This window comes from Varanus komodoensis, unplaced genomic scaffold, assembly GCF_004798865.1.
Source record: "Varanus komodoensis strain SLA01 unplaced genomic scaffold, ASM479886v1 scaffold34_1, whole genome shotgun sequence".
In the NCBI taxonomy this organism is placed as follows: domain Eukaryota; kingdom Metazoa; phylum Chordata; class Lepidosauria; order Squamata; family Varanidae; genus Varanus; species Varanus komodoensis.
In genome coordinates this window covers 5,789,106-5,931,992 of record NW_025335854.1, presented here as the reverse complement: position 1 = coordinate 5,931,992, position 142,887 = coordinate 5,789,106, and the positions used below count along the sequence as shown (strand labels likewise).

The following is a 142,887-nucleotide window of genomic DNA, read 5'->3' as shown; positions in this document are numbered from 1 at the left end:
CCTCGTCCTGATGCTCCAAGATGACTCTTTCTAGGCCACTCCTTTTCTTCCTTTCTGCACGTCTTTCATGTCTAATTCTGTCTCTTGGTCTGGGGCACAGAGGGTCAGTTGCAATTCAACCAAACCCAGCAACACATTTTCCCATGCTCCACCACTCGGTCTGCAGGTGAGGGATGGGCTGTCTGGATGGTCCACGCCCACACGTGCCGATAGGCTGCTTCCTGGGCATGTCAGAAAGAAGGGCCAGCAAAGCTCCCATGTCCAGATTTATGCCATCGCAGGGAACCGCTCTTGGATTCTTGGCTTCTGCAGGCAACCAAATTCTTGGGCTCTCACGCACCTGCTTTAGTGCCTTGTCAAACAGAAAACTCGGGAAGATCCAAACTGGACTTGCCCTCTCCCTGCGCCAGAACAAGCAAAGCCCGTACAAGCAACCATTGGTGGGTGATTTGCTTTGTAACGGGAGCCGTTTGGCTTGTGATCTGGCGTTCTCATAGTCCTGTCCATGCTAATGTCCCTTTCATGCAGTGAATGCCTTCCAGAAGCACCAGCAAACGAGTCCATGTAGATACTGAGATGCCAGGAGATTTCTGGAAATCTTGACGATCGCTAGCTCTCCTAAAACCAGCATCTCAAGTCACAGCTGGTCGCCAACTATTTTCTGTACCTCAAATTTTTGTGAGGTTGCAGGGAGAATATAGCCTGCTCTGGTATTACTGATATGTGTACGTTTTTCCTACTTGATGCCTGTTTTCCTGTTTTAGACCCCTGTTTTCTTGCTCTCTCCTTACTGCATAAGAGTCCAGCTCACCCAAGTACAAAGTCCTGAAATGTTTGTTCTCAACAGAGCGTTATGACACAGCAGATGTCGATGTAAAGTCTATTTTAAGCTGCATTATCTTAGGTGATAAAATACAACAGATGCATATACATATATAATTAAGCAAGTATTTAGAGGAGACAGATGTGCACGGCATAATAGCTAATACAGGTTAAACATCCTGCTGCCAACCTGATGTTTTGGACTACACCTTCCATAATCCCTGACTACTGACCATGCATATTGGAGCTGATCAGAATCATAGTCCAAAACATCTGGAAGACACCTGGCTGCCAAGCCCTGGTCTAATATTTGCATCTATATCTCTATAGCTATGTATTCACACACTCAGACAGAACTTCAAGACTTGGATTTTCAGCAGGAAGACAAACATTTCTTTGTCTTCTAAGCAATTAATAACCCTTTGTGTCCTTGTATGTTTGCGGAGCACCAATGTCAGTTTGTAAATAATAAATAACAGTCAGTGATGATAAGAAATAACATAATGGTGGAATTCGATGCCACTTTTGACCACTGGTACGTGAAAGCGGGGGGACGGTCGTCAATGCAGGGTTGCCGCTTTTGTACCTAGGCAGGAGTCGCATCCCTTTAAGCACTTCAGCATGTGAACAAAGCACTGAAACTCCCGGCCTTCCTCCTTCCTCTCCTCATTTTGCACTTTGCCGGGCAGGAAGGACCTGGGCAGGTGGAACGCAATGCAGCTGACCCTGCCCGGCTTAGCCAGCTCGGCAAGATTTAGAGGGCATATTAAGAGGGCAAAGCAACGGGAGGAAGCGGCCACTGTTTCCTTCTCGGCCTTGTATGATCTTTGCCCAGTCTTTATGCAAACCAGAAATGGATATTGCTTCTGTGACAGCGGAAGCAACAGGGGAGGCGAACTGGAATGATAATCTGGTGACGAGAACGCCATGCAAAGAGCGCCATCGCCCTGACTCACCGAACCACGGCTGGGCTCTGCAGCCGCCGGCTGCGTGGTCCCTTTGCATCCGCAGGACAAGACTGCCGAGCCGACTGGCCTTTCGGGGGCCCTGCTGCGGCAAAAGAGGATGTGGCCTTGGTTTTGCTCCTCACTCTCTCCCCACCGCTTTGTCCACTCACATGGATGGGGAAAATAGGAATGTGCCAAGAGGCGGGGAGTGGGTGGGTGGAAGGCAGAGGGGACACCCGACGTGGGATCCTTCCGCTTTTTTGCTTCTGTGCTGCTCTTAAGAGAGGCTGGCATGAACTTTGGGTGGCTGCCCATCCCATCCCATCCCACCCCATCCCAGTGTATGCAACACAAGATAATCCGCAATTGAGTGATGGGCTCACCCCTAGCTACTTAGTAGAGAATCTCCAAGCCCATGTGGCTGGCAATTCCCGGAGCTTCCCTCAGTGAACAAAAGCGGTGTTCTCCTAGGCAAAACACATCACCGCCTCCAATCCCTGGATCCCCTTTCGGGAGTTCAGGGCCCCAGAGCACTGGTCCATTTCTTCAAAAGCAGAACTAGCTAGATCCATCGAGGAGCAGGAGTCCAACCTGACCTTGGAGGCGTTCCGACAGCTTTGACCTTTTACCCTGTACTATGAAACGTGCTTTCCGGGTTCCCGGCCATGGGCGGCCCTTCTGCAGAGCAACTCGAGGAAGTCCCTTCAGGCAGCAGGTCCATTTTCTCCAGTTACATCTGAACATCTCACATTTTAAAACATCATCACAAAATCTTTACAGTGAAGTGTAGGGGAAGGTAAAGAAACATTTACCTTGCTTGAAATGCGTGAATATCCAATAAATACACACTTTTTGCCATTTGTGCTTTATGTAGAGGGACAAGTGAGGAACTTTGAAGGGTGGGGGGCCATCTCCAGGTCACATGTGTACAAATTTGTGGAAAGGGGTGGTGGGCTGTGCCAGGCTGTTTTAACCTAGGGGCCAGTCCAAGTCCCGTAGGTTAAACCACGGCTGCGCTTTCTCATGGTCTCAGCCCCCAAAGCATTGTCTTGGTGACAGTGCAAAGGCAGAGGAAGGAAGATCACTGGCGCCTCCTGTCAGAAGGGCCCAGACTTGAACTCACAGCCTTCTTGTTTGCCAGTGGGGTGTCCTTTCGACTGCACTGCAGCATCCCAAGAAGGTGCTTCTGGTCTTCCCCTCTTGGCTCCGAATGCTTCCAGGCCAGACCGGGAGGGAGTTCTGGCCCTGCCTCTCTTCTGCAACAGCCACCTGCTTTCCAGCACCCAGAGTCTCATGTCCCTCCCCACCTTTGACTCTGGCCAATGAGGAACGGCACTAATTTGGGCTGTCCTTTCTACAAGGCAATTTGGACTTCTGGACAGTCGCTATGGAACCTTTGGGAAAAGCCAGCCCCTCTCTAACCTGGGAGGTATGTGGTCTGCTCTGGGCCTGCTTTGGTTGCCACTGTCAGCATCGGCAACGATTTACGGACTTGCCTGGGGTAGTTGAAGGTTGGGATCCCTGGCTTTGCATGGGGTGGATTCAGCATACGATGCAGGCCATGGGCTCTTTCCTTGAAAGGAGGATCAGCCACCAGGGAGGGGGGGTGGGGGTTGCTGCTGTGGGTGTTACAGCAAAAAAGGAAAAGACAGGCACACGCATGCGTGCCGAGACGTGTGCTGCGGAATGTCTCACACAGCATGCGTTCCACCCTCTCCATGCGTCTCCCATGCCCCCTCACACTCGACTGCCATCGCTACACCAATGAATTCAAGTTCACGTATGGAAATGGGTGTGACCTGGTGCAGGGAGCTCAGGGGGTCTAAGGTGGAGACCCTCCCGTCTCTAGCTGAGCCTCCTCTGGGTTTGAGACAGCAGGTCTGTGTAAATTTTGGACCTCAGGAACCTGGGGTAAGAGTCTTTTTCCATGAGGCTGTGAACCTTCCCCTGGGCCTGGTCAAAGCTCGATGGAGAAGGGTCCTGGATGTTCTTCCTCGTCATCTCCCGAGTCTGGAAGTCAATGTTCACCTGCAGGGGAGAAAACAGGAACAGATTTAAGGGGGGGGGATGCCGATCCCCACCCATGTACCTTTTCCCCTAAAGACAGCATTTTACAGAATCAGTGCTTTTGAGCTGGAAAATGCAGACCTCAGTACTTTTGACTCAGCGCCATGCTTGTGGCCATGCAGAATTTAAGCGATCACTGCCAATTTTTTGTTTTTTTATTTTTTTAAGAACATGTTGGCATCAGTGTAACCAAAGGATGAGAGATGGGATGAAGTGAGGTGGGTTTGGGGGCAGAACCAGGGTGGAACTCGGTGGGACCAGTTCAGAACCTGGCCCAACATGGAAGGGGAGAGCTGGGAGAGGGTCAGAGATTAGGTCGTATTGCTGAAGAATCTAGGTGGGGTGAGAAATATACTGACTTTCCAGGTTCTGGTACTGATCATCAGACACAATCATCAGATCAATAAAGAGGGAAGGCAACGTTCGCACCAACATCTTGGCCTAGAACCGCAAATTAAATTCTGAGTCATCTGGGACTGCCAACCTGTACTGCAGTACCCAGCCCTTCTGGACCCATGGGCAGAGTGGGGATTTGAGAAGCTCCACAAAATGGCTCCCACGATGGGTGTGGCTAGTCATACGATAGCTGTCTTGGGGGCAGGTTGGACAAAAGTGAGCCGGAGAAGAGGAGGCTCCGAGGGGATATGTTGGCAACATTTAGGAATGTGAGGGGGTCTCACACAGAGGTGGGTAGAGACCTGGTCTCTGCTGCGGAGGAGGGCAGGACATGCTCCAATGGAGCCAAGCTCAGGGAACCAAGGCTCCATTTGGATGCCAGGAAGCACTTCCTGACAGTCAGGACCCCGAGGGTGTGGAATGGGCTTCCACGGGAGGTGGTTGAGGCCCCATCGGTGCGGGTGTTCAAAGATAGGCTGGACATGCACATGGTGGGCATGTTGTGAGCGGAGCTGGCTGGAGCTGGGGGTCAGACTAGATGGCCCGGGAGACCCCTTCTGACTCGCTCTGTTCCTATGAGCTGAAGAAGAGTTGGCATAGGAAAAGAGATGGTGAGACTAGAAGCTGGGAGAGAGTGGGGGGAGGGGAGTCAAGAGTAGAGGCAAGAAAGGCAGAGGAGGAATGCCACTATAACATTTCCCAACATTTTTATTTTAAAAAATATTTGGGGACGGTGTCAGGTGATGGAAAACCTCAGGAGTGCTTCTGGAAGTCCCTGCAGACTTTGATAAGGCACGGAGGACCTGTTACCTGCTCTTAAGCATGTCTAGGTAGAAGAAAGAGCAGCTCCACTCAGTGGGGCTTCCTTGGAAATAATTCCCCCACAGCAAAGGACAGACCTCTGTTAACAAATCACCCTTCCCCAAACTTGGTGGCCTCCAGATCTGTTCAATGACACCTCCCATCATTCCCAGCCAGCCTAACCTCTCGGGGCGCTTGCACATCAATGTATTCTTCAAAAATCCGGTGGGCCTTGGAAGCCAGCTTGCCAGAGGATCGCGTCTTCTTGAACTCCTCACAGGCCAGCCAGAATTCCAGGTTCTCTTCGCTGAATTCTGTCTTCAGGAAAGCACGAAATGCAGCCACTCCGTCTGATTAAAGAAAGCAGTCATTTCAGGGCCGAGAGGAGGTGCCGTTTGCTATTTGTGCATTTTCCGCAGCCCCCCAGCTAAAAACTAGGGTGGGACGCAGCTGTCTTTGCAGCGCTATCCCAAAAGGCCGAATGTATTTTCTAAACGATTCATCATATGCGGCGTTAATTGTTAATTGTTAGTTGTATTTTTGTATTATGTTTATTTATTTATGTGAGCCGTCCCGAGGCTATAAGCGATGGGACGGCATACAAAACCTCTAAATAGATAGATAGATAAATAAATAAATAGATGAACAGTTTTAAAATAATAGCAAGGACAACCGTGCAAAGAACCATCTGTTCGGGCATTCTGGAGAGAAGGTTTTCAGGTTCGTAGGCTCGTGGTGAGAGAAATGAGCTGCACTGGCTTATTTGCCACTGCGTGAGTCAGTCATATGCCGGGGGAACTGCCCGATTCCTCTTGCAGGCCTGGCTTGCTGTACTGACTGGATCTGGACACCGAAGGAAGCCATTATGGCAGCTGCTTTGCAAGCTCAACGGCTTCCCGCAGGGCAACAAGCCCCTGTGACACCCCAGGCTTCCTTTCAAAAAGGGATCTTGACAGCCTAATCAAGTTTTAAACAGGGCAAAGGCAGGCATGCAATATGCATGAAACCCCTGACGAGTGCTGTCAAACCCCCCATGTTAAACAGAGCCTGAGTTTTGACAGCTGTCAAAACTCTGTGCTTCTGACTCACACGGTCCCCCTTTCCTGAGCATCCAAAGCAGGGTGGCCCAACTTTTCATACCTCAAGGGCACAAGAGAACTTGGACAGGAAAACCAGCAGCCACACAACGGATTGCATTTCCATATCATGAATTAAAGCATGTGCAATATATTTATCTAATTTAATATACACAATTAATATATTTAATTAACCATTGAGTAATTAATGGCACAATTATCGCTCCTCTTGCTGGCTTCTTCCCTGATTCTCCAGCCCAGGAATCCTCCCACATGACCCCCCCCACCCAGCCCCTCCTTCCTTCTAGGAATTGGCACACTGAGAGCCTCTTGTTCTTGAGCCAACAAAATCACCACAGAATTTTTTCAATTCTGACATAGAAAAGTATCTATACTTGGCATTATGGTAAGAGGAGAACTTGAGAAGTTTCCTTCAGCCTGATTCTCTATTCTTCTTCACAGTTTTTCCTCTCAACACTGCATATGTTGGATTTCTGATTTCTTTTGAGATTCTGTGAGTACTTTTAATATATGCATTAACAGAGTTTTAATATTCTGTGTATGTGAGTACTGCTGAAACTCAGTGGCGAGTGCTTTATTTTTTTCTGAGACATGATATGAGTTTTCTCTATGCTTTATGTTGACATTCAATCCATTGCAATCCAAAGTCTGCAGTTTGCATTTTCAGAGAGAAAGACAAAGCAGTTGTGCACATTTCTAAAATCTCAGACTTGGGCAATGTGGAAACCGGAACAGCATTGGTTAGCCTTCTCCAACCTTGCACTTCCCAAATGTATTGGACTACAGCTCCCATTATCCAAAGCCCACATGGCCACTGGGATTGGAAATGATGGGACCTGCAGTCCAACACACTTAGAGCACACCCAGCTAGGGAATTCTGGTGCAGAGGAGCAAGTCTCTGACTTCCCGAGGGGAACCAAGAACCGAGCGATGACACTGCCTTATCAGAAGTCCAGTCTTTGGTTTTTCCAGTCCCACAGCCTTTACTGGCCTCCCTCTGGGAACTTTCTGTTGAATTTCGCAATCACAGCATATACAGCATTTCGTCACAAGCGCGCCGGATTTCCCAGCCCTTCTTTCACACCCACTGCTTTTCAGCATCCTTCCAGCCATCCTCTGGTTTTCCTGACAGGGAGCGCTTGCCAGAGAACGTGAGCAGCTGAGCAAAGACCCTGATGAAAAAGAGCTTTCTCGTGATGGATCCACTGAGAAAGGCCCCTTTGACCCCTAGTAGAAGTCAAGGGGCAGGACCAGGCAGACCTGCTCAGACCTCTGACTGCCTTCCTGCTCTCGGTTCACTCAGAGTCGCATACGGAAAACACAGTGCACCCACGGACGAAAGCTTGGCAGCAGCTGCTGTTTACATGCCCCCTGCTCTTCTCTTTCTCTGTCCATGACCCTCTAATTCCATGTCTAGCTAATGGCCCTGTGTTGTATTTCCCGTCACACAAGCAGACACAAGAAAGCAGGAAACGACCGGCCTTGGCTGCAACCCTCCCTCCTCTCCAGTCACATCCATTAATCCCAAATGTTCTGCCATGTGGCCTTGCCCTGTGAAATGGCGGGGGGGGGGGGGGGGGCGGGGAGAGACTCACAGTGCAGAGTTGGATATTGCAACACCTGCTTTGTATTACAGACATTATGTATACAGATATTCCTATAGCACAGAGCCCAAATATCCAGACCAGCAATTTTGGGGAATTTACCCTGTGTGTCTGTATTTGCATGTGAAAAATGCGCATATACCCCTCAGGATCGGATTAATGTTGGGTTAGCAAGCAAATTGTGGAAATGCTTGACATAAAAACATACAAACAGAGTGAGTCAGAAGGGGTCTCCTGGGCCATCTAGTCTGACCCCTGGCTCCAGGCGGCTCCGCTCATGACATGCCCACCATGTGCATGTCCAGCCTTGACTACGGGGTGGGCAACCAAATCGGCATTGCTGTCACTTCAAGTGGCTTCTGGGCTGCCCTGGCTACATTGCCCGAACGGAACATGCCTGCGGAATGAGAGAATTGGCCACACTGTGGCGCAATTTCCAGGGGGATTTTGTCCCAGGAATGTGACTGGAGACGCCAAGCCTTCCATAGAAGGGCAGGAAGGCTTTTGCTATCAAAAAGGAAATGTGGCCACTTTGTTTTAAAGGTCTGATCAAAGCTGCTATACTTTGCCCACCTCTCTGAGCTATACCAGATATTGACCTTCTCCTCTCACAGGGGACAAACAGTCCCCCAAAGAATTAGAAACACAGAAACAGAGCAAGTCAGAAGGGACCTCCTGGGTCATCTAGTCTGACCTCCAGCTCCAGCCGGCTCTTGAACACCCTCACCGACGGGGCTCCAACCACCTCCTGTGGAAGCCCACTCCATACCCTCGGGGTCCTAACTGTCAGGAAGTGCTTGAACCTTGGTTCCTTGAGCTGGGCTCTGTTGGAGTACGTCCTGCCCTCCTCTGCAGGGGAGAACAGGTCTCCACCCACCTCCACGTGACACCCTCTCACATACCTGTGTGTCGCCAACAGATCCCCTCGGAGTCTCCTCCTCTCCAGGCTCCAGTTCCCTCAAATGAGCAGCTGCTCTGCTCAGCTGGAGTATTTTGCAACATCTGTATCGTCCTCTATCAATCTATCTGACTTTTCCCATGCTTATTCCTCCTTATTTATCTCCCCCCTCATAAACTCCATCCCTCTGCATACATTCCCATATTCTTTTCATGTGGCAAGAATCACATGACATGAACACTCACGAAATATGTGGGGCTGGGAGCTTTTCAATCATTAAACCACATATCTACTTTCAGTTTCATCACAAAATTGAGATTCAAGTGCTACTCAAAAGGTTTTTGCTTTCCCTGCTTTCCCATTGCATAACCTTTAGGGGGCACTGTGGTACAGCACAAATGCATAACTGAAAAAAGTAGTGCCTTTCACATTCAGAATTAAATACCACATTTAATACTCTGCTACCTTCCAGGGAAAATTTTGTCTCTTTAGATATAGAGAGTCAAGCATAAGTTACAGAACTGGTAAATTACGATGCGTCGGAAGTGACAAGTGCTTGATAAATACCTCGTGCAGAAGAGCCCAAGGTAGCCTTTATTCATTACACTGTTTAGACTACACAGTAAGTTTTCTGCGCAGTATAAAGTAAATTTATACTAAATAAATAACTATATAGAACTAATATAACTAATACTATATAACTAATATAACTAATATACTATAGTTATACTATAGTTATACTATACTACACTATACTATACTATAGTTATACTATAGTTATATTATACTATTATTTATTTATTTATTTATTTATTAAAACATTTCTATGCCGCCCCTTGCCGAAGCCTCGGGGCGGCTTACAACACAATAAAATACAATAAAATACAAAATTAACAATATGAAATTAAAATTAACAATATAAAATAAATAAACAATATACTAGCTATACTATATAACTATATAACTAATATAACTATACTAGTTATATTAAAAGCTAATATAAAATTACAATAAATAAGAAAACAACACAAAGCAAAATTAGCAGTGGGGGTCAAAAACAGTGCAGTGCATAAAATTCAAAAAGAGAACATCTGGACTGAATAAAATTGTGCAAAGATCTAGAAGTGCTTAAATAGTTCTTAAAATGCCTAGGAAAATAGAAAACAAAAATAGAAAGGTAGGATGCCAAGCAAGCCTCTCTGGGGCAGACTTTCCACAGTGGGTTTAGCTTCCCATGCTGCACCTCCCTTTTGGTTAGAAACCCTTTTCCTCCACCTCTGAATTATCTTATTTTGAAAACTCTATGATAAAACAGGGGCATACACCTGAATTCTAAACAAGACATGCCATAGATATGTTGGCACAATCCATTTTCAAGGGCTAAGTGCTTCTAGTTAGATTTGGCTTGTCAACCAGCCAGTACTTTAAAAAATGGAATAGCTTTTTGACTTTCCAATGACATTGGCAGTGCTTAGAGGATGTTTCTTGAATCTTGGCAGCAGCACAAAACCGACGCAGTTGGGACTTCAAAAAAATGATCGGCATAATGGGAATTTCCATCAGTTTTGGAGGGAAGATGGAATGAGTTTTCAGTAATGGATGAGTGATGTTGGGGAGAAAAAGCAGAATTGCCAAAAGGGTATAGAATTCACACACACACACACTGCCTGGAAAGCCAGAAAGATATGTGGCTGGAAGGGAAAATCTTCCCACCATGAACCTAAGCAATTGCAAGCATGTTTTTCCCCTGTCTGACAGTTGCAATCAAGCTGAGAATTTAAGGACAGCTGTCCCGCTGGATGCTGAAGAAGCGATAAGCTGCATGCCCAGCATTATGAGCGATGCAGAACGAGGTTTGTTTTGTTCTGTGTCTCTCGCAGCACCCTGTCAAAAGGAATCTTCATCTGTTCGGCCACATCGGCTCTCCTGGGCATGAAATAAGCAGGAGGACCAAGTCCTCCCTGTCATTTCATGGGCATGTCTCTCTCTCGCCCCTGGCTGCAGACTTCGTCCTCAAAGGGATGAACCGAGGAAGGAAGATAACACATTTTACAGGAAGGGAAAGTAAATTCTCCAGGACAGACTCATCTGCTGGTTGCAACATCAAGCACTGACTATTCACATGTTTGAACCGGTCCGACACCTTTGAGAGCACAGCATAGTGCAATCCATATGAATCATGCTTTTCAGCAGGCCAAATATAGGGAACTTTTTCTTGTTTTGGTCCACTCTAGTCACCTCTGGAATTTCTATCCGTTTAACTGTGCAGCCAGGTGCAGTTCATGTTAGCTCATTGCAGCCCACTGTTTTTGTTATAGTCCTCCCATGTGGGTATATTTGAGATTGAAAAGAATCTTATTTCAGCTCCAGGCTCTCTACCATAGGGAGGCTGAACCCCTGAGCTTTCCGGGGCTCCTTTGCCTTTAAACACGTCCCGTCTGGAAGTAAAACTGGGCACATGTGGGGCACAGAGGGGGAAGGAGGCAAGCTTTGATCACCCAAGAATAAAGAAGGGAAGGTGTCTCCCCTGTGCTGGTGAAACGACTCCATTTATTGCACACTGCAGCTCAACATATTTTGCAAAATTAATGCAAGCATTACCTGTTTGAGTCTTCCCTGTTGAATGTGAGCGGAGGATTGGTGTTGACCGGCATTTTCACTGATCCCAGTTCAATGGCAGCAAATCATGAGTTAATTAACCTATAATTTTCCAGGGCATGATGGGCGCCTTCCGCAGCCATTCTGAATATTCAGCCCTGATTGTGGATTCCTGCCTGACATCTGAATCCAGACATCATGTGCTAATCATGGGTTGAGCCACCCATAGTTAACTTATTGACCTATACAGTCAGGTTTGGATGCTGTACAGCAACTCCTACCAGGCCAATCAGGCGTTAAAGTCTCGACATGGCTGTGACATGCACCCAGAATGTGCTGTGACAATCAGCAAATCATGGGTTAATTAAGCCATGGCCTGCTGCTGTTACCTAGAAACAGCCCCATAGCCTCAAGGTCAGTGTCTTTTCCAAAGGTGGAAGAGTGCTTTCATCATCAGCTTCGTTTGTTTCTTTAAATTGTTGGTAGGAGAGCAGCATTATTTCAGTATGAGAGGGAGGGAGGAAAGAAAGAGAGAAGGTAGGTGGCAGGAACAGAAACTGGCATCAGACAATTACTAAAGACTCTAGTTAATAGGCAGTTTGTTACTATTCCCCTGCCTTGCATTCTTCAGGAAACAACGGAAGAGGCTGAACCTACCAGAGGGAATCGTTTAATTATCCTAGACGGGAACATTTGCTCAATAGTACTACCTTGTGAGTAAATATTACAAGCATGGCAAAGGCCCGCAGCTGCATTTTGCACTGGCACCAGCCCTCTGCCTTGTTCCCCTTCCAGCTCGTTCCACAAACGCCATGGCTCAGCAATGCTCCAAGGCAGGCGTGTGGGAGGAAGCCTTCCCCAACTCTCCCCGACACCCCGTCAAAACATCTAATGGGAAAGAAAAATTGACAAGGAGGCACAGTGGGTTGTTTTTGCCTAGGGCCAGACCAGCTTTGCCGTGTGTGTAGCATGTCTGCATCCTAGCGAGTCAAATATTAGCTCGATAGCCAGTCTTATCCGTCCTCTTGTGTTTTGGGAAGCTGTCTTGTCTTTGACATTTATGGATGTGTTCCTTGCCTCATCAAGGAAGCTAACTTTTAAAAAGCAGGTAGAACAGAGCAGAGTCCACCCAGTTCCATATTGTTTCAGGCAGGATTTTTTCCAGCCATACCTGGTCCTTCTGAGGACAGAACTCTGTATCTTCTGCAAATCCACCCCGTTCTTGAGAGGTTGCAAAGCATTCAAGAGACTGCAAGAGAGGGGTTTGTCACCACGGATTGCTGCTGGGCAGTCAGAGCTCTCGCACAGAACTACATCCCTATTTCTACATCCCTGGGAAATTTAAAGCAACAACAGAGCCCGCCTGATGTAGCAATTGAGATCGCCAGACTGTGGCTCTGGAGATCTGGGTTCTCGTTCCCACAGCACACCGGGTGACTCTGGGCCAGTCACTGCCTCTCAGCCTAACCGACCTCACAGGGCTGTTGTGATGAGGATAAAATGCAGAGGAGGAGAAACTTGGAAGCTGCCTTGGGTTCCGTGCACGAGGAGGAAAGGCAGGGTGCTAATGCAAGGTAATCGCAACACTGGGCAAATAAGTTGCACATGTTTTAAATCCAGTTGCTATGGAGATTTCAAACTGTGCTAATTTCACGGGTACCTGCCTCATCCTTTCTAGCTTGGACAAAAAGAGGTTTGGTTTAAAGGAAGTGGGCAAGTGTCGAATCCCGTTTTTACCAGTGGGTTCTGCACCTACCCCAGATCCAGTGCTGGACCACAATATTTTGCTGCCAGTGACAGCGCGGCAAAACCCAAGTGCATAATCCCCAGAGTCAGGCGAGCTGTTATGTCCATGAGGCAGGGAGTCCCACAGGCCTCAAGCCCTTGCGGTGAAAACACAATAACAGCAGATGCCTAATAATTGGATGCCTTTTCTTGACGCCCCAAAACTGTCGCCCAAAGCAGCTGCCGCGCTGTGCCTCACGGGAGGGCCAACTCTGCCCCTGCATCTCTCTCTTTGCAATGTGCTTCCCCCAGCTTTTCTTTACTCCTTGGAAAAAGGTTGCGTTTTAAAACACTGTTTGAGTCATATGACTCTCTCCAAAAATACTCCATTCCCTAGAGTGTCACACCAGCCTGGGAAATTCTGTTGCGAAAGAGGTTTTTCCCTTTCTGAGCTGTGTTACGCCCAGGTCACAGGCATCAGCTGCTCTGAGATCTCCAGCGATGCAGGCCAGCTTCCACCCTAGATTTTAATGAACCATTTAAAGGGATTATTTTAATTTGGGGGGAGGAATCTATAGAGACTGATTGCATCCCCCTGGACCCATCCAGTGGGAAGTGCTCAGTCATATAAAGGCAGAAATCATTCTTAAGAAGCTGCCACATACTGGTCAGACAACTGGCTGTCTAGACGAATATCGGCACTGATTCTCCAAAACTTCCGGCATGACCTTTCCTCCTCACCAGCAGTGGTATTTCCCTATTGTGCTTTTCAATAGTTCTGAATTGTGCCCTTCTCCACTCCCACCCTTGTCTGGAGCTACCAGAAATGGTGCTGATGTTCCAAATTGGCATTTGGTGGGCGTCATGGGCTGGATACAGGCTAAAGACCCAGACAGGATATGGATGTTTATAGACAAATGGCCTCTGGCATTGGAATTCAACCTGTTTTGGGTAGGTTAGGACACCCCTGAAGAATCAGTGTGTGGTTTGGTGGTGCTTCTACCAGGTGGCCATGGTAGCCAGGAGATGTGGCTACCATGTGCATTCCAGACAAGGTCACACTGCCCATGGGGACACTTTCCTTAGCTAAACCTAAGCGCGATGGTTGCGATACACTCTAGATGGGGCCACCTTTGCAGGGCCTTTGGGAACTGCAGTGGCTCCAGAATGCCACCACATGTTGGGCACTGGCTTAGGAAATGATAGTACATGTATCCTGTGCCAGCTGCCCTGCTTACCAGTTCCGAGCCCTAATTCAAAGTCTTGTGGACGAGCTTTAAAGCACCAGATCACTTGACTGCGGGATATTCACGTGTTTCAGGAACAGACTGCCTCCTCCAGTACCAGCCCTTCCGTGCCCTAAGACCCAACAGGAAGGCTATTTCGTGTGTCCCAACCAGGCTGCAAGCATCATTGGCTGCTGATACGGACAAGACAAAGAGTCTTCTGTAGACTCCATTTCTAAAATACGGAGCTGTTGGTTGGCTTGGTACCCTCTCATTTGGTACTCCACTGTATGGAGGTTTTTGCAGCAAGGGCTCATGCTAAGTGCGTGTGCGTATTTTGGTAAGAAGTGCCAATAAAAAGACCACTAGCTGAAACATACTGCAGGTTTTGAAAGAGCACAACTGTGGGTTACATATATCCAGGAACAGCAGAAATCTGGGCTTCTCTAGTGTGAAACATCCGTCGAATGGAACAATATTTTCATGACTAGTGCTGGGATAAATGACAGAGTGTTTCTTGATTATACCGTGTTGGAGATTTATAGAAAGTTTATATGGAAATTGCAGCTCATGGGTTTTTCTTTCCTAACATAAATTACATTGTGCAACCACAGAAATAAGTGGCTTTTCCTTACTTAATGGTGGTGTGGGTGGAGAACAGGCAGCATACCTTGGAGACACGAATGCCCAATTCGCATTTGTCTTAATTAACTTGTTAGGCAGCTTTGAAAAAAATCTCAAAGCTCATCATTAAGGTGGAATCTAAAGACAGTGGGGGAAATGCAGGGGAAGGGGGTAGTGGAACGCCGTTCGTTCGTACCAGATGGAACAGAAGATGCAGGAAGGCTGCTGGAAAACAGCATCGCTGTTTCAGTTCTGCCTTGCAAAGTCTTGCAAAAGCTGCCGCATGATTTATTATCATGTTGGGACTTTTCCCCATTTCATGGCCTGCAGGGCAGAAAAGCTCCTAAAAAGGTTATGACTGGAAGCTAAACTGAGGCTGCCGTACTTTTGGCACATGAGAAGGAAAAGCTCCCTGGAGAAGACAAACTTGCCAGAGAAAGTCCCAAGGAGGGGGGGGGGGAGCATACATCTTAAGAAAACAGAATCACACAACCCCCCACCCCGCCCTTTGGGGCCTCGACAAAGCAATGAATAAATAAACCTTATTGCTAAACCATTAGTGAATGTTTTTATCCTCAGTCGGTTATTATGATGTATTTATTAGGATGAATTTATTGGTGATTTATTGTAAGCTATTCAAAGACATACAGTAATGGACGGGTTAGAAATGCCCCTAATAAACAAACAAACAAACAAATAAATAAATTGCTGCAGAGGGGGAGCCACAGCGATACTGCAGGGAAATGCATGCCTACTCACATTTATGGGACAGGAGGACGTCAAAAGAGTCAGCCCATCTGGAAGCTTCTTCTGTCGATAATCTTCTGTGAGAAAGAAATGGACAAGGGATTTTAAAAAGCTGCTATATTTATATCCCACCGTTTTTCCTGTCTTGGAACTCAGGGAGGCTTACCTAATCATCTTATTCTTACAACAACAACCCTGTGAGGTAGGTCAGGCTAAGAGTGAGTGGCTGGCCCCAAAACACGGAGGGGCTTCATGGCTGAATGGGGACTCAGACCCAGATCTCCGGTCCCCAGTCTGGCACACATGCTGGTCCGGTTGACTCATTCCATTCCTTTTCTTTATTGCCCAGTAGGCAAAGCTCGGCTGGAAATTCACAACAATTAAAACCAGAAACTACAGCATAAGCTACATTATAAAAGGCAAAACTACAGTATAAAATAGAGGTAAAAACCCGAGCAAAACTTAGCAGCAAAGCTAAGATTAAGATAAGATTAAGATACAGTGGCACCTTGATTCACGAACTTAATCCGTTCCACGACTCTGGTTGTGACCCAAATTGGTTGTGACCCAAGTCAAATTTCCCCATAAGGTTCAGTGTAAATAAGGTTAATCCGTTCTGTGACTATTTTTTTTAATCAGAAAAAATGAAACAAAGTGAAAAAGAACAACAAAGTAACAAAGTTCTGTACAGTACAGTGGAGAGCACTAACCTAGGTGGGGGGGTTATTGTTTGGAGGGAGAGTCCCCCTCCATAAGGACACTGGGGAGATCTCTTTCAGGGGTTTCCTCTCTTCTTTGTCTCTTAGCTGCAGGGTCAATTTTGGTGAAAAATCTGTCTATAGCCACTTGTTTCTTCCTGCGCTGCATTACCCTCCGGAAATGAGAGACCACGTTATCTTTCATCAGATTCAACCCTCTGTGCGTTGCAGTTATGTTGGGGTGGTGCTTCTCAAAGAAACCCTGGCACGGGAGTGCTCCTGCAGGAAAGACGGGCGCGATCTCGGCCATCTCCCCCCACCCCAACCAGCACGATCGCAGCCATCTCTCCGTCGCCCGAGTGGGGCATGGCCGCGATCGCAGTTGCGTCTGTGCAGGGAAGACGTGCGTGATCACGGGCGCGCTCCTGCAGGAAAGACGGGCGCAATCTCGGCCATCTCCCCCCACCCCAACCAGCACGATCGCAGCCATCTCCCCGTCCCCCGAGTGGGGCATGGACGCGATCGCAGTTGCGTCCGTGCAGGGAAGACGTGCGTGATCACAGGCGCGCTCCTGCAGGAAAGACGGGCGCAGCACAGCCACGATCACACACGTCTTCCCTGCATGAACGCAACTGCGATCACGGCCATCTTCCCACTCGGGGGGCCGGGGGGAGACAGCTGCGATCTTGGTTGCCACCCAATGAGGAGTTTGCGACCCAAGGCAAAATTTTCATGAAATTTTTGTTCGCAACCTGATTTGTTCGTGAACCAAGGCATTCGTGAGCTGAGGTACCACTGTATTTAAAACAGGAGCTGAAGGACCAAAATGCCTGGAAAAATAAGCAGTTCTTTATTTCGTGCCAAAGAAGCCTGGTGCGGGTTCTAAGAGAGCTCTTCCACGATCAGGTGCCGCAGCAGAAAAGGCCCCGTTCTTAGTAGTTCCCCACTGACTTCCTTCTGTAGGGGCTTCCACAGAAGGATGGCTGAGGACAAATCTGGGGTCTGAGCAGGTGTACCTGGCTGGGTGGAGGGACTCAGCCCATGTTGTTTAGAGCTTTGGATGTCAACACTGACTCTCTGAGCTGGGCCCAGGCATGGACCGGCAGCCAGTGCAGAGGGTAAAGTGCTAGCTTGGTGTGGCCACATAGGACAGGCCCCGATAAGCATCTTGCTGCTCTCGTTTGCCTCACCTGAAGTTCCTGAGTCATTTTCGAAGACAGGCCAATCTAGGACACTGCAGCAATTCAGTCAAGACGTTGCCAGAGCAGGGACCGCTGTAGCCACATCATCTCCGCTGAGATAAGGATGCGGTCGGGAGAGCCAGCCTAAGCCGACGGCAGCTGCTCCGGGCCTTTAGTGGCGACACTGATCCAAAAGCACCTCCGACTCCGCACCTGCTCCTTGAGGTGGAGCACAACCCGCCCACAACAGCCTTCACCCAAGCACGTAAGCCACCTCCCGATGGTTCCCCCATGTTGTCTGGATGGCATTCCATTTACTACTTTTATTTATTTACTTTTTTACTCAAAACATCTGTATGCTGCCCAGTTGTGCCACAGCACCTCTGGGCAGCTCACAATTGCAAGACAAAAACACAATAACAACCAATAACAACCTATTAGAGACAGACTAGATGGCCCAGGAGGCCCCTTCTGACTGTTTCTATGTATTAAAAACAGAATAACAATAAAATGCAAGCATAAATGCAAAACAAAGGTCAAATGGCATTAATTATTATTATTTTTTTCTTTTTACAGGAAGGTGCAAGACCTTTGCTTTGGTCTAAAAGGAAGCAATTACTTGATCAAAGCATTTCTATTTTTGCAAGCTGCGTAGGCTACATTTTTTCTGGCTGAAGGAGGTGATCTATAAAGATCAGAACTTGTGTCGACCCAGAGTCATGAACCCTGTAAAAAAGAGTTTACTTATAGGGTTAGGGTCTTAGGGTGTGGGTGTGGGTTCGGGTTTGAGTTTGGGAAACCCGGTGGGAAAGATTTAGCAAAGATTTAGCCAAGGAAGGGGAGAGGCCTCCACTCTCTGCACTCACTTCAAAGCCCGGTTGGGCTTGTCCGGAAGGATGGCGGTGAAGTCGCTGCAGGAGTCCGACTTGTGAGACAAGCAGCCCAGGCGAGTCCTCATCCCTCTGGTTCTGCAGTCAGTCATACGAGGCAGGGGAGCAAGAGGGAGAGAAGGAAAGTGAGAGCCATTGACCTCCCGGACAAGCACAGGGAGCGCTGTGCTGCTGCATCGGGCCAGGGGCTCTCTGGCCCAGTGTCCTCAAAGCCGGGCCAGACCTGGCCAGCCAGGCGCCTCCAGGTAGCTGTCCTGCAGCAGCCGGGGACTCTGGGGTATCCCCATAAATGTGGCTCACCCCTCTTCCAGAGGCACTTCATCCAACTCCATGCATGACGCCAACCGTCCCCAACCTGGTTCCCTCCGGATCTTTGGGAGCACAACTCCCAGCATCCCTGGACAGCAGGGCACTGGCACCATAAAAGGCTCGTCAGGACGTACCCTCCATATTATCCTGTTTTTCACCAATGCACAGCCTTCCCAAGTAGGCATTAGCCTGCCTGAAAAGGTGGGCTCCAGTGTGGTTCCCATCCTTTCTGTGGCTGGAGCTGCTGGGAGATGTAGTCCAAAGCATCTGAAGGGCATCAGATTGGGAAAGGCTGTACGATACACACTTCCTTTGTCTGTCCCGAACATGCCACCAACAGATTTCTTTGAGGTGGCCCACATCTGGTCCCGAGGCACCTGTCCCCCCAGCCCAGAGCAGGCTGGGACTTCTGGCCCTGGCCGCTCATTCCCTTCATTTGGAGCACAATCTTCTCCATCTTTAGGCTGAAAAGCTGCTCCAACTCCCAACATCTCCCAGCCAGCACAAACTGGGGACTTTTTTCTGTCTCAACATGCATAGGGTTACCCACTACTATGAAAACATCACCAGGAGTACAAAATCTTACAGAATTTAGGAGGCAGAAAGAGCCTCACTGAGCATGAGGAGAACGCCTCTCCTCAACGGAGTCTCCCAGGGTCTTCTCGCCCTCAGAGACCAGAAGGACCAAGAGGCTTGCTCTCTGCTGCCCCGGGTACCAGGTCTCAGTGTACTGGGCTTCAGCAAGGATCGTCCGGCGACGGAAGCAACTATGCATTCTTGGGCCATTGCATTTCTGTCCCACCATTTTTCTTCTCGCAAGGAACCCAGGGTGGCTTAGCAGCTCTTCACAACAACAGCCCTTCAAGGTAGGCTGGGCTAGGAAGGAGCAAGTGGTGGTCATCCCAGGAGTTTCATTGCTGACTGGGGACTAGGACCCTCATCACCCCAGTCCAACACCCTCACCACCCCACACCTTAGCGGTTCCCCTAGGTCAGTTCTCCCTCGCTGGAGGCCTTCCAGAAGAGGCTGGGCTGCCAGTGGCTGGTGGGGGTGGTGAGCAGTCGATTTCCTGCAACACGAACTGGCAGCAACGGCTTGAGGGTTCCAAAATCACTGAGCCGGTCGAGGCTGCCGGGGTCCAATCCGCACTTTTGAGGCACTGTCCATGGTGCTGGCCCTACTTTACGGCTGGGCTGGGCACATGGAGAACTCCCTGGAGTGTCCTGCCTGGAGCACCTACACCGGCCCCTGCCATTGGCGCAGCCAGAGGACCCGCATGGCAGGGCTTCCCTCCCGCTCCGGGATCCCGAAAGCCCTTTCTCCTTGACAGCGGCTGATGGACAGCTCCTGCAGGCACTCCAGCCTATACAGAGCCCATAGCCTCTGCCATGGGAGGGAACGTCTCCAGGGTGTTGTGAGTCAAGGGGCACAGGCACAGGGAGCACCCATCCTTGCTCAGGGCCCCGAAGCTTTTGCAGGCAACCTGCTTGATGCGCAGGCCTGCTCCCGTGAACATGGGCTGCCCCCTACCAAGGTCAGCTCCTCAAGCGTGGTTCTTTACTCATGTCTGATGTGAACTGGAGCTTTCGATTCACATGAATGAAATCCCCCCCCCCCAATATGCAAGGGATCAATGCCTGCAAATGAGCACAGACTTTTCTTCCAAGATTTAGGAAGGAAAAACTGCTTTTCTACCCTAGGTAAAGGAAACTTTAATATATACACCTGTGTTTGTACACCCTCCCCCCTTCCCTCTACTGCTGGTACACAGGCAAAGGATAGGGCAGCAATACTGTTACTTCCTTAAGTATTTTAATTATAACTTTAATTATTATTAATTTCATTTCTATATCACCCCACAGCTCAAGCTCTCTGGGTGGTTTACAACGGTCTGTGAAAACAAGACAATAAAATATGAAATCTTATCAATGGAACATTTAAAAATGAATAAACAGTTTAAAAAGCTAATGGAAGCCCTGTCCCTCTTGTTTGTTCCATATACATGAATGAAGCAAAGAGAAGAGGTTGCAACTGGGGAAGCTGGAGGGGGAGCCCACTGCCTCCTTGGAACAGGGCTAAAGAGCAATAAGGAAAATTTGAGATGAGAAAGACTATAGTTACACATTTCCCTGGCCCTGACAAATGCCGTGCTCCCTGGAGATTATTATATTTGATTAGCCTAGTGCCACTGCAATTCTGCTGCCCCGGGCAGGCCTCACGAATACCACAAGGACTTGACACATCCTCTCATTTTTAAACGCAAAAGCTAATATTCCCACAGCCACATTTCATTCTGTGCCAGATGCTAAATTCCACCTTGAATCCTGTGAACACAGGACCAGGCGATGGGCAGTGAAGGTGTATAATGCAAGGCACCCAGCTGACGGAAAGCAAGACGTTTATGTAATCTTACATCACACTTCAAAAACAAGGTCATGATGAGAATTGCAGAGAGAACGCATGTCTCTCGCTTACGCTCATCACTGTACAGCAGCTTGGAAGAATCAGTTCAGGACCAACGCAAAGTGCTAGAAAACAAAGAGCTAGTTCATATCCATCTCCAGCAATTTGAACTTATTAAAATAGTGTCCATGTTTCTTAGCTGCCCAAGACCGTTCGCTTAGGGTCATCTTTTGGGCTGAAGGAGCTGGCTGGAAAAACCCTGTGGTCCAAGTCAGTTCTTCATTACTCCTGACCAATCTGCGAACAAAATCACTCTGTCTTCCTTTTAAAAAATCCCCACCCTTGTTTTCCAAGCCATCTGCACCAAACCACCCATTGAGATGCCAAGAGCACCAGTCCAATCGTATCACCATTATTTTAAACTAGCAACTCAATGCACCTCCTCAAAGGAAAGGCAAAAGAATGTTCAGAAAAGCATTTGGAAAGCTTTGATTACAAGACGCTTGCTCCTCGGGAGGAAAGCTATGGCAAATCTAGGCAGCATACTAAAAAGCAGAGACATCACCCTGCCAACAGAAGTGTGTATAGTCAAGGCTATGGTTTTCCCAGTTCAAGGTATGGCTGTGAAAGCTGGACCATAAGGAAGGCTGAGCACCGAAGAATTGAGGCCTTTGAATTGTGGTGCTGGAGGAGACTCCTGTGAGTCCCTTGGACTGCAAGGCGATCAAACCGGTCAGTCCTAGAGGAGATCAACCCTGACTGCTCTTCAGAAGGCCAGATCCTGAAGATGAAACTCAAATACTTTGGCCACCTAATGGGAAGGAAGGACACCCTGGAGAAGAGCCTAACGCTGGGAACAATAGATGGCAAAAGAAGAAGGGGGCGGCAGAGGATGAGGTGGCTGGATGGAGTCACTGAGGCAGTTGGTGGACTCTGCTTCAGTGGACTCCAGGGGATGGTGGAGGACAGGAAGGCCTGGAGGAGTGTTGTCCATGGGGTTGCGATGGGTCGGACACGACTTCGCGACTAACAACAACAGGATATTCTAGCCTTTGTCAGGAAGGAAACCCCAAATGTATTACACGTTCCTAGGCAAGTTTACTCAGAAGAAAGGGGGCTGTATATAGAGCAGCTGAAGTTTTGTTTTGTTTTAAGTTGGGGCTTATGGAAAATGTTATCCTGTATTATGGAGAACCGTTTCTTCCCTGCACCAGTCCTTTCAACCCTTAAACAACAATGCACTGGTCTTTTCGCAAGCCTCCTCATTTTGGCCCAGCCAAATTTGCCTCCAGCCTCGCCCCCCACTGAAGTGTTGCCCCCAGGAACGTCTTCCGATTTGAATTTAGCCCCTGTGCTGAAAGAGGACAAAACCTACCTCTACCGCGCGAGAGTCTGCCGGCCATTTTCCCTGTTAATAACTTAAGCAAAGGTAACTACTCTTCATGCCTGGAATAGAAGAGGTGGCCAGACCTTTCTGTTTCAGCTGCATCACCAAATCTTTCCAGCTACTCCTACCGCAACACCAAACCTGGTCAACTGCAGCCTTCCCTCGGGGCTTTCGCCACGGACCTGTGCAATGCAGAACATATTCCACAGCCTTCCTCACCTTGCAGGGCAGGGTTGTCTCCCTAGGAAGCTCATCTGCTTGCCAAGGAGCCCTCATATGCTTCGAAAGGTCACCCAAGAAACAGCTTGAAAACACCCTGTGATCTCATACTTGCTCACAAAGTCCAACCTCTCAATGATAGTTCAGCTCTTACCCTTCACAGGACTTTCCTTCTGTTAACTTTGCTGTAAAAGCCTGCAAGAGCTTTTCATCACCACACAGTTAAATATAAAATGACATTTCTCCATGCCATATGGGAAGACTTTGCCAAAAGTTTTGGCACCGTCTCCGAAATCATTTCCCCGCGCCCACTTCTCCCTTCTGTTAGAATCACTCTTGACTAGTTTCTATTTATTGAAGATTTTAAATGTAATTTTAGAGCAAGACTCAATGCTAGCTGAGTTGACAATCGCCTCCCTGTGTGTGCAGCCCTGACCCACTGAATTTGCTCCTGCGATAACAGTAATAACAACAAAATTCAACATGTTCCAAAGCATTTAATGAAAGAAAATAAATGCCTCTGTTTTAGGATATATGTACAGGGAGTTCCTTGTTAGCTGGTAAGTCCAGTAAGTATGCGGCACAGCTCAATCTCATTTCCCCTCCCAAGAATTTCAAAATGGTAACAAAAAGTTTCCCCCACCACAGGAAAACACCATAGGGCTGTTAACCAATTAAAAAGTGTTTAGTTTATGAATCATCTGCCTTTTCTGCAGTCGTATTTAAAAATATTGGCGTATTGCTAGTGTGTCAGTAGATCTAGTCTTTGGAAGAAAATGCAGATTTAAAAGATAATTTATAATGTAATAAGCAAAAAAACATGATTCCCTGATCAAGTGAACATTCAATTATTTTCCTTCCAATTCCTCAAACCTGTAACACACTAGAGGCAAAATACCTTCAAAATGCACAGGTACCCATTTAATGCAAACCAACTTCAATTAAAATTTGCCATCACCAATCGAGACTGGCTTCCCAGTCAAGCAAAACTGTAGTGGATTAGAGATAAATGGATTAAAGTGTGGAGTCCTTGGTCTGGATCCAGAGTTGTACTGGAACCCTGGGCTGGTGGAAATGGTCTCGCCTACCCGCTCTTTTCCATGGCAACCCCTCCAGCCTCCCGCAAATGCATCCAATAAGCCACAGCTGAAGGGGGTGAGCTGTGGGGTCCAGAGCGATCTGCATCCAAGCAGTCCTAATGCTAACCTTTTGGAGTCATTGTGCAGCTATTCCATCTCTTTTCCTCAGCCTATTTTCCCTGGAGAGAAAAAAGGGGATCACAGATGACATGAGACCATGTGATAGAGCCACGAAAGCTCAGGAGGCACCTCAGGCTGGTGCACCCAGCCTAGAAACCTGCCAGTCTTCTCGGGGGCTTGGTATGTCTGTGTGTGAAAGCAAGAGAGAGAAAGAGAGCATTTTGAGAGTGGTGGTATCTCCAAGCAGCTACTTCCCAAGTATTGTTTGCATGGAGGCAGCCCCCTTTGTGACTGCCTGCCCCTGACTGGCTTTCGAGAACAGCCCCCAGTGAGGTTTCAGGAGTCAAGGCTCCAGGGAAGAAAGATAATAATGCTGTGCTGTGTTCTCTAAAATCAATTGATCCTTTGCAAGAGAGAGAGAGAAAGAGAGAAGGAAAGGTAGGTAGGGAGGTTGTCCTCGACCCAGTGAAATCTTTCACCTCCTGCTCACAACAGTTGAATTTCCTTGTTGCCGATCAGAACACTGGACTGGAAATGCAGGTGCTGTTATCCCTTCCCACGGCACTGAGGTGAAGGACCAGCTTTCAGGTCACAACAGAAGAGCCATGGAGTGGTTGTCGCAGCACGAGTTGTTTTGCAAAAGAGAGAGGGCCCCCGGTCACCACGGAGGGCAAGCTCCCCTCATGCTGGGCATCCCTCCATGCCAAGGCTGAGGTGCCTAGACAGGCGCCAGGGAAAAGCTGGCAAGGGAGCTGCCCTAGACGTGGCAGAACTGGAGGGGGCTGTCCATGAGAAGAGCAGGCTGCCTGGACAAGACCATCACGAAGGGAGAGTCAAAGGCCAAAGACCGAAGGGAAGGTCAGCTGTGAGATGGATGGACCCCATCGGGGAAGCCATGGCCTTGAACTTGGAGGAGCTGAAGGCAAATGTTGGAAAGAAGATTTTGGGGTGGCAGAGGGGAGCCGGGGACAGCTTTGTGTTTTGCAGCGGAGTGGAAGAGGGGATTTAAACAGATCCAGCCGTTTGCATCCGCAGATGTCAAGAAGGAGCGCCTCCCCAAACTCCCTGCCTAGGCAAATTTTGGGAACTGCCACACGTCTCTTTTGGCACGTGGCCACTGCAGTGCTCCGAGAAAGAAAGGTGAGCACCTGCAGTTAAAATAACAGGGAGAATCGGGGCCATGATGCAGGCTGGAGAGAAAGGAGGGCCCCAAGGCTGCCAGAGTCTGAGACTTCTGCGTCAATCGTCTTAGGCAAGCCTTTGTGATCTCTTAGCCTCTCCGAGATCCAGGAACGATGATGGCCTGAGAGGACCGGAAGCATGAAAAGGGAAGTCATCAGCTCAGGTCTCCTTGTTGCCTCAAGCTCATTAAGTGGGTTTAAGCCCCTGTTCTGCTCCCAGTTTCCACAGATCCAGAATGGATGACATCATACCGACCTACCTGACAGGGTAGGTGTATTGGGGATTGTTGAAATAATGCCATGGAAGAGCTTTGGGGCCCAGGAGTGTGGTGTGTCATACACATGCATAAGCTAAGAGTGGTCAGAACAGGGAGTGAGACTGCAGGGAATGATTGCTAATGATTTATCTTGCATTTTCCATGCCACAAATATAGGATTATTGGCAAACAACCTGCCCCTGCTTTTCCTGTCTCGGTATGAAGACAAAAGCTAAAGGAGAGAAAAACAGAGCGGCAATGCCAGGAGATGCTTTCGAGGGCTTTCAAAACACGAGTGTGGATAACCCATGGCCAAATTCCAACATCCATTAAACATTTGATTTTTTTAAAGCACATACACCCAGACACTCCAAGCTTTGTCATTTGCAACTAATGGAGCAGGGATTGCTTTACATACCAGCTAGTGCATTTCTTTTAATCCCTACTCCAACCGTCTGCCTTCACTATACTTGCTGAAATGAATCCCTATAATTCCCTAAGCCCCTTTGAATGTCCCCGTTGCCACAGTCCTGCTCCCCGCCCGTCCCCATGTGAGGCTGAGGCATGTGAAGCTGCTTCCCTGGAATCCAGTGGCCAGAATTTTCAATAAAAGGGGGGAAAGGGTTCTGTACTCTGACCCCCCCCCCCGCCCCATGTACTACACAGAAGCCCCAGCTTCTCTGTGGTGGCCCCAGCTGTGGGGTCGGATGCTGGGATAGGGTGAAAAGAACAGCTCTGCAAACAGAAACTTGAAAGCCCTTCAGAGTTTTACCCAGAAGTCCCAGGGCCTCGTTGGCTTCTCTCAATAGCCCGTTTCCAGACCCCACTGCCCTGCCAAAGCACCTTCTGTCAGCTGGAGATAGGTGAACGCTTTCCAGTTCATCTACTCCCACTCCCAAGATTCACCTCCCCCGTAGATGAATTTTCTTCCTGCTCCAGCTGCTTCACCTCACTGCTTCCCAGTTCGAGCAGGATGTCCTTGCACGGCCACCCAGAACATCGGGAGACAATGCTGGAGGATAAAATGCTAGACAAGGGTTTCTAGCTCATTTCGAAGGGGAGGGACAAAGGCAGTAAGAAATCTCCATCAACTGCAGACACAGGGGAAGAGGGGGAGAGAGAGAGAGAGAGAGAGAGCAGGCAAATGAAGCATGAAACATGCACCACCGACAGACAGGCAGACGGACACAGCGACCAAGAAAAGATACTCACTGCCTTTGGCCTGTCCTCGTGTTCTGCAGCTCTTTACCAAGCGTGTGATCAGAAAGGGTCTATGGAGAGAGCAGAGAGATCTCTTAAGCGGGGGCCAACAGCCTCACGCAGAGACACACCTCCCTGCCTCCCCCCTTCCAGAAGCTCAGCTGGAAGCTCTCATCCCTCCTGCGACTCTCCACCAGGAAACACAAAGGCAGGGTGAGGATCAGGCTGGTGCTGCAAAGCCGGCTCGCACATTCCCAGGGGTGGGACTGGAGAGGCGCCCACCTGATCCGAGCATTTGGAAGCCTCCTCCTTCATCTCGCTCCTCCTCGTTAACCTGATGGAAAATCCCTTTTTCTTCCACCCGGTTAAAGCGGTCCACCCCTCAGGGGGATGCAGACCGTGCCTTGCAAAATTCGAACCTGCGTCTACCTCCTCTGTAATTGCTCCATGCGGCTGTCATCCCAAAGCATCAGCCTGCTTCGTTTTAAATCAGTCCTCGGTGGGCTGAGGGCAGGATGGTAAATCCACAGAGCTTTCGGTGCAGGCCACGGCTGAAGCCGGGTGGGGGTGAATCGCATGAGAGAGCGTAATTACAGAGCACGGATGCCAGCAAAGTCAAATCGCAGCGCTTAAATGCCAAGGCAGGTTTCTTGTGGGGTGCGACGGCGTGATAAACACACAGCTAATTTCTCCTAAAAGGTGAGAGAGTCGGCTCAACAGAAAGGTGCCAGTTTCTCTCCACATCCGCTCATCAGTGTCACCTCACATCTTCTCGCGCTTCTTCTCACCTCGCTGCCATCAGCAGTCCAGATTTCCTGCCAGCTCAGACTCACTCTTTTCTCATCCTCAAATAGAAACACATTAATAGATCGTGGTGCTGGAAGGCGATTCTGAAGGCCATCGGGGGGCCTGTTTTGCCACGAGAGGCCTTCCGTCCATCTAGCCCACTTCCACCAACTCTGCCTCCACTGCCTTTCCAGCACCTCGGCACAGTGAGATGTTTCTGCCGAACCAGGACAGGTATTTTATCAGGTGATACGTGAATACAGTTGGACCCAAGAGTCGGCCATCCCCACAGTGGATGAGAAGATTAGCGCAGCTCTGATGGACCAGACCAGTTCCAGATGGTTCCACCCACCAGTAGACCAGCAGTTTTCACTCATGGGACCCAGCTAAAATGCTTCTTACGGGTCAGACCTGAAGAACACCCTGCTCCATGGACCTCACTCTGCCTGCCAGTCACAAAGACCCACACTGCAGGTGGCAATTCCCTTCTGAGCTGTGTCTGCACACCCAAAATTGGGAATTGTAGCTGTGAAGCAAAGAGATTTGTGCTTCCCTGGGTGACATGCCTTCGTGGGAACAACCAGTTCCAGAATTCTTTGTGCCTGGGCAGGAGAAATGGATTAAGCACCATAATAGTAATCACAAACGTGAATTCCAGGGGCGGTGGGTGTCAGTGCTACTAGTAGGATTACAGCCCCCAAATCTTTGCAAATACATTTCTTGTAGATCAGCAAGAGATGGGGAAGGGTCAATGTCATCAGATCAGACTGGATTTTTCCAGTTCTTTGTCTAGATGGCCCTTTATCCACAAAAAGTAGATTCTGCAGTTTTGAGTGAAGATAAAATATAAAATGGATGAGTACGTGGGTTGCTATGGAGGAGATACTCCTAAAGCACTCAGGCAGGGACTCAAGAAGCATTTTAAAGGCAAACACCTGCATCTTGAATCGGCCCTGGAAACAAACAGGCAGCTGGTGCAATTCTTCCAGAACTGGGGGAATGTAGCTTCACCGAGACAAACCAGCCGGAATTCTAGCTGCCACATCCTGCACTAGTTGAAATTTTCACACTATCTTCATGGACATTGTCCTAATGGACGGAATACATACGTAGTCATGGATTGTTCCCAGGTTATCACCAACCAAGAAAGACTGCAGCTAGCCAACCAACTGGTTGGCAATACACCACTTGGGTTCCAGTTACAGTGATAAATCCAAGCTGCTCTCAACCAAAACCGGTTGCACCCTGGTTCCTCAAACCACAGTTCCTCCCTCTTCTTGGGACTGAACCTCAGTTTCCTAGCCTTCATCCAGCCCTCCCCGTTAGCCAGACAGTGGTTCAGCACCAGCCCAGCCATAACAAAATCAACATCCGAAATGGACTGTCCCTTGGATCAAGCTGGAATCTTGCAGGACTGGTCTACCAGCACCAGCTTCAGAAATGAAACAGGATTATATATTGTAATGACAGTCCTATCAGATTCCTCTTTGCCACCCAAAAATGTAACATCGCAACCGAAAGCGAATGCTTCTTTCGCACGCCTTAGCTGCAGCACCAGTTTTAGTTTCAAATCTGCTTTTCCATCCTTAGCTTTGGATGGAAATAAGAGCCTTAGCTTTACTCACTGCATTTCCATTCAGATGAAGGGCTTTAAACAGTTTGTGTCCTTCAACAGAAAGATATAGTCATCGCCTCTAGAAAAATAGATGTCAAGTAGCACTCTTTGTCACAGCTTTACGTGGCTGTTTCTGCAGTAACCCAGCAGTACTGAAAAATAGGATTCAATATTTCTCAGCTCCAAAATGGCATATAGTTCTCCTGGCTATAAACTACAAATCGCACAGAGATTTGTAGATTCTCTGAAGCTGCAAACTGAAAAAAGCGCCAGAACTCTTAAAATGTGATTCTGTCCTCGTGCTGAAGGCCTTGGAAGGCCTTTAATGAAGGGTGCGGATACGTTTTCTTGGATTCCTGCCCGGTAGAAGGCAGAAGTCTCTGTGCAGAAAATTAGAAGGACAAACTGAAGCATCCACAGAATGCCGTTCCTTCTGGTCGTCCCACTATCTTAGTCCCAGACTACTTGCCGTGCTGCTCTGGCAAAAGGAATCGCTGACCTGCACACCCTCCCCTGGCTGCACCCCGCTTGACTGTGCTTCTCTGCTTGCTGCCTTCTGCAACCCACTCCCAAACTCTGGGTGCTTCTGGGCAGAAGGTTCCCGGCACTAGCAATCAAAAAGCAGTATGCAGCCATTCCGTCCTTTTCTAGGATAAAGGATAGAAGAAACAGTAAGAAAATATACAGAGGACAATGACGTCGTATAAATCTTCCATAAAATATGTCCCGTGAATTTCCATATATTTCTACAAATTATGGCCAGGAAATTTCAATGAATGAGGCTGGGTGCTAGTGCCATGAAAACCTCGTCTAGAGACGTCTTGCCTGGGTTTGCTCCAACATCAGATGTGACAAAGAAGCCAGCTGTGCTTGCCTTCCTCTAAAGGGTGCCCCCTCCGAATGTGTGGGACTACAGGTCCCATCACCACTGACCATTGCGTGTGCTAGCTGGTGCTGCTGGGCATTGTACTCTAATACAATAGATTGGGGGAGGCTGGTGTATGTGCCAGTCAGAATTCTGCACCTTAGTAATTCAATCCTTCATCAAGCAGATCTAAATTCTCTGACCTATATAAAGTACTTACATCAAGCAAATCAGTGCATTTTGCATAATTTATGCTGCCACTAGTACTTATGAGGAAAGACCAAATTCAGTGCAGACAAGAGACACTCTGGTCTCTGGCCCTTGGAATTCCTGGGGTGACATAATAGGAAACGGGGGGAAGTCTGTGCACCCCAGCGGAGTGCAGAACCCAGCTTCCTCCCCGCTTTTCAGCTTCAATGTGAATCATCAGCACTGCTTCTTCTCCATGCTCTTTGAGTGCACAGGGCTTGTATTAGTGGAAGGGAGAGGCTTTTAAAAGTGGCAAAATTGAGCTACAAATTAGGGAGAGAAATGCAGGGGCCTTACAGAGGACCTGTCAATCAGACTTCAGAAGTTCAGATCTCACACACACACACACACACACACACACACAGCCCGCAGCCTGAGACTTTTGGCTGAACACTCCCAGCAGGTGTTCATTCGGCCACAAGGGAGAGCCACCTACTTCAAAGCCTGTTTGCAGCAGTAAGCAGAGGGTTTGTTTTGTTCTTGCTTTTTTTAAGTGGCCTGGCAGTAGACCAGGTGAAGCTTCTCCCAGGCATGGGCATGCAGGAAATGTTGGTGCTGCTCACATTCGAAAGAGTGGAAAGGAGAGCCTCCAGACATAGGCATAGTCAACCTGAGCCATGCATAATAACAATGAAAAGGTCCCCTTTCTGCCCGCATTTGCTATCTGGCCCTTACTGGCACAAACAGGGATGGTGAGATGGAGAGAATTCTGTGCATGCATGTGCCCTTTTCTAGCTTTGAATTTTCCTGGTATCTGCTAGGAGAATTTTCTTGTTTTTCCTCTTTTGTTGTTCTCTTTTATTTCTTTGCTCTGTTCTTTCTAGTTGTCTCTTTGTCCCTGTTCAACAACCACTGTGAAGTTGCATTCATATCCTGACTTGTTTTCTGTCATTTTTGTTTCCCTGCTGTCCTTTGCAACTCAGTGTTTCTTCTTCTGTCATTTTCTGTTTGGGTTTGGATTCAGGTTTAAGTTCAGGTTCTTGGTTTGGTTCTGCTTTTTTGTTCTTTGCTATAGAAGTACACATGCTTCTAAGTTTTACTTCCATAGGAAGACATCTTTCATGCTAATTCCTGTGTAATATACACGGGCGGACCCAACAAAACCAGAATTCATTTATAAAAAAAAGATTATTCAATTTTACATGTTCAAACTTCAGTCACCTTCAAAGTACTCTCCATTTGATGCAATCGAGACTTTTCCACCGCTCCAAACAGGTTATGAACGCATTGATTTCGATGCCTTTTCGTACTTCTGCCATTTTTTGTTTCAACTCTTCCACATCAGCAAAACATTTCCCTTTGAGGACTCTTTTCATCCAGGGAAACAAAAAAAGTTGCACGGGCAAGATCGGATGAAAAAGGAGGGTGGGGCACAAGGGTCATGCCATTTTTTGGTCAGAAACAAAATTTCCCTGCCTCTCGTCATTCATGTAAATCAGCCATCATGAAATAGGCGAACATGTTGAAAAGATCTCCTGAAAACCTCACTGGAGCCGAACACAAGACTCTCACAACAGCCCAGCTGGGCACACTCCTGCGGACGGGTTCCTAGGACACTCACCTCGCGGGGGGAGCCTGGACTACAGAGGGCCCACCCTCCAGAAGGCAATTCCTGGGGGTTTGTTGGGGGGGTCCCCCCTCATAACACGAGTCATTCAGTAACTATACTTTAAAGAAGCTTTTCTGTTTTTGTTTTGTTGAGTCATGAAGTTGTGTCCGACCCATCGCGACCCCACGGACAACACTCCTCCAGGCCTTCCTATCCTCCTCCATCTCGCAGAGTCCACCCAAGCTCACGCCAACTGCTTCAGTGACTCCATCCAGCCACCTCATTTAAAAAAGCTAGAAAGCCCCAAAACAATGAAGAGAGATAGACAGACAGACAGACAAAAGCCATACATAAGAATAATTTTGGTTCCAATTTGAGAAAAATCAGGTGGGGCATGAAACATTCATTTCTCCTCCCCTACATCCAGTTTGCATTTTCCTACAAATATAATAAAGAAAATGCTGACTGGACTAGATAATCTTCTTTGGTTAACCATTGCAATTTGGGAGGATTAGCAGAGAATGTTAATACACACCCAATCGTGTCTCATTCCTTTTCTGAGGGCCGTTATAGGACATGTCAATCAAAGAGCCAGACCACTATCTCAAGCAGACAGGACCTCTAGTTGCTGAAACAGGGAAGGTTAAAGCTTATGGGAATGACAATCTGGGCATTAAACTGGAACAAATCAACAAGTAAATACCTGGGAAAAGCTGAATTGAGCACACTTAATCAGAGATATTTAAAGTGTTGGACAGACTCCAGCCAAGATGCGAGCAACACATTTCTCCACCGTGACGGGGCAGAGGCTCCCACAGTTGGTATGAACAGACCCATTGCTAGATTTTCTTTTAGAACTTGATTTAGAACTAATCTGTGTTCATAACCTTTAAGACTAAATGTGGTGGTACTGTGCTTTCATTGTATAAGACAACGCTGCAGTTATTCACACAAGACTACCCAATAACAAAGAGGTCTGTACACGGGATTTTGAAGAAACGATTGAAGCTAATAAACTGGAGGCGGTTTGGAGATAAAGGGCCATTTCGACCAGTCTCACTATTCTGGACGGAGAAAGGTAATGATCCTGAGGCATGAGTCCAAAATCCTTGCACCACCCACACACGCATTACTTTCATCATATTGGATTTACAGGATGGTAGAGATACATCATCACACCTTTCTCATTCAGCACCTTCATTAGTTACATACCTAATAATAGTTGGCAAGTGCTTTTGCCAATTAAATCATCACACCTCTGTGCTTATTTAATGCTTAAACTGAAACAACCCTTGGCAGAGGTCCAGTTTGGCATTTGGATATTGCATTCATGGTGGGACGTTGAAACGGGGAACTTGTCCCACACCTCCATCAAACATCCTCAGGTACCCTCTGCCCCTCACCCTAAACGGAGCCAGCAAAGCACCCAGGGACCACACAGGTTGGTCACAGCTAATAGCAGAGGTGTTACCCCTTATTTACTCACTTCCCCCTCTTTTTTGCATTTGAAACCTACTGTTTCTGTTGAAACATCAGTTTAATGGCTGTTTCATGTTGGCCTTTTGGAAAAGCTCACATGGAAGACTAGTTTTCATTTATTTTGGACAATAGTGATATGGAGCATTTTCTTTGGCACTTAGCACCCACACGGATGGGTGAACTAAAATTTGGATGGTTGAACAATACAGCCATTAACAGCAATAGTTCTGCTCCTGAATTCAAGGGAGTGCCGCCATTTTTAATTTACTTCCTTATTAAATGAAAGTCTGTTTTGAGCATACCACAAAACACATTGAGCACTTGAAAAACAGAAGATGAGTTACTTTCCTTCAAAATGAGTGAGACAGAGGTGGAAGTCAGTAGACCTGTACAGATGTAATTACTATAAAAATCTAAAAATGGGACAGGAGTTCATGAAAAGAGGAGCCTGTGTTGTTCTTAGTTGAAATCTGGGTTTTAAGAAGTCAGTGACTGCTAGAAAATAGGACATTTTACATATGGCAACTGCCATGGCATTAAAAATGTGTCATGAAGCGTTGGGAGCAAGGAAAGGTATGAGCTTATAGCTGCTTAGGCGAAAACAAACAAACTAAAGGTCTTCAGATTTGGGGTCCAATCTTTTCTACCTTAAATAGCCATAGGACTGCACCATATGGACTCCAGTGTGTGTTGCCCAAACCTTCTTCCAAGGTAAATGCTAAAGCAAAACAGCTTGGAGAGAGGAAACGTCACAAAAAGAAGCCCAGCCATGTTCTTTCTCACTGGCTGGACTTATTTCACTGAGCAAATGACGACGGAGTCAAACACCCATGTCCAAGGTGTGAGTATTCTCATTTTTTTCCAAAAGTGGCCCTGCAAAGCAGGGTTTACGTACAGCCTGGGATTTTAATCTAGACAAGAGAAATCTGAGCCCTTTAACACTCACATTCCCTTTCAGGGGAGCACTGCAAAAGCACATTTATAGACCTTGCACTACAAAACTTTATGAGTACTCCTTGCTCAGAGACAGATGGAGAAGCGGATGCAGGGTCACAAACCCAAGGAGACATTCCTCTGCGTCCGAGTGTCCTTGCATCATTATTTAAAGCCTCATTCTGTTAAGTATGTCTGTTTTGACCCTACCTTTCCAACCTCTTCACTAGAGTGACATCATGTGATATCTCAGACACTGAGTCTTCCTAAAGTTTTAGGCAAAATTGCAACTATCCTGCCAAAATCTCTTTTGTGTGAGCAGGTCCCACACACACACACACACACGCCAGAACATCTGCAAACATCAACCCCATAATTTGTATTCATGGAATTCCCCACATTACATCCCTCTTCAGGCCTCCCTGAGGACAATGCTCTGATATGAAACATACCATTTGTGCACCTGATCCACAAGGATCTTCTCTCATGCACTCAAGGAATGGTTGCCAAAAAGATTGTTCATTGCATTTTTATCTCTCCTCCCCTCAAAGGATAAAGCCATTAGCTTTATACCCACTCTCTTGCTTTTTGGAGCTTACACTAGAATTCACATTACAAGGAGAGGTCTACTTCCTTCCATTCTAGGACAAGCTCCTTAGGACACAATCCTATGATGATGCCGAAGTCCTTGATTCTGGAGGCTAACATCCCTCCAGTACAGAACAAGAGAAGGAACACGGGCAGTCTTGGTTCTCCACTCTTCTGCCCCTCCCTGCAACCTCTGCAGGCTCTTCTGCTCCTTGCCCATATAAATGCTCCCCTTTCCCCACTTTGAGGCCACTTTCCAACCTCCAAAAGCAACCAGAAGATTTCTTTCCATGCCAACAGGGAGTAGGGCTGGAGCTGCCCAGATACTCCCCTTCCAGGGTGGAGTTTCACCCTTTATATCTGGCTGCCCATCACACCAGGAAAATCCTCTGGCTGACACTGCTTCCACAAACCATGTCTTCCACCTGGATGTGTGGTCTTTTGTTCCTTGGTTCTCTGTTCCTCCTGGACCAGGCAACTCAAGGAACAGCACAGTTTTTTGAGCTGCCAAAGAATGCACTAAACTCTTTGGGCATGTTCCAGCCCCTGTCTGGTGCACAGGTGTATGACATGATACGCAGACAGGCAATCAAAGTCCACCAGCAGGCAGTGGATCACCTGAACAAGAAATACAACACTACCTACCGCAAGGCGCCAAATGTGATGACTCACATCGTGGTGCAGGTAAGGCTGGGGGGATAGTAACTAGAAGAGGAGAGGATGTTCCCAAAGTAAAACTGTGGAATTACAAGTAGACAGACGTAGCTCGGACTGTGAATTATATGCTGGAGTTTAACCAGACAACTGTCTGATTCCAGAGCCAGTCACAGGCTTCCTTCCCAGTTTGCCTAGTCAAATTTACACTGGTTGGGGGAAAAATAACAACATCTGCAAGAGCATTTGGAATAAACCATCATGGTTAGGAACAAGTTGATTTAAGAAGTAATCTGGTTGTTTTTCAGCAAAGGTCTATGCGTTGCTACCACATTAACACAGTGTTGGTGACTGCCAAATGCCCCGAGAACCACACGGGGGGAGACCTCAAAGACTGCGAGATACCGCCCGATGCACCGGTGAGAAAAACAGCTTCCGTTCCGAGCTTGTGCGAGGGGTCTGATGAAGCTAAGGGAAGCCTGTGAGACATGGGAGGGTGCACCCCATCCCCAGTTCGAGCACAACTTGAAGGCTTTTAGTTACCTCTGGGAGGCTGAGGTGCAAGGCAGCCATGGCCCCGTGAGATTGGTTTCTTGTTGTTCTTATACTGGTGAAATGATTTGCTGGAATGAAATTTGCCTTAGGCTGTGTCTTCCCAGAGGCACCCAACGTGAAATTGTTTCTGATTTCAGTTATAGGGGAAGAGAAGCCATGGTGCATGTCTCCAGCATAATTTGGTGAGGTAATCACTAGGCTGAGAAGGAACAAATTAAGTTTTATAATTTGATGAATATTAACTGGAATAAAAACCTGAGAATGTGATAGGCTTCTCTCCAAGTTTGGCTGCAATCTATGGCTCTGGGGAGGGTGCTTCCTTGGCCACTGTGATGACCTGGCACCTGGCAAAGCTGCATGAGATGCCACCACCAAAAGTAAAACCACTCTTGATCCTTCAGGAACAGCTGGCCAAGGATTCCATGGGGACTCACATGTCCTTCAGAGACTTCAGTTTAGGTTAAGGGCTTTGTTCAAACCCTCTGTCTCTCTTTCTGGCTCCTACACCAAAGAAAGGACCACATACTTCCTTTGCTGGTGGAGAAGCTCTGCTTGGGTCCTCTTCCACCACAACCATATGGATAGACCTTCCCAAGAGTGCACTTAAAAGTCATTAGCTGATGGCTAGAGAAGGACAGAATATCTGCACTGAAGCTTCTCCTTAAGGCAGAGATTCAACAGGTCCGTCCCCACTCTAGCTGAAGAGGCCATGATCTGCTTCATAACACATTCCTGACACATTATTATGCAAAACATTTGTAATAGAATTTTCCTCTTTCTCTTTGTTTCTGATAGAAATTGGAGTGTGTTATACTTGTGATTGAACTGTTTGGCTCCGACTACTTATACATTGAGAAGGGCTGTCATGAGTACAAACCCCCCCCAGCATCTACTGGAAAACCTGATGACTTATCTGAAGAAAAACAAGATATTGCATACCAGTGACACGACAGAAGAGATGGGTTTGCCCAGGGCTTTGTAAAAGACCAGATTTAAGTCTACAACCTCTGTCCTTAAAGTTAGTCAGAATGCTTAGTAGTATTGGAGGGATGCTCATGGGTTAAGCTTTGCATCTCTATTACTTTTATTGTATGTGGCTCAATTATCGTGAAAGTGCAGCTAACTTTCTGCACAACCCATAAACAACCTTGGTACAAGTTTTTGTCAATGTCTCTTTCATATTCCAACCAATTTCCCAAAACTGAAAATGATTGTCGGACTCCAGCATTTATATGACCATTGAAGCTCCATATAATGGTTTGCAATAACGAGCTAAACTAAATTTGGTTCCATACAATATTAGGGTGGGTATCCCTTAACAATATGATCATTCCTAGTAACTATGATTTTGACATGTAATCACTATGGCCTCCGGTCACCTATGATAGTAAAAAAAAGAATCTCCGCTTTCTGCTTAAAGTAAAAAATAAAACTAGCTAAATTTGCAGCCAAGGCGTTGACTGATTATTTTGTATTTACTTGATTGTACAAGACAGCAAAGCCAACCATTTTCAGAAAGATGTTGTCTCTATCTTTGTAACTAGAATTTAACCTCAACTTCTTTTTTCCTAAAATGTGTGGTGGAGTTTAGGAAGGAAGATCGATCTATCTATCTATCAGATTTTGATCCTGTTTTTTTATATGACTCAAAGCAGCTTACATCATTCTCTTTCTCCTGCTCTCCATCTTCTCTGCACAACAACCCTGTGAGGTAGGTTGGGCTGAGAGTTTGCACCTGGTGCAAAGTCACCCCCTTGGCTCCATGGCCAAGCAGAACCTAGAACCCGGATCTCCTGAGTCCCAGTCCTGCTCTCATAACCACTACACCACACTGCTGTCCACATTTGTCCCCACGCCACCCATCCAAGGTGGCAACCCAATTAAAATTGTTAATCACACATGCAGTCCAAGGCAAGCAAAGGAACGGACATGTAAATGTCGAATGGGGCGGCATATAAATGTTTTAATAAATAAATAATAAATAAATAAATAAATGCAAATTCAGTCTGTTGCCAAGCGGCTACACCTCCCTGCACGAGATCACCTCACTCTGGCCTTTCCTCTCTGCTTCTTCCGTGAAAACTGTCCCCCATGCCCGGATCCTATCACACCTCCATTCCTCCAGTCTTCCGCTCTGTCCTCCGGTGTCTCCCTTTCGCCACCCTCGGCTGACAAAATTACTTGCCCCTCTCATTCTTCTGACCACCTGACTGCCTGCTTCAACTGCTTCACAGTTTTCCTGGGTCCTGCAAAAGCTTCTTCTCCTGATCGCAAGCCCTCCGCGGCCTCCCCTTCCCTGGCCAAGCGCATCCCTTCCCATGTCAGCAAGGGCTCGCATTCACCACAGCCTTTCTTCTGAGCTCTCCGTGGTGCTGAACTCAACCCGCAAAATAGATTTCTCACCGTGGAAAGCACCAGACTCCCCTGCCTTCCTGTGACCTTGGGTCGCACAGCTCCATCGCTCCTTTTCCACCCATATTCCTTTGCTGCCTTTTATGCCTCCCAGAACTGCTCCATGCGGCCACATCCCCTATTTCCTGGATGGCCCTCCTCAAATTTTCCAGGAAGCCTTTTTGCATTAGCCCCTGTACCGTTTTTTGCAGCAAAACCAAAGAAAGCGTGACTGACCACTACCCATATGGCCTGCTTGTCCATGGGGCATTGACCTCTTGGGTAGGCCTTGGAAAGTAAGATGTTACTTGGAGTGGGTCAAGGGACTGGCTGAGGTAATCAAGGGATTCTGGTCTGAATTTGCAGCTCAAAGCATAAGAAGAGCAATACTTTGCAAAAAAGGACATTTACATTCTAAAAGTTATGTTTTTATTTAAAAATATGTGTTGGCAGAGGCATACCAGAAGTTTACCTTAACAAATAAGCATTGTACCATGTGCCACTTTGGGCCTTACTTCCATATGATTTAGAAAATGCTAATTACAATACATGGGCCAGAATCCAAAAGAACACCCACGGTTTTTGTTCTACACCCACAGTTCCACTGCAGAGCCAACCCCATTGCTTACGCAGTGGTGGTTACACACTTTGGGGGTATCCTGGCTCCAGGGGAAAGGCCGTTTTCAGGAAGAAGGCAGGTCAGCGGATCTCACGCAAGGGATCTCTGTTAACCTGGGTTCTCCCAGGAAACTGAGCTTCCTCTCTTTCCAGGACTTCCCCTGGAAAGCAGCACAACTCTCTTGTATAAGCAGTGGGTGTGCTACACAATCAGATCGGTGGAGGGAAGGATCCATAAATGCCTTGTTGGATTCTGCGCCTGCAAACAAACTTTAAATGGACAGAAAAATGGTGCGGACAAAAACTGTGTAGCATTCCTGAGAAGACGTGAGAGCAAGTGCTGTTTCTGATTTTGTCAAAACTATCTGTAATAAATATTGCAAACAGCTAGCTCATTGCAGCAAGTGCTGAATCTCCAAGTTCCAAACTTGCCCCCAGGGGAACAGGCTCCCGAACACCTTAAGCTCAATTTGATGCCGCCTTTCGTGAGTTTGGTGTGTGCCCAGAGCTCCGATAATTCACCAGAGCCTCTGCAAATGCAAACACACCAAGGCATCAAGCGCACGTCACTGGAAATGGGGGAGAATGAGGTGGGAGGGACTGCAAAATGATGGGCTGGAATTCGAGCTGAGGAAGACGCACAGAGGGTAGGCAGCTTGCAGGTCTCCTGTGGCAAAGGCTCATGGGAGTTGTACGCCAAAACTCCCGGGGTGCGACAACTTGCCCACCCACGGCATAAGTGAAATCAAGGCAGGTGAGGGGATTTTGAGGGTGGGAGAGGGCCAGGAGAAGCCTCACGTATGGCGAATGGACAGAAGGGGTGAACAAGCAGCGAGAGCGGACATAATTCTTGTGAAGGTGACAATCCCATCTCTGCCCCATATCACTTCAGACTGAAGGTGAGAACTCATGATCAATTTACTGCCTCAGCAAGAGCCCACGTAGATGTGAAATATCTAAAGGTATGTTTAAAAGCCACCAGGATGGGCAGGTTTGGATCTGAGTGCAGGCTGAAGAAAGCAGAATCCCTTCACTCCATTTTCCTTCCCTAATTACCTTTTAAAATGGTGTGGGTGGCAGAACCCTTTAATTCTGACCTAGCCATGGCACAGCCTCCATCCAATCCCTTCTCCTCACACATCCCTCAAAACGTTTTCATATCTATAAAGGAAGTTTGGAGATCTGAAAACTAATCTCTCATATTTTGTCGTGTTTGGCCCTGTGAATTGGGCCCAAGAGGCATAGGGGCTGAATTCTAGGCACTGATTCCACAAGAGAAGCCATTTCCTGCTCATAGACCTGGAATAAAAGAGCAGCACCACTAAAGTTTAGTGAAAAAGAATTATTATACTTATTATAATTATTATAATTTCATTTTAACAAGCTCTGATGGATTATCATGTCCCGTAAGTGCAAGTTATTAATGAGGAAGGTCATTACTGGGAGTCCCCAAACGACTGTAGTTTGTTTTCCCTTTCCCCACTCAAGGTTGCATTCGCAGAAGCAAAATGACGCAGTGCTGACACAGGCACTGTGGAAAATTTAATTAAATGGACAATAAAGAAGATGGAATTTCACAACGGCCAATATTTCAGAAAGCCTCTTTTGAGGTAAGAGAAGGGGTTTATGGAAAATTCCTGTCCAGATAGCTCCAGTACTTTGGAAGGGGCGGTGAGTTTGTTTTTCTAGCAGACTTCTCAAACCCAGAATCTCTTTGATCACCTTTAATAAAACAGCCATTTTGATATTAAGCTTGAACAGCATCCAAATTTTTTAAAATCTCTTTAAGAGCCCATTTTAAAGTAATTTCCTCATGACCTAGTAAATGACCAAATGCGCTGTGCATAAATACACACAGCTCTGGTGTGAGTCCAGCCGTGGCATTCAAAATACAGAAAAAAGGGGGGTGGGGAGAAGGGGGTGTTTTTGCAGTCCGCAATCTGTTTGCTTCTCATTTATCCAACCCTGGCTGTTTTGACATCCTTCTCTCCATGGCTCCAGCTCTGCCTCTTATCTTCTCCATTCTCCTCTGCTAATCTGCACTCCCCTTTCTTTGCTTCTCTGCCTGGAGGACACAGGCCACAGGCGGCTTTTTGGATTTTTTTGCTGCGATGAGACGATGAGGCGAGGCGTGGAGAGCTAAGAGTTGCAGAATGGAGGCTGCTGACTCTGCCCACCACAACGCCTGAATGAATAATCTGAGCGCAGTCAGGTGGAAATTCATGTTTTGCTGTGCCGCTGCTGAACTTCTGCTGGAAAAAGGAACTGCAGAGAGACAACCTTGGAAACCTCATGGCATCCTCATGGCATCAGAGGGAGGTCAACGGAGCTCAGGGGACACTTGCCCTTAGCCACCAAGCCAGGCTGATCCACATGTAACATGGAAGCATAGGTGGTTCCTAAGGGCTGTACTTTGTCACCACCGTTCCCAGTGGAGGTCAAAGCAGCAGCCAGGTGCAAAAACACAATAATCCACACTCAAAGGCTGAATAAGGTTGAAGACTATTGTTGAACCATGGGTTGTTGCTGAAATATGGCTTTGTATGAACCCAGCTGCCATAACAAGCCATGGTTTGTGAACCATCAACAACACACAGCTCACATCCCAATAAGACTTTCTCTTCATGGGTTGTTCAGGGTTCATAAACCATGGTTGTTACTGTGGCTGGGTTCAGACATGATTTTAACACTAACCCATGGTTCTGTGACAACCAATCTGGAAAATCACAGAAAGTCTTCTCCTGGTTTCGGTCCTGATTCAAAAGACATCTCGCTCAGTTTGGACAGGTAGCAAAATCAGGATCTTAAATGCCTGCTTCTCCCACCCAACCACAAATCCAGATAGTAAAAAGCAGTGGGAGAAACTGAAACATTAAATATTGGGAGTTTTCTGGAGAGCTTTTAATGCATTCACTTTGATCATTGCCCTTTGAGAGACGCCGCATTCAAACAGGGCAGCAAGACTTCATGGGGCTGAGTACTGAGATGTATGCTTGCAGGGAAGGGGCGTGAATGGAGAGCGAGCATAAAGGCTGAGACAGATATTGAGCTGTTGAGCACAAAATCTATCGGTCTCTCCCTGCAGCACTCGGCTTCATTGTTCTTGATGCTGCCTTCAATATATCACTGTCTGAAAAGCGGCCTCCTTGGGAGAAAAAAGAGCTTGTTGTGAAACATTGGAACGGTCTTAAATTAGAGGCTGTGCAGCCAAAGATCAAACATACTGGAAGTCTTTCAGCTACAGTCCTTCCCATATGGAAAGCACCAATGGGATTTTTAGATACTGGCCTTGGTGGACAGCCAGCAGAAGAAAGCAAGACCTTCCTCCCCTCACCTGCCCATCATCATCATCATCATCATCATCATCATCATCATCATCATCATCTAAGAATTTATATATTGCTTCCCATTTTCCAAAATAACCCCAAAGCACTTTACAACATCATTACAGAAAACATAACCCTGTTTGGAAAGGTGAGTGTTTGGGAAAAACCAGGGTAAACAAATACATTTTTGAAAATCGCCAGAAGCATATGACAGCCAGTGCCGGAGGTATATAGAAAGGAGGGTCATCCCAGCGGGAGAGGAAAACGCTCAAGGCAAAGAAGACCAGCTGCCGTACCGCTGCCAGATGGGCCTCCGCAGGTGCGGCCCAGGCAAGAAGGCCTCTATGGGAGACAGTCGAGCTTTGACAGGTCTGGGTGGTGGGAGGCGATCTCACCTGGACCTAACCTGTTCAGGGCCTTGTATGTGGATCAGCGAAGGCCCCTTTGGGAGGGCTCACAGCACTGCAGTTTCCCACCCAGCCAGCGCTGCTCAGAAAGCGCCAACCGGCCACGAAGTCGGAGTGGGTGTGGGGTTGGCTGCACTCATGCAAGCATCTTGTATGCACCTTCAGGCCGCAGCAGGTGCAACAGAGCCCCCAAAACTGGATGAGACGCTGTGCCGGACACCCCGCCAGGCCCTGTTATAGCTGCAGTGCTAAGACGGTTATGGAAATGGCGGGTTGGCATCTTCTGCAGTGGTCATGGCAGGCCTCTGTGGATTCCAGCGGCCACGGGCTGCAGCAGCGGCTAAGAGCCTCCAGGCCACCTCGGAAACCTTTGATGGGCAACTACTTGATGCGATGGAAGCAGCCACGTCAGTCCTGCTTGTGACCTTGCCACGGCCGCCCAGGCTGCCTGTGCAGTGCTGCGTTTGAGCGGCTTCACAGCACGATTTCAGCCTCTTGCTTGGAGCTTTCCTTGCTTGGACTCTTGCTCCGCAGTGCCACCAGGGGCACCTGTAGCGAGGCAAGGACCTCAGCCCCGTCCCAGTCAGCAGAGCCCTCAGGAACCCATGAGATTCCCCACGTCTCTGAAAGCAGAAGAGGGAAATGCTGCAAGGGGAACGTCGCCACGAGGCGGTCTGGCCACGGCAAGGAGCTCGTCGCAACTCCTTCTCTATCCGGAGCACTCTTCCTACCCTCTGGAACAAAACTCAGCCGCTTTCCTTTGGGCGCTGCATTGGCCCCAGATCACGACGCTCAAGGCCAGCTCACCAAACATTCCTGGGTTCTTCCCACTGGCTGGTTTCGGTAAAACCACACCCGACAGCGTCTGTCAAGTTGCAATGTTTCTACAGCTTCATTCAATGTGAGGCACAATGCCCAGTTGCATCTCTTTGAGGCTTGAATCATAAGAAAGCAGGGACAATATACAGTGCCACGGAATTGTTCAGAAGCGGCACATACATTATCACTGTGATCCTTCCAACAGTCCTGCAAGGTAGGACAGTATTACCGGTCCCCTGCTGAGGCTTATAATCGCCTGCCCAGAGCCACCTGAGGAAAGATTTCACCCAAAGGCTTTTCAGCTCACAACTGGCTCTTCTCCCCATCGCTTTTCTTTCTCATTTCGCCAGAACATTATTGGTTGCTGCTCTTTGCTTTGCTCCTCACAGGGTTTTATTTCCAGACTCCTAATCACCTCGGTTGCCCTCGTCTGAACCTGTTCCAGCTCATCTGCATCTTTCTTAAACTGTAGTGACAAGAACTGGACACGTACTCCAGACAAGACTAGCCAGTGCTGAGAAAAGGGAAAGCAGTACTTCACATGATTCAGAAGCAATACTTCTATTTATGCACACTAAAATAACATTTGCCCTTTTGGCGGCCACATCACATTGTTGAATCATATTCAGTTTACGGTCTATAACAATTCCAAGATCCTATTGTTGAGCCAAGTATTCTGCATCTTGCAAGGATCCATTTGGCTCCTTGTTCCTAGGTGCAGGACTTGGCATCTGTCCCTATTGAATTTCATTCTGTTGTTCTCAGCCCAGTGCTCCAGCCTATCAGGAGCATCTTGGATCTTCTTTCTGTCTTCCAGGGTATTAACAATTCCACCCAGTTTTCTGTCATCTGCAGATCTGGTCATCGTTCCCTGCACTTCCTCATCCAAGTCATTCCTCATCCAAGTCAGGAAAATGTTGAAGAGCCCTGGGGCCAGGGCTGAACCCTGCGGTACCCCACTTGTGCCCTCCCCCCAGTTTGAAAAGGTGCCATCGATGAGCACCCTTTGAGTCTGATGCTGTAGCCGACTGCGGATCCGCCTGATCGTTGTTCCATCTGGCCCACTGTTTGCTAGTTTGCTGATCAGAATATCATGGGGCACCTGGTCAAAAGCTTTGTTGAAGTCGAGCCAGATGATGTCCATGGGATTCCACAGCCCATCAGGAGGTTACCCAATCCAAAAATGAAATCAGGTTAGTCTGGCAGGCTATGTTCTTGGCATTCTTGTCCTGGCCTTCCTTCTACTTTCTACACACATCCTTTTTTGTTTTGAGATCATCTCTAAGCCTTTTGTGAAGCCACCTGGGCTTCTTCTGTTGTCTTCTACTCTTCTTCCTTGGACTTGTCTGTAATTGTGCCTTTAGAATTTCTTAAAATTCCCACCCATCTTGGACTTCTTTTCCCACTAGCCTTGCTTGCCATGGGACTTTGCCTATCCTTGTTCTGAGTTTATTAAAATGGGCTTTCCCAAAACCCAGGGTTCCTGATTGACTACATTTGGCTTTTGCTTCCTCTAGAATCAAGAATTCCAGTAAGACATGGCCACTTTCCTCCATAGCTGCCACTTTGTCCACCAGGTCTTCCTTGTTGGCTAGTACCAAGGGATGGAATATTAAAACGAGCAATCAATAAATCCGAAGAAACCAGTTGTAACAGCACGGCCTGCGATATACGACTCGTGTCAGGAATGGGCTTTGCTTTGCCAGTCATGTGGCAGCTTCGGTTTTTCTCCCAAAGCAGCAATGGAGGAAGACCACAAACTTTGTCTGAGCGAGAGCCAACCCGAACCGAGCCATCCCGTATTTGCATGGCTCCACCCCTTCATCTGCATCATGCAGCCCTGGATCTCAGTTTTTGGTCTTGCTTCTATGTTTGCCTAAACTATCCTGGTAGATTTTGCTTTAAGAGCAGGTTTTGCAAAGGAGTAGAAGGCTTAAGTAGGGAGTGAGTAGGGATTAGCAGCTCCCCACGGCACCCCTGTCATATTTTTGTGCCTTTCAGAGCTGTGGGACAGGCAGGCATTGATGGGTGAGGCTTTTTCCGCACTTCTGCAGACAGAAGTGGGGGAAATATTCCCTGTGCGGAGGCCACCGTTAAAGGTCCAGGAGACCTGCAAGAAAAATCGACAGCCCTAGGAGCAAGACAAGCCTGGCACCAGATGCTGTTCCTCCCGTATCCCTGATGGTGGAAAGAGGTGGGCGACTTTTATGTTCCCTTTGCTCCTGCAGGGAAAGATCACATCGGCCTGTCTCCTGGCCATCAGGACACTTAAACCAATCAGTCGGACGTTTTATCCAACACCCTCTAGTTGCTCTTTCATTCCTCTGTTCCCTCCACAAGGATTCTTGCTGGCCCTCAATGAACTTCCGTCGGTTCGGCAGCCTACTCACATTTCATACCAATTTAAAAAGAAAAAGCGGCCGCAGCAGCCAAGTCTACAAAGGTGCTAATCATCGCTATTTATCGGTGCAAACAGAACAGGCAGGATGTCCAACACAAAGCAAAGCACAAAGGCAAGCCGACTCCTTTCCAAAGAAACAGGAACAAAGCGCTTAGAGATGAGGAAGGCCGCACTGGGTCTGCGTCTGCAGGAGTTTGTTGTCACTCCCGTCTAGTCTTAATCATTCTTTCTTGTAAAGGTCTCTGTGAATTGCATTGCAACACACGCCTCCCCAAGACACCGTCTCATCCGGGGTGGTTCACCAGTTCCGAAGAAGCGATGTGTGAGGATTCGTGCGTAAACAGGACAGAGCAGGGGGCTGCCTTGCTGGGAAATGAACCCGTCCGTCGGCCCCTCTGGAGACACTACAGAGTCGTTATTTTAAGCATTTGGTATGATTAAGCGACTGCAAGAAAAGGGGAGGCGATGAGGGTGGGGGCGGGGGCAATGGCTAGCCATGCAGCCCCCTCCTTCCGCCTTCAGGGCCACTGCCCCGTGGAAAATGGCTAAGCCCCCGAAGGCGACCGCCGCCGAGGAGAGCACCGCTGGTTGGAGGACCGACAGGCCCGTCACAGAGGTCGGGCGAGCGGCTCCCCGTCAGAATCGCGAGACCCAGTCCTTACCTGTCTCTTAAGGGCGTGCCCAGCAGAGGGTGCCTGGGTCAGGCTGGCGCTGGCTGGGCGCAGTTCGGCGAGGCCCTGAGTGGCAGAATCCGCAGCCTCCCGGTGCATCGGAGAGCTGAAAGGGTCGCCAGCTGGACCACCGCAACCGGTCTAGAATAGCCTCCGCAACATGCTGCGATGCTCACTTCCTCGCTCTGCAGCTCCCGGCAGGAACGCTGGGGGAGACGTGGGGGAGGAAGGAGCAGAGAGAGACCGGGGAAAGCAGCCGGCCGGGTAGGATGCTCCCTTGGATATGTGCAGCGAGAATTGAAATGCACAGAAGATAAGGCAGGGCAACATGGACTCGCAGCCTGGCTTGTTCTCATTATTCCACCACACTGACTCCTGCCCGAGGCTCACATTCAGCCGTTTCAAGTGCAGAATGACAACGAGGAGAGGGGGAGCTGATTCCGTCGGGATCACTGGATTATGAGAGCCGCAGCGGGAAGGGCTGGGCTGGGGTTCACCTTTTGGTTTCCTGGGGTCTCGTTTTAGCCTGCCCCAAAAGCAAAGGGGATATGGGGAAACGGAGACAGCTCCGTTCCTATTTCTGGAATGCTATTTCCAGGGTGCTGGGTGATTCTGTTTGTTGGCTTGCTTGCGGGTGGAAGGAGGGATCGACTCTGGAGCTCCTTTCCCGAGCTGTTGAGGGATTAATTTGGGCTGCCTGGGCCTCAGAGCAGTATTGGCTCCCATCACACACCTCAGATATCCTATTAAAACGGTGTTACACATGAATCTGCCTCTCCACGGGTGGGCTGGCACGTCAGACAAGGCCACCCTCCGTGGGTTTGTGCTTTGCCAAATGACCCCAGGCAGGATGGTGCCTGCTGCTCCCTTCATTGTGCCTCAGTTCCCCTGCTGGCTCCAGCACATACCCTGCAGCCTTCACAGCGAGCTCCTCATTGCCTCGGTCCCTGCATCAACACGGACACTGCAACGGGCCCACTGGGATCGGCAGCTGCCAAGGGGAACCTTCCACTCACAACCCTGCACCAAATCACCAGTAAGAACTGATTTCCAGCAGGGCCGTCTTAACAGCATTGTGGGCCCTGGGCAAAGCAGTGTCCTGGGGCCCCCACGACAACTACAGCTACTGTTACTTTTGGAAGTTTTCCCGTTTTCCAAGGGTTAACATGCGCAGATTAGTATGGGGCCCACGGGCAAGTGCCCATCAGGCCCATGCACTAAGATGGCCCTGATTTCCCGAGCCTGTTTGAACGCAGAAGCATCTTCGCCAGCTTTCCACCCTCCCTGGAATTTTGCTGTTGTTCAACAACATGAGACCAGCTTGCCGATATTTCACTTGGTATGCGGATGTCCTTGTCTAGTCAATCTCAAGGTCAACTTCACCCCCCAGGATGGAGCAAGGTGTTTGAAAGGCTGCTTCACTTTACACCAAAGTAAGAGCACCTGCTCCGCAGCCTCTCTGGGCTTCCACTCCCCTCCCTGCTTGGCACGACACTCTGTTGCGAGCAGTCACATCTTGACATGCGGAAAGAGGTTGCTGTTTTGCAGCTGGAGCAGCCTCAGTCTTCTTCTCAGCTCACCTCGCTTCCTAAACCAGGGCTGAGCACAAGCAGTCTGAGCACAAAATGGGAGGAGGCCAGGTTTAGGATTAAGCTATGGCTACCCCTGGTTCCAGCCTGCGTCATCTCAATTCACAGTTTGCACCAGGCCCCTAATTGTTAGTCGCAAGTCATGTCTGACCCATTGCGACCCCATGGACAACACTCCTCCAGGCCTTCCTGTCCTCCACCATCCCCCAGAGTCCACTCAAGCTCACGCCGACTGCTTCAGTGACTCCATCCAGCCACCTCATCCTCTGCCGCCCCCTTCTTCTTTTGCCATTTACTGTTCCCAGCATTAGGCTCTTCTCCAGGGAGTCCTTCCTTCTCATTAGGTGGCCAAAGTATTTGAGTTTCATCTTCAGGATCTGGCCTTCTAAAGAGCAGTCAGGCTTGATCTCCTCTAAGATTGACTGATTTGATCGCCTTGCAGTCCAAGGGACTCGCAGGAGTCTCCTCCAGCACCACAATTCAAAGGCCTCAATCCTTCGGCGCTCAGCCTTCCTTATGGTCCAAAGGCCCCTAATAGCATTGCAGATTATAAAGTAGCTACTTGATGGCGGGGCTGCATTTCGTGCCCTAGGTTAGTTTATACCCCGTGGCTGGGCACATTCCCACCATCACCAAGGAGGACTAGAAAGACTCCTGCCTGAGCTGCTGCCAGTCCGTGTTGACAATATTGGTTTGGATGAATCAGGGTCTCTCTCAAAACAAGGCCGCTTCCTGAGCTATGGTGTGTAACTGTTAGTTCCATCTTCTCTAATGCGTAGCAATGCATTAACATTCCTTTCTGCGTGTAACACAAAGGCTGACTTCCTTGCATAGAAGGTTACAACCCTGCATCCTTCCAGAGCAAGAGAACTCCAAAGCACTGCTTTCTTTCTACCATCAAAGAGCTTCTTCCACCAAGTGGGGTTTCCCTGCTCCTTTCTAAGGATTTTTAAAAGTTGGAAACCTTTCATTGCCATGTGGGACTGTCCCACGTTCTTCATGCTGGCAGAATCCAAACTGGAATGAATGTGAGTACTTTATTGCCATCTTGTTCACGGGCAGTAACATTATATTTGCAAGTACACCAAATGTTGAAAGAACATTATGCGATTCTTGGGAAGCAGCCACGCAATTAAACTTTACTGTACCATGTTGTCAACAGAGGCAGTCTTTACATCTGGACAGAATTACATTGGGAAGACAGGGTTTGTTCTCTGGCAACATACAAAGTGTTCCAAAAGGGAAGCAACACTACTCTCAGATCCATTCATCTGCTTTGCACTACACATTTTTTTCTTATTGGAAGGAACAATGACATCTTTGCCAGAAAATGTGATATGGCTCTGAACCCTGATCCTTTTCAGGCTTGGGAGGAAAGCCGCCTCCCGACCAGCAGCAAAAAGCAGCCACCTTCAAGAGAGTCCCCACCAGCATCTCTCAAAGCGGGGCACACCCAGCGGCACGAACTCAGGAGGGCCATGGCAGGGGCAGGGGCCAGGGGTCCAGTCTGGCGGCCTGGGCTTCCGATAGGGCTCTCCCAGCCACCTCAGGCTGATCGCTCACCTCACCGTCTGTCCAGGAAGCCAAGTCACAGCCTGCCTTCCCTTCCACCTACTTCCTTCTTTCGTTGCACATCGCCAATCGCAGATCATCAGTACTAAGTGGCAGGGGCAGGATATGCCACTACACTAAGAGAACACACTCAGCACATGCTCAGAGGCTCTTCTCCTTCGCCTTCTTTGTCCTCTTTCCCACGATAAGCTCAACAGCACATGATCATGTGTGTAAGCAACCACAGAGGAAACAGAACAATGATACACAAGATGCAAAGATAGTTGTCAGTCGTGTGATGTTGCTTAAGTTTCAGCCACAACAGTGGCTCTGGGATGCATCCAGAAGAAAGCTGCACTCGGAGTAAATGCTACAGAATTCAGTGGAACTTAACCCTTGAGGAACCTGCGTTACGACTCTGCCGTTGCTGAGGATGAGCTGGGAAGACTGAACACACGGGAAAGAATTCAACAGAAAGCAACGGCGGTGGTAAGAATTAATTGATTGCAAACAGGTGGGAAAGTGTCATCCGAAACAGTTCACATTTGCAAAGTGAAGTAAGTGTGGTTATTAACAAGCCAAGCTTAAAATGCATTTTTGAGCTCTAAAACAGTTTCATACAGGAAATGATGGTGCTGATGATAAATGAGTCCATGGAAGTTTCCCCAGTAAATCATGCAGAGCAGGTGTTTTTCTCGGAAAGGCCCTCCGGAAAATGCCTTCTCCCCATGGAGTGTTTGAGGAGAACACGCTTGATGGAGCTTCATAGCCTTTCCTTCCAGACAAAGCCTCCACGAGAGTTTGCCTCTCCTCCATGCTTTTTTAGGAGTGCTGGAGTCTGCCTTCAGTTGGCCAGCTCAAAGTTCGTCGCGAAAATGTGCGTGCGATTTTTGGATCCCTTTGTCGGGTGAGAGGAAAGCAGGCGATGGAAGGTGACCGGGGAAGCAGGTGATGGGAGGCAAGAGGGGGCCTGATTCAAGGGCCCCCGTTTCATGCAGAGCCTTAAGATGAAATGGAGGGCAAGAGAGTCTGCAGTGTGAAGTCAGGTCCCCCCCCAACCCGCTTTATTTCTCTTCTACCCCTCCCTGAAGTTGTTCTTTTACAGCCAGTGCTGTTGCCCTTCAGATTCTGAGATGCACCTCTTTGGAGGGTGTTTGTATATAAGACACAAACTCTTACTTATGCCCGGTACAGTCCGGACAACAGCTCTCAGGTAAGGCGGCCTTCAGTGCATTGCCAAAATAGCAAAACAAAACTGGACAGATGGCAGAGCTGGCAAAAAATGCATATATAACAAAATTATGTAAATTTGAAAATAATTATTCTAATTTAAACAGGAATGCAACACTTCGCACTATAGTTGGGAAGGCTGTGACCAGCTGCAGAAGTGCTGGTGGGAGAGGCCAAAGGGTCGTGCCCCTTCTTTTTGTCTCCAAACTAGACTTGGCCACGACAGATGTTCAAAGCGAGGACTGCCCTCAAAAGCCCTTCAGATCCATATGGCTGACATCCATAAAGAAGGCCATATGGTCACCCTAACCCTCAAGGAGTGCGGGCAAAGATAACACAGATGCAGATTGCTTGCAACCTGATGCTGTAAAATAAACTACCTTTCCTTCCACACTTTCTATAGTTTTCAAATGTGGATAAATCATCATCAAGTCCCTCCCTTACCCCACCCTGTTTAGTCAATCTCCTCCAACTCCTTTTTAAATTTTATTTATTTATTTATTTATTTTGATTGATTGATTGATTGATTGATTTATATCCTGCCTTTTTCCTACAAAGGGCTCAAGGCAGCTTACAGCATTCGCCTCCTCCGTCTTATACCCACAAAAGCAACCCTGTGAGGTAGGCTGGGCTGAGAGTCTGTGACTGGCCCAGAGTCACCCAGTTGGCTCCATGGCTGAGCGGGGACTTGAACCCGGGTCGCCTGAGTCCCAGTCCCGTGCTCTTAACCACGACCCTGCACTCCCCCCCCCCCCCCCCCCGCCACCACTCCAAAATCCAAGCATGGCTGTTTGATTAGCACCCACCCTCATGAGCCATGGCCATTCCTCTGTGCAGCCACGTGGGCGAGGGGGGAGAAGAAAAAGCCCTTTGCAAGGCCTGGTGGTAGCACAGGGAGGGATCAGGCGGGGGGATCCTGGCTGGGGAGGGATCCCCAGCATGGCAAGTCCTCCCACTTCCTTCAGCAAATAACACTGACGGCAGCAGAAGAATTTTTCCAAGTCTAGGTGGGTTTGTGGGGAAGGGTTAACCCTCCCCTCCCCCTGTTCCATGGTTCCCTACCTCAGATCCCTTCATGCTGAGATTAGCCTTGGAAAACAACTTCCCTTTTTCCAAACTGATTAATTTTATTATATTTATACTCCACCTTTTTTCCTTCCAAGGAGCTCAAGGCAGCTTACATAATTCTCCTCCTCTCAATCACGTCCTCACAACAGCCTTGTGAGGGAGGCCAGGCGGAGAGTAAGTGTCTGGCCCAAAGTCACCCAGGGAACTCTGTGGCTGAGCACTTTCACTACCATACCACACTGGCTCTCTATGTGTTTTCTCAATGCAATGCAATTGCAGAGCTCTGGGTGTGTGTGTGGATGTGTGTTATGTGAGATTGGGTGTGTGAAAGAGAGAGAGAGAAGTAGATACACATGGCTTTGTGTGGACAGGTTCTGCCCGGGGTGCCCCCACCCACATTTTGGCACAGACCCCAAAAGATCCTGATGTGGCCTCTAGCCCCAAATGGTCCCCCACCCCTTTTGCAGAGATTTCCAAAATGGGTGTGTTTGAAGCCCCTGAGACCTCTAAGCGCCACCTTCGAGCACAAATTCTTCTGAAGAGAAACTCCACAGAACACCCACTACTTTTGAAAGTGCTCCGATTTATTTTCCTGACTGAAACTTTTGCAAAGCGTCTACTTTTCTACTTCTACATCCGACTGCCGGTGGTAGAATGAGGACATTTCAGATCCATGGAGGCAGGAATGTGGTGTGGTCCGAGGCGTGTGGAGTGGGAACTCTTCCATATCATTTTGCAACAGACAGACCTGTCCAGATCACGCTTCCTCCAAAGGAGAGTTGTCACCCCATACTCACTGGGCTGCAACAGTACTTCAGAATAAACCACTTCTCTGCATCTGTGGCAGTTCTCTCCTCTCTTGTTCCTCTCCATTTTTTCCCTTCCTTCATTTTTATAGATACACAAGGGCCAGGTCGTTCTGCATTTCTTTTGTCATAATAAAAATCACAAGCAGAAGCACATGATTCAAGATCACAGACATCAGCCCTGCATGTGTCCGTCCTCTTCTTTGATGTACCAAGGAGCAGTAGCTTGTCCTTCCGATAAAAGGAAATGGTTTTCTCTGCAGTGCTTCTTCGTTGGATTATATTTATCATCGCATAAGCGAGCGGGCACAATGCAAACAATGTCACAAAAACACTCAACACTCGGTGCTAAGAGACGGAGCGAACTATTTCTACTGCAAAGGATGGGATGGTGTTTCGGAGAGCTGTGTGGGTGTCTTGATATGCAGAATGTGTAATAGCAATGCTACCGAGAAGCCAGCTCTTTGCCCTCTGCAAAGTCTTTCATGCCTCTCTCTTTTCTTAGGAAATAAATGTGCCAAGTGCAAAGGATCCGTGCATCTGTCTCTCCTCATGATGCCGAGCATGTTTACACAGAGACGGTTGGAAAGGGTGGTGACGAACAAAATGGCCTCCACAAGCACCCTTGGAATCCCCAATCGGTTAATTTTTTATTGATTTGTCCATGGGTGGGTGGGGTGGTACAGCCCATAATGTTGTCCCCAGGCTTTCCCCCAGTGTTTCAGAACCATGCTCACATCACAAACAAGGACCTGTTATCCCAGGAGGGATGCGGAATGGCTTGGGGAGAAATCGTGAGGAGAAACTTAGTCCTCTGAAGGTGATGAGCAGATGGGATCAGCTCTCCCTTCCAGATGCCTTCCCACAGTCTCCCATAGTTTTGGAGACTTGACCCTTGGGTGTGCAGGTACTGCTAACACAGGCAAGACAACCTGAGCTTGTTGGAGAAGAACACAAGGAGTGGATTGCATTATTGAGGTCTGGTGGGACACGGGGCAAGCGTTTTGGTGAAGGACCAAACATGGCTTGAAGGGAGGAGAGAATGTGTGGCAGTGTTGAGTGCCCGCACCTGGTTTTGGAAACCAGAACCAAGAGGAAGCTGTTGGATCATGGCACTGCATTCTGGGCACCAGCTGCTGGGATTCCCCTCTGCTGCTCTTTGTCCTTCCCTCCTTAATGGTGGAAGAAGTAGGGGGAAAACACAGCAACACGCCGTACCATCTGGCTCTGACGAGCATCACACTGCCTCCTTCACAGAATTTCATCCCCCAGCCCAGGCCCTTCTATGGCCCACCTCTGGTCTAGAGACCAAACCGTGCTCCAATCAGGTTGAACTGTTTGGTGCATTTTGGAGGGAAAGCATGGCCTTCTCTGGCCTCTTAAACTTGGGGTACATTTCCTCCCTTTCTGACTTTGCCTTCTGTCAGATGCTTTTTCACTCCTTCTCTCCAAGTCACTAATCAAAGTGACACAGAAAGACATTTCCTCAAGCCGACATTCAGCTCTTCCCAACACTATGGTGATATTGGAAGTGCGGTTACCTGGCAACAGCAGTGCTTATTTTTATTACAAATATCACCCCCCCATCCTGCATCCAAGCCCAAAAAGCCTATTAATAGCCACTCCAGAAGAGACTTATCTGAAGGAAAACAGCTTTCAGATTCTTATGCCATTTGCTGGCTGATTCCAGCATTTTTCAAAGCGTATCTGTGTCCATCTTCCCAGAGGAGAAGAGAAATGTCTGGTTTCTAAATAGGACTCAGCTTTGTAATATCCTTAGAAGGAAGACAAAAAAAGAAAAAGAAAAACCCACTCTATCCGCCAAATAACAAAGGAATGCACACAGTTCAGTTTTAAAGCGTTTCTTATTACTAATTGTTGTTTCTAGTATTACTAATTATTGTTTCTGCAGCAATTTTGGGCCCTTCAAGTCTCTTGCACACAAAACAATTCTTGATCTAGGACTCCATTCTGTCTAGACTGAGAAAAGTGACAGACAGTTCTGTCGATTTCAGTATCTCATTTGTTCAGTCTTCAGTTTGTCCCATTTCCACATCAGTTTGAGCAATTTCTGTTTGCATCAAAATCATATTCGTTTATATAAGCGTGTCCTAATACATGAGCATTGCCCAAAATTTGTATTTTGCAAGCAGTTTTCTCCAGTAGAATACATCTGAAGCATTCTTTGAATCAACAGGCATATTGTTCTGCACATATTTTCTTAATACACACCTTTTGTACATTTTGCGTTTTTTGATTGGAGAATTCCATTCCAAAATTCAGAGAAGTGCATATTTTGAAGGATAACCAGCTGAACGCACAAAATTGTTAAGTTCTCAGTAAAATGTAAACTGCACAAATTTCCCCCCAGTCCTAACTGAGTTAGTGCAGTGTAGTGTCATGCTATGGATAGATGGACATGGAGAAGTTTATCCCATTTCATATTCCACTTCAGCCACAAACTCTCCCCGTGGCTTTAGGCGAGTGACTCCTCCTTCTCTCTGGCCCCCACTCCACAATTCTCACTTTCAATACAGGTAATACGCTGGTCTGATCTGCAGGGCAGCTACTTCAGTAAGACTTAAAATACGCTGAATGAAAATCAAAACGTTAGTTACCCATGAGGACCAAAGCGGAAAGAGAAATGCCACGATTTAAAACCAGGCTTTGAACACAGGTCAGGTTCAGCACTGATTCACTGATTAAATTATCCTGTCATAGAACAGTAGATTTGGATCGGCCCAAGAGGGCCACTGAGTGCAGCCCCCTGCTCTTGCAGGGCTCCAATTCATACCATAGAACCATAGAATAGTTAGCCATTTCTTAGGTCCCGGGCCTACACAGTTCTCGGGTTCTGAGGAATGTCCATTGACTACAGTGGGTCTTTCTTTCTTTTCATTTATTTATATATTTAAAACGTTTGTAGACTGTCCCACTACCGATGTCTCAGGACGGTTTAACAATAAAATGTAAGAAAAGGAAAAATTAATTAAAACACAGAGTCCTGAAATTTTGCAGTAATAAAAACCCTACTTAAAACAGTCAGATCTTAAAACATTGGAAAAATAAAAAGGTTTTGACCTGATGATGAAAAGAATAAAGTGACAGCGCCAAGCGAACCTTTCTGGGGAGCGAATTCCACAATTGGGTGCCACCGCAGAGAAGGCCCTTTCTTCTAACTGCACACATAGCTTCGCACTGCTGTGATGAAATTTCATTGTTAAAGGCTCGCCAGCCAAACTGCCAAAACCCCCTTATTTTAGCTAACTCCCATCGGAGCTGAGCTCATGTACTATCCTTGCACAAGCCCGGCTTGCACACTACCACTCTCCAGAGAAAGGGAAGCAGCCTTGCTGCAGATGGGATAGCTACAAGTTATGAGTGATGCTTTGCCCAGCGGTGGAAGATCGGGCACCCACGCAATTTAATCCACGACTCTCCTGCGGAAGGAAGCAGGTGCATCCCATTATTTGTGATACGTGGACATTCTTCTTGCCCAGACTGATCTCACGGCAAACCTTTTTTACTCTGGACTGAGAACTAGCTGGATTTATACAGTTTCAGCATTCCAGCTGGCTGGCTGGCTGGCTCACTTGCTTTTTCCTCTTTTTTTCCAGCATGTTTACCTCCCTCTCTGGGCAAAATAGGGTCCCTGAACAGCTTGCATAGATTCATCAGCTTGTCCCCACCTTTGGGCTTGCAATCTAAAAGACATGACACAAAAGGAAAAAGAATTGGGAGGAGAGAGGGAGAAAACCAAAACTCAGGCACCTGTCCTTACTTTCAAAGTTCATACAGGTATGTTTTTCTGGCACGGGAGGCTGGAACAAACTTCTTGCAGCTGGCTGGCGAGCTGCTTGGTCCCCCCTGTTCCACGGTGCTCCTTTCGGGCGGTAGCAGAAGCAATGCAGGAAGAGTCTGCCAAGAGTGGAGTCTGCAGCCCCCACGAGCTTTCCAGTAGCAGGGAAGGTGGATGGGAACTACAGCAAGAGCCTCTACCCTGTAGCACCCATAGTTTGCAAAAATAGGAACCAGAAGTATACAAAGCAATAGAAAATATTGTTTCAGGAAGTGGTACTTCGTGAGACCAAGTGAAGAGATAATGAGCTCAAGAATTTTATGTCTCTTAATAGCTAAATGGACACTAATAGCTTTTTGAGGTTGGCTAAGAGGCAGCCCACTGGGACCAGATGCAGCCCTGGAAAAGCTTTATCTGGCTTTTGGGAACAACAATGAACTGTAATTGACGTGCAGCATTGGCTTCCATTTTCATTCCATGGAAATAAATATGTTTTCAAGAGAGAACCCTTTTTGCTTCCCTGTCTGTTTGGATTTTGTTATCATGCCCCTGCTATGCTTAAGAGCTTGTGATCTGAGCCTCTGGAACACAGATAATTGGCAAAAGACAGTTCTGGCCCTCAGCCAGAGGGAACAAACGGTCCTGTGAATGCAGCCATCCTAGGGCAGAAGATGCTTGCAAAATGAATGTGGGCTACGAAAAAGAACGCACGCTCGGGGTTGTTTCTGAGAACAGCATTACAGCCTTTGAGTGTGTGTGATGTAACGTAACTAACAGAAGGAACAAAAATTAGAATTTCACAGCTGGCTGAGAAACCCCAAATGGATGCTTTAATTTAAGGGAAATGGCCCATTTTAAAAGGTCGTTTTTTGGTCTGGGTGCCTGAGTTGTTGCAGCTCCCAGGCAATCTGGCCCCAACTCCTGATAAATTTCCTAGGTGGTGAAACAAGTGGAATCAACCAGGAACAGGCTGCAGCCTGAACAGAGGCGACTGCAGGGCTGTCCGACAGAACTTTCTTCACAGGGGAAAAGCTGCAGAAGGCTCCCCCACACACCGGAAGGAATCATGCTGAAAGACGATGTCTAATGCGACTGCCATATTCTTTTGTGTAGACTTGCCCCCTTTCTAATCTCACCCCTTTGAGGGAGGGTCCCAGAGGCATGGTGAGAGGAACAGGGATGGGAAAAGCTTCAGAGCTGCCTAATCTCCCAGGGATTTTTATTTTTAAATACTGGAATCATTCCTGATGAGCCTGTCAGAGTCTATGGGGCCCTAGTGCTTGCCCGGCCATGCTGGATGCTGACACCAAACCTGAAACTGTGTACAACAATAGAGTACGAGCAGAGGTGTGAGAAAGGATGCCTATTTCTCTTTCAATAGAGAGATAGTCCCATTCCATAAATTCCTGACCTGTGAATTCATCAACCAGGCACATAGGAATGTGTCTTTCTAGCTGGAAATTGTGATTCAGAGACTAGATTTAAAATAATTGGTGCATGGACAGGCAAAGAGGGCTTTTGATACCATCGACCATGGTATCCTTCTGGATAGGCTGGTGGGACTGGGAGTAGGAGGCACTGCTTGGTAGTGGTTCCGCTCCTACCTCGATGGCCGATTCCAGAAGGTGGTGCTGGGGGACGTTGGCTCTGCACCATGTCAACTCTGTCATGGAGTACCACAGGGTTCCATTTTGTCCCCTTTGCTGTTTAACATCTACATGAAACCGCTGGGAGAGGTCATCGGGAGGTTTGGGCTGCGGAATCATCAGTATGCTGATGACACCCAGCTCTACCTCTCTTTTTCAACCGATCCAGGTGAGGCAGTGGCTGTGCTGAACCGGTGCCTGGCCGAGGTAATGGGCTGGATGAGGGCCAATAAACTGAAGCTCAATCCAGACAAGACGGAGGTCCTGTTGGTGGGTGGATTGAGTTCCTGGGTAGGTGTCTTGGACCATGCCCTGGATGGGGTTGCACTCCCTCTGAAGGACAGGGTCCGCAGCTTGGGAGTGCTCCTCGACCCGGAGCTGTCCTTGGAAGCTCAAGTGATTGCAGTGGCAAGGAGCGTTTTCCTTCAGCTTCGGTCAATCCATCAGCTGCATCCCTACCTGGAGGACGATTGCCTAGTGACAGTGATGCACGCATTGGTTACTTCCCAGTTGGATTTCTGCAACGTGCTCTATGTGGGGCTGCCCTTGAAGATAGTCCGGATACTTCAGATGGTGCAAAATAGAGCAGCCAGGTTGCTGACGGGGACTGGGCATTATTCTCATATAACCCCAGTCCTCTACCAGCTTCACTGGCTTCCCATTGAAGTCTGGGCTCAATTCACTTTGAATTGGTCATTACCTGGTCATTACCTATAAAGCCCTTAATGGCTTGGGACCTGGATACCTGAAGGAACGCCTTCTTCCACATTTGCCCTCCCGCCCCCTGAGATCGGCAGCAGAGGCCCTCCTCCGGGAACCCTCTGTGAAAGTTATTAGGAGGCAAAGTACCCGGAGGAGGGCCTTCTCTGCGGTGGCACCCCACCTGTGGAATGCATTCCCCAGAGAGGTCCACCTGGCACCGTCGTTATTTGTTTTTCGGCGCCAGGTTAAGACCTTTTTATTCCAGCAATATTTTAATAAGTTTTAAAATTGTCTTTTCTATGCTTTTAACTGCAGCCAGTGTGGGTCGGGAATTTATTTATGTTATATTTTTTGTTATTTCTTTTGTGTAAGTCGTCCTGAGGCTTTTGCGACAGGCCGGCGTATAAATATCTTAAATAAATAAAATAAAATAATATTGTTTTCTCGTGCTAAGTGGAATGCCACAAAAGGGGTGTTTTTGGAGGCCGATGTTTCATGCTGTACCACCTGTGGAGGCAGCAGCTTGGGGTAACCATTGCCAAGTGCGCATGAAGATCAGCTGCTCCTTCTGCGAAGGCCAACGCTGAATGCAGACAGACATTGCATCCCAGGACCCTCACCAGAGGGACAAGGGGATTCTGGCACAGCTTGCCCACACTGCAAGGGAACGTCCAGAGGGCCCCCACCCCTTCCAAACTTTAAACCCAGTTAAAAATGCTGAGCTTCCCATCCTGCCAGAATCATTCCATGGGAAGAATGAAAAATATGGAGGCAGTCTAAGGCCCAAACTACGCTGCACATGCCAACATGCCGGTCATGAGCCTGAAGACCACCGTGATTGGGAAGAGGTCTTGCCCTGGTGGGGTGAGAGCATTAGTACCTTCTCCCTTTCCCTCCTCCAGATGGCCCCTTTCTCCAGAATGCACTCTTGCACTTGGTTGGAGCTCCTTGCAAGAGGGGGAAGTAACCAGGGTGAATTGGAGCATGGGATGCACAAAGTAAACACTTCTCTTTCCATACGCACTCTCTGTTCTCTCCCACTCTTGGTCACCCATCAGACGCAGCTTTTCTTGTCCTAAATCATTTTGATCAAGCCAGCATCATGTGTGCTTGTGCGTCATGCGCAATTTGGACTAAGACAGAAACCAAGGCATTGGGTGATCAGTCTTTGCCACCGATGTTCAAGTCCCCATAACTCCAGTTTTATACATACATGCAAGCAGACCAACGTGTATCCTTCCAGATCCTAATGTCATGTTTCGGACCCATGAGCCTGATTTTCTTAGGATATTGCTATATCTGGGAATGCTCTAAGGCATGGAAATGTATAAAAGTAGCACTTCTTTTAACTGATCTAAGTTAACAGCGCTCCCAGACTAGATTTTTCTCTAAATAACCTGACTTTGTTCAGTCACTTTTTACAAAGTGACACTTTTTACTACATGACACTGCCATGAAATTGTTATTAATAGGTGTTTTTTCTGTGATTCTTTTGTACCATTTTATAACACAGAAAATCTGACTTAAACAGAATAACACTCAGTCTTCAGAGCACTTTGGCACTGAAAATATCTGATTGTTCTGGTTTCTCTTTGTTTCTAATGTTTCCAATTTTAATATAATTTTGCCTGTTCCTGCATTGATTTGGGATTTATTTTGAAAAGTTGTAGAAGGAATGCGTGCATTTTTCTGTGTATTTATCATAATATATTTGTTTTCGTATGCAATTTTCACATTATAATGGATTTCGGTGCATTGTTTTAAAAAATGTACACTTTCTGTGCTTACTTTCCCCATTTTTGCATGCATGTTTTTGATTTTCTCTGAACCCTGCCGTGGTTTTTCTCTGAACCCTATCATGGTATTTCAGCATGGTACATTTGGTTTGTTTATTATTTATTAAAAGCTTTTATATCCCATCCCCTGCAAACATCTCAGGCAACTTACAATAAATGAAACCATTCTAGAAACCATGATAAGAAGCCACAGCCTGTCCTATGGTTTCCCTGCTTCACCGTGGTTTCTGTGATTGTCTGAACCCAGAAGTGTGGTTTCCATGGCCCTGGTATGGAGCTACCTCAGAATCCCCTGGAACGGGCGGCACCTCAGGAGCTGCTCCAACCCTCCCGCATAAGATCGAATTTGAGGCGAGGTGGCTGATGGGATATGTAGCAACAGGAGGAAGACTGAGCAAAGAGGGCGCAGAGCATGCTAGCTCAGAAACCACTTGATTGACAGACCCATCCGAGCAAAGAAAAGCGCACTGTGGAAACCGTGTCGGGTTGCTGGCTCTGACAGGCAGATGGAGCCGGCGTGTGATTCTACCCCTGACCAGAGGGCTGCTGGCCAGAAGGCCAGGTGGAGGCACATGTCTATACTCCCTTGGCCTGTCCTACAGGCTTCTCATCTGCCGCTTCCTTAACTGCCTTCTTTAACCCCCATGTAAGCCCGTTCTCCTCCTGCAGGAGACCCACTCCTGTGGAACTTTCCCTGCCAGCAGTCTGCTCCACAACTCACAACAGCCTGGCACCTGGCCTCGCACGCCAGCCGCGGCCCCCTGCCCACCACTAGTTCTGCCGCTCCTCTCGGGGTGGGCCGTGAAAGCAGCAGCAGTGGGAAGAGGGCGAAAGCAGTCATTTGTCCCACCTCCCAGGGGTGGTGTGTGGAGTGGCACCGAGAGAACTGAGGTACGCACACCCTTGTGGGTGCTGTCTTGACACACGTGCTCTCAGACCCCGGCACAGTGCTCGCTGTGAGTGGGCGTTCTGTCAGGACACTTGGCTGAACAAAAGCCGACTTGCTTGCCCGTCCAATTACAGTTAAAAATAACAGGACGGCCAATTTAATTTCTAAAACGGGATCTCCACAGGTTGCTTAGCTGCCAGAAATAAGGCGGAAAATGCTGTTGCTTAGACATTTCCTGCTGGGAATTAATCTACTTTTTATATGAGCTTCCATATTCCTTTTCTTTTCCCCTTCACAATTCCCTTGGAGTTTACACCTTCATGGAGAGTCTTAGCAAGGCTGCCAGCAAGAAGCTCCCTCTGAGTAACAGCTCATGTCCCCAGGCAGTCAGAGTTTCCACTTCCTTTGAAAAATAGATCCGCCATGGTCCCCGTGGAACAAACCGGGCATGCAAACATTCCTATCACCCTGAAAACCTCTGAGCCCCCCCCCCCCCCCACAGCTGCCAAGAAATGACTTCTGAGCTTCATAACAATAGTGGAGAGGCAGCTATTGCTACGGCTTCAAACACTTTACCACTTCACTTCCTGCCGTATTCCGGTTGAGGGGGAATTTGGCTCAGCTGCCCAGAATACTGTGCTCATAGTGAAGGGTCGCCCTGTTCACTATTGTTTATCAAATTGGAGTGCTTTTTCGTGCCGCTTTTCCAGGGATGCTTCTTACTCATCGCAGAAATATAAATTGCATGTGGGAGCCCAGTGCGCATTTCCAGACATGGGCGCTGCGGTGGCAGGAGGATGGATTTTCCGGAAGGAAGCAGTGGGTGACGAGAGCAGAGCCAAACCCTTCCCGGGCCCGGGCTCTCTCCCTGCAGCCCCATTCCCGGCCTTTTCTCATCAACAAGGCTTCCAGAGCAGCTGTTGGCATCCCCTCCCAAACGAGACAGGCACTTCAGCAATTATTGGAAGAGTCTTGCTCCATACAGAAATCAAAGTATTCACAAGCCTCGAAACAAACCCTCCTGGTGGAAAGCTGACCCCACGGCAGAATCTTAGCATATATTTATTTACTCTCTTTCTAGCGCATCTTTTTTCCTTCCAAAGAACTCCAGGTGGCTTGCATAATTCTCCTCTTGCTCCCAATCTTATCCCCACAACAACAGCCCTGTGAGGTAGGCTGGGCTGAGAGTCTGTGACTGGCCCACAGTCACCCAGTGGGCTCCACGGCCAAGTGGGGGCTAAAACCCGGATTGCTTAAGCCCTCCTGATACCACTACACCACACTGTTGCAGAATGCTTGGGTTTGACCATAAATGCAACTAAACAGCACAAGGTTGCCTAGCAATGGATGGGTTTCATTTTCTCTTGCATCCGTTTTTTTAACCCTCATGTCCTTTCTCCCCAGATAGGAAGAACTTTGCAAATGTATTGACATTCTCATCAAAAACAAAGAGGAACAAAATTCTCATCCATCTGCATCCACCAAATTCAAAAGGTGCAGCTATTCCTGGCTTGGAGAGAACTGTGATCTATATGCCCGTCATATATGTCAATGAGAAAAAAAATGGTAGCAATCCTAATGCACCCTTAATATGGATAAACATGCAGGATTCGGATGTGAAAGCAAAGCACATGACATCCTGGCCAGCATGGACACATCTGCCAGTTTCACTCTCTCCCAGATTCAATCATTTTAAATCTCGTTTTCTTTTTGCCCCAGATATTGGGCACTGGATGGCTTTCGGTCAGTCCTGAACTCAGCTCAAACTCTCATCCATCCCTAAGCCTGTAGTGAAGATTAAGCATAAAGCAAAGCCCAAACATCAAGAGTGACTGGGGGAACAGGCCCACAGCTCTGTCTCGTAGCTTATGCAGCGGAGCAATGCAGGGTTTTGTCAGTCTGTAACGTTTCCAAACATCGCTTAACTCCATTAGCAGCACTGACATCCCATAATTAGAAGCAATTTGGGAGAGGCCTGTCTTGTTCGCAATATTACTTGTTAAAAATATAACTGTCAGCTACTTTGCAATGTGTTGTAAACAAGACACCAAACCTTATTTCGGTTGAAAACAGCAGCGTTTCAAAGTGACAGCCGAAGACTGACAGGACCGTGGTGTTTGGTGGGGCGGGAAAGCTTGAATATTTTCCAAGCGAACATCGCTTTAGATGGGTTTAATTATCTCTGTGCATTTGTTATTTTGGAAATCAGAGCAGCGGTTACCTGGAGGGTGGGAGCAACATTTACAGCGGAGGAAGGAAGCGCAAGATGTTCCACGGCAACGGGGAAACAAGCGGCAAACAGGATGCAGGTGGAGGGGCTATCCGTCAGGAAGCTGGAAGCAAGTGCCACTGAGTCATTCCAGCAGGTCTTGCCCGGTGCTCTTTTCAGGGAATGCCTTCAGCCTTCAGCTGACGGTATGCACATACGTCTGGACAATTGGGAAAGGAAGAAGGTGCTGGAAGGCTGGGTCCTGCTTGCTGCAGAGGCCTGGCCAGAAAGATTCCCGTTTTGGACTGGAGTCCAAGTCCAGAGCTTGTTGGACAGAATCTAGTCAAGGATGGCCTGAGGGGAGCTTTCTCTTGGACTGGGACAGGAGCGGCACAACCCTGCCCATGTATATTAGTTGCATTTACTCAAGAGTCACTTACGCTCAGAGTCTGGGAATTGGGACCCAATGCACAAGAACATTTCCACAATCAACCCTGCCCAAAGCAAACCTGATGCGTCATCCCTCCATCTTTCTGATATCCTTAAGAACAATGCTGTTGATTACTGCATCTCAAGAGATGAAAGCTGGAGGTCCCGATCCAGTGTAAAGCTCTCATGTATGATGGCAGCTATTAGAGAAGAGTAGGAGCTATGCAGGAGACGTTGTACCTTTAGAAAGCATCCCTTTCTGGCCATTAAAAACCCCACTCTTTCTTTTTATCACTTCTTTGATGGCAACCCACTTAATAGGGCTGCAAGGTTAATTGGCACTTGAGTCATCTAAACTTTAACAGATTAATCAGTGAATGCGAATTTTAACTGATGAGGCGAGGCCCTCCAGATGCTTTAGACTTTGTCTCCCATCAACAGTGGGGCTGATAGGAATTAAGAGTCCAAAGCATATGGAGGGCACCAGGCTGTTTATCCCTCGCATACAGTTAATGGTATGCTTGCTTTGTGTCCCTTTATGTTCTGTTCTGTCATTATAAGGGAAAGGGAAAGGTTTTCCCTTGACGTGAAGTCCAGTCATGCCTGACTCTAGGGGGCGGTGCTCATCTCCGTTTCCTAGCCGAGGGAGCCAGCGTTTGTCCGCAGACAGTCTCCGTGGTCATGTGGCCGGCATGACTAAACACCGAGGTGCAGGAACGCCGTTACCTTCCCACGGAAGTGGTACCTGTTTATCTCCTTGCATCTGCATGCTTTCGAACTGCAAGGTTGGCAGGAGCTGGGACGGAGCAACGGGAACTCACCCCGTTGTGCACATTCGAACCGGCAATCTTTTGATCAACCAGCCCAGCAGCACAGCGGTTTAAACCACTGTGCCACCTGCATGGGAAGCAAAATAGAAAATATTAAAGATAGTTGTTCCTTCTTACTGTGAATGGTATGCTTTGTTTATTACATTGAAAGCCATCTCATGGTTTGCTTCAGTATCTCAAAAAGATGTGTATATTAATGCTTTAATCTTCAATCATTTAATGGACTGAAAGGGATAGGAATAGAGGATGCTTACCCATCTTTAAACTCTGTGACCATGAAGGTCCGCACTACCTACCTGGATGAATATTATCTTCCTGGGTTTCAAATACTGAGCCTTTCCCAGCCCCAGCTGGAGATGCAGAGGGCAAAAGCTGGTACCTTTTGCATGCAAATAATGCGGACACTTTTTCAATGACCTGGGATCTGCCTTTTTCAAGACAAGAACGTTCCAACAAACCAGAATCTGCTTTCAACTCACATCTAGTCCAACAGAGGAAAGGTTCCCTTGGAAGTCAGCAGCGGCTAATAGAACACAAGTAACAGGATTATTACTCATTAACAAGGCTGCAGATTCCCAGCCTGTTTGTCAGAGTTCTTTTGTTTCAGGCCACCACCATAATGACCAAATCTCCACCCTGTTAGCAGGCAGATAAAGAAGAGGTCATTTCACTGAATCTCCCCAGGAGAGGGAGAAATGCTCCGACGTTGTATCAGGGCCCGAGCCCAGCATTAGTATCATGGCTGCCACTTCTTTTTTAATTCTGTGGCTACACGCACATGCAGGCCACAGCAAGAGGCTTCCGCCGTAACGGTGTGGCCTGCCTGGCCGCCATTTTGCTTCCCCCACAAAGCCCTAGGCCTGGTGTTCTGGCAGGAGCCCCAGAATGTGTTGGGGAACGTGTGCGGGGCTGGGGGAGGGAGATGTGGGGTGAGAAAAGGGCAGCTGAAGGATGTTTGCGGAAAGACGTGTCCTGAGAAATGCTGGCTGCTGTGGCCCTGAGCGCATCCCGGTGTCTCCGGGCAAATGAGGCATCCTCGGCCCATTCCAGACCGTGGCTCTCCTCCAGCCGCTGCTTAACAATATAGCCCCATGAAGCGCCACGCCGACAAGGCGGTGGCCATTTTAGTCCTTGCTCTTTCCTACACATCCTTCCTCGTGAGGTTCATGGAAGGACGTGTCCTGGCCAAATGGATGCCTGGCTCCCTGGCTGGCCAGCTGGCAAGTGAGCGAGTGGACCCAGGGATGCGTGAGGGAACGCCCTTCCCACGGGACCCTTCCTGGGCCGTGGGAGCATCACCTGAGCCCCTGCCCAGAGCTACACGACAGGCGTTCTGGTGGGAGGCTATTGGAGGGGGGCTTTGTCTCTGCCACCCCCCAAGTAAAAGCATGCCCACTCTAGAGAAGTCCACCTAGTTGACCTTTCAATCTCGCAGGCCTTTTAATTTGCAGTCCCCTGCTTGCTTTACATTAACTATATTTAAACACTTCAGTTGCTCTTCTAGTTTTCATTCTCCTGGTAAAATGATCACCTGGGACATTATCCTTACATTGCATGTATGTCCCATCTTCCTTCCTTTTCTGAGGAACCCTGGGTGACGTCCAGAGCTCCCCTCCACTCCATGCTTATTCTCACCACAACAACAACCCTGTGAGGTAGGTAGGTTAGGCTGAGAGTCCGTGACTGGTCCAAGGATCACTCACTGAGCACTAAGGCAGTGTGAGGACTAGCAGCCAGATTTGCCAGGTCTTTGACTTAGCACTGTCACCACCATCCAACAGCGGCTCTGTTGCTGTTCTACATATTTTTGTTATTAATTTCATCGTGTATGTTTCTATTATGTATGTTACCCTGGCAGCTTAAATGAGAAGGAAACTCATAAACTGAGAGGGTGGCCGTAATTATGCATCCAGCATGCAACTCCCTGGATTAGAGTGAAAATATTAAGGCTTTTCATAGATGCGAGCCAGTCGGCAACAGGCAGCTCCTACCATCTGTCCTGGTTTATGGCAACCCTGGACAAGGCCAGGCCAGGAAATGCTTGAATCATCAGGCCTCTTCCTGTGTGAGAACGGCTTCTTTTGGTGCACTTCGGGGCTTCTATTCCTAGAACCGAAGTGCTTTGATTTTCAGAGGGTCCTTTCAGAAGCAGTCCGAGAACCAGCTGTGACACTTCTCTGCCAGTTTCGAAGCCCAAACAACTTCTAAATAATGAGCTGAAGGAACATGACTGGTCCACTCACTGCAAAGGGAGGAAATAACTGATGTAATTCATTTCAGTAAGCGGTGATTCAGAGCTGCTGTGGAAGACATTTTTACAGGAGGGGTCAGGTGGAGTCAAGTGGCAGCAGATTTAACAGCCTCTTGAGGTCGACCTGGCTCCTTCACAGGTGTGAATGGACTAGAAGAGGATCCTTTTTTCTCTTTAAAGCACACAGTTTCTTCATGCTACCTGAGAGTATGAAATGACTTACGGAATGTCATTCCAGCAAGCACGGCAAGGGTACCTTCGCCCAGAGAGCTCAGTAGAAGACAAGGCTTGGGCAACACAAAATGTTGGCGTAAGCAAACACATACGTGCAAAATCTGTGCAGAATCGTCCATGAGCAGGTGTTGAAAGGTGCCTGGCAAGCCAAGAAAGGTAGACAGAGCAGTTTTTCCAACAGGTAAGCACCCCTAGAACATGGGACCTGGCCATTCGCAATTTGCTGTCGTGGCCATCACAAAACGCACCTTTACCAGAAGGAAGACTAGTGATGCAAGTGATGTGGCAAAGAAACTCGAGCACGAGGCGAGGCGAGGCAGGGGGTGTGCCCCAAACGGGCCTCCAAACCCACAATCTGCTTCACAGACAGCAACTTGTTGATGCTCAGAGAAACACCAACACCCACTCCCCCCTGCCACACACACAGGCAAAATGCTCCAAAAAGTCCACACCAAATCTGGATCCAAACTGGAAATCTCCTCTGGGTCCCTACAGGCAAGACACACAGTCACCAGCATAAATAAAACGACTCCTCTTTTTTTCTGCCATGCCCACTCATCTCCCGGTTGTCACCCTGGCATGGAGGGTTTGTCTATGTACCTTCAAAAGCAATAGTCAGCTGCAACTGCCCCTCTGTAACATTTTACAGACACCCTGTTTCCACAAAGCTCATTTTTTAAAAGTAAACTAGGAGGGAAAGGAGACTTCATGGATGCCAAGGGAGCTACTGAAAACCCACAGATACCCACTGTGACATTCTGGGGACACCACTATTAAAGAATGACTTCATGAATATTCACCTGGAATATTGTGTCCAGTTCTGGGCACCAAGATTTAAGAAAGATGTAGGGAAATTAGAAAGGGTCCAGCGGAGGGCAACAAAAATGATCCAAGGTTTGAAAGCACTGCCCTGTAAGGAGAGACGGAGAGACCTGGGCATGTTCAGCCTTGAGGAGAGAAGACTGAGGGGGGTCGTGGTATCCCTGTATAAGTGCCTCCAAGGCTGTCCCAAAGAGGAAGGTCAAGATCTCTTCTTGCTGATGCCAGAGTGCAGGACACAGAATAATCAAGTCAAGCTGCGACATCCCAGATTCAGGCTGGATGTCAGGAAAAGCTTCCTCACTGTCAGAGCAACATGACTGTGGAACCAGCTGCCTGGAGAGGTGGGGGGCTCCCCCACACTGGAGACATTCAAAGTGGAATTGGGCAGCCCTCTGAGTGGGATGGTGTGACTTGGTGTCCTGCAACAGCAGGGGATTGGACTTGATGGCCTTCATGGCCTCTTCCGACTCTACTCTTCTATGATTCTATGAAGCCCTGCAAAACTGGTTACATGAATGCACCATTTTAGCATCAGACAAAATCCTGTCAAAACAACATTTTTCCAATCGTCATTTATTCATTAGATGCTGGGTTGATTATAATAATGTAAGTGGCGGTGATGAGAGAGGCTTGTTCTGAATGTCACACAGATGTGTAGATCTTTGTATTTAGCTAATATGGATGTGGTTTCTCCCACCTGTTGTCATCTTCTTTTTGCTACTTTCCTACAGAATGGAAACTCAAAACTCCACCATCATTTTCTGCCCCCTGCCATGAATCCCTACATTACCCTACATTTCTCATCTGCAATGAATGGGAAGGTGCTTTTGAGTTAGAAGAAAATGGGTAATGTCTTCAGACATCCAGATAATGCTAATGTCATAAAATCTGTAGATGAATGAGGAGGACCAGAGATCAAAATAAACATGCTGTGCTCCTTGGAGAAATGCTGGCTCCTGGAGGAGTAACAAGATTAACTTTAATGTAGCGTAATTACACAGAAGCAAATGCTTGAGTGATGCATAACTGGCCCATTTTCTGATAAATCCTCAGAGACAAAATTAAAGCATTGGTCGGCTTCTACCTTCCTCTGCAAGGTCAAGGGGTGGGTTACTCTGGATCTGGAAGGAACTCATGAAAGGGTGTTAATATCTAATTATCTTCAAGAGCAAAAGCATCTGAGGTCGTCTGGGGCTAGTTCTAGTCCAATAGGCATATGCCCCATGGGTGGGCAAATTGTGGGGGGGGGGGGGGGGGAGCCGGACCTGCAAAGCTTGCCTAATTCCCGCACCACACCACAGTGTCATATGGGTAGGGAATAACTACCCGCCTTACAAGCAGCCCCTTCCCTCTGGGTGGGTTTCCACGTCACAACATCCGAGCATGGTAAATCGCGGCCATGAAGTGCCCATCCAAGGATCAGGCTCGCCCTGGGGGCTTTCCTGCTCTTCCTCTCGTTCCTCCAGGAGGCATCGCAGGGATGCTGCGGGGCGGAACGAGGCTCCCCCTGTGCTGGCCCTGAGCACCAGCCTCGTCCGGCTTAGCACGGCTAGCGAGCAGGGCGCACGCCCCGAAGTGCGGAGGACGGGGAAGCGCATTGCGAGCGCGCACACGTGCTGCTCAGGGGCTCCTCTGCCGCAGGGGGCAGCCCCCCCCCCGACTCCCGCTGGCTCCCGGCCCCGAGCGTGGGGCAACCCTCGCAAGCGCACGATGCTCTCCCGGCTGCTGCGCCCGCGTGCTTCCGCTGGGCGCCCTCTTCCCATCTGGGGCAGCCCTGCCTGACCCGTTGCCGCAGCTCTGCCCCAGCGAGGATCTCCGGGGCAGGAGGAGCCGCGATCCCTCTGCCCTCCGTGCCGGCATGTCCTGCCTGGAGGAGGAGACGGTCTGGCTGGGGCCAGGCGAGGGGCTGCGAGCTCCAGCTCGCGGGCTTCTCCGGGAGCAGCGGACGGAGCTTCCCCAAATAGCCGCTTCCCGAAAGCGGCGGCGGCGGCCTCGCTTGCCAAGTCGCTCCCTTGTTCTGGGGTTCTGCCATGATGGGTTGTGTTGCCTGAGCTTGGAGGACGCGACAAGCAACCAGGGCGGGGGAAACAGACCATTGCCCTTTATCATGGAAACTCGTGATGGTTGATCCCCGTGCCTGGATGTGGGCAGCATTGTGGGGATTTTCATGGTTGCTGCATGTTGTATGGTGCGAGCCCGATCTCTGGCACACAGGAAGAGGTGGAGGTTAAGAACCAGAGAGCAACCAGAGTTAAAGCTGTGCGTTCGTGCGTGCGTGCGTGCGTGTGGGTATGTGTGGGGACTGAGCGCTGAAATATGGGGGAGAAAACAGCCAACCCAAAACAGGGAAAAAGCTAAAAATGAGCAGCCCAGTAAGTCCAAAGTGAGTTTGGAAAGTATGATAGAGTACAACAAAAATCTAAATATTGTTTATCCATCAGCCCGTATCACTGTAATACTGAACATTAGAATCAAAAGCAAGTTTATTTCCTACTTCTCGTGTAAATTGAAGTCTGTTGGCAATGGAGGGGGGAAGAAAGAAGAGGACCCTTGTAAGTTTCAGCCCTGAGGGCATCTTTATCACCTTTCCAAAAAGTACTGCAGTGTAAATGTTCCAGAAATCCTGTCTGAAGTAAGAGACGCTCTGTGGCCCTGTTTTCAGATGTGGCGTTCCAAATGAGTCATCATTTAATCCTGAGAAGCCCTTGAAATGAAATCTTCTCTATCAATTCAGAGCCAGAATTCAAGCAGAAAATAAAATTACAGCTTGTCACTTCTCGTTCCATCAGGTTGCACTGACAGATAAAAGGGGTGAGCACACAGAGAAAACAGTGATCAAAGTAGTGGGGGAGAGCTTAAATTATACATTGTTACTTGGAAGGAATTCATTGAAATGCATGAAATATGTCATCATTTGGACTAAGGAGAGGAATGAGGATTTTTCTAAAAATATGGATTTGTCAAAGCTATCGTGTGCAGTGCTTTATGGTTTCTGCTAACAGCATTATGTAACATCATCTTATAGTTTCACAAACATTAATAAAAGCCTCTTTGTGTAGAAGACAGGGGGCAAGGTTTTAATTCCTTTCCCCTTTGCAGAGAACAAGCAAGCTAATATTTTTCCTCTGAGATTTGAAGCTGTTTTGAAAAGGGAATTGCTTCTCCTGGAGGGAATGTCCCACTTGCACCTTTGTTGAACAGCTTTCGAAGGATCCCATGCTCTTTCAAAAACCTGCAGAACCTGTTTGATCAGACACAGTAGTGGGATAGAAACATGAACACCACGGAAAATGAAACCTCTCCCTAAACCACTAACCTATAGTCCAAATCCATGCAGGTCTCCTCAGAAATTCCACTGTGTACGGCAGAGTGGTCCAAGACAGGGGGTTCCTAATTTCTCCTTCTGCCCCCTGCCACTGAATTTCCTCTGCAAAAAGAGGTCTGAAAAGAGGAAATGGTGGGGAAACGCTGGAGGCAGTTAATGTCACTTGGAACACCTCTATTTATCAACTTCTGTGAATAAGGTGAGGCAATGACAGCATATTTATCAGGAAGTGTGTTGTTACTTCCAGATGCTGATTACATGGGATGGCACCCTTAAAAACTCTGGCTGAATATATACAAATGGTGCTTTAGGGAAAGAGAGGCCACACACTGGAGCTGTGGCCCAATCCAATTTATCCCTCCTTTCCAGGTCCTCTGACTTGAGTTCTAATTCTCCGCCAGGTTGATCAAAACCACCTGGCTTATATGGAGCTCTCAGAAAATCAGGACATAGCAACAATATTAGATCTGGACTGAAAGTCTCTCCAGCGACTGTCCAGTTAGCCAAACGACTAAGCACGTTCAGCAAAAATAGCTTTTCTGTTCCTTGCCTTAGGATATCTCAACGCCTGTGGTGTTAAGAATGTGTTTCACGTGTCCTGCAACCTTAAGTCAAATAAGCACCTGTGATCTTTTGCCTTTTCGCGCGAACCTCCGTGCTGGCTGTGATGTTCATTTTTGGGCACTTGCTAACATTGGCACCACGAGGCTTGCTCATTCCATTCCATTAGAGGCCCCAGCTAATAATTAACATGTACCTTATTAGAATGCAAGAATAGCAATTAATCCATCTGTTTGCCACAGTGAGCAGCATGTGAGGTGTCTATTTAAAATGTGATTCATTTTCCCAGTCTCCATCCTGTCTGTAAACTTTGGGGCATAACTACCGTCAGGTGACCAATTACATGTTCTGTGCAATGCCACTTAAGCAGACTAATTGGAGCTGACATCTCTCTGCAGCGTGGCTAAGGAGCAACAAAGAATATGGAAAGACCCCCTTTCAGGAAAGGAAAGTCTAGGGAACAAGGTATCGCTTTGCATTGCTCTCTTCCGTCTTGGTCTCCATATGGAGGGGAAACTGATGAAGGCAGCAAAAAGAATATTTACAATATGTCTTATGCTCTCATTGGTCTTATTTATTTCCTAGATTTATATCCTACCTTTTTTCTGACAAAGAACGCAATGCTGCTTGCATCATTCTCCTCCTCCTGCTCTCAGCCTGATCCCCACAACAACAACCCTGTGAGGTAGGTTGGGCTGAGAGTCTGAGACTGGCCCAAACTCACCCAGCTGGCTCCATGACCAAGCAGGGACTAGAACCCGGATCAGCTGAGTCCCAGGCACACACCCTTGACTACTACACCACACCGGCTTTCAGATTCGTGACTGGTGAGGCTGATGAGATGAAGGAAAACCTTTTATGCAATAGGAAGTACGATTGTCATTTATGAGTATTGAGAGATGGGAGTTCCTTTCTGTGTGAGCTGAGCACTTTTGTTGTGTTGCTTGCGCGTGTGTGGTTGCAGAAGTGCCTTTGTGTGAATAGTCTGGGGGGGGGGGGGACGTAGAGCAGGAGAAGCTGCATTTCTAAGGAATGATGGTGAGCAGGGCCAGCCCTGCCGCTGCACAGGTGGGAGCCTTTCGGGTAGCAGGTGCTGCAGGAAATAGCTGGGCAGTTTTCTCTGCTGTCTTGAAGCTGCCCTGACACCTTCAGGTGTGGTGGAAGATGCTTTCCCATCACCAAGTCTTGAAGAACCATTTAGTCGCCGGTCCAGTCAGCTTTTCTGCATGGAACGGGTGGGGGGAGCGCCATCTTGTTCTTTGCCTGAGGAAGTAAAATGCTTTCGGCCCACCCCAGCGGTGGAGAAGCAATTGATGCCTCCATGTCGGAAATAGACGGGCCTGCAGCGAGGCGTTTTAAGGGCTAGGCAAGGGCCAAGGGTGAAGGCTTTTTGAGTACTCCCACTGCTGTTTTGCTTCTTGCTTTTTACTTTCTTCACCTAGCGCTCGCCTCCCCAGAGTTGTTCAATGCTGACAACCCTGCTAAGAAAAAGCCTATCCCTGGGAAAGGTCTATCTTAGAATCTATTCCCTTCTATGGAAGGGAATAACCTATTCTGTTGGATCTTTCCAAAGATGCACATTTTTCTTAACAGAGTTGTCTAAACTTCTGCGGGCAATTAGAGTGCTGAATTGACAATCTCAGCCTTCACATCTTGCACATAAATAGGGCAGCTTTGTGAGGTTGGCTTGCAGCATGGAGAGAAGAGACACAGAATCGCAAAATCCGAGCTTGGAAACCGTGGCAGCTTCCATCCGCTCTGCTGACATCACTAATTCAGTTGCAGCAGAGAATCTGGTAAAGTCGATGTAAAAGATTTATAAGACACCTTTTAGGGTGCCGGTGTAGTAAAGTTAAAATTACAGAGAACAGTGGAACAAAGGGACCCAATAATAAACCAATTCTCTAATCAAAAATAACAGTTAAGAACAGATAATACCCTATATCCAATGGTACGCAATAAAGATCTGATTCATTTATAGGCTGAGGTGAAAAAAGATGGGCTTGTTCAGGCCCACTTGAATGACTGTAATGATGGGGCCTGGAAGACATGAATTGGAGGATTGTTCCACAGGCAGGGGACACTCCCAAAACGGCCCCATCCCTCAACCCTCAACCCTACGCACTTAATTGTTTTGACAGACAGACATACAGGCAGAATCTGCAGGGTTGATCTTGGAGCATGGCCTGGCTGGCAAACCACACCCAAAGTGAGGAAAAAGCTGTGTAACAGCTCTGGATGTGCTTCTACGGACTGTTTCCCAGCCTCGGTGCTCTTTCTAAAGAGGCAGCCGCCAGCACCAAGCTTACAGAGAGTTACAAAATAATCATTACGCTTCACAGATCTCTTCCTCAGACTGAACATTATGATGAAGAAAAAGGTGTTTGCGGCGGCACATGAAGAAAGTCCCCGATGTGAAATGAAATTTCAGGATTAAATTAGAAATTATTCTTTCATAATTTATGAGATCTCATGGGTGGGATGGGTTTATGATACATGGAGGGCATATTATAAATGTATACATTATAAAATGGATGATTGGACCAGACAGTGGGGAGAAGAGCTAAGTGAACCATCCCAATTTGGGACTCCCTGGATGTTTCATGCTACTGATGGGAACCCTCCCTCAGTGCCAGCATGGCCCATGGTCAAGAAAAGTGGAAGCTGTAGTCTAAAATATCTGGCAGGCACCAGGTTGGGAAAGCTTGTGCTAAACCCTAAACATGGAGGATTTGACGCAGGGATGAGCGGCAAGTGATTCTTCACGCCTGAGACTCCAACTTGAGCATTCTTGACCCTGGCGTTTCTAGCAGGCACTTCTGGAGGCTGAAGGCCCAAATTTCTTCTGCCCATCTCTGGTTTTTAGAAAACACACAAGGCAGAGTGATTGACGCACACTTCATAATCTCTCTCCAACAACAGGAAATGCCTGATTTTGTCTAGGTGTAACCAAGTACCAGGGCCAACTAATGGCTGAACTATAGAATGACAATAATCAGACACATCATCATCATCACTATCATCTGTTTTACTTTGCCAAACAAATTGGAATTCCTGCATTTGCATTTCATCCATTTAAATATTGTGCTTGATAGTTGCACATTGGAATTGGGGAATTGATCTGTGCTAGTACAGCAGATCATCTCACCCCTTGTTGGGGCCCTGATCCCAGTCATGTTCTCCACACGCTGGTCTTTGGAAACCGCAAAAGACAGGACCAATTACACATTATATCAACAGTACATTCTTAGGATCAGCTAGATTTTCTTTTTTTAAAAATGCACCAACCCCAAACCCCCAGAGTACCACACCGGGAGGAGAACATGCCTAACCTTTTCTGCCCACACAATTTGTCCACCAAAAATTGCTACCTGGAGCTGCTATTTCCTCCCCTAACCCTAAACATGCTATTAATTATGCTAGTAACATTAATGTATACTTTAGCCCGCCAACTGAGATGTTTCACTCTTCTGTAAATCCAGTGCCCTCTAATGTCAGATTCGTATATTGCACGCAATAAGTGCCAGGTTAATTTTTTTGCAGGATAAATTGTGATTACCCATACATAGTGATTGGGAATGCAGTGGTATCTTGGCTCACAAACTTAATCCGTTCCAGGACTCTGGTCATGACCCAAATTGATCATGAGCCAAGTTACATTTCCCCATAAGGTTTAATGTAAATAAGGTTAATCTCTTCTGTAACTATTTTTTTTAATCAGAAAAAAGTATTTATTTATTTATTTTTTGAGTTATATCCTGCCTTTTTCCTACAAAGGGCTCAAGGCATCATTCTCCTCCTCCATCTTATCCCCACAACAACAACCCTGTGGGGTAGGTTGGGCTGAGAGTCTGTGACTGGCCCAAAGTCACCCAGTTGGCTCCATGGCTGAGCGGGGACTCGAACCCGGATCCTCTGAGTCCCAGTCCCGTGCTCTTAACCATACACCACAGAGGCACACTGTGAAGCAAAGTGACAAAGAACAACAAAGATCGCAGCCATCTCCCCACCCCAAGCACAACCATGATCGCGCCCATCATCCCAGTGTGCTGCGGGGGGGGGGGGGGGGGGGGGGGCGGGAACGGGGGCCCGGGGGGGGGGAGAGACGGGGCGTGATCGTGCTGGGGGGGGAGATGGCCAAGATCACGGTTGTGCTCGTGCAGGAAAGCCGGGCGTGATCTCAGCCATCTCCACCCCCCCAGGCCGCAGCACGATCGCAGCCATCTCCCCACTTGGGGGATGGGGTGGGGAGACGGCCGCGATCACGGTTACCCCCCAATGCGGATTTCACGATCCGAGTCAAAATTTTTATGCAAGTTTTGTTCGCAGCCCCATTTGGTCGTGAACTGAGGTGTTCGTGAGCCGAGGTGCCACTGCGTAAGGATCCTGGTTTTGGTACCAAACGATGATCTTTCCTAGGGCCTTCATTGCTGCCCTTCCAAGTCTCCTGCTGATTTCTTGGCTGCAGTCTCCCTTTGAATAGAAGACCGAGCAGAGATATGCGAAATCTTTCACACTTTCCATTTCTTCACGGTGGACTGTATAGTTGTGTAATTCTGTCGTCATGATTCCGCTTTCTCAATATTCAGCTGCTTCTGTCCTTCCTTCTTTGACTTTGACTATGATTAGGAGTCCTTTTCATTCTCTGCTTTCCTCTGCCAGGAATCTGGTATCATCGGCATACCTTAAATTCCTGATGCCTCTTCCACCATTTTTCATTCCTTCTTCCTCCAGTCCTGATCCAGCTTTCCTTATGAAATATTCTGCATGCAGATTGAATGGACAGGGAGATAAACTACATCCTTGTCCAACACCCTTAGCCTATGGGAAACCATTCTGTTTCGTCGTCTTCTGTCCTTCCTGTCCACGAGGCAGTTTCCTCATCAGGACGAGCGAGTGCTGAGGTTCTCCCACTTTTCTCATCCACCGCTTCTCATGATACACACTGCCAAGGCCTTTGCTGTAGTGAGTGAAGCACAGGCGGATCTGACATTCTTTGGGCACTCCAGCAGGCAACTGGAGAGAATCTATGATTATGTATTTGTTACATGTATATTTTGCCTTTCCTCCAAGGAGACCAAGGAGGCACACACGAGTCTTCTTTCCATTTTATTCACACAACGACCCTGTGAGGTGGGTTACCTGGAAGCAGTGACTGGCTCTAAGCAGTCGAGTGAGCTCTGTGGTCAGATGAGGACTAGAACCCGGGTCTCCTGAGCCTCAGTCCCACACTCCAGCCACGCTGCCACATGGGTTCTTGTGACTGTGTGAGTCCTTATATTTGTGACATCTCTGATAGCAAGCGATGCGAATCCCCTCCCTCCATGACTGTGCCATTCCGTGAACCTTTATCAAGATGGGGGGGTGCAGCAGCTGAGCACAAGTCAGCCCATGAAGCCCCTTTAAAGAAAACAGATGAATAGCAACAAAGCTATCAATCTCCCTCCAGCAATGCCTTGCACGAAAACATGTGCAATTTTTAAAAACATGCACTTGGATGTCTCTGACAAGCAACTCCACGCCACAGTCCTCCAAATTTTAGGAAAGGTGACAAAAGGACCGTCGCCCTGCACGTGGACTTCTCTTTCCTGTCACGAGTGGAACAGCTAAGTTACTCCCATTGGATCGGGGCTTTCCAAGCCCTCTCAGTGGTCACTTAAGCTACATCATGGTGCCTTCCAGCCCAAAGAGGTGCTTTCCCCAACCTGGTGCCCTCCTCACACCCATTGTTCATCTGTGGAAGGGGAGAATGTGCATTGTAGTCCTGGTCACAAAACTGAGGAAGTCTAACTATGCTATGATAAATGTGAGCTGTTACTATTTCTGTCCTGCCCCACGGCCAAAGCTCTCTGGGCAGTTTACAAGCATTAGAGAATAATCCTACGCGTGGCTGCACAAACTTCCTCCAAAGAGGCGGGACCTCACTGCAGAGGTCCTCGTGGCTTTCAGGGATCAGTATCTGTAAATAAAAGAAACATCTTTCAAATTCAGCTTCAGCGTAAGAGCTTCCCACCCACCTTCCCAAAGCTGCTCTTCCCCTGTGCAGAGAAGCTTTGCACGGGGACACATCTGCGCATTACAGTATCTCCTGACCCTCTAAAGCAAACCTCCCTTGCAACTCGAGCTCAGGGCAGTGGCTTCACGGGCGGGTTCTGAGCATGTCTCATTCTGCCGGGCATGCTCAGTGGAGTTATTTTGTTAAAGGGGCAGCAGATTCGGTCTGGCACAGAACTGAGCTGAGCACAGCCCGGGGAGAGGACCATCTCCACCTCGAATCGGTGAGCCAACCCTTTTCCACGTGTAGCTTGTGCCTGCCGGGTGCATGGCTGGATTGTCCCAGGTAGGGCAATCTCGGCAAGAATAGGCCCGTCTCTTCTCTGGGAGCCCCAAACCCCAAACCAAAAACCCCACTTTGGGGGAGATGCTGAGAATTAATTGCATTGCCCTGCTGAAAGTCTGGGCGCTCGCCGGACGCCGGCGATGCTGCCGCCGCGGCCGTCGGTCTTACTCTCTTGCAAAGAGCGCAGGCGCCCGGACTGGCACCGAGGGGCGCGCCTGGGCGCAACTTTGCGCCTCGGGGCGAGCAGGCAGGACGTTCGTGCGCAGCGCGCAACACTGTCGCTGGACTTTCCTGGCGCTGGACAGCCGAGGCGCTGCAGGGACAGACGTGGTCGCCCACGAAGCCCAGGCTTCCCTGCGCCGATGCCTTCGCAGCCGCTGGGCTTCGCTCCGCGGCCTCCCGCCGCCCTCTGGGGAGAGCGCTTGAACAGCGCGGGGTTGCACTGTGGAACTCACCGCGGTGGGAAGTACTGATGGCCACCATTTGGGCGGCTTTGTGGAGGAGGAGGAGGAGGAGGAGGCGGCCACCAGTGGCTACGAGCCTTGCTGGCTGTGGGCTGCCTCTGCAGCCAGCGGCCCCCTGCCTGCCCGCACCAGTTGCTGGGCTACTGGGCAGGAGGAGGGCTTGCACCAGTCCTGCTTGGGCAACCGGTGGGCAGCTGACTTGCCCTTGTGTGAATGGAGTGCTGGATGGAATGGACGCTGGGCCTCATCCAGCTTGGCTTTACTTATGTTCTTCCTGTCTCATGTTCCCCTGGAGGACCCCAAGCTACTTCCAGATGTAACGGGGCAGGCAGGGACGGAGGGGAGATTCTGGATCCTAGATGGTCAGCAGTCCCCTGAAAAATCTTGTCCACTGGCTGGCTTGATGCAGTGGCCAGCTGAACCCTTCCAGGTGGCCAATGACCAGGTCATGAAGTCAGCAGCAGGAGGTCTGACGGTCTCTTTCCGTGGTGATTCAGTTCAGTTCTCATGCCTCACATGTTTAATTCCCTGTGAATTCGCCCCATCCCTTTTCAGGCCTTATCAGCACTGCTTGTTTTGTGGAGTGGATTTGCTTATCATCAGCTGCTTGTGTTGAGATAATCAAGAAGGCCAGGCAGTCCTGTTGTTCCTGCTGTTTATGCCCTGTATCGGCACTGATATACGGCAATAAAAAACTCTAAGTATTGCTCCTAAAAGAGGCTGACAAATTCCATTTGTGTCGGACTTTGTCTCTAAGGCTTCGATATTAACAGAAGCAACAGTGACACATGCGCTGGTGACTTCCCGTCTTGACTTCTGTAACGCGCTCTACGTGGGGCTACCCTTGAAGACGGTCCAGATGCTTCAATTGGTTCAGAATAGAGCTGCCAGGCTGCTGACGGGGACTGGGAATTGTTCTCATATAACCCCAGTTCTCCGTCAGCTCCACTGGCTCCCCATTGAAGTCCGGGCCCAATTCAAGGTGTTGGTAATGACCTATAAAGCCCTTAACGGCTTGGGTCCTGGTTACCTGAAGGAGCGCTTACATCCATATATGCCCAGTCGCCCCCTGAGATCGGCGGGAGAGGCCCTTCTCTGGGAGCCCTCCGTGAGAGAAATTAGGAGGGTGGCTACTCGGAGAAGGGCTTTCTCAGCGGTGGTGCCTAAGTTATGGAATGCGCTCCCCAGAGAGGTCCGCCTGGCGCCGTCATTATTTGTTTTTCGGCGCCAGGCTAAGACCTTTTTATTTAAGCAACATTTTAAATGCTAAATACAATCGAATTTTATCTGGCCAGGGCGGCTTATTTTATAATGTGTGTTTTAATTAAGATTATTTTATATGGATATTTTAACTTATTGTTTTATCTATGTTGTAAGCTGCCCCGAGGCTTCGGCGAATGGGGCGGCATAAAAATGTTTTAATAAATAAATAAATAAATAAAGTTACCCAACACATACCTATTTCTGCTCCAGCCAGGTTCTTCCCCTTTCTTTGCGTTTATCCGCTGCTCCATGGCTCCCCAGAAGAAGCTGCAGGGCCTGGTTGCAGCCACCATCACTCCAATGACTCAGGATGGGTAAATAATTCCTCTGCCCTAAAAGCAAAGACTGGTATTAAAATAGGAGTGGCCCAAGTTCTTGGACTGTTGAATCGTTCTGTGGTTGTTCTTGTTACATGCCATTGAGTTGTTTCTAGCTTATGGTGACTACAAAATCCCTAGGACATCCTGCTTAGCTGTTCCATTCCATCCTTGCCCATATGCAAATCAATTTGCATATAGGCAAATCAATTACCTATATGCAAATCAACATGGGCTTCAGAAAGACAATGAACTTATGGGACTTGGTCTCTCCCCCTCTGTCCTTGGGGTGCTCTCTAGCCTAGAGCAGCCTTTCTCAAGCCCTCCAAACATTTGGATGATAGCTCCCAGCATTGCTGGTTGGGGATGATGGGAGCTGAAGTTTAGAACACCTGGAGGGTGATACTAGGACTTGACAAAATCAGCTGCGGCACAACATGGTGGGGCTGGTTAACCCCGTTTTCAAGCAAGGGAAAGAATTAATGTTAACGTCTAAGGAGGCAGACGAGGGCATAAGACAATTAAGTCCAGAGTCCAAAATTGCTGAACCGCTTTACTATCTCTGGCCTTTGGGCCTTGCACAACTTGAAGACCGACGGAAGAGATGGAAATTGGAACCTTCTGGAAGGTGCAAGGCCACAGGCCCTGTCCAGGAGGCAGACAGCACTGGGGTGGGTCACTCGTGGCTCTCCCAAGAACGTGACTCTGAGCCAAGGTCTCAGCAGACCCTGAAGCGGAGAAAAGACCTGACGCAATGCCGATGGTCCGTTTGCACAGATTAGCTCTTTTGTTTCAGCCAGGATGTGGTGACGCTCTTGGTGTGCAACCCTATGGCGTCCCCGCAGTGTCTGGGGGCCGGGGGGGGGGTGACACAGGATTATTCAGAGTCCAAGCTCCCAGGAGGAGGTTGGAGTTGGGTTGGCGTCCCCACCACACCCACCCTAGAAGGAACCCCACTGGCTGCATCTCTGAGGCTGGAAACCTGCCTTGGAGAGGGCCAAAGGGGTGTCCCAGTGGGGCAGAGAGGGGAATGGCTGGGGCTGATGGTTTATGCCAGATGGTGCCCCAGCATCCTTGCCTCCCCCTCTGCAGGGCTTCATTGAGACAGCTGAAAGATGGAGATGGAATACAGGGCATGCAAGAGGGTGTAAATTGTTTCTGCCCTGCTTTGGGGCTTGCGTGCATGGAAGGCAGACAACATAGGATAGAAACACAGAGTCAGAAGGGGCTCCCAGGTCATCTAGTCTGACCCCCCAGCTCCAGCTGACTCCACTCATGACATGCCTACCATGCGCATGTCCAGCCCATCCTTGAACAGGATCATGCCTCCCAATGCAGTTATGAGCTTTCTAGGAACCTTTCCTCTAAGGCAGGAACTGTAAGGTAACCTTGGACCATTTCCTCCTTGCTTTTTGCTCTGGCAAGTGTGTTGCTGGGGGAAGAGGCTAATTATGACTTCTTGAAATCATCGAGTGTTTTGTGTCAGTCACAGAACAGCAGAGAGAAAGCTCCAGCTATGTAAAGCTTGCATCTCTTAAGAGATTCAATTTACCAGATATTAGTAGTCAAGGAATTTAACAGTTTGTGATATCTCTTATCTTGCACTGCTTTCTTTTAGAGAAATCAATCTCTCTGTGATTGGGCGGTACGTGGACTATCTGGTAAAAGAGCAAGGAGTGCGGAATGTATTTGGTAAGACGGGGCTTGTCATGTTTGCTGAGAACATTTGCTGTTGTGCAAATGAGTCAAAATGGGTAGAGATGCAGGCAGCCAAAGGCAGCCAAAAAGCCAACCGAAAGCAAATCAAACAGTTTGGTTTAAAGCTGGTTTGTAATCCTCTCTTGTCTGGGTGCCAGAAGCCAAAATCCTGGATTTGGGTGTCATGCAAAAGTCTCCCTGGTGTGTGAACTTGCCAGGGAAGGGCAAAGCAGGAGCAAACAGGGCCTGTGATTTGTTAAGCAATTCATGAGTAGCTTAAAGTGATGTGTGCGTGTGGCTGGTCAAACGCCAGGGGATTGCCAGCACCACGTGTCAAGCAATCACTTGGTTGCATTTGCTTTGCTTCTGAATTAGAGCCAGAGAAACTCAGGATATCTTAGGCTAACTCCTGCCTGGGTGTTGCAATGCAAGGAGGCGCCTGCTTCTTTCTAAAATAGTCTTGCTTATGAATGCATTAGGTGGCTGCAGGAAACCCCATAGACTTTGAAGGAGCCAAAGGGCTCTGCCTGTTGGCAGCCAGGTTTTCTGGGTTCGTGTGCTGGTTTTTTAATTTGCTTTGCTTCTAGGGATGAAATAGCAGCAGCATTGTCTGCCTTGGCGGGTGATGTGATGCAAAGCTCCCAAGTCAGACAATTCGGAGGATGAGAGTCCATCTCTCCTACATGCATTGAATTCCCTCTCTCTGTGTGTGTGTCTCTCTCTCTCTCTCTCTCTCTCTCTCAGTGAATGGGACGACAGGGGAAGGCCTGTCTCTAAGCATCCAGGAGAGGAAGCAGCTGGCCGAGGAATGGGTGGCCAAGGGCAAAGATAAGTGAGTAACTCAGGGGAAAGATTGCTGTGCATTGTGAAAAATCACTGCCTACCTAAGCAAAAACACTCGACTGAGAAACCCAAGTGCCCTCTTACTTCCCCTTTTTGGCCTTTTTAACTCCCTGGGATTGGGGAGCTGGCAGAATATTGCTGAACTAGCAAGTTAGAAATTCTGGTCTGGTTTAGTCAGCCTTGCTGAAAGAGGTGGGGAAATAGGAAATTATTTTTTAAATGAGCTGCTGTCGGTGTCCTGTTTTGTCGAAATGATTTCCTGCAGCAGAAGCTGAGGAAGGATAAACTAGCATATGTGAAAAGGGAGAAGGTTCGCCTCTGGACAGAATTCTTTGACTGCTACAGTCCCGGCCCAGATAAATGGAAGAGTCTGATAGGAACAGTTAGAACCAGACTTTGGGATCTGTCCCAAAGACAGAACCAAGCTTTGGGTCCAGTACTTCTTTGAGCTGTGGGCTCTGTCCTGTAAAGCAGCCGTGACTGGGCCAAATCATTTCACCTCCCAGTTTGCCGTTCCTCCACAGCTGCAATAATGTGGAATAGATACAGGATCTGACTGCTTCACTGGATAACATGCAGCTTCGAAAGGGAGGTTCTAGGCTGCTTGCAGAAGTAAGAACAGGGAGGTGAGCTTCCTTGTTTCTGCGAGTGTGTGAAATGCAGGCTCGTTGCCAACATTCTGTGTTTCATTGCATTGTTCCTCTTTCGCTCTTTGGACGTGTTTATCCTGCATGACTGGAGGTTGTCCTGGAAGCTTTGCACAGAACGGAGCCTTCTGTGTGAGGCAGTCTCTGGGAATCCTTCTGCACTTCTGTGCAGGAAACCTCTGGACTACCCTGCATTGCTTATAGTCACACGTACAAAGTGATTATGTATACAGTCGGAAGGACTCACTCAGCCTTCTTTCGACTTTCAGGCAGGTTGGAATACAGGTCCCAGCATCTATAGTTGGCACTGGCCATGATGGATAGGGCAGATGGAACCTGTGGTCAGGCACATCTGGAGAGCACCTGGTCTTCCCCTCGCACATGCACAATACTACGGAAAGGGTGATCTGAGTGCAAGCAGAAGAATAGCCGTGTGGGCACAACTCTTTCCTTGCACTCCCAGTACAGGCACACGCATCCCTGCCCCTTGTGTGGTTCGAAATGCATGTCTGGAAGGGCAAAGATGCAGCTGAAACGCTGCAGCCAAAATATGGGGATGCCATTCAGAGTGGCGAAAAGGTGGGAGCGGAGAAAGCAAAACAGTCTACTTTCTCCCTTCCGTCTCCATTGCCAGCTTCTGAAGCAGCTTTTATGTGTGTGTTTGTTTGTTTGTTTAGAATATTTGTATACCCTGCATCAGCCAAAAGGCTCTCTGAAATGGTTTGTGATAAACTGAAACTACAAAAGCCCATAATCCCAACCAAAAATTACATATAAGCCAAACACAACATTTAAAATATAATCCCAACAATAAACCCAATGAAACCCCGTGCATAATCCGTAACAAGCATCCACAGCAAATCAAGCCAGGGTCAACCAGCAGTCAAGATAAAACACCATATAAAACATAAAACACTGTATAAAACGTAGTGATTAAAATAATGGCTTTTAATAATTTTTTATTCCTTCAGAGCGGGCACACACAAACACATCGGCAGACACATATGGTCAGAACTCTAATACGTGGGTGTCCATGTGGAGGTGAATTGGCTCTTACCAGAATTGTGCACACGCCTGCTCTGAAATATTGCAATTATTACATTGCATTTGTAGCCCACCTTTTTCCCCTGGCGAGGGACCCAGGATGGCTTGCGCTGCTCCATTTTATCCTTATAACAACAACCCTGCGACATAGTTAGGCTGAGAGAGAGTCACTGGCCAAAGTCACCCAGGGAACTTCCTGGCTGAGTGGGGACTCGAACCTGGCTCTCCCAGGTCCCCAGTTCAAAACTCTCACCACCACGCCGCTCTCTAAATAACTTTGAAATATGTCTTGTTTGTCAGGGCCTTTGGCTTGTTCAGCCTACTTTGGTTTATGAAAATATGTCTTCCTGTGAAAACCAACAGTATTTGAAAGCTTCCCCTTCAGTCGTGGTGTAGCCAATTTATTTATTTTAGGATTGGTGGGGTTTTAATGTTTGTAAACCACTCAGAGAGCCCTCTGGGCTATTGGGGTGGTATAGAAATGTGATAGATAGATAGATAGATAGATAGATAGATAGATAGATAGATAGATATCAAAAAATACCATTAATAGATATAAAAATAAAGAAAAGCTATATTCCATGCTTTGCAGGCTGGATCATGTAATCATTCACGTTGGAACACTGAGTTTACCAGAGTCAAAGGAACTGGTAAGTGTCAAATATATTCTCCTCCCCAAATCTATTTATAGTTTGACATAGTAGAAAATGGGTGAGCAAGAGACAGCTCTTGCCAAATAGCGCTCAGGGAAATAAGTGCTCAGGGAAATAAATAACAACACATTCCATGTGATTTCTGTATGCTTGCCCTTAATTTGGTACAGGGGGTGCACCCGCTCCTTCTGGGCCATATAAATGTAAGAACCACATGCTCAGTAGTCGTGGCCGAGTGGCGAAAGGGATGGACTAGAAACCCACTGGGCTCCTCACACAGGGTCCAGTCCTGCTGATTACATCTGGGTGTGTTCTTTTTTTGCATGTGTTTATGCGAAAGCCACTGGCCTAGTGGTTAGAGTGTTGAACTGGGGATCAAGGAGCTCCAGTTTTAGCTCCCACTGAGCTACTGAGCTTGCTTGGGTGACTTTGGACCAGTCTGAGACTCTCAGTCTGACTCCCAGGGATGTTGCTGTGAGGATAAAACTGAGAGGAAGAGGAGGATTAAGCAAGCCACCTTGAGTTCCTTGAAGGAAAAGAGGCAAGTTAGCAATACAATAAGTAAACAAAACACAGTTAACATGTGCTGGAAAAACATCTGTTGGTAGAGGCGTATGCGAGATTTTAAGAGGAAATAGTGTTCTGTCACCTGAAGGTTTGTGCATTCTTTCCACACCCTTATCTGGCCCAACATAAATGATGGCCAAGTTATCATGCTCAGATTCCATCTTCTCTGGCATTATCATAACACCAATCATCTTTATCTATTGTACTGCCAGCTCATCCCTTCCTTTCCTTTTAGGCTAAGCATGCAGCAGAAATAGGAGCAGATGGCATAGCTGTGATCACTCCCTCCTTCTTCAAACAGGTGAACAAAGGTGAGTAGCCCATTCGATGGTGGACCGTGTCCCTGTTAGAAATGCCCATTGCCCTGTCCAGACCTTCTTGCTGCTCTTTTGAAGCTCGCCAAGGCCCCTCCCAGCGGCCCCAGAAGTGCCCCAGTGGCACAGCCCGGTGTCTCCTGTCCCAAGGAGCTTGTTTTAAAGGGCGTCTAGTCTGAGTTTGGATAGCTAGCTGTGAAAACGCCCATCCAAGTACCTGGGGAAGCAAAACGTTGTTGAACAGAAAGCGCACAACAGGAGCGGAGGATTTAAAAGGGCGTGCACTCAACACAGACGTGCACACACAAAAGGGAAGGGGGAACTGGAAAGCAGCATAAAAATACAAAGTTCAAATTGTGAGCACAGTTCCAAAGCTCTTTGACCATCTCAGACTTGAAACCACAAAGCTAGCTAACCTGCCTCGGTTACCAGATACAATCCTCAGCTGGGCTTTCCTGTGAGTCGTGTAGCCAGGCACTGATGAACAGGGCCGCTGGTGACAGCTGGTTCCCCTCCAAAGAGGGAACCAACAGCGGCCTGAACGCTGCCACTTATTCCCCCCTCGAGCCGTCGGAGCCCTCGGTTCCATGGGGTGACGTCCCTTGCGCGTTCCCAGGTGGGACCTGCTGATTAATGCCCCCACCTCTGCTGTGCTCTGCCCCAGGGAATGTGCATTGTGCTGTCCTCGCATGACTTGCAGCATCCCTGGTGTTTTCCTCGTCCTCCCTCCACCCAGCCGAGGTGCCGAGACAGCCCGGAAACCGCCGGCTGGGTTCTGCGCGCCCAGGTCTTGCTTTACGTCCTTCCTGACCCCCACGGCGTTGCGCCATCCGTGCATCTGTCCGGATATTAGCCCACAGCTCCCGTGCTGGGCTGAGGGGCGCTGGGCTCACAGTGCGGCACGCGATGTCCGTGGATTGTGTTCATCTGCAAAACCGCCCCGTTTCCCACTGCCTTCTTTGCTTCATCTTTAGACGGGCTGGTCGCCTTCTTCCGGGACGTTGCCTCTCAAGCACCCAGCATCCCATTCTATTATTACCACATTCCAACCCTGACTGGTATCCAGAGTAAGTGATGCTCATGCGGATCGTCCTCCTAGTCGGTCTAAATGCAATGAGGAGGCTCAGTTTCGGCTTTTTGCTTGACGCTATTTTACATTCCTCCGTGGAACGTAAGCCAATGTCCATGGAATGGTGTGCCTGGAACTTCGGGCATTATGCGTCCCCAGGAGCTCTACCTGCCGGGCCCGAACCAGGCCCAGAAGGGACTACCTTCCCCCTTGTGGACCTTCAGACAACGTGCAGGCAGCTCTTTCCTAAGAGGGCATCCTTCCAAGTGGGCCCCATCAAATGCTGATGAACTGACGTCTTGGTAAACGTGCCCGAATTGGCGGTGGTCAGGACAACCTAAAAAATCTGCAAGGGCAGAATTAAGAAATTGTCTCAGTGATATTTCTGCTATGAGAACTTTGTATAAGTAGAATGGTCCTGTTTAATTTCAGCACTGGACATAATATTGGTAAATTTACTAGAAAGTTACAATGAGAAGTATAGTCATAACTACAGGTAAATGCCATTTTATCTCTCTCTGCTTATGCTAGTGTAACCGAGAGGTTCTTTTTCTGGTCTATCTGTCCCAGGAATGGGCAAAAGGTAGGCTGGGAACTACTGGGAGATTTGAAAAAGATTTGCAAGGATTTCTGACTCCAATTATGTAACAATAGCAATGTCTCTCCATTGTCTTAAGTTACAGAGAGAGGACATTTGGGGTGACCTGAAGTGGATTTTTGTGCTGACGGAATATGAATTCCATTCAGTTCTGGTCCCAAGAACAAATTCCTGAGCTCAGGATTCTAAGTGTCTGTGATTCTGCATGGCTCCAATCTGTGAATCTCCTAGTACAAAACAGACCCTACAGGGCCTGAATTGTGCCCACCCCAATTCTGATTTAGAATCACTGCAATTGTCATGGCTTCCCCCAAATAATCTACAGGATTATGTTTCAGTGGGAGCACTGAGATTACTCTTTGACATCACTTTGCCCTTCAAGAACTACAATTCCTAGAATTCCTGGTCTGAAGCAAAGGAATAATTCACTTTACATATAGGGTTTACACTATAGTCCATCACATCACCAGAGAATTCTAATGTTATTCTTCCCAGAATGAAGAAAAGGAGATTTTCTGGGTGTTCTTCTTAGACCTTCATGAAAGACTGCAGGGGAGAATTACAACAGGCATTGTGTGATTGCAGTGGTAATGTACCTTGTCTGGTAAGATCTGAAAACAGGTTATTGTGATTCTCTCTCTCCCTCCCTCCCTCTCTAGTTCGTGCTGAAGAGCTGCTAGATGGGATGAAAGAACAGATTCCCAGTTTTCAGGGTCTGAAGTTCAGCGACACAGACCTCCTGGATTTTGGACGGTGTGTGAAAAAAAACACTGAAGGCAAATTAGTGCTCCTGTATGGCGTGGATGAGGTGAGGACTTCCTATGTGAATTACTAGGCTGTAGGAGAACCCCAAGATGGCACAAAGGCACTGTAGCCAAGTTGGGCTGTTCTTTTGCGGTTCTCCTAGATCTCACCGGTCCCTTTCCTAACCAAACAAGAAGTTGGTGTGTTCCACATTTCGAGCTACCTGCTAGCTACTCAGTGGGTTGGAAAATGGAGAGCAAGTCTGCAATGTAGGTAGCAGAACAGTTCAGAGAAGGAACTTTGGGACAGGGTGGGAAGAAAGGAACACTACCCTAGCCTGGTGGGATCTCAGGCAGTGGTGGGCTGGGCTGAACCCAAAGGAGTTGGGTGCATAGGAAGGGGCAGGTGGCTGCAATGCAGCACAGTGGTAGGGAAGCAAAATGGCAGACCATCTGCCCAGCTGACTCTGTACCAGGCCAGGTATCTCCTAAATTCTTCCGTAAGCCAAGAAGTCACCGCGGTGGTGACTTCTGGAGCAGCTTTCACCCAGCAAGTGTGGAAATACTCGAGCTGTTCGACGGAATGTCTCTTCTTGGCTCAGACTGCGTGGAAATAAACCTCACCCTTTTGTTTTGCTGCCAAGTAGCAACTCCTGAGTGCACTGACAGCAGGAGCAACGGGGGCAGTCGGAAGGTCAGTGTCTTGGGTCACCCTTTGTGCACGGAGGGGAGGGCGTTTGGGGGTGGTGCTGCGGACTCTGCAAAAAGGACTCTGGTGGAACGCATTCTGCCTGCCTGCACTGGCTCCGCTGACACGGCTGAGCGCCGAGTGTGAAGGCTTTGACCCAAAAACGTACGAGAATTCTTCTGTCTATGCGCCTAGTCTCTTCCTGGTTTCTCCTGTCGGCGCCATCCTGGTGCCTTCCGAATATCTGGGACTGTGTCACCTATTAACCGTAACCAGCATGGATAATGACCAGGAATTACGGGCGCTGCAGCCATGAGATTGGGCGATCACCATGCTGGGGAAGGCTGGTTTGGCATCTGCAGGAATATTCTTGTTAATAAAATGCAGCAGACCATTCCATGACCTGCAAAACTTTGTGCATCATGCCAGCCATTATGGGATGCACAGGCTTGCTGAGGAATTTAATCAAAGTGGGGAGGGGCACAGTTTTGGATTCTTGGCAGCGGCTGAACTCTGACACTTTTGGGAGTTGGGGGCCAAGACTAAATTGTAGCCATTCTTGGGGAATGAAAGGGCCTGGAAGTAGGAACTGGTGAGGAAAAGGCATAGGATGCAGGACAGAGGGGAAAAAAAACTTTTTTCCTGGTGCTTCGTTTTTTTGATCTGTTCTTGGGGCTATTTGGGGCATTGATTCAGAAAATTGGATTGGCTGGCCTGCATCAGCTCTGGTTTCTTAGATATGATCAAATTTATATAATTTTTAGTCAGTTTTTAATTTAATTTAATAAAACATTTTTATCCCATCTTTCACTAAACGTCTCAAGACGGCTTACAGTTTTTGAAAAGATCTTGCTGATCAATGTGTTCTTCTGTTACCTACTTAGTGTTTTTGCAGATATAGTGAGAGTGTTTGTGCATTTTGTAATTTTACATTGGAAACACTGGATTCTAAAGGGTAATTTATGAACTGTATTATAGTTTTGATCATATGGGAGGTGTGTGTATATATGGCATTTATACTGTATCTCAAAAACTAGAGCTGAGAAGGGAAAATTGGTGCCATTTTTGGAATCTGCGGGTTAAATATACCCAGGAACAGGCGTAACATTCGAGGCACCAAAACCTGTGTTGGCCAGTGACTCTACCAGCAGTACTACCGTTGCTGATGCTGTTACCAGTGCAGGGATGCTGTTGACCTGCCTGCAGTTGTGAATCTGTATTTCCTTTGTTCACTGGATTATTTTTTAACAGCACCTATAACTACTTCGGCAAGGCAAATAACTTAATGCTGGAAGCTTTTGTCAGAGGAGACCTGCACTCAGCACAGAAACATCAGGTAGGTGTCTCTGCCTGGAGCTGGTAACACCAGGACACCTTTTTTTCCTCCCTTGTATCACTGGTAATTCCAGCTCACTTTATGCAGCTAGAAAATTATTTCCACACCCTTTTCTGGCTCCCTCAGAAGGTCAGCTGGAGAGCCGTAAATCCTGAAATATGTCATTATGCAAAAGTGGCAGGCAAGCTACTCTAGCTTCAGGCTATCAACTGTAGCTCCATGCAGTTCGTGGAAGTCGAAGATCCAGACCTGCTCTGCGTAACACAGGCCCACTTGCCCTTCAGCATTACCTAGGCGAAAGCCTCAGGAAAGAAAGTTGAGAAGACATGGATGCCAATTGCTACAGATCTCCTGGTGCAAGCCCAGTGGGCTATTAGGCCCATCCTCAAGGCAGTGTAGCCCCTCAGGCCCTTGGAAAACCAAGTTACCCTTTCTTGCAGCTCTTCCAGCTCTGATTCCCACCCTTTCCACCTCTTCATGAAGAACCTGCATTCCCACAGTTTCTGAGGGCCGAGCTTGGCCGCCATCTTGGTCAGCCTCTTCTCTCTCCACTGCTGTTCCCGCTGTCTCTTGCACCCTCATCACCCATTCCCTGGGTGGCTCAGGATTGTTCCCCATGTCTTCTTGAAGCACTTCTGCAAATATGTGGGGCCCAGTCTCTCCACGCTGATTGGCCATGGGGCGAACACACAGAAGCAGGCTTCCGGGCCATTAAAACTCCCTGGGTGAGGCAGCTTCCTACACCTCCTGCACCTGCTATGAGCCTAACTAGCAGGGTGCTAGTCCACCTGCCACAGGTTCTGTGAACCCTGAACCAGCTGGCGGAACAAGGAGCCCTTTACAAGCCTCTGCCGGCCCCCAGCATCCTGCTTATCAGCTGTTGGGAGCTGGCTCCCTCTCCCAGCTGTGAGCTGAGCAGAAGAATTGCACTAAGAAGGCCAAGAGGTAAATAATCCTATGAAAGGCCATATGAATTTGCAAATTAGTGCTGCCCATTGAATCGGAGCCGCAGAATGTAATACAAGCGAAGTCCTATAATAATAGTGAAGTAACATTAATCTTCTTTTGTTTCTCTTAGTTCCATATCCAAGAGTTCCTTGGCTTTGTCATTGCCCAGGGTAGGTACTACAAGCAGTTTCAAACCCTCTTTGCTCCACCGGTATAATTACTCTAACATGGATGAATACTTCTGAATGCTAAGATCTTCTTGGGCAATAGAATTCCAATTCTGTCATCTAAGAAGGTCAAATACGCTTGCAAGACACCATTCAACCATCTATCATCCCTTTCTTCTTTGATAAAAATGCCCTTAACATGTTCTTCAGGTATAATTTTTCTCATAGCATCATAAAATAGCAGAGTTGGAATGAGCCATGAAGGCCCTCGAGCCCACCCTTCTGCTGTTGCAGGAACCGCGTTACATCCCACTCACACAGCCGTCCAGGTTCTTACTGAATGTTTCTCCTGTGGGAGAGCCCACCTCGCCTCTCGTTTTAATTTTCTGATTTCTGTATATTCAGACTCTGGCTTCCTTTCCTTTCCGAATGCAATTCTATTTTTTTATTATAATGGCGAGGCTACAGTAACAAGTCAGTAACACTAGGAAATGAAACACAGATAAGGGTGCATTTATTCCGTGCAAATTATTTGCCAAGTTGTTTAACATGAAGATAATGTTTACATCCATTTGGATTATAGGATAATGTCCATTCCTGTACAAATGGTGTGTGTGTATTTACAGTGCTTTGCTCTGACACTGTACTTGCTCTCCTTTGAGATTTCCACGTTTTTTGTTACACAACTTGGAAATGAAATCGATTCCATTGACATTAAGTTGATTTGCACAAGGTGCTCAGCATGAGAAGGTGCCGAGTTTTATTGTGGCACAATTTGCTTTTGTAAACGAAAACAAGCTGACACGGGTTGGTTGGTTAAGTATGCACCTCTGTAACTGTGGCACATGTAAACAAGGTCTGGTGTATTCCAGAAGTCAAATACTATAAGTAGTTGAACGGTGTGTGCCAGTTTGCAGTTCCAGGGGTCCATGAGCTCAGAGTCTGGTTCCGGAATGCCCATAATTTTTTGGAGAGCTTATCTCAACAAAAAGCTTCAAGAAAACCAAGAAATCCCAGAGAAATCTGGGATCAAGTTCTGCAGAAGCACCACCTTAAGATCCAGATGTGCAAAGCTGATAAGAGTCTTACCCAAGAAGACTTGCAACTGTAATTGCTGTCAAAGGTGCTTCTGCCAAGCAGAAACTCAGAGGTAAACATTTATGCAACCAAGTGCCAGTGGTTGTTTACTTTTGTGCCACAATAAGAAACATTTTCCACCTTTCAGATACTGAGTGTCTTATGTGTAACAAGCAGCAACAAAGCCACTTAAATCCATTTCAGTTCCAGTTTGTAACTCAACAAAATTTAGAAAAGTCACAGGGGCCAATCCTTCTGCAAGACACTGTATCTGTTTTCATGTTTTCCATCCGTTATATTTGTGCAATGCTGTCCTGCTCGATGCAATAGAATTTAGCTAAACTGTGCAGATGTTTCAGCTTTAGCTGCAGTGATACTCACACCAAGTAATAAATGTGTGTGTGATATGCTCAGCTGGTGGGGCATCGCAACCACGGCTTGGCAAGCCTCGTTTTCAGCTCTCAGCTCTGCCCCGAACAGCTTCTGCCCCACCTGCAACATGGAGATACTGCAGAACGTCAACATGAGGATGCACATGAATTTTATTAACGGATATAAAATATCTTTTGGGGGGGGGGGGTCGTGAGGCCGGAGTGCTCTTCCTAATTACTCACACAGGAACAGGCAATAAAGGTTTAAAAACTTTTATTCCAAACAACTTCAAAGATATGCAGGCAATGGGATGATACAGGAGCTGTTAGTAGCAGTCCTAAGCACAGCAATCTTCTCGCTCTGAAGCCTGACCCTCGCTGGGAGCTTCTTGCTCTCTTACTCACGCTAACGACTCCTCTGAGTCGTTAGGCATGATAGGGTTGGGGGTTACAATGGTTTTGCGTTATGGGCCATGTGTGTTCGTCATGGTGTGGCATAAGAGGTATATTTGAGGGTTTTCTATATGGTGTTTGTGTTTCTCCTTATAGGCTTTGGAGTTCCACAGATCAAAGCAGTCATGACTTTGGTATCAGGGATACCCATGGGCCCCCCACGCCTCCCACTCTTGAGCGCCTCTGCGGAGTTTATTGACGAAGTAAAAGCCAAACTGGAGAGCTTACGGAACCACCTCTCCGGTTGACCTGAACACGGAAGTGGTCTTCGAAGCGTGGGCCCATGCGACTCGGCGATCTGGTATCGCCCGAAATGTAGTATTAGAGATAACACAGTGACGGCACAACTTTCATGAGGGGATTGGCAAATGGGTCTGGATCGCGTGGCTGTCTGTCCATGTCCTCTCACCTTGTCTGTGTGGAAGGTGGAAGCTGTCTGCCCCTAGGCTCTCATGGCTCTCCAAGAGAATGAAGCTGCTCGTTTTGAAGAGAGCAGGATTCCATTTACAGGAAGTGATGCGGTCCCATTGCTGACATTCTAGGATTCTTGCTGGGGATAAGGCAGAGCATGGATTGGGCTGACTGACCGCTGTATTTCTTGTAACTTTTATCTCGGAACAAAAGAAAGAGTCCATAACTGAAAGCTCTTAGTCTTGTTTTACAACTGTAGAACTCAGACTCTAAGCTGCGGGATGATTAGAAATTAGTTCTGGAAATGTGCAAGGTGTTTTAATGTCCTCATGAATAGTAAAGTGTTCAGCCAGAATAATGCTCCCCAGTCCTAATGAATGTTGTCTATTCTAACTCAGAATAACTGCTGATTTAAGCCAATGAAGGAGTTACAGTACAGAGAAGTGTATGTATGTACAGAAATAAGTCCCATTAATTAAATGGCACCTAAGTTCCTCAGGTCAGTGTAGAAGTATACAGTAAAACAGCTGCATTCTCTTACTTTCCATACACTGGAAGTGGAAAGGCTTCTTGTGCTGCTCTAGGACTTCACTGTTTTGGTGTTAAAATGGCTCCTGTAATAGCAGGGGTGTGTGTGTGTGTACGGACACACACACACACACACACACACTTCTCCCTGGGCCTCACTGCCAACCTAGGAAATTCAAGCAGCTGAGAGGGGCCTCCAAATTTTTCAGACCCTCACCAATGCAGTGTTTTTAGCAGTTGCAAGTGTCGGGGCACCTCGATAGCAGCCAAGAGACAGGATATCCGGGTTGGGTCAGGAAAGACCCCTTTCACCTTGAACCTCGGCAGGTCTATTGGAAGATCCTTCAGGCCCCCTGCAGTTCCTTACGACAGCCAGCGGGCTCCCGGGTGGTGGGTCTCACTGCCAACTACAAAATCACAGCCCATGCAGGTATTTTTATAACCTTCCAGTCACATACAGAGTATTAGGTTTCCAGATAATGCTAACATAATAGCATCTTGATGTCTTCATACACAACGCAATACTCTTAACGGATCAGAAATGCCTGTGACAACAGAATAGGAAATTTCCCTGACTGAGCCTTATTGGCAAGTCAATCCAGCGAATTCCTGACAGTTTGGATCAGCCTCTGTCTGCTTAAATATACAAATGTGTCTGATTGAGGAACCACTCCGGAAAACTGGTTTGGCAACTACACTTGCCTCTGTTAAGCTAGATGATTAAATGGGTCCATTCAGAAACAAATGGACACCTTTGGCTCAGCTCGCTGCAGCTGATGAGAACACAGGTATTTCCCCACTGATGCTGTTAGCCTCCAGCAGCTTCTCAGTCCAGCTAAGAATTCCTACTTCTTAAAGGAACAGCAATGCCAAACAATAACCCAGCTTGGAATTCTGCTGCTTTCTGAGAAAGGGGTTCAGGTTTGATTTTATAACACAAAGGTACATAAAAGCAACCTCCTTCTCCCAGAATTTATCTGAATTTCCCAACACAAGCCATGGTGCACATGGTGCAGGCGCAAAGAACATGTTGCTGACTGCAATTCCCATCAGCCTTAGCCAGCACAACCAAAGGTGAAGGGAGACAGGAAGTGCAGTTTGATGGCATTTGGAGGGCCTTCTGCTGCAGCTGCCATTCTTGGAAGTGGATGGATCTTTCATCTTGAACGTGAACGAACAAAGAATAGCAAAATCCTTTTTCCTTCTCCTTTTTGGGTTGAAATTTATCAATTGAGCACCACATGGGTCAAGCAAGGATGCCACAATCAAAGGTCGAGCCAAGGTTTCTACGGAGAGCAGATTCGTTTCGTTTACACACACGAGGTGTGTTCAGGTAGCTTGCGATAATTAAGTGTTCTGGGAGAACACTTTAGCCTGGGCTTCTCTTTCTCCCCTTTCACAACCGAAGGCCTTGCTGTCACCACTTTCTTAAGCAGCCCAGCTGCCAAGAGGAAGTGCTGAATTCTTGCTATTTCTGTTTGTTCCTTGGCTTGTTGTGTGTTGCCCACGGCCCGAAGCTCTTCTGCACGGCGCACAGAGCAAGCAAGCCTGGCCTGCTCTCTGCGAGGTTTTGAGGCAGTACCCGGGCTCCCTCTTCTGGCCAGAGAGCGGAATAGCAGCCCTGGTGGTTGCAGGAGGGGCCCACGGGCAATCGCAGCCACCAGGGATGCTCCGAGCACCCCCTGCGAGCCCTGAGGGAAGGACTGTATAAGAACCAGCTCCCCCCTTCAGGCCTGGCCTGAGCAACAAAAGGTTTTTGATGTTGCTGGAGCTCCCTGCGCCTTCTGGGACCCCTGCCTGCTGCCTTGCTCCTGCCTCTGCTCCTGCCCCATGCCCACATCCACCTGTTCCAGCTTCTGTTCCAGGCCCAGGTGTCCACTTCTCCCTGGCTTGTCTCTCTGGCTTTCTCCCCCCCCCACCCCACTTTTAATTTTTTTTGTATTTAATTTTTTTAATACAGAAAAAAAAACATAAATACAAACACATCACAATATGAATAATATGACATACAAAAGCTCAACTAATAATTTAAAAAGGTAAATAATACAGTGCCCCACCACCCTGGAGACCAATAATACCTCCACTTTAATTCATAAATTATAACAATATATAATATACTTCAATTATATCCATATCCCCTCCAAAAATACATACAATCTTGATTAGGTTTATAACTATTACCTTCTATCAGTACTGCTTTTACAAAATCTTCCCAAATTTCATTATATTTATTTGCTTTTATTAACCCTTTTTAAATTTTTATTTCTGTTGTCAGTTCATCATTTATTACCATATTCCAAATTTCATGATACCAATTAGGGGGACATTTAAATCTCGGCTGCAAATTTGGAATTTATCCAAGAGGTATTTCAACAGGGAAGCTCTAAAACGATTTGCACAGGAACGAATGAGGGCGTTTTACTTGTACGAGCATGAATAAAGGGCAAGAATTGCTTGTTCCTCTGCAACTGTTAATTAAAACTAACCGTTTGAGCAGTATACAAATTAAATAAACTGCGATTGCGTTGGCCACTGCGGCTTTACATACATTGCACGAGTTGCAGCTTTTGCATTTCATCGCCATTTGACTCCACTTTGCATTGCTGCCGCGCTCTACAACCGAGTGTGTGTCTAGCCCTTTCGGTACCTGAAGAAGCGGTCCTTGAAAGGTTTGTGTCGTTATAAATGCATTTGTCTAAAGGAGCCGCAAGAACAGCGGTTGCTACCGCAGGCGACAATAGCTCTGTTCTGCACCTCCTGCAGTTCCACTGCCTTCCGCGGGAGGCGCGCTCTCAAGTCCCTGCGGCGAAATGGCCCACTGCGCTCTCGCTCCGCGCATGCGCGAAGATGCCGCCATCTTGGCGGGGCGTAGAGAGCGGGAGCGGCTGGACGCGAACGTCTTGAGAAGGCGGCTCTCTTGTTGGCCAGCACTTGAGGTAAAGTTCTCCCCGGCAGAACAAGCCTGGGCTTGCCAGAATTTCTCATTTCCCAACCCCAGTTAATAGTTTGGACGTGCTGATCTTTGCGTTGTGGGGTTTCTAAGAGAGAAAAAAAATGGGCTTGAGGTGCAAAAAGAAAGGGACCCCTGGGAACCGAGTGCGCAGGTGCGACCATGGAGTGCGCGAGGAATGCGCCTGCGCAGGGGGACCTGGGAAGAGGGAGGGGTCACTAGACGCATGTGTAGTAGAGCTGTCGGGGCTGGAAAGGGGGACGGGCATGAACTGCGCATGCGCAGTTGCGCTCACTGTAACCGGCTTCCGCGTTTGGGAGAAAGTAGCGGTTTTCGGCCTTGAGAGGCAGTGTCTTATAGTGGTTAGAGTTTTGGACCAGGGATCTGGGCTCTAGGCCCCGCTTGGCTATGAAGTTCACTGACTTTGGGGCAGTTATAGACTTTCAGCCAAACCTTCCTCACAGGGTTGCTGGTTATATGATGTCATAATAATAGCAAACAGCAATTCACAGATTTGACCTTAGATCACTGTTTTGCCCTGCTAAGAGAAGTAAAAGTACAGGATGCCTGCGTGCAAATGTGTGTAGCCCTTAGAGTGCATTGTGTTCAACTGAACTCTGGCTTAGGACCGGTTTGAGGAGGGGTAGGCAGCTTGTGGCCCTGCAGATGTTGAACTGCAGCTCACATCACTCCTTACCACTTCCTGGCGCTGGCTTTGCTGGCTATAACTGATGGAAGTTGCAGGGCACCAACTTCTGATGGGCCACCCATTCTCAAACCCTGCTTTCAGGGGCTGGTGGAGGGATGTATTAGTGTAACAGGAATTGCAAGTGCTGCAGTCTAAGAATATGGGGAGGGGTGTGTTTTGCCGAACATCCAATGCAGCGCCTCCTGAAAGTGAGCAGGACTCAACCTGGGAGTTGATAGAAAATCCTGATGCTCCATTTGAAAGCATGATGTAACAGTGCTGTTTGTTGAATGGATGGATAGTTATTGTCCATTCAAAATTGCTCATACACTACTACTCGGTCTCTCTTATTTATTTATTTATTTATTTATTTATAGCATTTTTATGCCGCCCCCATCGCAGAAAGCCTCGGGGCGGCTGTTTCTACTGCTCATCTGTATTAATGGCTTAAGAAGCAGTTGACACTGCAGGGTTGTTGTAAGCTGCTCCTTTAGTTCACACATTTTAGCTTGTATTGTTCATTATGGACTGAGGAACTGCAGAGGGTTTGTTTTATTGTTCAGCCATTTTAAAATGCCAGATTCCATCTCACACTAAGACCTAGTTTTTCAATTGTATGAATTCCTGAATTTGTTTCTACTTTGAGTTTGTTGCATAAAAGAGAGCAGTAGAAACAGGCAACAAACAGCTGTTAGCTACAGAAAAGACCTGGATTTCTCTTGTTGGTGAAGGCAGACATGCCATCACTAACAGGGAAGTGCTGTTTCTAGACAAATGATCAAGCTCATACTTAAAGCCTGTCTTTCTCTCCTGTAGAGCCTTATCTCCCCCTCACGGCACCTGCCATGGGGGATGTGAAAAATTTCTTGTATGCCTGGTGTGGAAAGCGGAAAGTGACCCCAGCTTATGAAATCCGCGCTGTGGGTAACAAGAACCGGCAGAAGTTCACATGTGAGGTGAGGGTCTGGTGTGTAGTTTGGTCTGTGTGCCACTCAAACCAATTATTCCTCAGTTGCTTTGCTATGGACTCATGCAAATTGCTTGGGAAAAACTTTAACAGCTAAAGAGAGATATTTGGCTTGCCTGCTAAAAGAGTTTGACAGTATCAGTTTTTTAAGGGCACGATCCTATGCAAGTTTAGAAGAAAAAAAATGCTGTAACTCTCACCATTCCTCTCTCAGACACAGTTGGTGTGGAATGCTCAGAATTGTAAAATGCTTTGTCTAAACAGTCGTAAGATTGCAGTATTACTTATTCAGCTTGTGATCCAGTCAGGATTAGGCGCACTTCAGGCTCATAAACTTCAACATACGTGTTTGTATGGAAAGCACATCCTCCTTATTTAACAGGTAGAATACTAATTGATTTTGAAAAGACTATTCCTTTATTTCTTGCTGAGTTAGATTAAAATTTTGGTTTATTTTGAGTACTTTTGGGATGTTGTTGTCTTTTGTGTCTTCTCCATTTTTTGCTGTGCCATAAAACTTTTCCCCAGATAAACTTTTGTTCATATACATTGTCAGTTTAAATGGTTTGAAAAGTATATTTCTCTGGAATTTCACATTAGATTCCATTGGTTGTTAAACTATACTACCCCTTGCGTTCTGTGGATATTTCACAAGGTTCTATAGAATTTTGCAACCCCTTAGCTTTGGGAAAGCAAATCTAAGCACGCTCTGAAAATCTTTCTCATTCTTTGTCATTAGGAGTTAACCTCCCCACCTCTGTCACTGAGGCCTTTTTTCAGGCTGGGTGGTGTCAGCAAATCTTTATTCTTTTCCGGGGAATCTTAGCAAAAGGCCTGTAGGGATAGCCTGCGGTACAACTGAGCTACGGACATGATCATTTCCCTGGTCTGGATTGTTCTCTTAGGACAATGGGAGTCATTTATCGTAAACACTGTAAGCTGTTTAACCTGCTTATGGGATTTGTTCAGATTAAGAGGATTCCTTGGGGCCTACCAAATTGTATATCCATTTGTTACAGGTTCGAGTGACAGGCTTCAACTATATTGGCATGGGCAACTCTACCAACAAGAAGGATGCCCAGACCAATGCCGCGAGAGACTTCCTTAACTATCTTGTTCGAGTGAATGAAATCAAGAGTGAAGAAATTCCAGCTTTTGGAGTAAGTGGTTCTGTCCTGTGCAGATTACATGGTATATTTACCACTCTTGGTGGATGCAATGGTTTCCTATTCAGGAGCTAGTAGCACTTGAATAGAAGCACTTTTTGTTTCAAAATCTGATACAAGACTATATTCTGTAGTCACAAAATATGCAAAGATGCATGCATTTATGACGTTTTCATTGTATATTTTAATAGAGAAAACGGAGGTACTGCAGAAATACAAAATGTATTTTTAAAAGACTGTGGTTGAAGGAGAAACAAAAAAGAAACACCATGGGAAAATAGCATTTATATATGGTTATAAACAGTGCGGTTCTAAGCTTGGTTATTGAAAAATTAGACACTTGGATTCATTGGATTTATTCATTAGTATTTCTGTCTCAGATTACTGTCTGGCACTTTGAGGGTACACTGTATCCCTTTAAAACATTAAGCCTTTTAGTCATTCCCATAAAGACTGGCTTAAAAACAGAAAATAGAAAGCAAAGATATATAGGAATGCATAGTCTGTGGAGCAGAGTGCATGTTACGTACATATGTCTAGGCAAGGTTTGTAGCAGTGAACGGACTACAAAGGGAAAAAACAAAACTGACCCAGGATCCCTTTTGTAACAATTGTCTGCTTGAGCTATGGGAGAACTTTTCAGGGCTGGAAAGAGTGTGTTTTATGTGGAATGAAGCATTGTAATTTGCTGAATACTTGTTCCTGCTTAGGCAGGAGCTGTGGGTGCACCTGGTGGAGGTGTGACTGGGGCAGAAGATGGTACAGATGGATTGGATGCTCCTTTTGGAGGGCCTCTTCCACCTCATCTGGCTCTTAAATCAGAAGAGGGTAAGACCTTGAATATGTGAAGTCTGCACATTGCCAGAAATCTACAAGGTATAGTTGTCTTGATAGGCAGGTTTCTTTAGCCAGCAGTGAAGGGGATGATTTATTTCCTTCAGCTACTTCTATGAAAATAGTCTAATCCAGTTATATTATCGCAAGGAGATGCCATTTTCTCATGCCTAGTGAATAATCCAAAATGTTGGCAAATGTTGAAAAAATTTGCATTGGTTGTCAGAGTTAGCTTGCGCTCCTGTAAACCACCAAACACTTCATTTCACTTTTTGAGCTAAAATGTTTGATTTAAAATTGAGTTAAAAATTGAATTAAAAGTTAAAATCTCAGTTCAAAACTGAGATGGGAAATCTGTTCAGATTATAGAATAAGGCTCAATGTTCAGCTGTTGCCAACTATATATTTGGACTCTTAAGTCTGGAGCAATTGGATTTATATTTGGGAGTAATTCTGTTGAGCCAAATTATGATTTTTTTCTGGACTGATATGCATATATTCAACTTGTAAAACCCACTGGGCATTCGTAGAACAAATGGCTTATCTTCAGCCATCTTAAATGCAACCTTTGATTTTAATTTAAAACATTAGCAAATTTTTGCTATTTAAACTACAAGCCTGAATTAGGCATTACCTTGAAAGAAAAGAAGGTTCTACTGAGTCTTTCCCTTGCATGCTCTTTCTATTTCTATATATTTTGGGCAGTTCTAGCACAGTAGTTTGACATGTTAAAACTGAGTGATTATAGAAAGTCTGCATACCCAAATGGGATAACTCCATCCTGCATTCCCCCAGTCTTTTTTTTAAAAGAAGAATTCCTGCTTGCCATACTTGATTAGTCTAGAGAAGACAGCTGAACAGGTATTCTCCTGTAGTACTGGCTAGGCATCTCTCCACACCTTTTGAAATCTGAACTAATAATCACAAACTGTAGTAAAACTTAAACTACTTGCCAGATAAGGGAGAATCTGTTTCCACAGTTCTGGTGAGTGAGTTTGGTGTGAGGAGAGGTCACTGTTCATACCTTATAAACCAAGAGTGTTGGGCGAGGTAGAACTGAAGTTCTGGTATGTTCTGCACCTCTTCCAAAATTATTGATGGCATGTGCTTTAACCACTAGGAAACATTGGTGTTTATTTCTTCCCTAGTAGATGATGCTGTTCCTCCAGGGATTGGAAGCTCCGGCTATGGTGGAGCTCAGTGGGACCGTGGAGCTAATCTTAAAGATTACTATTCCAGGAAGGAGGAGCAGGAGGCCCAGGCAGTAAGTCTCTCCCTTTATCTCTGGTTAGCTGAACTCACCATTACAATTCCACATTTGTTGCCGCCTCTTGATTCAGTGTATCTACTCCCGTATGTTTTGTGGGGAGGGTGGATGGATTAAGATCAGTGGAGACAAATAATTCTGTAGATGATGCCCAAATGTTCGACATTTTGTTCTCCTTGATGAAATGAGATAGTGACCTTTATCCTGCATCATGTGTACCTAGATGGCACCACTCCCACATTTTGTTGTGCATTTTACACATAAGTAGATGTATAATCTAGTCTTCCTAGGATATTGTCTGATTATAGACTTACTGAAAACGTCCCCAAATTTCAGCCTCCTGTCTTTTACAGTTTTCTTTCTGTAAACCAAAATATTCCTGGGGCACAAAATTCTCCAAAATTTATACAAAGGAAAGCCTGTAAAGTACTTCTGTTACAGCAATCAAAGGATAGGTTTTGTGGCAGGAAGAAGGTTAAATACAGGTTATCCTACTTTGTTTTGAAAAACATTGCAGCTAAAACTTTCAGCAAGAAGAATTAATATCTTTTGAGGAAAGTTAGAAGCCAAACTGTGGCTATTCTGCTTGAAAGTTAATACACCAAGAATTCTTAGGCAGACTTGACTGCTTTAATGAAACCTGAAATCCATTTTTATGCCAATTCAAATCTTCTGGGGGGAGACATTCAGTCAGATGGAGACTTTTAATATATGCAGCATCTGCCTTGTCCAATACAGTTTTGTCTGCGGTTGTAACATGAGCCCATATGTGAGTAATGCTTGTTTTAAAATTAATACTGGATAATTCTGTGACAGTATGTTTGGGATGTAGTCAAGGAATTCTGAGAATTCTACCAAATAGTTTTTAAAAGTCATTCTTATTGTGTGTTCAGAGTCCCAGTGTGCAGAAGCAACAATTTATTCCTAGGATTCCTTGAGGAAATGTTCAGCCAGCAGACAAGATGATCAAGGAAACTTTAATACTGTTTTATATACACAGACACATGATAGAGTTAAAGGGTGGTGCTTGTAAACTTTGTAAACTTTCTTATCCCTAGACCTTGGAGTCAGAAGAAGTAGATTTAAATGCTGGCCTTCATGGAAACTGGACCTTGGAAAATGCCAAGGCACGCTTGAACCAGTTTTTCCAAAAGGAGAAGATCCAAGGAGAATATAAATATACTCAAGTGGGACCTGATCATAACAGGTTTGCTGTTTTTAATCCTCCGTGTTGCTGGTAATGTGGAAATGCTTCTTGGTTGTCTGAAAGACGGGCTTTTGCTCTGGACTTCCAAATGAGGAATAGACTTGGCTGAATGGATCAGCTGAGTAAAAGCAAGAAGCATGCCCTCTTCCTTACAAGGGATCAAAAATCATGTTAATCTGCTGGCCTTATTTCTTGCTCCCTTTTCTTGAATTTGGAAACTGTCTCTGTTTTGTTTTTGGGTTTGTTTGTTTTTTTTAAAGACTCATTTTATTCACTTTCTTAGTAGATAAAAATAACAGCTCTGCTTCATGATTTTCATGTAGGAGTCATAATTTGTGGCAATCAAGAAGTTGAAGGCCCTGTATAAAAACTGTTGGGTTTTAATACCATAATATAAAGAGATGCAGGTCAGTGGCAAATATTCTTTAAGCCTGAGCTTCATATTACATAAAATGTCACAGAGGAATGCTTCTTGGGTTCTTGGATTACAGGAGTGGAAAGGCCACCAGGATCCGAGAATTTTTTAATGATTATCGGTGAGAAAAAATAAAATTTTTGCATGTAGGAAACTAGCAGATGAAGGACATGGTGTGACAGCAACTGCTGCTTTTCACCTCCTGTCTAGCCTAAATGCAAGGAGGAGAACAGAGCCTCGCTATTGCTGTACTGCCCTCGCTGGAGAAAAACCACTTGCTGCTTTGGTAGCTGCCCAGCCCCATCCCTTTAAAGCCGAGAGAGAAAATAGGAGCAATATGCCGCCATCTTGCTTTATGACAGCAGTGATGGGGTGTTTCTGAGCTGCTTGTAAAGGGCTGAGAGGAGACAGTGTCACACAAGAGCACCCACTGTTAGTTCTGACCTGCAAGTTGCTTGCGGCAGCGAGAAACTTGCTGCTTTGAAGGACATCAAAGGGATGCTGTTAAACAATCCAGGAAGACCCCCCCCCCCCAATGGTCAGATGCGCTGTAGGCAGGGATAGGTGTAGGGGAAGGGCTGCAGTGTGTCGCTTGTTCCTATTCCAGCAACTCCATGGTTTGTTGGACAGGGTATGCTATATCCAGACTGGGCAATTACATATTCAGAGTCAGATTTAATTTCTCGCTTGAAACGGTCCCCATGTTGTGTATGCTCGTTTTTCTTTCAGCTCCATCTGGAGATGCATCTTTGTGCATTGCTTTGAATATTGAAAAGCATGCTCAGAGTTGCCATCTTTTTAATGGCAGTGCTCTTGTGTGTTTAGCAGCAGCCTGCCATGCAACAACCAAGCAGCTGAAGCTTTTCCTGTCTCTCTGTGGCCCTGCCAGGGAAAACATCTCTCGCTTCACTTCTTCATGGTGCGCTGCTTTTTAAATGGAGGAGAGCAATGCTGATAAAAAGCTGGCAGCCCTAACTATGAATTCTTGAGAAGAGGCCAATATCAGAAAATTTTTGCCCTTCGGCTGTGAAATTGTACTTATATAGACTGACGCTTCTTCTCAAGTACAAGCCTTAAAGTTGGCTGCCTTGATGAAGATGAATGGGCCCAGTGCATGACAGTATGTTTCTCAGCCTCCTCAGTATGTTGCTGCTTTCCAGAGAACATTCTAGGGTGTAGGACTTGCTACTCCCAGGAAGGCTTGGAAGGTCACATGTGGTGGGGAAATGGGTGTTGGAAAAATACTGTGCGATGTCCAGTGCTTTAGATCTCACAGAATTTTAAGTTTACTTAGCAGTAAGAACAAGAAAAATGCATGTTTGCTGTAACCAGTTAACTGCAGCCGTCTGCTAAGAGGTGATTTTCCTGAGAAAGCATGGATTTTATTGTATTGATGAATTTTGATGTTTCATAGTTGCTTTGTTGGTCTTGCAATTCTTGATAAGCAATATTTTCCTTTCCATTCAGTGCAGATCGGTGTTGTGTGTTGCCTAGAAAAGCTTGAACTGAATGTTTTTCCTGTGTCTTCTCTCAGATGTTTTTCCAAGAACCAAATGTCATTCAATTGATAAATCTAACTGGAGGTTTTAAAATGGAAAGCATGTAGTGTGTTTTAATTATGCATTCAAACAAATTCATATTTTTGGGAAAATTACTGGTGTTGGAATATTTGGAAATAGTTTAAGACATATTTGAAAGTGGCATGCTTTCTCCTTTCATGGGACCCTTTCAGACATAACAATGAAGCTGTAATTCTGTATACACTTAGTTTGGAGTAAATCCAATTGAATATAGTTTGACTTACCTCTGAGTAAATATATTGGCTGCTTCAGCTTGTCTTTTAAACCATGGTTTGGCATTATGTGAACTGGCCTGCTTGAACCTCAGGCACTTGTGATTCCCCTTCCTTTTTGACCTCTTGTGCATGCTGAAAGAGATTGGAATTTTCTGCTCTTAAACTAAGCAAAGTTTCCTGTTACAACCAGATTCAGGGAATTCTGTTTGGTTTATTCAAACCACAGTTTAAACTAGTGTCAAGCTGTGGTTTGTGATCCTGGCTTGTCCAGCAATTAAAGTTTAAACATGGGAGAGTTTAGATATAAGGGCTACCTTCAAACTGAAAGTGTATGTTTTTTTCCCTCTGATGTGCACCAGAGAAGGAAGGGGGTGTGTGCCGTTCCAAAGTTCAAGCAGGCTTGTTCTTGAAGTGCCAGTCCAGAGGTTTTTTTATGGAAAGAAATCTCTGAAAAGTATTAACATGCAATTTTTATCTCATCTGAAAACCTGTGGACATCTTTTTTTGCATCTAGCTAAATTACTTGTATGAAAGTGAGCGAATATGCTTCCTATGGATAAACAAGTCTATCCATGTTTAGCACAAGAATAGCAAACATTCTTGTGCTAAACATTATTTGCAACTTTGATACCTGACTGGATCAGAGAGGGTTCCCTGCCTTGGTGAAAGCAACAGATTTGTAATTGGAAGTTGTTTTGCACAAACCAAACCAGAATATAATTCTGAACACAAGCAGGTTTTCCTGTTGCACAAAAGGGGCAATGTATCAAATGGTGACTCGATAAGAACATGCGATGCAATTCCATGCTGACAGGGGTGGCCAACTGCGACACCAGAGATTTTTGCTCATTCACACATGTGCTGCTGCTTAGGCCGTACTAAGCAATCACATGGGACTCTATCGTAAATTGATTTCTGGTGTCGCTGTTCCCCCCCCAGGTGGAGGAGAATGAATTGAGTGCTGAATATAAGCCTGGCTGAGAAACATACTGGCATCGGTGTCATTAATGAAAGGGTGGCTGTTGTGTCCCTGAGAGCCAGTGGCCTTTTGACTCATGAAGCCGCTGTGCCTGAAGGTCAGTTCACGGGTGGTTTAGGAAGGGGCCTAAGAATGAACTCATAGCATCATCTAACTTGCTCTTTTGTTTGCAGTGAGATACTTGGGACCTTGACTAGGTGCAGGTGCCACACAGCTGCAACATAGTGGAAAGGCTGGTGGTACAGCCATTGGAGAGGAATTTCACCTCCTAAAATCGAAGGAGACACCGCGGGGTGCACCAGTTTTAGAAATCCAGTAGCTCTGTAAAAACCTTGTTCAAAAGCATGTTCCCTCTGAACAGATCTGATCTAGGCAGAAGTTTTAAGAACTAGGTATTGACTCCTCTGGTGCTGAATACCTGGGATCAAGTTAGTTTCAAAATCTAAGCCTTAGATTTGGATCGTAAACACATTTCCTAAGAAATAATACCTGTTCCCGGGCAAGAAGTAGATCACACTGAGATGTCAGGGAAAGGTATAAGGTTATGGCCTCTTCACATTGATGACAGTGGTATCAAATGAGCTTGCTGCAGCTAGAGCTTATTAAGAAAAACCTCTTGGTAGCTGAGGAAATGCAGTATCTTGTGCCAAATCAGGCTGTCCCTAACTCTGATCAGATCCCAGGACAGGTTCAAATAAGGTCCACATAGAGTTCTCTGTATATATTGCTGTCCTGGAAGACAGTCCCAAACTCAGCCATATTTGTCTTGGATATCCTGCTCATAGATGTGTCTCCTTTATTGGGAAAAAAACCCGGTATGTATATTGCTTGTCTTGCCAGCATAATAGTACTTTGGCTCCTGCTGTGCAGAGACTAAAGGCACACAACATCCTAAATGGGCTTCTTATAGACCATTTGGGTTTGGATTCCTTAAAGTGTGGATCTGTTCTTCAAAGAAGTTTTGTAACATTTCGAGTGTATATTATAAAGTGGCAATCTCAATGGATCCCTATTGCCCTATATATTTACTCAGGAGCTTCTGGGTTTTATTCTTTTATTACCATCCTTTACACGAAGCACACATTATGGAATCCAAAATATCATTTTAACAGCATCTTAATCTTTCGAGTCTTGATAGGGAGCATGTGGCCCTCCAGGTGTTGTTCAGTTGCAAGTCCCCTTAGCCCTCACTCTTGGCCGTACTGGCTCCCTCAGAGGAAATGCAGCCCTACAACTTGTTCCCCATACCTGCTTTAAAGTACAGGGAACATATCGGTGCTTGGGGAGAGCTGCTCATTTCACGAGCGCTTCAGAGTAAAATCATTTTGAAAAATCTTGAGTTCAATGTGTGGGAAACATGGATATATGAATTTTGAGAGGCTTTGCCTAATCATTCGGAAGAACCTGCCATGTTTGAGATGTGCCTAACTTGATCCATCTCAAAAATGAACATGCTAATGTTTCTTTCTGTGTGTGTTGCAGGAGTTTTATTGCAGAAATGACCATTTATGTTAAGCAGCTGGCCAGAAGTAAGTGTTTTCCTACTGGGATTGAGCATCATGGCAAGTTTTGTGCAGGTCCTCTTTAAAGGTCGTTTAGTTACTGATGGATACTAGTATGTTAGCTGCTCCAGCTGCACTTACTGGCATATCTTCTTCTTGACTAAAAATTTGCAGCAAAGAATAGGCTGGGCAGCTGGAATAAATATATGAAGTATAGTTCCCTTTCTTCCACCCCCTTCTATCTTGGCCCTTGTTGCCCCCTTAGGTGGTTGGGCCACACTGATGCAGCAACAGTCAACACTTCAGGCATTCTGGGTCCCATGGGTTCAGTGCCCTCAGCTCCCAGATCTCTGAAACATACTTTGCTTATTCATTGTCTTCCTCCCCACACACAGAGTTGAGAATAAGGTCATACTGGATGGAAAAAAGGGATTCCAGGAGCCTCTAAGATTGCCAGGGCTTCTTGTTCTTCTCAGCGCTGTCCAGCCATTGCACTCCCCTTCCGTAGTGAAAATAAACCAGACTGAAGGGATGAAAAAAAATCCTTGAAAAAGCTTATTGATTGTATAAACAGGCTCAGAATTTTGGCTGAGGTACTTGGAAAAAACACTTTCTTTGAACGGGTACTCTGATGGTAATTAAATTCTAGGACAATCACACTGGTTATAATTTCAGAGCATACACTGATGGTTTTCAGATGGTTACTATTCTACTTGTTCTTTAACATTCCTTTCTTTATTGGCCCCCATCACACTGAGTCCTTCTTTACTTCAGGAATCTTTGCTCGTGAACACGGGTCAAATAAAAAGCTGGCTGCACAATCTTGTGCTCTGTCTCTGGTCAGGCAGCTCTATCACCTGAATGTCATTGAGGCTTACTCTGGGCAAACCAAGAAAAAGGAAGGGGAATCGGTGAGTCCTGTGGGAACTCCTTGTACAGCCAGAAGATTGCAGTGTGGCTTCTGCAAAGCTCCCAGTTTGCTGTGGCTTGTTGTGTTGATTTGAATCCAAGCAGCAGAGCTGCTTGAGAGTTAGACAACCCCCAAATAACCCCAAAACAAGCCTAAATATTTCCTGCACCTTCTCATTTGCTTAGTATCTAGATAGATTTGTAAAAAAAATTTAAAACATCTATTTCCACTTTTAATATTTGCTGTTTGATAAGTCATGTTTTTAAGTTCTTTTTTATAGAATGGTTAGGCCATGTGTTGATTTTACACCTCATAGATGCATAGAATTTTTTTAAATGGAGGTTTGATATAACTGTTTTCTTCCTCTGAGCCCAGAATAGTTCATACTTTTCAAGTGCATTACTTTGCCAGGATGTATTTTGAGGTGTTTGATTACTTACTTATTCTGAACTCATTCTTACATTGCTCTTTTGGATTCTCATGTTAATTCCATAGGTGGAGCCTTATGAAGTCACTGTCTCCACTGATTTGGAAAGTCGATTGCAGAAAATTGTAGAAGAGATGAGTCTTCAAACTGTTCCACCTGTGAGTGTGCAGTCCGGAAAGTGTTGTTTCTTTCCCTTGTCCTTTCCCCACCGCATAGGATCCTGCCGGTTTTCATACAGCCAAGTTTTGTTTTCCCAACTTGCAGCCTGAAGATCCCAGCCTCCCCGCTGTGCTCAACATTGGAAAGCTGGCTCACTTTGAGCCATCCCAGAAGCAGAACCAAATGGGGGTTGTGCCATGGTCGCCCCCTCAGTCCAACTGGAATCCGTGGACCAGCTGCAATATTGATGAGGGTCCTCTAGCATACGTAAGCCTGCAGTTCCATAAAGGTCTCTTGTTTTTCCCCATAACATTCGTTTTTCTCCTTTTACAGAACTCTCTCACAAATTGCAGTAACTGCCCACTTGCTTTAGTTGTAGCTATTTTGAATAAATGTGTCTTCAAAACCTTTGTTCCTTTCCCAGGCCACGCCAGAGCAGATAAGCATGGACCTAAAAAGCAACCTCATGTATCAGCTGGAAAATGACCAAGAGCTGCAGAAAGTAAGTCAGCTGACCGTGTACAGCAGTGATTAGCTAGAATGCCTGGGCGCTCAGTTTTGTCAGCATCCACCTACAAATGGTCTGTCAGGCTCTGCAGTGCCTTGCTGTCACTTATCTTCCCCCTTCTTGTCGGTCACTGTGCTGGATGCTCTCGTCATTCACTGGGAGGTAGGTTCTGTAGAGGCAGACTTGGCTCTTCTGCTCTACAGCCAGTCACCTGCCATTTTCAGTGGATGCAGCTTTCAGTCTCTGACCTGCTCCTTCCCCAGTATGATGCATGTGCCTGGGCCAACGTGCACCCCTGTGAAATCTGTGAGAAGCGCATGTTTTCTGTGAAGGGAGGGAAGACGCTAAAGGGCATGCTCTGCTATCAAGAAAACTCTCAGTGCGGAAACGGCAGTGGGTGGCTTATTTGCTAAAGAGAAGGCGCCAGCCAGGGAAATGCCAGTTGCCAGATGATAATTACCCAATGCTAATGGCAGGTTATTTCCTGCCCAGATTCTTCAAGAGAGGGACACCTTGCCTGTGAAGAAGTTTGAGCAAGAGATTCTAGAAGCCATCCATCAGAACTCTGTTGTCATCATCCGTGGGGCCACAGGTTGTGGTAAAACCACACAGGTTCCACAGTACATCCTGGACGAATACATCCACAGTGGAAGAGCGGCTGAATGTAGCATAGTGGTGACTCAGGTGAGGAGCCCAATCAAACTCCGTGTGTGAATGATTTAGCAGGGATGACCCAGCAGGATTAGTAGTTGCCTTCCTGCATCTAACTGCCACTTTGCCCTGTGGCAGTTGCTGTGCATGCTGCCCCACGGAGCCTCTCATGCTAATTTGCCTGTCATCCATGAATGTCTGTAGTAGTTTACCTGGCGGTGGCTGAGGAGCTTAGCTTAATGCAGCACATGCCTCTCAGTTTCCCAAGGTTTTCATGTTCAGGTTTCCCAATAAGATAATACAACAGCTAGACTTTTTTTGGTTGACTCTCTAAAAGAGGACTGAGAGGGATAAGGCATTCTGATGTTTATATGTCCTTAGTATAGTAGAGTTGGGGTGGATTGGTTCATTTCTTTAATTTCAGAGTGGTTATTTTAAACACGTTTTGTGATAGTAAAGTTGTTACTGTAGGAATGTTCCATATTGTGAAGTGCCAGCCTGAATTTTTGGCACCATCCCTGCGTGGAAGTTAAAAAGCACCACATGCTGGGAATCTAGTGACCTGAAGTTTTGGGACACCTTGCTATCAATGCAGCTTTTTTTCACCTGCAGTAGCAGCTTTTTGTGTGCTTTGGTTTTAATGCCATGATATTGATCCTTGCAAGTTGTTGCAGAGGAAATGCTGCTGGTGAAGCTTTCGTAGTTGAATTGTGTGATACGTTTCTTTTCTACACAGCCCAGGAGGATCAGTGCTGTTTCTGTGGCTGAACGAGTCTCCTACGAGAGAGGAGAAGAACCTGGGAGTAGCTGTGGCTACAGCGTCCGCTTTGAATCTGTGCTTCCCCGTCCCCATGCCAGTGTGATGTTCTGCACTGTAGGTGTGTGCTGATTTCTCGTGTCTAATTTAAAGGCAAGGGTGGAAAGGTAACTTAGTGAAGGAGGAGCTATGCAAAAAAGAGAACACCTTCCCACAGTTGTATTGCTCATGGAGAAATATTTCTGAGGTCTTGGAAATGCATTCTGTATGCTGTGTAGCTGTAAGTTTTTATAGTAGGTTGAAAATGGAAGCTGAGTATACTGGGGAGACAAGGTAGATGCTAACTCTGTAGCTGAAGCTAGTGGAAGTGTGGAGATTTGTCTCTCTCCATCATTTCCCACTTTTCCCACAATAGTGTGAGGAGTCAGCATGAGCCTGAGACAGTGGCTGTTGATGATGCATTACATTTCCCCTCTGGTTGTGTGAAACTTTAGTTGTCCGCCACCTATCTCCATTAACATGGGCCTCTTTCTTTCAGGAGTCCTCCTGAGAAAGCTGGAAGCTGGTATCCGAGGCATCAGTCATGTTATTGTGGATGAAATCCATGAGAGAGATATTAATGTGAGTAAGCGTTCAGCTCTATCCCAGTGGAGATTGGTGGCCGCCTCATTCGCTGTCCATTTGTACAAATTCCTGCTGTTGTGTCATATGAAAGAGGACACGTGTTTGTGTTGTGGCTTTGATACGTTCTGCTCCCACAGGGCTTGTGTGTGCACACTTAATAACACTGAACCAAGGATGCCTTAATCTGCCCAGGAGTTGCTTGTTCACCTCTAGCCACAGATAGAGGTCTATTGCAGGTAGCTAGAGATAATATAGTGTGCCGCTAGGTGAATGGGTACATAGAAAATAGTTATTCACTGACCCTTTACTCTTGAGAAAACCTGAAAATGCAGTCCAAAGCTTTATGCATTGCGTGGAAGGAGATTTTTGATATCACTTTGTGATAATGGCTACCTTTCAGTATAGCGTGGATAGCTCAGGTACTGAGCTGTGAATCAGACCCAGTATAATTCTCTCCACCTCTGTCATGCACTCCCTCGAGACTTAGGCTAGCCACTTTCACCTACCTTTTCAGGTTCCAAGGTAATGATGAAAAGTCCCGTTCTGTGGATGGTAAATAGTGGTATTTTAGGCAAGTTCTTCAGCTGATTATTTCATAAATGCATATAAAACCTGACCTTTAGTATATCTTGCAGTAACAATCTCACTCCCGCTCACTCTCTCCAGTCATTAGTGGAGGCTCCTTTGGTATACCAAAGAATGTCTAAGGCAATTACAGTCATAAAGAATGCAATATAAACATTTTTAAATGTCCATTTCAAAATATATTTAAAAGACTGACCAGTAACATACTTTATCAAGATCTAAGGTGGGCAGGCTTGGGTGGGAAATTTTTTTATCTGGGCTGAAAGCTCACAATCTTTGATGCATGCCTTAATTCCAGGGGCAAAGAACCCCAAAGGGCAAGTGTAATCTTAACCAGCGCACTTCTTATGTGGCTGCTAGATCAATCCAGGGAATATGTGGAGCTTCCAAAGGGGCCTCCAATAATGACTGGAGAGAAAGAGCAGGATTGTAATTGTTACCACGAGATATACCAAAGTTCAGGTTATTTTGAAAGATAACCCTTGTTCTTCATACAGACGGATTTCCTGTTGGTGGTTCTGCGAGATGTAGTCCAGGCCTACCCGGAAGTCAGAATCATCCTTATGTCTGCCACCATTGATACCAGCATGTTCTGTGAATACTTCTTCAATTGCCCCATCATCGAAGTCTATGGCAGAACCTTCCCAGTTCAGGGTGAGCAACTACTCAAGGGAGTATTTGAAAACCTATTCTGTTTTGTTCTTGCGCAAAACAGAAAAGACAGTGCTGCTTAGCAGTCAGATGTTGTTACAGTGTTGAACACTATTAAGTATGGAGCTCACATGATTGTGTTGTTAATGCCAAAAACAGAGCCAGGAAGATGTGAGTCCGTTCTGGAAAGAATGGTGAGATAATGTTTTAAAGCATATAGAACGCCTGCTTGTCACATTTATGTGAAGCAAGAAATCAGCCGTTCAGTATTTGCTGCTGTTCTTTTTATCATGAGGAAGGTAAGCCTTCATCCACAGGTAACCCCAAGCACAGTTTGTATAAGTGGGAAGCCAATATGGTAACCTAAGAGTTCTGTCTGTTTCAGAGTATTTTCTGGAAGACTGCATTCAGATGACTAAATTCATTCCTCCACCAAAGGACAAGAAGAAGAAAGATAAGGATGAAGAAGGTGGAGATGATGATGATGTATGTTGGCTAGGAAACGGGGTTGTTACCATTTGCCATGTAAAATTTTGACCGCAGTCAGAAGAACCAAAACTGTAATGGCAGTTTAAAAAAAATAAAAATAGACTTTCTATGTAGAAGCGTATAGATTTATTGGCTGCATTGCAAAGGTTCTAAGTTCTCACACACATGCTGCTTAGAGTTTTGGCTGAATAATAAACAACAGTGAAATCTCTACATCTGCCATGCCGAAAGTAGAGCTCCATTTCATTTACGACCCGGGGCACTTTTTCACTAAGTGCAGCAGGGCTTAAAGCTGAGCATTTTGATAGCAGATGATGTAAGATATTGTTAAATAGGGTTGAAATAACGTTCATGTCTCACCCCCTGAGACCTGAGCCTGTCATGACAATCCTTCCTATTTAGGGTGTTCATTTGTGTTGCTGCTTACCCAGCTTCTTGATAGTGAACTGCACAAAGATGCTGTTAGCAAAGATGGGGGGGTCTTATATGCGCCATGTTCTTTTTATCTTATAGGCCAATTGCAACCTTATCTGTGGTGATGAATATGGCCCAGAAACAAAACACCGGATGGCCCAGTTGAATGAGAAGGAAACCCCCTTTGAGCTCATAGAGGCCTTGTTGAAGTACATTGAGACTCTGAATGTACCAGGAGCTGTCCTTGTCTTTTTGCCTGGCTGGAATCTGATCTACACCATGCAGAAATACCTGGAAATGAATTCACACTTCGGTACAAGCAATTTTCACCATTTCTGTTTGTTCCTTTCCTGACGTGTTCATAAAGGTGAAAGAGCCTTTTGTTAGTGTGCAGGGAGTGAGTGGCTGAGAGTAAAAAGCAGTGTTTAAAATAGCAGGTCTGGGAGAAAGGTGCATTTGTTTGGCCTTTAAAGGCTTCTTTCCTTATGTTCTTGCTGTAGGAACCCAGCGGTACAGAATTCTTCCTCTGCATTCCCAGATTCCCAGAGAGGAACAGCGCAAAGTATTTGACCCAGTGCCTCCTGGCATGACCAAGGTGAGTCTCTCTGGTCTGTTTCAGGCAAGGAAGATAGCAAGTAGTCTGAGCTAATCTGGAGCTCCAGTTGGGTGCATCTGTCATAAAACCTTCCGTTTAGAGTAAGTTTATGTTTGCATTTCCAGGTAATTTTATCCACCAATATTGCTGAGACCAGTATTACCATCAATGATGTTGTCTACGTGATTGATTCTTGCAAGTGAGTTTTTCATCCTTATCCTGGCATTACTGGACTGCAAAATAGCATTTTTGGTTTTGCTTACTGTGCAGTGTTGCCCTGCCTCCTAGGAAGCTCAAGGTTAAGTTTGCAGAGCCTTTGCACTTACTACACTTAAGAAACCACACAGTTGCTTCCACTTGTCTCTTGGTAAACTTTTCCTGGATTATCATGTGGTAATGCCAGGTGGAGGCACTTTTCTGTTCATCTGCTGAGTGGCATCCTTAACTTTTATTTCTTTTATTGTACCTCGATACAACAGATCTGACTCACCCAGCTTAATAAAATGCAAATTGAAAAATTGGGGTTGTATCTGGAAGAGAAAAATCAGCCCCAGAAAAATGTTCTGTTGCGCTTAACTTTTTGGCTGTGATCTTCAAGTGCATTCCTAGGGCTGTTCAATATGTGCGGTCCTGACTGGTCAATTTCCATGTGCATTTTAGCTACCAGTGGGAGCAGTGTAGCCTGAGTCTAATTTTTAGGGGTTATTTTTCACTTCTCAACGTCTTTACTTTGTTCTTAAGAACTTTCCTGCTTATAAGGTTGTAGGAAAATCTGGATTCGGGCAACACTGCTACTTAGAGGAAGGAATCAAGTTCTGTTTCCAATTTGGAGGATGACATAGTCCTCCTTCCAGTTTAGGTTCCTTCATTTTTCCGTTTTAAATTCCTGCAAACCCACATTGTTCCTTGCTGATTTATGCTGTGGTCTCTGCCACCCTGCTGACTGATCTGTAACTGCCTCTTCAACTTAATGCATTATAAGACATGCTATTCTTTGAAATACCTTTTTGTGGTCAGGGCTACTACATTCATAAAATTGTCAACCAGCATCGCACTGTTAACTGCTCCTGAGCACGAATAGCCTAAAGCTTTTGGTCACTGCATCACATTTGTAAACCGTTCTGAGACCATGTGCTGAGAGAACAGTCTATAGAAACCTTAAATAAATCAATCTTAAAGTGTATTTTAGTTGCGTTTTTTCCAGTCCTTAAGCAAATAAAGTTTGATCTGCAGTTTTTTCAACTTTGCAGACAAAAGGTGAAATTGTTTACTGCGCACAACAACATGACCAACTATGCTACTGTGTGGGCCTCCAAAACGAACTTGGAGCAGCGAAAAGGACGAGCTGGTCGTGTCCGCCCTGGATTCTGTTTCCATCTCTGCAGCAGAGCTCGCTTTGAGAGGTAGGCCCCCCACTCTGTGCCTCTCAGTACTCTGGGGCTACCTGAGCAACTTCTTCAAGTGCACTTGAAGAACCAGGTGAACCCAAACCCAGAGGCTGTAGAGTAATGAGAATGAATAGTATTTTCTTAGGATACACACACTGAGGGAAACACTTTCTTGTGGTTATAAATTTGCATGGATTTGCATTAGACAGTTCCATATACTTTGTTTTGAAATGAACATGTTCCACACAACTCGTACTAGTTACACCCTTCTTCTCTCACGAAGGTCGCTAACCTGATCTGCTTGTATATTAAGCGCATGCTTGCCAGTTCTGCAATAAAGCAAGAGTGTGAGGATTACTTTCTGCCCCCGAAAGCGGTACTGGGAGTCAGGTCCTTCCAGCCAGCTTCTATTCCAGCGCCCTTTTGCTTGAAGATGTTCCCCCACAAGCCGTCTCCAATACCAGATTAGTCTGATGAAAAGAAAATAAAGCATGGGGGAGGCCAGCTTTTCACATTTGCGGGGAGCCGGAGGTGGTTTGTTGCATTGTCAAAGCAGTTTGCATTCTTCCAGAGCGCTGCTCCCAGTACCAGCTGCAGAGGTGAATGTGTTCAAAATACCTTCCCCCCCCCGCCCCATTTTGCCTCCAGGCTTGAGACGCATATGACCCCTGAGATGTTTCGAACCCCCCTACATGAAATCGCTTTGAGCATCAAACTGCTACGATTGGGAGGGATTGGACAGTTCCTGGCCAAAGCGATCGAGCCGCCCCCTTTGGATGCTGTGATCGAGGCGGAGCACACACTCAGAGGTACCTGGCTTTGTCTGTCTGCCATCTAGCATTGGTATGTTCTCTGTTCTTAATTCCCAAGTTGAAAAACACAAGCGGGGCATGCAGACCCCGGTGAATAGTACTAGATTTTTTCCCAACACGCTGCTTTTGTTTCAGAGCTCGATGCGCTGGACTCCAATGATGAACTGACACCTCTCGGGCGAATCTTAGCGAGGCTTCCCATTGAACCTCGCCTTGGAAAGATGATGATAATGGGATGTATTTTCTAGTAAGTGCCATCTAGTAAGAGGAAAGGAATAATTGCAGGCTAATTATAATTTGATTCTAAATAGAGATCTCAGCACTTCATGTTGAATGTGAGATTTAAAATCCATGGGGACAGATGTATAAACACTTAAAAGGCAGAGGAATGTGGATTCATTTTATTCAGGATTTGTAAAAATGATCACCACCACCATCTCCCACCCACTTCTCCCCCGCCTCAAATAATTATACTATTGAGTTCTGCCATGCAATTCTGTTAACAAGTCTCAAGTTTCATTGCAGTGGAGCTCCAACTACTGGTGGCAAGACCCGATGAAAAAATACTCCGCGGTTTCTCTTTCAGTGTGGGAGATGCTGTATGTACCATCTCTGCAGCCACCTGTTTTCCTGAGCCGTTCATCAGTGAGGGAAAGAGGCTGGGTTATGTCCACCGGAATTTTGCTGGAAACCGATTTTCTGATCATGTGGCCCTACTCTCAGTGTTCCAGGCCTGGGATCACGCCAGGTAAATTGGTTTGGGGTAGTACATGTGATGCATATTAATTGCAGTAATTCAGTACATTGACTCTTAGCCGGGGAGTGGCTGTACAGTTAGCTGCAAGGCAGCTTGTTCCCTTGTTCCTTTTCTTTTTGCAGAATGGGTGGAGAAAATGCAGAAATACGTTTCTGTGAGCACAAGAGACTCAACATGGCAACACTCAGAATGACCTGGGAAGCCAAAGTGCAATTGAAAGATATTCTTGTAAACTCTGGATTCCCAGAAGGTAAAATGCTGTGTAAATGTTAGGCTTGGTGAAGGTGTAGTTTCCATCTTCTGATGCTAAATATTGGAAGAGCCATGTATTAAATAAATGCATACCACTTTACTTTCACACAAGACTTAGTCTGAGAAGCAGGGAGACTTAAATTGCATAATGGATTTTAAAGCATGTGATGAGAATTTTGGATGTGCAGAACGATTCGGTTTATTGTGGAAGCCTTGACCTCCCAACTGCACTAGTTTTTGTTTCCTCATTGTCAGGAGGGGGAAAACTGGCTTTTCAAGTAATACATTTTAAAGCAGAGTTTTAAAAAATGTTTAATCTACTAATTGCAAATAAACCCTTTTTATATCTACAAAATGAGACTGTGATTTAAATAGCTCTTGGGAACCAGAGAACCAGCTGTGAACTGAAAATCTTGAGATATTTAATTACTCAAACTGTTCACTTGGCATAATTAGGTTTTCATTGTTTGCAAGATGCAGAGAAATGGCAACTTTTTGTTCCCTTCACAGAGTGTTTGATGACGCAAGTATTTAATAACATGGGACCAGATAACAGTCTGGATGTTGTTATTTCTCTCCTGGCCTTTGGCTTATATCCCAATGTCTGCTTTCACAAGGAGAAGAGGAAGATTCTAACCACTGAGGGGCGCAATGCCCTCATTCATAAATCATCTGTTAACTGCCCATTCAGCAGTCAGGACATGAAATACCCTTCTCCATTCTTTGTGTTCGGAGAAAAGGTAGGCAAGTAAAATCCTGGATTATCAATCGGTTTGTTTTGAGTATAGTTGCAAGCCATGAATGCAGGAGTCCTAGTTCAGCATTCCAGGGCTCCTAGGTGGCTACACCCTTCCAACTGTGGTTCATTTGGCAGGCTCCTGGCTTTCTTTTCCTCCCTTCTAAAGTATTGAAAAGTTTCTCCTAAGGTTTAATTTAGCTCTTGGCAGCAAGAGCTTTAAGCCAAAATGTTCTGGGTGCTGGTGATGTTTTTAATTCCTGGCCCTGCCTTTTTGCCTCTGGCTCCACCCACCACTAGGATATGTCCCCAACAACTTCCCCCAAAGGTAAGGCAGGCCAACAGACATGGTTTCCCATTTGTTTTGAATGAAACCCTTTTAGCAAAGATGAGAATCTGCCAGTCTGGTGTTAGTATTCTTCCATTTAGATGGCCTGCTCTGCGTATTAGAGAAATCAGAAGTGATGTCTTCCCAAGCCCCTTTATAGGGCGAGGTCCAAGGGAAAGCCAAATTTGGTACATCTTCTTATGTGTAATTTGAGCCATGTTATTTTTCAGTTTTTCTAGCTTGCCACCCATATTTTGTTTTGTAGCTACTCCAAGAAAACGTAGTCTGCCTTAATGCGGAAAACAGAAAGCAACATGTAGTGTGTGCTTGGAATAAGTTCTGTGCATGTGTAGAAACTAAGTTTGAATAGCTTTGATTCCAGTGCTTGAGACTTCCCTCTCACAGAATTATAAACTTGCTTACATTTTAGGGTGTCAGTGAACAAGGGGGAGGAAGCAGATGGAGACTAGCTAAAGATAAAGCAGAGTGGGATGATACTGGGTAGAGACAACTTGCCTTCTTACAAATCTAAACCTCTATCTCCACTTTTTGTTTCTTAACTATTTAGGCAATGTTAGGATGACTTTCTTCACTATAACCATGGAGATTTGTTAAAACGAGAAAGCTGTCATGATTTCATGTTATGCATCAGATTGGATGCATGCAGACCTCTTTACATTCCTCTGTCTGCAGATCCGGACACGAGCCATCTCTGCCAAAGCAATGACTTTAGTGAGCCCTTTGCAGCTGCTTCTCTTTGGCTCAAAGAAAGTTGTATCTGATGGAGAGATTATTATGTTGGATGACTGGTATGAACTTTTGGCTGACTGTAGATACTAAATGCATGATGTAGAGGGGCTGTGAGCTACAGCAGCTGGCTTTTTAGCTTAAAAGGACTGTGATGAGGAATCACATAGATGAGTGCTGTCTGAACACTAGGCTTGTTAAGGGACATTAGCATTTGTTTGGCAGCTCTGTTGTCAAACTGGGCATACTTGATAGACAGGTCAGAACTCAGGCTTGCATGCTCATGAAGTTCAAAAGGAGCATGAAGGATACCTTGTAGTTTTGCACCTTTCCCCCAGTCTTGTATGGAAAGAGCATTTCTTATAGAGAGAACAATTTGACATCACAGGTAATTTGTTTGTATCTTGAACAGAATTGGGTAGGGTCTTGCTTCAGCATTTGCTTCAGATTTTCCAGATCTCTTTGGTTGAGTTCCCACTGTCATTAATGTTTGAGGTGTTGATTGCAAGTGGTGATGTAGAAGAAAGAGAGGGCAGCTGGACATGGAAATTTTTAAGTCTCACAAAGACTTTAAAACAGCTTGGTGTTCAGGACAGTTCTAAATCATCATCATTAAAAGGTATAGTCACTGAACACCTTTGAGGGTAATTGATGATACCAAGAACTGATGTGTGTCAAGTCCTAATGCAGCTGACTATCAGTTCTCTAATGAGAAAGTACTGAATCGCATAGAGAGCTGGCCCTCAAAATGCTCACTCTTTTGAGAATAACTTTTCAAAAACCTCATTCTGCATAATATGTTTTGTATCCAGGAGGAATATATTCCTTTACTAAACTACCTTCTTTGCTTCAGGATCAAACTACGGATGCCTCATAAGGTAGCTTCCTGTATCACTGCCTTGCGTGCAGCAATGGAAGCCCTTGTGGTAGAAGTAACTAAAAATCCAGATATCATCAGTGACATAGACCCTCTGAACAAACAGATGCTGGATGTAATTTGTGAGCTCTCCAAGCCATTGGCTGCTGGCATCAGCCTCACAACAGGAAACATGAGGTTAGCTGTACGATTATGATACTATTGCTTGTGCTTTGCATCCCCCAGGGTATGAAAGCCACTTCTTGTAGCCTGAGATATCCCAAAGATGATGAGGTCCTGCTTGCCATTTGGAAACTAGCAAGGCCCAGACAGTGCCAGAATAAATAGACACTTCACAGTGAATTAAACTGGCTGATTCTGCTGAGACCCATGTTAGAAAAATGAAAAATGAAAAAAGATTGCTGTCTACATATCCATTTCCAAATTTGGCAAACAGTACAGTCTAAAAGTATTTTACCAGGCAGGATGAAAATGACAGGTGTACATTTTCAGACAAAAAGATAGGCATATGAAATGCAATGGTTCCAAGAACAAATACTGTATAATGAAAATACAATCTGCTTATTTGTGTATATTGATTTAATTGCTTGAGCCTACGAAGGAGGTAATTGTACATCTTGCAATAAAGGTCTAAGAGGCTGGTACACTAACGTACAACAGCCTGTTAATTTTCAAACTAGGAAGTTGTTACATGCAGCCACCCTCATCAAGTTACAACCCTGAAATGGCTTTCTAGTTAAGAGCCATCTTTGTATATTTCAGAGATTGTACCAAGAGTACGTATAAAAATTATTTTTCATTTTTTCCCTAGATTTGGAGATGGACCTCGTCCACCCAAAATGGCTCGCTACGACAATGGAGGTGGCTACAGAGGAAGAGGTAGTGGATACAGGGGTGGATATGGAAGTGGATACAGAGGTGGATACAGAAGTGGGTATGGAGGAGGGTATAATTCTTATCGTGGCAGCTTTGGAGGAAGGGGATACTCAGGTGCTCCAGGAGGTGGTGGTTTTCGAGGTGCTGGAGGTTTTCGAGGTTCAGGTGGAGGATACCAAAGTGGAGGAAATAGAGGGGGTGGGTTTACAGGAGGATGGGCGTGGTAGGGGTGGCTACTGAACAAACTCCTGTTACCAGAATGAAAAGATGCATGAACTTGTTTTCCTCTGTACTTTTTTGTGAGCATATACTATAGAAGTGTTCCTAATCCTGGAGTTCTCAGTGGTTTGAAACATTGAGTTCTGATATCTATATTGAATTGAGATCAATATACTAGTGTTCCATGTTAAGTTCATTTTGATCCTAATAAAACTTCATTTTTTTAAAAAAAAGAGTAATTATGAACCAAGGCAATGACATCTTGATAGTGATCTAAATTTCTAGGCTTTTCTTTTTTTATACTTATAAAACATCAAACTGCCCCTTCCAGTGTTGTAATTTGGATGAAATCTTCTGTCCTGGATGCAAGTGCCCAATATTTATTTCTTTTAAAAAATAATAAATAAAAATAAAAATACATAGAAGCCTGCAAATGTCTAAATGGTTATCTGTTTGATCACACATGAATTTTGCCCCTCCTGTGAGTCAACACAGGGATAGACTAGAGCTCTACCCAAAATGCTGGTGGTACTCCTCCTTCCCTGGAGGAAAGAGAGAAAAGGTGAGCACCCCCCCACACACACACACACTACAAAATAGCAAATCAAGTAAAATGCAAGTTTACAAACCTTAGACCTAAGGATACCAATTATAATTGTCATTTCTGGTACAGAGACATGTTAAATTGAAATTAAGCTTCAATGTTCTACCTTTATCAATGTATGAAGATATATTTACACAGAAACAGGATTACTATTCCATAAGAATATCCAGAACTGTTCATAAAATCTTTTAATAAAGTAAATTTTCTCATTGTTCCACTGCTAATGGTTGAAATTATGTGAAACCTGTAGCTTCAGTTAACTATGCTGATGCCTTTACTGTTGTCTTCTAGGATGTTAGTGTTTATCTCAAGGCTCAGTTCCTGCATTAGTTTGGTAATGGAATCTTCTCCATCGCCGGCTGCAGCACATTCCACCGTTCCTTCTGCTGTAGCACACAGCTGTTCAGAAGGCTTAATAATAGTCACTCCATAACCATTGTTATCATAAATATGATTATTTTTCATCCTTAGTTTAGGAGCAGGAAGGACCTGTTAAGAAATCAAACTCTTGTTCATAAGTTTATTAAATCTTTTCTAGTGTCATCAAATCATCTGCTTAAAAATAGATGTTTTTTCCATGTATCCCCAGCCTGTTTCCCTTTCACAAATATTTTGTTAGAATCTTAGAATGGTAATCAATTATCTCCAATGATTTACCTTAATATTAATTCCACCAAGGTTACCCCGTGAGGAGTCACTGGTTCTGAAGTTATTGCAGTGATGTATCTTGTTACCCTCCAGAGTAGCCATGCTTCCTGGGTATAGCTCAACTCCAGCCCCCTGAATGAAAAACAAGGCTGTTTTAGTTCATCATGAACACAAACAGATCACTGCAGAACGTTAGCCTTCTGTGTGAATATAGGGCAACTGATGAAGATTCTCTAAAGCTCTGGTCAGTTACTTTCAAAAGGGCCACTGCAGGTATTGAAATGAAGTGTAGTGGCCATTCTCACCATCCTCCCTACACACAGATATCTCACACTTATGGACAAAACCCAGACGATGCAGAAGCAAGCAGATCCTCAAAGATCATAGCTGGATCTGTGACTTCCAGTTGATGAAGCTGCAATAGGATAATTCATATATGTTATCCTTTCTCACATGTCTATTTTGTCCCTTGGTCATTTTTTTAAAATCTTGAAAGAGAACCAGGACAAGCCTTCTCACTCAATCTTAGAACCAGTCTAGATCATCAGCATAATTTCCTGGATTTAGGTTGGCCAAAGGGGTGGAGTTTGACCATTGCCCAATATCAGAAGAAAAAGCTGCCCATCAGTGTACTGCAAGGAGACCACAATGAAGAATGCCCGCATTATATTTAATTGGCATCAGTCTTTCCAAATCTAAATTGTCCTTATCTAATTCAAACGCATTTCTGTTTAGCTATGAGGAGTTTACAATCACATGTATGTACTGTATCTTGCATTGAAATGATACGGAATACCTGAGCTCCAGTTATCTCACTGTTTAGAATTGTAATAGAAGCACCAACAAGTACACAGGCTCCAGTTCCTTCACACTTCAATACACAGTTCTCCACAACTGTGTGTCCAGATTCAACTACTATAATACCATCAACAGTCCTTTGCTGTAACAAAGTAATGTTCATCAATTTCACATTTTGCGCCCTTGATACTACAAAGCTATCATGGGCAGGATTGGAAACAATCACTATTTCCTCTGGTCTTCCAACTCCTAAAGGGAAAAAACAACAACAAGAGTGTAAGAGAACTGAGATCTGAGCCCACCCACAGGGGCTGCTTTAACAAAGTATCTAATCAACATTGCACATGCTTGCAATTGCTACAGCAGCTGTGTATTAAGTTGCCATGTCTAAAATTTAAAAAAATGTTTTTATAGGAACTTTAAGTGATCTACTCCCCTCAAAATTCTGAAAATGCAAAAATGACCCACATTTTAACTAGCCTTTTATTCTGTCAGATATTTTCTTTCAATATGCTTAATTCAATAAAAGTCACAGCAACTGCTGTTAATTTAGCAGCTGTAAATGCAAAGAAATAAGGAGTCATATTATTGACCTTTAATAACAATATCTTCAGTTAACATGGAAAGGTTTTCTGCTTTATATTCTCCAGGAAAAATAAGCACATTATCCCCACTGTAACAGCTGTCCAAAGCCAAGTTTAGGTTATCATGCTGCTGAAGAAGTGTGTCAGAGGAAAGCTCTTTAACCTAGATGTATGACAGTTACAAAATAAGATCAGAAATTGTTATATAATTTTGCTATACAAAAGATATTAACTGATCACTCTAACTAGAAGAAGCAAATTTACATAAATTATCCAGGTCGCCAAATTAAATTTTCATAAAATCTGAATTACAAATTACCTTGATGTAAAATTTAGTGTTTATAATGTGTTGAACTCATAGCATTTCTCAGCCTAAACTTTCTCACAAGCTTTGTTCTGATGGCAAAATTCAGAAATTTACACTGACCATGACACCTGGAGTGTAATCTTATAACAGGTAAACCCAATGAATTCAGTAGGACTTGCTTTTAAGTTAACATGTATAGTATTGTCCTGAAAACCAATGAAGAACAGATTGTTGGTAGCCGGTTCACATTCCTGGAAATAAGACTTTTGAGGAATTTTAGATCTCATCTGTGCTACTTAGACAGCATTTAGCAAATTTTACTGATGTGTTTTCGTAGCACATGTAATGGGACCCTTTTTGTCAAATCAAGACCTAGAGGTTTTCTTTCCTCATCTACAACTCAAGGAATATTTCCATGTTACTGATCAATGCACCAAGATCCAGGTAATGTTTATCAGGCACTTGGAGATTTGCACAAATTAACTTTTCCTTACCATTTCAGTTGCCCCTGTTTTTGCAACAACATGAGTTACAGTTTTCCCACCATCTCGGTGTCCTTTCCTACGTTTCAATATTCTTGGGGTGAGAGGTCCATGAGCCCTGAAATTTAAAATGAACTCTGTGCTACAATTAAAGTTAGACAAAGCATTCTGTGAACATATGTAAGCTGGCTTCAAGTACACTCCATTGAATTTGTTTCAGATTTAAACACAGGCAGACAGGCATTTAAGCCTAAACAATATCGTCACACAAAATGAACATACCAGAAATGTCTGGCACAACAAACTCATAAAAATGCAAAGTGAACAAAATAAGTAGTATTCAGTATTTCTGCTTTCAGCCAGATAACTTCATTTACATGAAACAATGCACTATAGACCTTGGAAATGTATGTCATGAATCTTGGCTTTCAACTGTTTTAGGAATTTCAACTATCTGAAGTTTTAACAGTACACAAAGTAGCAAGTTTTAAAAACGATTAAGGGATGTTTGGCCAAAGCTGTCTGAAGGCATTTTATAAGCCATCCTGATGAGATGTTATTTAAGCTAAAATTGGCTATCAGTTCAGGGTTATATTTTTTATAAATGTATATAAAATGTAATGGAAATTGCCTTTTTAAAATTAGAGTTTGAGAGTTCTTTCAAGTTTTCCTTCTTTACCTTCCAGAAATTGCCACATGACTGCCAGAGTAAAGATGGCCACAGGGAAGGTTGGGAGTCCCAGTTTTTGTCCTTCACTGTTGCTTTTCCATTGACAGTTATGCATTTGATCCTTTGCAATTGTGCTCCAATTTGCACGTATGCAGTCACACCTTACCTCACATAGTTTTAAGTATGCATTTGTGCACTTGCGAAGGATCAGCAAAATATTTTTTTCTCCTTAATGCACAATGTTCTGGGGCCAAAAAGATACAAATACAGTGCCAATTGTGCTTTTTGAGGCTTCAAATCCTTTTTAAGTCCACTTTCAGAATCAGTAAAATTGTGTAAGTGAGCCGCTAGAGTTTTGGCAAGCAGCTTTGTAGCCATCTCCAACAATTCATGATAAATTGTCTGATCAGGTTTGGATGACAAAGAACCTAACCTAATAAGCCTCCCTCCAGGAGCCACACCAGGTTCAGACAGCATGACAGAGCCACCATGACTGGATACCACGGTGGTTGCCATATTATGAGAACTAGATCAGTAAGTACTTCAAAGGAATTTTGCTTACCAATATCCACTTATTATGAAAAGATATACAACAGATGGCGAATATATATTAATAGTGACAAACCAGCATGTTCAAACTGCATACTAATGACTACACAATGTGCTGACAGCAAGTTTTTTAGGGTAATTTCCCAGATCTGAGATTATCAAGTGAAGATGCCAAATACTGAACCTGGGAATATAATCATGCATGAAAATAATGCAGTCTTCACCACTGTGTTATAGGTCCCTGTCTTAGCAATAGTAGTCCACTACAAAGCAAAAAAAAAATAGTTGAGCTGAATAAATCTTTACTAGCATTATCAGATTAACATAACAATGTAAGTGGTACCACTGTTACTCATATTCTAAGTCTTAAAATATGGGGCTGTCTGAACAAGATGCTGGTGCTCTAATCCGAAACATTTTTGTATCAAAGTCCCAGTCATTTTAATGAAACTTGATTTCTGGCAAGTGTACTCGCAACCATTACCCTACTTATTCCCACTGAAAATAAAACTGGTATGAGAATGAAGTATTTATTCAGATATTTATGGCAAACATTTTTCAGCAATAAACATTTATTTTTCTCATGTAATATTCATTTCAAAGTTCCACCAAAGAGATAAAACAGCAAAGGAACAATTAGTAATGAGGTGTGTACTTTAAGGTCCAATCTTGAGGTAAGCAGTGTTCCCCTCAACAGCACAATTTCAACTCGTATTAGTAGCATTATACAGTAACGGTTTTCTTACAAGTATCGGCAAAACACGCAATCACTTTCTTAATCAGATTACGATGTAGTGAAAAATTGTTCACCAGTTTTGAGTAAGGGAAAAGGAGTGGGATGGAAGGTACTCATCTATCCTACAGGCACTTCAGTCACCACAGAGCATGCAACAAGTGGTCCATGCTTTACTAGCAACCATTTGTACTGGGACCTCAGAATCAACTGCAGTTACACTGGCGCAAGGCAATTTGTGCAAAGTTACTACAAATAACATATATAGATACAATCATACTTAAAGTAATAACTTGAGTGGTCACATCTAAGGTTGCAATCCTATAACCCACTTACTGGGAGTAAGACTCATTGAACGCAGTAAGACTCACTTCAGACAAAACATGTATAAGACTGTGGTCCAATTCACTAATGAATTAGCTGTATTTATAATTAGTTGCTGTTTTTAAAGTCAGATTAAATGTCAAAAGAAATTACCTTAAACGTAAATCTTCCCATATTTTCAACAATCCACATAGCATTATTAGTTCATAGTATTTTTTCCAACATTCAACAGCTTCTTCTGCTGTGGGCTCTTCCTTAATATTACTTTGATAATGAATCAAGTCCAAATGCATGCTCTTATACTTTTCCAAATTTCTTCTAAAACGGTGAGCAATTGGAGCAGGGATAATCCCATTCTGAATATCACACCAACTATGAAAAGTTAAGAAAGTCAGAACTTCTCCCTTGCAACTGGATTCAAGAATTCTGAGCCCTAATTCCAACAAACTGGTACACTAAAATGCTTTACTTCAAACTGAAAACTCCTCTCTGGAAAGCATTACATAAATTAGGAAGGAGGCTTCTAGCCTAACCTTCTCCATGGTATCCTAGTTTTCACTATGTTGAAAATTATTGGGGACAGGAGGAAAAATCTAACATGGCTGCCTCTAGCAATAATTTGATGTGCTATCACACAGACAAAGGCTTACCACCTCATCTATTCTTTGTAAGGACTAAGCAGGAAAATTATACTTGCATCTTAATTCTTTCTTCTATCAGCGCCGCATAGGTTTCACTATTTTCATCATCATCCCAATCTCTCCAAAGAAAATCATAGAAAAACCTAAATAATAGGAAAACCCACAATTGTGTCATGCTATTTCTTTTTAAGCATATCCTATATACTGCATTCATTGTAGAACAATAAAATCCAGCAAAAACACCACTCTGAAGGACCAAGAAAAAACATGTTAAAATTTGAAGAACTATCAGAATAACACCTCTAAATGTACAGTGCAGCAAAAAATCTATATATTCTCCCTTTTAGTGTTTTAATTTACTATATGTGCTGTACTGAATTTATGTTCTGACAGTTTTATTAGCTAAATAATCTTTCTGCATCCTGTTTATAGGAAGAATATGCTTCCATAGATACATTTTTGTTAACAGACTGAAGTTCAAGTTCAGATCATTCTGACATGCCCTTCTTAATTTACTTTTTCCACATCACTTTTTCATTTTCCCCCAAATGGTGGGTGTTTTAGATTTATTTTTTGCTTTTGTCTCTAAATGAAAGACAACAACTCCCAGTATTCCTCAGCTAGCCAGACTGCATAGGATTTTGCCTTAAGTTTGCTTTAGTCAAAAACTATCCCCCCACTATTAAAAAAACCCCTCCCATAATAGATTCTACCAAATTGAAAAGCAGAAACATGGAAATTGTTGGACTCTTCTCTTTCTAAAAATTTGTAGGATTGCACCCTTATTTCTTTTAAACACAAGGATTGGATTTAACAGCTCACAATGACTCGAAGGCCTTCATGTCCCCTTCCAACTCTACCATTCTATGATTTAATTTTAGACATTTAACAAACCTGAATATTCTAGTCTGAAATCACTAGGTTAGCACATTTGAACAGTATCCCTTAAGAATCTCAAGGAAGCAGGATTTCAAATCATAATAGGAGAGGGTGCAGCTAACATATGATCAGAAGTTATGGCTGCAAAGCCAGAAGCTTCATAAAAATAATAAGAATAAAACCAAGCCCCTAAAAGAATCAGGTTCCTCTATAAGCCATGACCAATAAGATAACAAATTCTTGCAGCATCAAAATACAACTGAAATAATGAGCATATAACTTTTTTTAAAGACTGCATATTCATAACACTAAAACAAAGAATACGGGCCCAAATGACCAGTAAATGACAAGAAGATGCTAGCAATTCACAATGTCATAATACACTGCATGATTTTCAATGTATTTATTGCATTGTTGTATCCACTAATGAATTTCTATTGTGAAAGAACTGCCTAAATATCAAACTGTCCATCTATCAGAGTATTCTGACAGCACCTGTCCAAGGGATCAGGCAAATATCTTATCACCTTTTACCTGGGATGCTTTCAATTGGAGATTATCTAGATGAATTATAAACTGTCCAGTTGTTTCTCTCTTAGCACACATTCATTCTGTTTACTATTCTGGTGAGTACTAAATTTGAAGAAAAACATACCTCACAATTTCCAAAGCCTTGGCTATATCGAACACTACAATATCCTGCCCCTCCACAGGATAAACTTCCAAAAGAGGTACACAATGATCCATTTCCTCCAGAACTTCATCAACTAATTGTCTTGGAATATTTGCAATGTTAGAGGAAAAAGGCTCAGCTACAGATACAGATACTTTGAAGTTAGCAGATGGATTCTGGGGAAGTTTGCAGGTAACCTAAAATTAACAAGAACATAAATCATTACAAGGTAAAAAGAGATTCAGAGTCATAATAATCATAGTCTGTATGTTTCCCAACACTTATAAACACCCAATTTAGGGCAAATTTCTATATTCAATATATGCTAAGAACAAATATTCTATCCCTGAAAATGTGAAATAAGAAATGTATATGCACAGTATATAGTCCATATAGTGTTTGCTATTATTTGTGGTTTCAGGCACCTGCTGGGGGCCTGGAACCAATTCCCATAGATTCAGGGGTCCTGCTGTACACAGCCCCCCTGCCAGCACCACCTTGGCAGCCCACACCTACCGCTGGCACTTGTCAACTGGCCCCCTGTTGAAAAAGTTTGAGGACCCCTGCCATAGGGCTTTGCAGAACAAAGGGGAAAAACTCCAAGAGACAAAGGGAGGGGAAGAGGCCGGGACTGACCATCTAGATCAAATGCTATTTGATGCACATTAGATCCTTATAAGCTTCTGGCTTTGGAAGCTCAGGAACACTGGCCTTGAGTGACCAGACTGTGCCCTTAATCTTTATAACACATTCACAAAGCATTGCTTATTTGGCAGTATAAAAAGGAATAAATAAAATTGAAATTGAAAAAATTGAATTTCCACAATTCAATGCATGAGCAATGTAATTTTCTGAGCAGTAGGATAATTTTAAAGAATAAAACATGTGGGTCTAATACATCTTTAAAAATTACTAAAGATTATTTAGTTACCTCAACAAGTACACCAACATATGGTATGGGAATTTCTTCAGAACTGACAAAAAAGAGTTCTGGATTGGTCTTCCAAATTCCAAGCCATTTCTCTTTCATCTTCAACTTTTCCAAAAGATATTTACTAATGGTCTCATTAGCATCTTCTGCCTTTTACATAATAAAGGAGGGGGAATGTACATTATTTATATTATTCTTATCCAAATACATTTCCAACATTGAGTATCATTATATATATAATGATATTCAAATACATGCATGATGCATGCATATATAGATTAATATATTAATATACAATGCAGAATCAATCGTTTTTATCCCATCATGCCCCTTCCAGCTTGCCAAATATAATGTATTAACAGTGACACTGATAACCCAAGCACAAACAACTGTAAGAAAAAAAAAGGCTGATTCTGCAATAATAAAGTATCAGTTAGAGAACAGACTCCCTTTTTGACAGGGCAGGTCATCACAACACTTTGGTGTCTACAATCACCATTTGCCAAGTAGAATTTACTCTTCGGTAAGGATGCACAGCACTGTAATCTTAGACGTTATTTTCCACACAAGTCTATCTCATTCTCTTGCACCACTGACTCTAGGTATGGGATGTAATAAATTCAATGGAAAACATACAGTTTGATTAACGGAGATCTGCTAATGAATAAAGGGAACAAATTACAAGCAACCTTATTTGCTCACTGATATTTTAAAATGTTAATGTTGCAAAAGAAGTACATGAATGTTTCTTTCATTTGAATTTTAACTTTAAAAAAGAGAATAGTCATCCTAGCAAACTAAATTGACACAAAAACACAATGGCACAATGTGCATAAACATATTAATAATAAGCATGTAAAGAACTGCTACTCAACATAATTCACTAACTCACAATGGATAAATGACAGTATAAAAACCATTGTGCTAGGTAATACCAAAATACTCTAGGCTCCAGCTAAAGAATGTGCTCTCTGTACTCTTTAAAAGGGGAATCCAAAAAGGCCTGTAACTCCTCACATGCCCCAGCCAGCCGTGCTGAGAGTTATAGGCCCCCTTTCTGCCTAAACAGGCACAGAATTGCACGCTAAGCCACTGAAATTATTCGTGGTTCAGCAACTTCAATGGAAAGCTAGAAGTAACACAACCATGTTGCCCACTCATCCTCTTTCCTGGAAAATTTGTACACATAAAGGTAGTGTAGCTCGTGGGTTGATTTAAGACACTAAAGCAAGAAACTACAGTGGTATTGCATATTTTTTTGCTAATGCAAACAAGCATGACTAATATTACAGGCAGTGGCCAAGTTAGCCCAATATTGGGGTTAAAAGACAAAGGAATAATGAAGTGAATGGACAGTGCATATAGTTCCATTCACAATTCAAACGAGTATTCTGCCATTGTTCAATTTTTTTCACATACCCTTAAATGTCCTAGTTTGTAGCCCTGGGGGTATGCATACCCCAGGTTGGGGATCACTGGTCAAATGGTGGGTATCCTCCAAGGGTGCCTCCAGCTGCTCTGCCAACAACCATCTCAAGCAATTTCCCTCAGGAAGGGGCATCAGCAGCTGGGCTGTTACTGCCAAGGAACTCTGGTCCAGGGTGGGTTTCTTCAGGGGTGGTCACATGCCGCCTCCTAAGAAGAGCAGGAGCTACGCCTGCACAAAGCAATTCATTTACCGTGCCCTGGACCCACCCAGTCATAGCCAGGAGACACAGATTAAGAGGGCATATGGTTGGTGACATTGTGAAAGTATCTTCTTCAAATCATCAAGGACAACTGAAACTGATTCCACAAAGTTGGGCAGGTAATAAAGTCAGACACCTCAACAGGACCTGCATTAACATAACCAGAACATTTATTTCAACCTCATAAAAAGGCGGTGTAACCAAGTTCGCAGTCCAACAATCTCTGCACAATCAATATAACAACTCGCTCCACTTTGCTAGGGAATGCCGTAGTCTCTGGCACTTGTGCCACTGCACCACCTTTCAAAATGAGGTTAAAGTAACCACTGCGGTCTCCAGAGAACACAGCGCCAAATAGGGTCTTTTTTGACCCCAGGTGGGATTCTCCAAGGACCTGTGGCCTTCTATAAGTTGGTGGTCTACAACTCCCCCGAGTCCTGGCCTGTACAGCTGATGAAGGATGTTGCAAGCTGTAGTCCACCAACAAGAGAGCCACTGCAGTGTACAAGTTAGGACCGCAGGTCTCGGTCTCAGGCGATCTGGTTCCCAGCTCAGCCATAGAGCCAACTGGGTGGCACTGGACCCCTCACAGTCTCTCAGCCCAGCCTACCTCACAGGGTTGTTGTGGGGATAAGTCTGAGAAGAGGAAGCAGAGAATTATGTAGGCTGTTTATTTTTTTGAAAGGACAAGGCTGGATATAAATCCAGTAAGAGATTAAAACAAAGCCATCTGGCGGGCAACACGTTCTCCACCTCTCATAGCACCACCGGTTTATGCAAGCCGGCAGGGATAGGGCCCGATCTCATCACTACGCTCTCCGGCCTTGCTGCGGGTGCGGGGCAGGGGCAAGAGGCCCCCGAGGCTTCCTCCACACAGCCCGCCGGGGCGATCGGCTGCCCAGCGCCGCCGCCTCACCTTGCAGCCCTTCAGAAGCTCGTCGCAGTACAGCGCCACCTTCTCCCGGCCGCTCAGGGAGCTCAGGTGGGACGGGAACTGCACCGGCAGCGGGCCGGCGTCCCCCTCGCCGCTGTCCCCGCCGGGGAGGAGACGGCGGCCCGTCGCGTTCTGGGGCGGGCTCCCCGCAGCGCTTGAGCCGGAGCGGGCGCCCGAGGACGCGTCGGAGCCCTTCGCCGCCTCCTCCGCTCCCCGCGGCGGCGAGCCGGCCCCGCTCGCCGCCATCGCCTCGCCTCGCCGGCTCCCGCCTTTTCGCCCACGCGCCGCCGCGCCGCCCCCACGAGGTCCGCGCGCAGGACTCCTCCGCCCAGCCGGACCTACTTCCAGGCAGCCACGCGCGCCGAGGGCTCAGCCAGCGGGAGGGAGCGATCGCAACAAAGGACCGTTATGCCGTCAGAGGTCGCAGTGGACACACGCGCGGGCTTCTTCCGCTGCCGTCGAAAGTAGTCCCGCACGGCCTCCGGGAGTTCTTCGCGGCGCGCTTTTGTGGGAAGGATCGAAGTTTGTAAGGGGGTCGTGGAAACCCCATTGCCCAAACCCTCTATCCTGTTCACGCGAGGGCCATCGCTCAGACGTTAATACTGATTTGCCTTTCTGTTTAGCCCCACAGTCGAAGCTGTCTGGGTGATTTACAATGATCTATTAAAAGAAATAATTCTCGGACCCCCCCCCAACAATTGCACATTCCTGGGACATCACTTGCATCAGCTTTCTTCAACCTAGTATCCTCTAACACCTTTTTATTTCCCCATCATTTTAAATTGTACTTGTTTAAGATTGGGTTTGATTTACTGTATATTTTGATGCTGTCCTTTATTTTATTGTATTACCGCCCTGAGACACAGTGAAGGGCGGGATATGAAAGCTTTAAATACATAAATACATATTTAAATACATAAAGGCTTATGCGAATGGGGCGGCATATAAGTTCTCCAAATAAATAAATAATGTGGCTGCTATGCTTTTGCTATGTGGCTTTCCATAGGATAACCTCTACTGGGGGATTTTGGCGAGCTGATGCTTGTAACGGAAGGGCAATTCCCCCCATCCTCTCCCCTTTTTCGGAGCATCTTTGGTATGCCAGTGGGAAAGATCACGCCATTGCAACGTTTTACTTCTGTAACCTATTGGAAAGTGCCAGTGGTGTTACCTGTGACCCTCTAATGATCAACGTATAAAAGTGCCAACCGAGCACTGCTCAGGGGCACCATCTGGAATGATTTGTTGGCAGCTGGTTGTTGTTGTTGTTATTATTAAAACATTTTTATGCCGCCCCATTCGCCGAAGCCTCGGGGCAGCTTACAACAAGAATAAACCCTTTGAAAGAAAGCCTTCCCCTGTTGTGTATCTTGGGCATACCAGGACAGGAGAGGGACCATTTGGTCAACACCCTGAATGTAGATTTGAACTTGGGGTTCCCACGTCCAAGGCTAAGTTCTATCAAGCTGGCCTAATATTTGATTCAAAACCTCTCCCACCGAACGATTCTGGCATATCTCTGGCAGGCTGTCTTTTTTTCTTAACAGAGCTGTTACAATTTGGTAGTATCTATTTAATCTTGAAGTAGTTCACAAAATAGTACATGAGGCCACTGTTCTTATGTTCTTACAAAGCTCTCTTAAAGAAATCTGGCTGTCCCTGTTAAACTAGAAATTTCATAGCTGGATAGATTCCTAGCTATTCTGGAATCTAAATAAATTGACCGTCGAGTCTCAATGTTCTGAAAAGTGGAACAACAAACAGGAGAACACCTGCCATCCTATATTCTCATCTGGAGGGAATCCTTCAGACATTGAGTATTTGGATTTGGTGTGAGAAAAATATTACTGTGTTTTGTAGCAATGTATCGCATGGGAGCTGTCAATCATGTTTTTGCCCTTCTTCCTCATTCCAGCCCTTGCAGTGGAAAACACAGATGTTCTTAGAAATACAGCTGGTATTCTTCCCTATAAAATAAGAACAAATAGACATTATAGTTATGTAGCCAAGTTATAATTGGGTTGGATTCACATTTAGGCATGCTAAGAGTGGCTCAATTCAGACTGATAGCTCTTAGCTTGCTTATGATTTACTGGTCTCATTGATTTCAATGACCTATTTTAAATGTGTTCAAAAGGATTTTAATCAGACTGAGTTTTTCCAGGTAAGTCAAACACACATACAACTCAGATTTTATCTGTAGTGCTGTGACTGATTCTAGTCTATAGAGACTATTTTTGCTGCAGAGCAATTTTTTCATATTTTTTTCATGATTTTACACAGGAAGGGAGAGATCACAAGTTGGATCACAAGTTAGTATGCTGTCTAGATTTGACATAGCTTTCCTCCCCAGGAGCAAGTGTCTTTTAATTTCTTGGCTGCAGTCCCCATCTGCGGTGATCTTGGAGGAAAATAAAATCTGTCACTACCTCCATTTCTTCCCCATCTATTTGCCAGGAAGCGAGAGGACCGGATGCCATTATCTTAGTTTTCTTAATGTTGAGTTTCAAGCCAACTTTTGCTCTCTCCTCCTTCACCCGCATCAAGAGACTCTTTAGTTCCTCTTCACTTTCTGCCATGAGAGTGGTATCATCTGCATATCTGAGGTTGTTGATATTTCTCCCAGCAATCTTAATTCCAACTGGAGATTCATCTAGGTCCGCCTTTCTCATGATGTACTCTGCATATAAGTTAAATAGGCAGGGCAACAGTATACAGCCTTGCCGAACTCCTTTCTCAATTTTGAACCAATCAGTGGTTCCGTGTCCAGTTCTCACTGTTCCTTCTTGACCTGCATATAGGTTTCTCAAGAGACAAATAAGATAGTCTGGTACTCCCATCTCTTGAAGAACTTGCCACAGTTTGTTGTGATCCACACAATCAAAGGCTTTAGCAGAGTCAATGAAGCAGAGGTAGATGTTTTTCTGGAACTCCCTAGCTTTCTCCATGATCCAGCGTATGTTGGCAATTTGATCTCTAGTTCCTCTGCCTCTTTGAAACCCTGCCTGTACTTCTGGTAGTTCTCGGTCCACATACTGCTGAAGCCTAGCTTGTAGGATTTTGAGCATAACTTTGCTAGCATGTGAAATGAGTGCAATGGTGCGGTAGTTTGAACATTCCTTGGCATTGCCCTTCTTTGGGATCAGAATGTAAACTGACCTTTTCCAATCCTGTGGCCACTGTTGAGTTTTCCAAGTTTGCTGGCATATTGAGTGTAGCACTTTTACTGCATCATCTTTTAAGATTTTGAATAGCTCAGCTTGAATACTGTCACCTCCACTAGCTTTGTTGTTGCTCAGACCTCCTAAGGCCCATTTGACTTCACATTCCAGGATATCTGGCTCGAGGTCAGTGACCACCCCATCGTGGTTATCGGGAATGTTAAGCTCTTTCTTGTATAGTTCTTCTGTGTAATCTTGCCACCTCTTCTTAATCTCTTCTGCCTCTGTTAGGCCCCTGCCATTTTGGTCCTTTATCATGCCCATCTTTGCATGAAATGTTCCCTTCATATCTCCAATTTTCTTGAAGAGATCTCTGGTCCTCCCTATTCTATTGTTTTCTTCTATTTCTTTGCACTGTTCATTTAAGAAGGCATTCTTATCTCTTCTAGCTATTCTCTGGAATTCTGCATTCAATTGGGTGTATCTTTCTCTTTCTCCCTTGCCTTTCGCTTCACTTCTTTCCTCAGCTATTTGTAAAGCTTCCTCAGACAGCCATTTTGCTTTCTTGCATTTCTTTTTCTTTGGGATGGCTTTAGTTGCTACCTCTTGTACAAACTTAGCCTTTTAGTAGTAAATAATTTGCAAGATCAGTAGAAAATTATGATAATTATTCATTTAAAATGTCTCTTCTATTTGGTCTGAAATTCATTTGCAGCCTTTCATATATACTGATGTTGATGGCTGGTTGTGGAAAAGTGAACTCAAGGTCAAACTGCTTATTCAATTCCTTCTGTTCCTGTATCTGCTTAGATTAAAACCTGCTAAGTGAAATCACTTCTTCTGAAACTAAATCTTCTGCACTGCAAGCTATAACGTATTAATAACTGTTAAAAGAAGAGCATGTTTTATGTTCCTAGGGTTGCAGAACCCTATGGTGAGTTATCAGCGGAATGCCCTTTTAAATCTTGGCCATTTGTCTGTTAGACTGTACAAGCTGTAGACTTGAACACAATTATAATTGCTACAGTTGCACATTTTGTAAAGATTGACATTTGTTCCCATTAGATAGAAAAAAATATCAACGATCACAATGTTACATTTCCATTGGTCAACCCTCTGTGCTGTAAATAGCACTTTACAATCTAGCATTGGGATCAACAGACTCCAACCAAGGGCCAAACTCAACTTTGACTACATAGCATGTTTGTTGTTGTTCTTGTTATGTGCCATCAAGTCATCTATGACTTACGGTGACCCTTCAAATGAAAGCCCTCCAAAATGGCCTGTCTATGGCATCCCTGCTCAGCTCTGCTAATTACATAGCATATAATGGTAGTAAATTACAGGTTAATTACCTCACGCTTTCATTAACCCACAATTTGCTGTGGCACGTGCCAGAAACATTTTACAGCTGTTTTGAATATTCATTTTCCACTCAGGCTGACTGTGCATAGCTTCACACTTTATACTAAGACTCCCTGTAAGTTTTTCCTGTGGGGCTTTGGCTTTTATGAAAGAGTGCAATTATTTCCACTTCTCCAATATTTGCACTAGTATCCCAGTACTTCTACCTCCGCACTTCTTCCTCAGTACTATTTCTATCCTGGTACTTCTACCTCACTTTTTTTTTTCAAAAAGGCTGCTTCACATTACACTAAAGTAAGCATACCTGCTCCCAAACTGAGGATACCCACCGATCAGAAGCCACTTTCAGTCGCCTCTGTCCCACACTTCCTGCTGGTCACTTCCCTCTGTTGCTAGCTGTCCCTTCTTTATACGGGTTGTACAGCGGTAAGCCGAATCAGGAAACATACACAAATGTCATGACAAAGCAGGAACCGGGCAGGGGGATTGCAGAAATGCTAAGACAGCTGTCATTTGTTCCTGCCCACTTGTGCAGGGCCATGAAGAAGAGAGTTCCAAATGCATCCGGGACACTTTTTGTGTCATTTCTTTGCCATTTTTAGCAGCATGGGGCAGAGGGCACTGAGAAAGGATGAGGCAAGATGGCCACGGCATGAATGAGAATGAGAGGCATGGCATCAGTTTTTGCCACCCTGGCCTGCTGGCTCTCCAGCTTTTCCCAGCAACCCATGATATGATTGCCTGGTCAGATTTGGACCAAGCAAAAACCCATAGTGGGTTATCATGTCTTGGGAACTATGTCAATAGGTTAATCACGTCTTAAACAACCCACGGTTAATCTACAATTTATAATTGGATGAACTGTGGGTTGTTTAACCCTACTATTTACCTATAATGCCCAGATTCAGAAGTCTTGTCGCAACCCTCAACTGTGGGTTAATTACATGCCAACAGCCCCGTGCAAACATGCAGCATCTGGTGTTTTTATTTATTTATTTTATTTATTTATTAAAACATTTTTATGCCGCCGAAGCATGCAACCCCCCCCCCCCCCCCGCATTATGTGCATTCCAATGTATTTGCCTTCCCCTAAAAAAGCAGCCACTGAGTGGCAGGATCTGACTGGGAATATTGTGTCAGGGAAATGCTGGTTTAATCCCGGGGTACAGAACCTCTTTCAGACCGAGGGTCAACTTGCATTTTAGAGAAGTTTTGGGGGACTACATTTCAGTGCTGGGACCAACTGAAAGTACACAGGGCAGGATCTTAACATTCCGAAATGGAAACTGACTATTTTAAATTCAATTATATAGTTATTTACTATATATATAGTTAATAACTATTGTATAGTTACTGCTATATAATTGTCATATAATTGCTATATAATTGTATAGGTATTTACATAGTTGGCAACTTTGCTATTTAAAAATAACCCTTCCTTCCTTCATACATTTATCTTGTCAAAATAACAAAGCAACTCCCTTAACTACAACAATATTTCTTTCTTATATAATACCAAAGTGGCCTTTGCATTATTTGGGTTTATATGTATTTATTGAATTTTGACTTGTAAGCCATCCAGAGACCTGCAACGTATTGGATGGGGTAAAAATAAATAAAAAAAAGCTATTAAAACAGGATGTGTATTTTAGAACATTCACCAAAATGGCAAGGCTTCTCTGGGTTCCAACAAAAAGTGGAACTTCCTTACCAGTTACTGGTAGCTTCTTAAATCAGCAGGTTTAAAGATATTTATTGCACTCTACAGCGACCATACCTCTTTCATCCTTCCCTGAGTCACGGAAATACAATTCTATCTTACACAAAGCTCATCATCGCCTCATGATATCTAATTAAGTCAGGGTGGATGCCATGGCAGTGGGGAGGAGGAAGCCCACACCAGGATAATGGTATCAAAAGTAGCATTGGATAGGGCCAGAGCCAAAGGCAAGCAAGGCCACCCTTTCCTTCTCTTATTCTTTCTCCTTCTATCTACCACCCCTTTCTTGGCCAGATGAGAGACAGATACCTGTTGGAAGAGGGAGGCTGAACCTACTGGTTGCAGAGAGCTTTTCGAATTAGGTCAATGATCATATGAAATTAGGTCAGGAGCATCCATACTTCCCGAGAGCTGCAATTTGTCCACCCCACCTTAATGTCTGGTTCCTTTAACAGCTAGTCGTATTTCTTGCCAATGCTGGGTTGGATCCAGATCCAAGTTAACAAACCCAAGTTAAATATGTACTTGCATTTATCTGTCAAAAAAGCTAAGATGCATCCAGACTAAGATGCATCCACCTTCTTCAGGAGCAATGATCATATTAGCAGAAGAGAATGGATATTTTTAATGGGGGTGGGGATAGAGAGACTCCTGAAGGGCGGCTACCAGGCAGCAGTGGTAGTTGAAGGCAATTCTGGCAGAGGATCTTTCACAGATCACTGCAGTGACGCGCAAGCTAATTTCAGTTAGTACTGCACAGCTGAAAGCAATGGCAAACCACTTCCAAATACTTCTTACCTTGAAAATCCCAATGATGAAACAGTCCAAGATGAAACAGGAGATCGGGCCAGAAGCTTGGAAGACACCCAATGAGTTCCTAGGGAAGAGCAAAGGCAAATAGTGTTGATGCGAATGACACAACTGGATCAGACCTGAGAGGAAGTCTAGTGACTGACATGCATAGGGATGAAAAGGGAAGTCTGGTGAAGCACAACACAGGCAGTTGGAACCTGGAATGTGAAAAGTATGAATCTACCAAACTGGGACCTATGAAGCAAGAAATAGAGTGTCTGAACATTGTAATGTTTGGTATGAGCAAAGTGGACTGGAATGGGGCATTTTCAGTCAAACACAATGTGGTTTTCTCTGCAAATGACAAACTCAGCAGAATGGGGTCGCTCTAAGGCAGTATGATGCATTAGCAGTAAGGGCTATAATACACAGTCAGACCAAAGCATATTAATTAGAATTTATGGAAAACCTGTCAATATTTCCCCCATTCAAGTCCATGCTCTATCAACACATGCTGAAAAATAAGAAATCGAATGGTTTTATGCAAGGGTTCAAGGTGAAACACACCGAAAAAGCCATGTCGATAATCAAAGGTGACTGGAACAGAAAAGTAGGAAGCAAAGCAGAATCCAACCCCGTGGGAGAACTTGCCCTTCAGAAAAGAAGCAGGAGAATGACTCATATAAATCAGTGAAGCCAACAATCTGTTTATTGCAAATGCATAGTTCAGGCAACTGATCAGATGACTGTACACATGGACATCACCAGATGGCAGATATAGCTATCAAATAGAAAGAATACATCACTGGAAGTGGGAGGTGGAAAAGCTGTACACAAGACAAGGAGCAGAAGTATTTATTTAATTATTTGTGGACTTAACTGCGACATCAGCCCAAAGGCCCTCTGAGCAGATACTAAGATTGCAATAATGACCATGAACCATGAATATGAAAAATGAGAGCAAAGCTGATTTTATCTCATTTTTAAAAGTGAAAACAGGTGAATTACACACCTTTAAGGTCAGCAACGAGGATATTGAAATTGTGAAAGATTTCACATATCTTGGCTCAGTCATCAATTCAAGGAAATTCAAAGAAGATGGAGACTTTGAAGGGCAGCAATGAAGGAACTAGAAGAAATGATTAAGTGTAAGGATGTTTCACTGAAGACCAAGGCCAAGATCATCCACACTGTTGTATTCCAGTTCATTATGTATCAGTGCAGAAGGTGAACAGTGAAAAATGCTGGCAGGAAGAAATTAGATGTGTTTGAAACATGGTGCTGGTCGAAAACCTTAGACTGATAGACAAACAAGTAGGTCCTAAAACAAATCAAGCCTGTACTTGTCCTGGAAGCAAAAATTACAACATTAAAGCTGTTGTACCTTGGGCACATGATAAGAAGACAAGACTCATGGGAGAAGACAATAATGCTAGGGAAAGTTGAAGGGAGAAGCAGATGAGGAAGACCAAATATGAGAGGGGTTGACTGCATTAAGGAAGTCCCAGCCTTGTGTCTACAACAGCTGAAGAGAACCATGAAGGACCGGACATTTTACAAAGCGTTCATAGAGCCCACATAAGTCAGTTGAGTTGATAGTATGTAACAACAGATTAAGCTGAGGCAATTACTGTCCAAAGGACACCTGGCAAATTTCATAGCTGAGCATGGCTTTGCAGCCAAGACCTTGTGCCCCAAGTCTGGCATTCTGTCTACTAGACAGGTGGGAACAATAACTAGTAATCATTCTTTGCCCAACTTGACCTTTAAAGCTATATTGTGCCCCAACACAAGCTTTCTACAGGCATTCAAGATTTTATGGTTTCTTGCATCTCCCTGTTCACGTTTGCCGTCTTGGAAAATGGGCACCAGAATGGGCATATCTATCCAGAAGAAACATGTTCCGACATGGACCTGAAGGACATATAAATATCAAGGTTATCTACAATCCCTTATGAAGATCAATGGCAGGCCCAAGACCATATGCAAGAGTCCAGTGCCCCTCTGTTACTCTTGTTATGTGTAGGAAGGGCTAATATAACCCGTGCAGCATTACAGAAGAGATCCCATAATCTTTCTGGATAAATGGTGCAATCAGTTCTTTGCAGTTAGAATCTCAACATACCCTGATGCATGTAGAAGAATGAGAGGAATGTCTCTGTGGTGGGGCTGTTATCAATGGCGTTCTGGAAGGATTAAAGCTTTATGCCTTGG

At 45.9% G+C, this 142,887-nt stretch overlaps 4 protein-coding genes across 6 annotated transcripts; 2 read left to right on the top strand and 2 right to left on the bottom strand.

Moving 5' to 3' along the window:
- Window positions 1-3,614: 3,614 nt before the first annotated feature.
- RGS8 (regulator of G protein signaling 8) lies at window positions 3,615-26,791 on the bottom strand. Its single transcript, XM_044439133.1, has 6 exons — window positions 26,759-26,791; window positions 26,489-26,547; window positions 18,298-18,399; window positions 15,565-15,629; window positions 5,217-5,383; window positions 3,615-3,797 (listed from the first exon to the last, which is right to left on the bottom strand). The coding sequence occupies exons 1-6, from the start codon at window positions 26,789-26,791 to the stop codon at window positions 3,615-3,617; spliced, it is 609 nt and encodes a 202-aa protein (XP_044295068.1).
- Window positions 26,792-78,329: 51,538 nt separating this feature from the next.
- On the top strand, window positions 78,330-94,628 carry NPL (N-acetylneuraminate pyruvate lyase). 3 transcript variants are annotated; one of them, XM_044439169.1, is made up of 12 exons: window positions 78,330-78,397; window positions 80,397-80,500; window positions 82,122-82,195; window positions 82,946-83,033; window positions 85,328-85,385; window positions 86,191-86,266; window positions 87,244-87,336; window positions 88,596-88,744; window positions 89,327-89,373; window positions 90,619-90,703; window positions 91,782-91,821; window positions 93,816-94,628. In XM_044439169.1, exons 2-12 carry the CDS (start codon window positions 80,436-80,438, stop codon window positions 93,965-93,967), a joined length of 927 nt encoding a protein of 308 aa, XP_044295104.1. In that variant the 5' UTR covers window positions 78,330-78,397; window positions 80,397-80,435; the 3' UTR covers window positions 93,968-94,628. The 3 variants fall into 3 exon arrangements, 2 of the variants coding, with proteins under 2 accessions (XP_044295104.1, XP_044295105.1); XR_006415583.1 differs by having other exon boundaries at window positions 89,327-90,703; window positions 93,816-93,831; XM_044439170.1 differs by lacking the exons at window positions 91,782-91,821; window positions 93,816-94,628 and having other exon boundaries at window positions 89,324-89,373; window positions 90,619-90,694.
- A 2,880-nt stretch (window positions 94,629-97,508) lies between these two features.
- Window positions 97,509-122,615, top strand: DHX9 (DExH-box helicase 9). The gene is given in 29 exon segments (XM_044439167.1): window positions 97,509-97,594; window positions 99,113-99,252; window positions 100,283-100,423; window positions 101,140-101,257; window positions 102,412-102,527; window positions 103,589-103,737; window positions 108,409-108,455; window positions 109,203-109,339; window positions 109,834-109,923; window positions 110,030-110,191; window positions 110,349-110,426; window positions 110,925-111,116; window positions 111,820-111,961; window positions 112,379-112,461; window positions 113,547-113,703; window positions 114,086-114,186; window positions 114,703-114,916; window positions 115,104-115,198; window positions 115,324-115,397; window positions 116,449-116,601; window positions 117,235-117,395; window positions 117,534-117,645; window positions 117,985-118,146; window positions 118,278-118,405; window positions 118,918-119,147; window positions 120,165-120,280; window positions 121,072-121,272; window positions 121,907-122,180; window positions 122,182-122,615. Coding segments are annotated over 28 exon segments (3,774 nt in total). The 5' UTR covers window positions 97,509-97,594; window positions 99,113-99,141; the 3' UTR covers window positions 122,212-122,615.
- Window positions 122,616-122,966: 351 nt separating this feature from the next.
- On the bottom strand, window positions 122,967-133,881 carry SHCBP1L (SHC binding and spindle associated 1 like). The gene is made up of 10 exons (XM_044439132.1): window positions 133,618-133,881; window positions 131,014-131,163; window positions 130,065-130,279; window positions 128,587-128,673; window positions 128,043-128,261; window positions 125,626-125,731; window positions 124,834-124,987; window positions 124,239-124,489; window positions 123,452-123,574; window positions 122,967-123,283 (listed from the first exon to the last, which is right to left on the bottom strand). The coding sequence occupies exons 1-10, from the start codon at window positions 133,879-133,881 to the stop codon at window positions 123,047-123,049; spliced, it is 1,806 nt and encodes a 601-aa protein (XP_044295067.1). The 3' UTR covers window positions 122,967-123,046.
- Between the last annotated feature and the right edge of the window lie 9,006 nt (window positions 133,882-142,887).

What these genes read in the sequence shown, in the direction of transcription:
- SHCBP1L (XM_044439132.1), bottom strand. Translation starts at nt 133,881, where the DNA reads ATGGCGGCGAGCGGGGCCGGCTCGCCGCCGCGGGGAGCGGAGGAGGCG. An exon ending in ATGTTGGTGTACTTGTTGAG is followed by an intron (nt 130,280 to 131,013) that starts GTAACTAAATAA and finishes TGTTAATTTTAG; the next exon opens with GTTACCTGCAAACTTCCCCA. An exon ending in ATAGAAGAAAGAATTAAGAT is followed by an intron (nt 128,262 to 128,586) that starts GCAAGTATAATT and finishes AACTTTTCATAG; the next exon opens with TTGGTGTGATATTCAGAATG.
- RGS8 (XM_044439133.1), bottom strand. Translation starts at nt 26,791, where the DNA reads ATGAAGGAGGAGGCTTCCAAATGCTCGGATCAG. An exon ending in CTTCCAAATGCTCGGATCAG is followed by an intron (nt 26,548 to 26,758) that starts GTGGGCGCCTCT and finishes CTCTCTCCATAG; the next exon opens with ACCCTTTCTGATCACACGCT. An exon ending in AAGCCCAACCGGGCTTTGAA is followed by an intron (nt 15,630 to 18,297) that starts GTGAGTGCAGAG and finishes TCTTTCTCACAG; the next exon opens with AAGATTATCGACAGAAGAAG.
- NPL (XM_044439169.1), top strand. Translation starts at nt 80,436, where the DNA reads ATGGCTCCCCAGAAGAAGCTGCAGGGCCTGGTTGCAGCCACCATCACT. An exon ending in TCCTGTATGGCGTGGATGAG is followed by an intron (nt 88,745 to 89,326) that starts GTGAGGACTTCC and finishes GCTGCCAAGTAG; the next exon opens with CAACTCCTGAGTGCACTGAC. An exon ending in ACTCAGCACAGAAACATCAG is followed by an intron (nt 90,704 to 91,781) that starts GTAGGTGTCTCT and finishes TGTTTCTCTTAG; the next exon opens with TTCCATATCCAAGAGTTCCT.